The 143291-nt window shown below is 34.1% G+C and overlaps 16 protein-coding genes and 1 non-coding gene across 21 annotated transcripts in view; 4 read left to right on the plus strand and 13 right to left on the minus strand.

Annotated features, from left to right (window-relative positions):
• Positions 1-588: 588 nt before the first annotated feature.
• LOC114715940 (class-10 pathogenesis-related protein 1-like) lies at positions 589-8019 on the minus strand. Its single transcript, XM_028900859.1, has 3 exons — positions 7824-8019; positions 7440-7701; positions 589-1120 (listed from the first exon to the last, which is right to left on the minus strand). The coding sequence occupies exons 1-3, from the start codon at positions 8002-8004 to the stop codon at positions 823-825; spliced, it is 741 nt and encodes a 246-aa protein (XP_028756692.1). The 5' UTR covers positions 8005-8019; the 3' UTR covers positions 589-822.
• A 2043-nt stretch (positions 8020-10062) lies between these two features.
• On the minus strand, positions 10063-10826 carry LOC114715949 (class-10 pathogenesis-related protein 1-like). Its single transcript, XM_028900869.1, has 2 exons — positions 10485-10826; positions 10063-10370 (listed from the first exon to the last, which is right to left on the minus strand). The coding sequence occupies exons 1-2, from the start codon at positions 10774-10776 to the stop codon at positions 10063-10065; spliced, it is 600 nt and encodes a 199-aa protein (XP_028756702.1). The 5' UTR covers positions 10777-10826.
• A 2330-nt stretch (positions 10827-13156) lies between these two features.
• On the minus strand, positions 13157-13991 carry LOC114715937 (class-10 pathogenesis-related protein 1-like). The gene is made up of 2 exons (XM_028900855.1): positions 13742-13991; positions 13157-13630 (listed from the first exon to the last, which is right to left on the minus strand). The coding sequence occupies exons 1-2, from the start codon at positions 13920-13922 to the stop codon at positions 13335-13337; spliced, it is 477 nt and encodes a 158-aa protein (XP_028756688.1). The 5' UTR covers positions 13923-13991; the 3' UTR covers positions 13157-13334.
• A 2309-nt stretch (positions 13992-16300) lies between these two features.
• Positions 16301-19145, minus strand: LOC114715935 (protein DEHYDRATION-INDUCED 19 homolog 3). Its single transcript, XM_028900853.1, has 5 exons — positions 18923-19145; positions 18664-18812; positions 17806-17883; positions 16975-17222; positions 16301-16610 (listed from the first exon to the last, which is right to left on the minus strand). The coding sequence occupies exons 1-5, from the start codon at positions 18987-18989 to the stop codon at positions 16508-16510; spliced, it is 645 nt and encodes a 214-aa protein (XP_028756686.1). The 5' UTR covers positions 18990-19145; the 3' UTR covers positions 16301-16507.
• Positions 19146-19315: 170 nt separating this feature from the next.
• TRNAT-AGU (transfer RNA threonine (anticodon AGU)) lies at positions 19316-19389 on the plus strand. The gene has a single exon. It is a non-coding gene; the product is annotated as a tRNA-Thr (tRNA).
• Positions 19390-21725: 2336 nt separating this feature from the next.
• Positions 21726-33006, minus strand: LOC114715931 (DNA repair protein UVH3). 5 transcript variants are annotated; one of them, XM_028900847.1, is made up of 20 exons: positions 32889-33006; positions 32541-32791; positions 31648-31799; positions 31481-31558; positions 31215-31326; positions 30387-30464; positions 29883-30061; positions 29677-29800; positions 29350-29427; positions 29214-29267; positions 28874-29058; positions 26927-28733; positions 25693-25887; positions 25530-25615; positions 25013-25298; positions 24774-24910; positions 24341-24425; positions 23585-24145; positions 22845-22912; positions 21726-22772 (listed from the first exon to the last, which is right to left on the minus strand). In XM_028900847.1, the coding sequence occupies exons 1-20, from the start codon at positions 32974-32976 to the stop codon at positions 22058-22060; spliced, it is 5319 nt and encodes a 1772-aa protein (XP_028756680.1). In that variant the 5' UTR covers positions 32977-33006; the 3' UTR covers positions 21726-22057. The 5 variants fall into 5 exon arrangements, with proteins under 5 accessions (XP_028756680.1, XP_028756682.1, XP_028756681.1 ...); XM_028900849.1 differs by having other exon boundaries at positions 21726-22317; positions 22420-22912; XM_028900848.1 differs by having other exon boundaries at positions 21726-22317; positions 22405-22912.
• Positions 33007-46979: 13973 nt separating this feature from the next.
• LOC114715932 (two-component response regulator ARR2-like) lies at positions 46980-51077 on the plus strand. The gene is made up of 6 exons (XM_028900851.1): positions 46980-47376; positions 47895-48047; positions 48143-48523; positions 48934-49010; positions 49114-50310; positions 50416-51077. The coding sequence occupies exons 1-6, from the start codon at positions 47202-47204 to the stop codon at positions 50485-50487; spliced, it is 2055 nt and encodes a 684-aa protein (XP_028756684.1). The 5' UTR covers positions 46980-47201; the 3' UTR covers positions 50488-51077.
• Positions 51078-52830: 1753 nt separating this feature from the next.
• On the minus strand, positions 52831-55483 carry LOC114715933 (COBRA-like protein 7). The gene is made up of 2 exons (XM_028900852.1): positions 54882-55483; positions 52831-54403 (listed from the first exon to the last, which is right to left on the minus strand). Exons 1-2 carry the CDS (start codon positions 55414-55416, stop codon positions 52995-52997), a joined length of 1944 nt encoding a protein of 647 aa, XP_028756685.1. The 5' UTR covers positions 55417-55483; the 3' UTR covers positions 52831-52994.
• Positions 55484-66795: 11312 nt separating this feature from the next.
• Positions 66796-67658, plus strand: LOC114715936 (leucine-rich repeat extensin-like protein 6). Its single transcript, XM_028900854.1, has one exon. It carries the CDS (start codon positions 66814-66816, stop codon positions 67303-67305), a length of 492 nt encoding a protein of 163 aa, XP_028756687.1. The 5' UTR covers positions 66796-66813; the 3' UTR covers positions 67306-67658.
• A 6771-nt stretch (positions 67659-74429) lies between these two features.
• Positions 74430-75604, minus strand: LOC114715939 (GATA transcription factor 15). The gene is made up of 3 exons (XM_028900858.1): positions 75292-75604; positions 75043-75189; positions 74430-74939 (listed from the first exon to the last, which is right to left on the minus strand). Exons 1-3 carry the CDS (start codon positions 75310-75312, stop codon positions 74673-74675), a joined length of 435 nt encoding a protein of 144 aa, XP_028756691.1. The 5' UTR covers positions 75313-75604; the 3' UTR covers positions 74430-74672.
• A 2218-nt stretch (positions 75605-77822) lies between these two features.
• Positions 77823-79006, minus strand: LOC114715938 (GATA transcription factor 15-like). Its single transcript, XM_028900857.1, has 3 exons — positions 78682-79006; positions 78428-78574; positions 77823-78327 (listed from the first exon to the last, which is right to left on the minus strand). Exons 1-3 carry the CDS (start codon positions 78700-78702, stop codon positions 78061-78063), a joined length of 435 nt encoding a protein of 144 aa, XP_028756690.1. The 5' UTR covers positions 78703-79006; the 3' UTR covers positions 77823-78060.
• A 22926-nt stretch (positions 79007-101932) lies between these two features.
• Positions 101933-104493, minus strand: LOC114715943 (transcription factor MYB111-like). Its single transcript, XM_028900862.1, has 4 exons — positions 104346-104493; positions 104106-104235; positions 102405-102683; positions 101933-102320 (listed from the first exon to the last, which is right to left on the minus strand). Exons 1-4 carry the CDS (start codon positions 104476-104478, stop codon positions 101933-101935), a joined length of 930 nt encoding a protein of 309 aa, XP_028756695.1. The 5' UTR covers positions 104479-104493.
• Positions 104494-108870: 4377 nt separating this feature from the next.
• On the minus strand, positions 108871-110106 carry LOC114715941 (uncharacterized). Its single transcript, XM_028900860.1, has 4 exons — positions 110029-110106; positions 109810-109907; positions 109481-109706; positions 108871-109296 (listed from the first exon to the last, which is right to left on the minus strand). Exons 1-4 carry the CDS (start codon positions 110087-110089, stop codon positions 109175-109177), a joined length of 507 nt encoding a protein of 168 aa, XP_028756693.1. The 5' UTR covers positions 110090-110106; the 3' UTR covers positions 108871-109174.
• Positions 110107-110804: 698 nt separating this feature from the next.
• Positions 110805-116375, minus strand: LOC114715944 (beta-D-xylosidase 1). The gene is made up of 5 exons (XM_028900863.1): positions 115939-116375; positions 113635-113916; positions 112476-113094; positions 111963-112376; positions 110805-111872 (listed from the first exon to the last, which is right to left on the minus strand). The coding sequence occupies exons 1-5, from the start codon at positions 116341-116343 to the stop codon at positions 111271-111273; spliced, it is 2322 nt and encodes a 773-aa protein (XP_028756696.1). The 5' UTR covers positions 116344-116375; the 3' UTR covers positions 110805-111270.
• A 7724-nt stretch (positions 116376-124099) lies between these two features.
• LOC114715942 (acetate/butyrate--CoA ligase AAE7, peroxisomal) lies at positions 124100-126920 on the minus strand. The gene is made up of 3 exons (XM_028900861.1): positions 126635-126920; positions 125432-126025; positions 124100-125070 (listed from the first exon to the last, which is right to left on the minus strand). Exons 1-3 carry the CDS (start codon positions 126845-126847, stop codon positions 124171-124173), a joined length of 1707 nt encoding a protein of 568 aa, XP_028756694.1. The 5' UTR covers positions 126848-126920; the 3' UTR covers positions 124100-124170.
• Positions 126921-128499: 1579 nt separating this feature from the next.
• LOC114715946 (chitinase-like protein 2) lies at positions 128500-130887 on the minus strand. The gene is made up of 3 exons (XM_028900864.1): positions 130501-130887; positions 129858-130017; positions 128500-129215 (listed from the first exon to the last, which is right to left on the minus strand). The coding sequence occupies exons 1-3, from the start codon at positions 130874-130876 to the stop codon at positions 128795-128797; spliced, it is 957 nt and encodes a 318-aa protein (XP_028756697.1). The 5' UTR covers positions 130877-130887; the 3' UTR covers positions 128500-128794.
• A 1989-nt stretch (positions 130888-132876) lies between these two features.
• Positions 132877-143291, plus strand: part of LOC114715947 (calmodulin-binding transcription activator 5-like) — a 13963-nt gene continuing 3548 nt past the window's right edge. Inside the window, exon 1 of the mRNA XM_028900868.1 lies at positions 132877-132885. The gene's annotated coding sequence lies outside the window, so the exon portion shown is untranslated. The remainder of the gene's footprint in view (positions 132886-143291) is intronic.

Genomic DNA, 143291 nt, shown 5'->3' on the forward strand with positions numbered 1-143291 from the left:
AGATTAACTTTAAAAGGAGTACTGAATAAGTAATTGACCCACCGCGAGTTGTTATATCTAGGTGGGTTAACTAATTAAACCATTTACATGACTTTTCTAAATGTCACTTTTTGAGTTGGTAATCCCTTGATTCCGGTAATATTCCCTTGTACATTTTTTGGGGGATAAAAGTGCAGTACAAACAACATTATTGAAACATAACTGTAGCGAACAATATTACTCTAGCTAGCATACAGTATCATGTTCTCAACTATATAAATATTTATATTTCACATTCTTTGCTCTAAATATTCAAAATATTGTCATTTCCATGAGTTTATTTTCAAAGTTAACACATTTACATCTACATATAATTGGTCAAGAATGCATAAATCCTCTCTCATTACATAAAATATATATATACTTTTCCGGTCCTAAATATAAGACTCTTTTTATAGTGTAAATTTACACTACAAGAAATCTTATATTTAGAACCGAAAAATATATGTATTAATTCCTGGTGAAACTTCGTTCGTCTTTTCCTCAAACAAAATGAGCAAGTAATAGTGTAAGTGAATCGGCTAAACACGATTGAGAAACATCCAATCCTGAAATATATATTCCTCAATATATATATATATATATATATATATATATATAGATTTTAGATGCAACCTTATTATCAATACCAAACACGGAGACAAACTCAAGCTTTTCATCAAATTACAAAGGCCATGTCACATAGCCTTGATCGCAGAACACAAACCAACCGACGCAAAGCAGCACCACACAAAACCTTAATTAAGAGCCAGATCAAAGGCATAATTAAGTGATTAACTTAATTTAACTGTATTCAGGGTGAGCCAGGAGGTAAGCTTCGATGGCCTTGAAGAGAGCATCGCCCTTGGCTTTGCCGGTCTTGAGTTCCTCTTCGCTCGGCTGAGCATCGCCTTTGGTGAAGTACTTCACACTGATCTTTGCGACGGCTCCTCCATTCGGACCCTCCACCAGCTTCGTCTCCACCGAGATCTTCTCCACCGTCTCCGGCAAATCGCTCGCTTCCACTATACTGTAATTGTATACAAAGCTAGCTTCGTCCACTGCTTCTACTTTGTGCAACACATGATGGGTCTTCCCTCCTGCACATATATATCCATCCATCATCAACTTCACTTCAACCTCTTTCGATTCGATCTAAGATTTTTGTTTCTTCTGATGTCATCGACTGATTTAAATTTGAATATTATTAGGTCTCACAGAGGGAGCTCCGGCCGGCATGGTGGAATGTTTTATTCGTCAAGTTTTTGATTTTGGAAATCTTCTGAATAAGTGATCGTTAAAATCTTATTGATCCAATGAATATCGAAGACAATGATAATTAAGTCTGGATATATAGTACTGATCTAAGTTTGGTGATGACCAGAAGAAGTTGAGAGTGGAATTAATCTATAATATTACCTTCAAGGATGGTGAGCTTCTTGACGGTGCCGGGGCCTCCGGTTCCCTCGACGTTTTCGACGCTCTGGATGGGCTCGACGGCCTTAGGGATGAGCTCATCGGAATCTTTAGTGAAAGCTTTGAAAAGCTTAGGGGGAGGTAAAGTGGAGGTGTGCTCGTGCTCGTATGAGAAAACTCCCATGATTCTGATGAACTTGAAGACGAAGAAGAAGATGAAGACTATATAAATGAAAATGAAGAAGGAAGTATAGGAGAAGCGGATGGATAGGTGTGGTTTTTTGGCAGAGTGGAAACTTCTATTTATAGCCACACTTGCTCATCGGTGTGCTTCGTCAGCTCAAGTCAAGTGTAGCTAAGTAATTGGAGTGCTTTAAATATATTATCAAGTATTCCTTTGTAAGCAATAACTATCATTTCTTTTTTATTTCTAAATATAAACAATATTATAAGTTGTTTAAAGTTTTATAATAAATTTTATATTTTATTCTCATTAATACTTATCTAAATGTTCTATTTATTATTTTATTTCCCAACTATCATCTCTTTTCATCACACATTCTTTCTTTTTCATAATTTTTTTATTATAATAATTTTATTATTCTCTTTCTTGTACTCTCTCTCATATTTTGGAAAAGAACTTTTAATTTCTATCCATTTATTATCTTTAATAACTTTTTTTATTAACGCAACGGAGTTCAAAGTTCCTTATAAAAATGGACAGAGGAGTAATTGGAACAATGATTAGTATTTATATATTCCTCATATTATATTTATAAAGCACTTCCAACATATTTTATTAAAAAATAATTTTTTGATTTCATTTCTATCTAATATATATAGTTAATAAAGAAGCCTAACTAAGTAAGAACAATAAATTAGATAAAATTATACCTTTATATAATAAATTCAATAAGATAACTTATATGAAAAAATATTTTTTCTATGCCCTGTAATCAAATGGAATCAAAAGGGAGTATTAAGTAAAAGGGAATTTTACATGGAAAAAATATTTTAGGAGAATTCGATTTATAATTATGCTCAATAATACTTAAATGGAGATCTGTAGTGAGTATTAGATGGTTATTAAAAAAAAAAAAGAATTTCGGTGTCCTGCTCTCCCTGGTCTTTAAATATTTGATGGCGTTAAAGGAAGACGCGAATGGCCCTGATTTCAAAGAAAACTGATGAATTAGTCAAAGAAGGCGGGTTTGAAAAAGCAATACATCTTCTAGAGGAAGTACCTAGACTCTCTTGTATAAATAATTATTTTATAAATACTTTTTTTATAACTATTTTTTATTTTAAGCGATTTTTAGAGGAAAAAAATATGTGCCCAATTGCTAAAGTAAAGGCACCAAGGATTCCACTTCCAAGAGGGGAAAAAAATGTGAGCAGCATGCCTCTTTAACTTTTTTAATCCATTTTTCTATTTTTTGTTATTAAAATATAAAAGATCAATTTTTATTCTTATTTTTTCTAGTTTTATATTTTTGTCCCTTTTCTTAATATATTCAAAATGTAAATCTTGACTTCCACCACGCCACATTTCATTTCCACATCCGTCACTTGCGTTAATTAGTCTTTGCTTTCCTTTTCTTACTTTTTATTTCCTTTCAGTAAAGTTGTTTAGGTGCTTTTGTCGGGATGCACTAATTTTATATTAATATATTAGGTATATTATTATAATTTCAAATTGTAAAGGAAAAAAAACTTAATTCACGAAAGACTTTGATAGCATTAAGCCATTCATTGTTGTTAAATTTAATATCATCTCGTATTTCCAAAGTGCACAATATTTTATTGGTGCCAAATTCTTTTCCATTTAATATTCATAGCCACCCTCATTGTAAACTGAGCATGCATTTTATTCTGTCCTTTGCCCGACTTTGATGCAAAAAGATAAAGTGAACGTGACACGTGAAATTATGTGACATTTTTGTCTGATACTGAACCCTCGCCAATATAATTTAAATAATATTCATATATAAGCACTATGTGTGTGTGTGAATCAGCCAATAGCACATGGGCTGGCTCGTTCCCAGTAATTTAAGCATCGAGTTTGTGTAGATTAAAAAGAATTAAATAAATTAGTTTATTAATAATATATTGATCTTTTTAAAATATTCCTATATAATATTATATTAATTATATATCATCTATAAATTAAGTATATTAATTTAGAAGAATATGATAAATGTATAAATATAAGATAAAATGGGATGAAATATTATATTTAAAACTAAATCTAACTTTTTAACTAGTTATTATATTAAGGGTGGGAGGGAGCATTATATTATGTCATCCGATTCCAATCCCATCTCAAGATTTCATAGCTGAAAAACATAATCAAGACAATTTTATGTACTAAATGATATTATTTTCGGTCCTAATTATAAAACCCAATTGACTAATTTGAGGAGATTAAGAAATAAATTAAGTTAGTTATTTGTAATAAATAGGTGCTGTCTTTCTTAAACTATCCTTACTAATAATTATATTGACTAAAACTACTATTATTAGAAGGACTATCTTAGAAAAAAATACATAAATATAAAAGATAAAGTGGATCGAGATTTTATATTTAGAACCAACATAAAAATCAAATAAGATTTTATATTAAAGACTAAAAAAGTAGCTCGTAATCTGCAGCCTTAACATATTATTCGAAATAGTTGGTTTAATTACCCTTCAAGTATAACATCATTTCATTTGACTTCAGTCTGCTTTTTATGTTTTTTCCTTTCTTCAAAAGCAAGGCTGTTGATCTTAAAAAAAAGAAAAAGCAAGGCTGTTGATGTAAAATAATGCACATAATCAGCTAATTAATTGATTTATTCTTGTTTATGATATATACTCCTCTAGTATAATTAATATAAGATTTATTTAACTAATTTGATTAAATTAAGAAAGTTAAATAAGTTAATTAATTTTAAGAAATATGACATATTTTTTTAAATATCATAATCATCTTTCTTAATACTCTTATTCATCTTCTACTTGATTATAATCAGAGAATATCAATAGGAATAATTTAAAAAAATTAATAAATATAAAAAAATAAGTCTTATATTTAAAATCAAAATCAGTTTAATAATTAAGACTTAGGATGTATTTGAATAATAAAGAAAGTGTTTTTAAAAAGTTTTTTTTGCAAATTGAAACAAACATCTCCATATATTTACTTCGTATACTATAAAATTACTTTTAAAACTATAATGTGATATTCGCCTAAACATCTTTTTAATTAAAAATAGGAGGACATCGTGGTTGATGAATTTTCATACTTTAAAATCAAACTGAAAGCGAGGCACACTCTTTATCGATAATTCGATATGATAAAATTCATGGTGAGGGAAAAAAAATACGTGTGGACTTGTTCAAAACCGAAGACGATGCGATCGTAATATAAAATAGAAATTAAAGGGCAGTGGATCCCACCGTCAAGATTACCACCTAAGGCTCTGTTTGGTCAGAAGGTTGTTGAGGTGAGGGGAGGGAATGAGTGTGTTTGGTTGGAAAAAAATAGATAGGAGAAGAGGGAAAAAATTTGTTTTTTAGTGCTCTCCTCCTCTCCCCATGTTTCTTCTAAATTTGGAGTTTTTTGAAGGAGAGAAAAATATTATGTCTAATATTGACCAAACTACCCATACCAACTTTTTAATATTCCAAGTTTATCTATCTTATTAAAAGTATTTTTTCACTTATTTCTCTTTTTAACTACTAATAATGTTTGATAATGATAATATAATATTATAATTTATAATATATACACATCATACATATTAATATATACATATCATAACATGTGTGTATTATAATTATATATCATAGCGTGTATGTATTATAATCTCATATAACATGCATATATACATACATATCATAACGTGCATGTTATAATTATATAATATATACATATCATATATATAATACATATATTTATAAAATTAATGAGATAGAATATTAAAATTTTATCATATTTTCTAATTTTTTTTAGTTTTATCATTTTTTATCACATGTAAGTGAGGATTTTTTTTTAAATTGATAAATTAAGAAATAATAATTTTGATATAAATATTGTAATAAAAAATAAATCAGTCTAAATATAGAGATAAGAATATATTTATCAATTTATAATTACCTCCCATCTTCTCTTCTTATGAACCAATAAGAAATCTCTCTTCTCTTCCCCTCCCTTCCAACCCAACAAAACCATGATTTTTCTTCCTCTCTCCTTCCTTCCGTGGAACCAAACAAGCCTAAATACCTACCTAAGCGGCTAAGCCCTTCTTTTTCGGCCTGAGCTAACTGCCTAAGCCTTTCTTTTTCACATGTCCACAGTCCACACCCATCCCACTCTTCAACTTGTTCCATGTGATCTTGTCCATGTGTCTGCAAGTTCTTGTTTGGATGTTTATAATGTATGACAACTCTTTTTACCAACTTTAATTTTTTAAGATGTGTTTGATTGATATTAAAATTTAAATCAAGATAAATTTTAGATATAATTTTTTTAAAAAAATTAAAATCCATCACAATTAATTGGTTTAGATTTAAGTAAGGAAAATAACAAAAAAATACCTATTAAAAAGATAAATAGATTATGCTGATTATTTTTGTAATAATTTTGACAGGTCAAAATCATTTATTTATCATTTTAAAATTCAGCAAGTATTTATTTGTCATCTTTCCTTTAAGTAACATTTAAGTTGGCACCGAAATTTTTTTTTAATGAGATGACAACTTATTTTTTTAATATATTATTTATTTTTTTATATTATCAGGTCAAAAGTATTAATGGACCCCAAATAAAGATAGTTATGACAGGATCTTATAAAAAGATGGAAAGGAGTAATACATTTTTTCAAAAAAAAAAAAGGTAGTATAGGTAACAATAAAGATATTTTTCTTTTCCATATCTCCTTACAATGAAGTGGCAGGCTCTCGAGATTTTATATTAGCCCTCCATTTGGAAGTTTCCATGATATATTTAGAGAGAATTACAATCAAGTCTCACAAAAGATAAATAATTATAAAAAAGTCCTAATAACAACCTCAACAGCCTATAATGACAAGTCCTATAGTAAGAATGACAATCTCTGTAACTTGTTTTTCAATTGTTTTCTTTACTTGTGACCTTATTATAATTCTTCCCATATTTTACTCTATATAGATGTTAGGTCGAAATTTATGAAATTCTGTATACAATGGATAAATGTAATAGTACGAATCAGGATAATGAATTTTAGTAACGACGGTTAATAATTCATTTTATTTGTAATTTAGTTTTAAAAAATTAGAGATCTTTATATTACGTCTAAAAATTTAATTACTGTCATTTGCTGTTAGCCTGTTATCATCTAAAAATATATTTATAGCCAGGCTTTGTATTATCAATGTTCATAAAAAAAAAAAAAAAAGGAATGGGGGCAAACACATTGACCGACCTTCTTGGTTAAAATGTTTAACTTTATGTCACTTTCTGGGATGCAGAAATTTAGGCTTCAATTGGGTTGTTGGGGAGAAAAAGAACAGGTGAAGAATAATGAGCCAGATCACAACTTGACACGTAAAAACTTATATAAAAGCAAAGTCAAGAAAGTATAATAAAAGCCACATTTTACTAAATATCAGCTCTCCTCATAATGACAGCATCAGAAAATTCCAAAACATTGTCTGATTCCTTAAGAATTTGGAAGAAACACGCGCAAATGACAGCCCAAAAGATCAGATAATAATAAAAAAGAAAAAACCTTAATCTTACCAACAAGCTAATTAATAACCCGTATATAAATTGACAGAGGGTCTTTTGAATCCAGTTTTCATTCAAAAAAAAAAAATTTGACAGAGGGGGACCCCCATATCGGGACTTACATCACTCGCACCACATGGGAGTACTTATTAATTAAGGTTTGGGGTTATGGGGACCTCAATTTTATTATCTAAAATACTTATTTTAATGTTTGAGAATTCACTTGTAAGAGGGATTGGCCAGGACGTAAGCCTCAACGGCCTTGAAGAGTCCGTCTCCCTTCTGCTTCCCAATCTTCAGCTCTTCTTCGCTGGGCTTGGCGTCTCCCTTCGTCACGTAGTTGACGGTCACCTTCACGACGGATCCTCCGTTAGGGGCGGCCGCCAACTTCGTCTCGACGGCGATCTTCTCCAAAGTCTCAGGGAAAGTGTCGCTCTCCACTAAGGTGTAGTTGTATACAAAGTTGTCCTTGTCTACTGCGTCCACCTTGTGCTTCGCGTAGTGCAAGTGTCCATCTGTACGTACACATAATACCACATTTCTCATTAAATATCTCAAACCCAAACATTCTTAAATAAACAGATTCAAACTAACTGTTCAGACTCCAGTGATATAGAAACAGAAAAAGAAATAGGACCTTCGAGGTAGTTGATCTTCTTGGTGGTTCCAGCGGCACCAGTTCCTTCGAGGATTTCGACGCTCTGGATGGCGTCGACAACCTTAGGGATGAGGTTGTCGCCATCAAAGACCAGAGCCTTGTAGAGTGTGGCAGGAGCAACAGCGGAAATGCTCTCTTCAGAGAAGGTGAAAACTCCCATTATGATTATGTGTGTTTAGAAGAAGAATATTGAGAAGACAATGGAAGATAATGCTTAGCTAGCAGTTATGGATATTGGTTCGTGGACATGCGGTACGCTTATATAGGCACCAACAAGCTGAGGTTTGGTGGTGCAATTGTTCATTGCTTGAGGTTGTGGGGTCACTGTGCGTGTGTGTACTTTAATTCTGTAATTGTGTTTCAACTTTGACCAGAGTGTTTGACTTAAAGTGGTCAAACATTGTGAACTGGGTGTTATGCAATCTAGAAGGCGTCTAACTTGTCTGAAGTCTTACGTCAGTCGATCAGATTTGCTTTGCTGAATGTCTACGTATTTTTGCATAAATTCCTATAGAATGCGACATTTCGAGTTTTGCTGAACGTCGGTAATTTTTCATAATTAATATAACCGTGCATTCTCCAAATCCCTGTGGCGTGTTATTAGTGTAAAGATAAAGTAGGACTCAGTTAGAGGTCCGTAATTGAATTCAGGAAATATTTTAAGACATTGAATGCATCACACTCACCCAAATTTTAATACTCGTATATATTACCTCCCGTCCGAAATATATGTAAAATCCATTTTTTAATATTATAACTACCTCCACTTTATAGTATAATAAGTGGATCTTATATTTAAAATGGGAGGTTGTATAATATTCATTGAAACTAACAAAAACTTTCAAGTTCCACTAAACTCTAGCTAATTATAACTGTATCATGTACGCATATGCCTCCCCTTTCCATGTGTGTTTATATACACATATATAGAAGGAAATAGATAAAATAATTAGAGAGAGGAGAGAAAACATAGCAGGTTGGTTTTGGGTCGTAATGCGGATTGCTCACGCAATATCTCAACTACTTGAGTCTTGATAAGAATGGTATAGCAGATGTATTAGATAAAGGAGAAAAGATAATCAAAAAGCTTAAAAGTTAAGGTGAAGAGAAATGAGTTGAGACACCTCTAAATGATCAAGATGACCCTTATTTCAGAAACACAATCTTCCTCATTTATTACGGGATAATATTTCGATTCTTCGATCAACAATCACTGTCTAATTGATTTTTTTTTTCAATTAATCAAGACTTTAATGCTTGATCAAATATTTCCTAATCAATCAATTATTACTCTTTGTAATTGGTTTTCTTTATAAGAGAGACTCTCTTTTCTTAGATCAGGTAGTCCAGCGCGCATGAAGGACAGACTTGAGCCAATGTCCAACACAATATATAGAGAGAGAGAGACTTTAATGCAACAGATTTAATAGTGTGATAATGAAACGGAAGATAAAAAGTGCACAATTTGTCCTCTAATTTTATGTCAAATTTTAATTTAGTTCCTTAATTTTAAAGTAATATGTTAATGTCTTTGAATATTTTGTTAATATTTAAAATTGTAACATCGACATTTTTTCAGTGAAACTAATAATATTAAAGTATTAAAAAGGCACTTTAATTATAAAATTAAAGGACCAAAAAAAACTTTATATAAAGTTAAAGAATTTTTTGCTTAAATAAAATTTGTGACTAAAGTGGACACCAGATAATCGAATGAATTGTGGACATTATTTGAACACTTCAACAACTTCTACTTTACAAAAGGTAGCATTTAAAAATTGTAAATGCAACATTTAGATTTGATTTAAATTGAAATTGTAGTGCAGTAATGTTTAAGTCATTAGGTATTTAGATCTATTTTTGTTGTTATGTAGTAGAAGCGTACATATGGACTTAATTGGATCTCCCAAGATACACCAGAACCTATATACATATATGTGTGTATGCGCGCATGAAATCAGCCAAACCCAGAAAACAAAAATCTTTCTCAAAATTAAAAACATCTATATATTTCACAAGAAAAAGGACGACAGAGGACATATATCAATTTCCAAGCCATTACAAAAGACACAAAACACAAGGAGTAATCAGACGAAACCTAATGAATAATAATATCATTGAAGATAATTAATAAACTCATAAACTTCCTTAAATGGAAGCTCTTATTAGTGACGAAGGCTTTGATATATAGGGATAACCATATTGCTCTTATTTAATGCTACATATAATTCAGTTTGTAGGAGGGATTGGCCAAGACGTAAGCCTCAACGGCCTTGAAGAGTCCATCTCCCTTCTGCTTCCCAATCTTCAGCTCCTCTTCGCTGGGCTTGGCGTCTCCTTTCGTCACGTAGTTGACGGTCACCTTCACGACGGATCCGCCGTTAGGGGCGGCCGCCAACTTGGTCTCGACGGCGATCTTCTCCAAAGTCTCAGGGAATATGTCGCTCTCCACCAAGGCGTAGTTGTATACAAAGTTGTCCTTGTCTACTGCCTCCACCTTGTGCTTCGCGTAGTGCAATTTTCCATCTGTGCGTGCATATAATACCACATTTCTCGTTAAAATAATCCCTGAAACCCAAACATTCTTAAACAGATTCAAGCTATTATTCAGTGACATAGAAACAGAAAAAGAAATGGGACCTTCGAGGTAGTTGATCCTTCTGATGGTTCCAGCGGCACCAGTTCCTTGGAGGATCTCAATGCTCTGGACGGCATCAACGACCTTAGGGACGAGGTTGTCGCCATCAAAGACCAGAGCCTTGTAGAGTGTGGCAGGGGCAACAGCAGAGATATTCTCTTCGGAGAAAGTGAAAACGCCCATTATTATGAATATCTTTGAATGTTGAGAAAATGAGATCAGATGACAATGGAGGATCGGAGGTGTGGCAACTATATATTGGTTTTGCTTAGCTAGTAGAGTGATATGGTTCATGAGACAAGACACGGCGCATATTTATAGGGACTTGAGCTAGCTAACCGGTGGCTCGGTGATGAGGTTTTGTTCATTAATTGGGGTTGCTGGGTTTCATTTCGTGGATGCACTTTCAATTGTTTTCTGATCTTGTTAACGAGGAGGGAGATTTAATTAATTTGTCAGAAATGGCGGAATTTTATGGCGTAGTAATCTAGAAGGTATTGGTCTCGCAATTCACAACCAAATTCTTCACCCTTTAAATTCGTATGGAATCATTTATTCAGCCATCAACAACTATGGCTGTTCAGACCTTACTAATAAATGCGACAGCATTATTAATGCCCACGGAATATGATTCCGCCTTCTGCAAACTCTTACTTTTTTCTTGTTTTTTTTTTTTTTGGGATTACTTCTGCAAAATCTTCTAACATGTTTTATTCACAATTTCTCTTTTGTTTTTTTTTTTTTTGCCAGGGTTTTATTCACAATTTCACATAGACAGACTTCCTCGTTGCTCCGTTTTTTTCTTTCATAACAGGATCAAATTATGTGTTTTAAGTGTTGTTTAAAATTAATTGGAGATAATACTCTCATTTATATGGAACCTTTCATAAGAATGTGTGCAAATTAAATACAACAATATGAATAATATAAGTAATTAAATAAGCGTAAGATGAAAAATCAACGAATAAAATTTGCAATGATTTCTAAATATTTTTTATAAAAAAATGTCATACTCCATAATCGTATTTTATTTTAAAAAAAGGGACAGAATATAATATAGGAAGTGGTTTCAATACTCATCACTATTATGAGTATTATAATGCTCATCAACTAGCTCCATACACACACATTATAGGAGTTTTACATTGTTTAATTTATAGCTAGCCTATTCGAAATGAATTCGAAGCAATAATGCCCAATTGGGTTTTCAAGTAAAGTGGTAGTCAGGGATGGCGGATTTGGGTTTTGTGAGAGTTATGTAATATCTTGTTCATTGAGCTCAAAGTAATCCTTTTCCCCTTAGCCTGGTGAGAGAAAACAGACATATTCCACATGCAATCATCTTTGCCGTTTCGGAAGTTTTCTTCTCAGAACCAGTTTTCATCATGGTGCTATCATTATGATGAGCACCAAAACTGGTTCCTTAGATTTAATATTTGAATGGTTCAAATTTGATTTTATATAAAATATTTTTTTATTTTTTTATTATAGTATTATATTATTCATATCAAAATTTAGCCATTTAAATTTATTAATTATTTTTTAAACTTATAATTTAATATTTTGATGATGCTTTTATAAAGACTAAATCCTAAACATTCAAATACTACCTCTAATTCTTAATATAAGACCCAATTGACTAATTTAAAGAGATTAAAAAATTATTTAAGTTAATTATTTATAATAAATGTGTTATCTTTTCTAGAACCTGTTAATCATGTGTATTAGTTAAAATTACTGTTTGATGAAACTTTTTAACATGTACAACTACTATAAGAATTACTTTTGAAAAATAATAAATATAAAAGACAAAGTAGATTAAGACCTTATATTTAAGATCAAATTAAAAGTCAAACTAGTTCTTATATTAAAACCGAAAGTAGTATTGATCCTATGGCTATAAAAAGAGGAGGATGGGAAGGGTAGGAGAGGTTCCCAACGGCACTGAAAGTGTACCCCAAAACACATATAAAGACGCAAATTGAGTCATGCGTATTGCATATTTATTTATTTATTTTTATACTAAAGAGGGCAGAACCGAAACAACTAGACATTAATCAACAAGGGGATTGAATTCCATACACTCAATAGCAACTAAGACACGCAATTTGGGAGGGCAAGAATCTAAAGGACAGTTTTTAGATAAACCTTCTTTAGCTAGAAAGTCAGCAACCGATTCTTCTCTCTATGTGTGAATCTAATTTCCAGGTTCCAAGAGAGAGTGATAAGTTTCTGGATTTGTACCATCGAAAGGGCGTCTATTTAGACCCAAATATATGATTTAATACTTCTAGCGAAGTCATAGTGAGGAAGGGTCTTAATGGGCTCAAAGTAGGGTTGCCTGGCCGAAATCATCATCCAAAAATGAATCCGAAGTTTTGTGTTTATTTTATAATTTTGGTTTTTTTGGCAAGGTTAAGTGTCAAAGTCATTAATTAATGTTTTAGTGTAATCATTAATGGCATGTTAGGATTTTATTGTATTATTATTACTACTACTACTATTATTACTTAAAAGACCGGTGTCTTCCATGCCTGTTGATTTAATCAAATCTCCCAAGACAAACCAGAGCCTATATATATGCATGAAATCAGCCAAACCAAACAAATCCCACACTTTAGAGACACTTAGCTCTTACTCAAAATTAAAAACAATTATACTTCATTAGAAAAGGGCGACAGGCGACGACGGATATCAAATTCCAGCCATTACAAAAGACACAGACAAGAAAATCAGAAGAAACCTAATTAATTGAATAAAACTTGCAAACTTCCTTAAGTGGAAGCTCTTATTAGTGGCGAAGGCTTTGATGTAGATAGGGATAATCATATAATCCTGTTTAATATATATACTCAGTTGTAAGAGGGATTGGCCAAGACGTAAGCCTCAACAGCCTTGAAGAGTCCGTCTCCCTTCTGCTTCCCAATCTTGAGCTCTTCTTCGCTGGGCTTGGCGTCTCCCTTCGTCACGTAGGTGACCGTCACCTTCACGACGGATCCGCCGTTAGGGGCGGCCGTCAACTGGGTCTCGACGGCGATCTTCTCCAGTGTCTCAGGGAAAGTGTCACTCTCCACTAAGGTGTAGTTGTACACCAGGTTGTCCTTGTCCACGGCTTCCACCTTGTGCTTCGCGTAGTGCAATTGTCCATCTGTACATACACATAACACCGCATCGTCATTAAAATCTCCCAAAACCAAACGTTCTTAACAGATTCAAGCTAAATTATTCAGTGACATTGAGACAGAAAAAGAAAAGGAACCTTCGAGGTAGTTAATCTTCTTGATAGTTCCGGCGGCACCAGTGCCTTCGAGGATCTCAACGCTCTGGACGGCATCAACAACCTTGGGAATGAGGTTGTCGCCATCAAAGACCAGAGCTTTGTATAGTGTCGCTGGAGCAACAGCGGAAATGTTCTCTTCGGAGAAAGTGAAGACGCCCATTATGAATGAGAAAATGAGAAGGAAGACGATGACAATGGAGGAGGAGGTGGTAAGCTAGACTATTTTGGTTAGCTAGTAGAGTGATATGGTTCATGAGACAACATGGTACATATTTATAGGGACTGGCTAGCCGAAGTTAGGTGATGAAGTTTCATTAGTTAATTAAGGATGACAGGTTTGTTTTCATATTGCATACTTTGATTTCTTTTTTCCAACTTGGTGACGAAAAGGGAAATTCGTCAGAAATGGCGGATTTGGGTTTTGTGAGATTATCAAATTAATCTAGAAGGTGTGCTGCGTAAGAGGGTGTTGGTCTCACAACACATATTGTTAAATTCGTATGGAACCATTTATTGGACCATCAAGAACTCAGGCTGATCAGAGTCGGATCTTACTAATAAATGCCACCGCATTATTAATAACTACGGAATATATGCCACCTTCTTAACCGTGGTTTTTCGGAAGACTTTTATTAGTTGCATTATTTTTTTTTTCCTTTTCCAAGAGATGAGGTACAGAAACTTGTACAGAACAAAAGATATGAGATTTCAGCTTACTATAGTCTTAAATTCATTATGTTGTTAATAATATATCTGTATATATAGAGACACACACCCATATATAGTAAGTTTCACCTCGTTTAATAAATTTAAAGCTCTATCCCTTCGCGGCATGAATCCATATTAATAAACGCCAAATTCTGTATAATTATTAAATAAATAAAAAAGCAACAGATGCTGATAATATATTTTGCAACTTGTGATTGAGGAGGAGGTTGGGTTTTCAAGTAAAGCGGGCAGTCAGAGATGGCGGATTTGGGTTTTGTGAGACAGTGAGAGTTCTGCAGAAGGTGGGCTACGCAGGAGTCTCGGTCTTGCAACTACCATCACATGATGTGCTCCTTTCTTCGTCGTTTAGCCGCCTCTCGTCTTTATCATAATTGTGACGCCATTCCTGCCACCGCCCGATGCCACCTTTCGAGTTGTGTTGTTTGTCCATATATATAGATATCGCTTCACAATATAATAGAATGACTTGTTACAAAATACAAGTCATTTGAAAAGAATTAACGCTTAAATGTAATCCCTTTTTTTTTTTTCCTCATTTACAATCTCATTGAATATTGATAAAGTTGGGGAAAATTTTTCAATTTGAAAAAAAATGAGTTAACTATCATTTATTGATTCTAATGAATTAGTTCAAGAGACTTATATTGTAAATAAGATGGAGATATATATAGTCTAATCATAATAATATAATGAGTAGATGATAATATACTTCAAATGATACATCAAATTATTCTGGTAAAAAAAAAAAAACGATACATCAAATTTTTGTATGGTTAATAAAAAAAAAAAACATACCGAAAGGAGTTTTGCCCGGTGTAGGACATTTGGTGTGTTGATACATATCACATCAATCAATTATTGATACCAAATTGCTCCTGAGGGCTGAGGCATATGAATAAGTAACAAGTGGGCGTAGTTGTTGACACATTCCGTAATTTAACTCCCGCCACAAGACTCCAGGGCGAAGGCGGTGGGGACAGCCATAATAGATCCATGGCTTACAGTCCTACATCTTCATCTTTATACTCAATCAGGGCATTCTATTCCTTCATCAAATTGAATCTTTTTCTTACCATTTGATTGCCCCAAACTGTCCTCTTCAGAGCCCTCCTTTTCATCCCCAGAATGAGAGGACGAGTCCGCTCAAAAAGGGGCCAGAAAAATAAATGAAATTATATGGGACAGGGTGATGAATAAAGGCAGTCAATTTTTTTACTTGTTTGATCTGATCCACTCGTTTCTTCGGTTTGTTCTCAGAATAGTGGACTCAGTTCTCTTAGTAGTCATCTTTCTCTTATCATTCTTGAATGGGTAGGGTAAACAGCTCATGGATATCTTCAGCCAGAAGCACTTACTCCATCAAAACAGACATACTCCTCCGGTCCTAATTATAAGACCCAATTGACTTATTTGAGGAGATTAAGGAAGTAAGTTAAGTTGATTATTTATAATAAATAAATGTTGTCATTCCTAAAATATCCTTGCTAATTAAGTATATTGGCTAAAACTAGAAGGATTATCTTGGAAAAAATACATAAATATAAGAGACAAATGGATTAGGGTCTTATAATTAGGATCAAATAAAAAGTCAAATTGAGTCTTATAATAAGGACCGGAGGAGTATAACCTAAGTGGTTTAACCCAAAGTACAATCTCAAAAGCATAGAATTTTATTCTACTTCCACCCTACCAAGCCTTTTCAATTCTAAAGCCATTCTAAGCTATTGAATTAAAGCTCAATTATTAGAAAAAACAAAATGACTTATATTGGATCGTTAAATACTTAATTCAAAGAGCAAGCAACGATTTAAATAAAGTAGTTCTTCCTCCTTTGCATTATTGCGCAAATAGTTACAGATACATTACAGATGCATACATACATACGTAAAACGATCTCAACTACGACTTTATATCCCTTCTAGCAACTCCTACTTCATCACGATCTGAATAAACTCCTCCCTCGTCCTTATGCCTGGTGCTCCTAGTAGCTTACTAGCTAACAATTACTGTCATAAGTTAATCATCAAGAATGATGGAACTCAATAACCCTTGGACGAACTCAAACCTCCGAGCCTTCTCAATTTTATCCTCCTCCGACAACTGCGACTGTTGGGGTTTTCTGTAACCAAACACTTTTGTGTTAGAAAGTTCAAAGTCAGTTATAGATGAGCTCTGAAAGATTATTAGAAAGAAATAATTGTGCGTATATGCGTTATAGGAAGTTGAAATGAATGATATGACGACACAGGTCTTCAGACATGAAACCAAGACTAATACTAGTCAGCTTCACCGCTGAAGACACTGACCGGGTCACGTCTTTAACTTCAGCGAAACAAAGTTGAAATGAGTCTTGCCATATGCCGAAGGCACGTTCATCCAATCCTGAGACTTCCATATCAACTACTACTGCGGATACAAGTTCCCGCCCATTTTTTAACACAGGGAGAAGCTTAATCAAGTCAATGATATAGCATGATTCCTACCTTTCCAACAAATCATCCTTTGAGCTATCCTTTACAGGGGTAGCTTCAACTGAAGGACATGACATTAAACTCAGCGATTCATCAGCAACAACTGAGCTATGGATAAACGACGACAGCAGAGGATCAGGCGTAGCACTGGAGGGGCCTACATATGAAGAACCTCCAAAAAGAGACTGCAGAGCCCCTTTTCTCAGCAACGAAAATGCTGAACTAGAGCCTCCTCTCCTATACCTCCTCTTGTGGTGAGCGTAATTTTGGGTTAAGGAACAAAGGTGAAAACCCCAGTCCAGCATATCATGAAAACTGAACCAAACAATCCAAGACTTCTACCCAAGTATCGAGATTGCAGGGGAGAATTTCTATGGTAGCATAGAGATATAAAACTGGTTCACCTAAGATGAAGAGTTCTTTTCTTACATGATTTTCAAGTGGATGAAGACAAGCATAAGCGACCACAAGATGGTGAAAATGTTAATATCACCACTATAACAGGCTACTGATCATGATCAAACACGTCACATTAATTCATAATTATCAATTAAAAGCAGACCAGTGCTGCTTTTATTTTTCTGAAAATTAACTCAAGTTTCATAGTGTTCACCGTCATATATGCATACAATATTTTAATGCCTACTTAAAACTATATAACGTAGCATGAGACATTTATCCACCGTGAAATGTATTCCATTTCCCCCAAATAGATTTGATGAACAGAGATAAAACTAAACTAGCTATTGCACACTCCATGAACGTGTCTATTGGCTAGTATAGACAACAAAGCAAACGATGAAGATAAATTATAGGAAGCTAACATGCTAAATGAAAGGATATCTTCAAGAAATTCCGGTGTTGCATGGTAATATGGCCAACAAGATCCATTCCCACCTTTTTACTACAAACAGGACAGATCTGAAAATGCAAATAACAAAGAATCATCAATGTTAGAAGACAAACTACATTGCCAAAGACAACAAGGATAAAAAATCTATATAAACTCAACATGATACACAGCTTAATAATGATAAAAGCATAGTCCTAGGCTGGGGCATCAAATGATGGAATTGCAATAAGTGAAAAAAAGGGAGGCTTTTCAAAAGCAACCAAACTTAAGCAAGCTCCGGTACTAGAAGCAACAAAACCTAAAAAAATTTCTCATATTCTCCTGTTTAAAACAGTAGACCAGGTCTCTAGGTCCCTCCTGTGACTCTGCCGAGTCATCCTTATCAATTTAACATGGAGAACTTGTAAAACAAGTGTTCAGTCAAAACATAGCATCAATAGACGGTAACAGACAAAAATTATACTTTGCAGAAAATAATCAACTGCGACACCATTAGCACCTCATAGGTATGTTTACGCGGCAATTTACATTTCATTTCCTCAATACATATACATGTTTAGTTCAAATCTAGAGCAAAAAAATTAACGTGTTGAAGTTTATAGGTCAAAAAAAAAAGTTCATGTCGAGGGAAGGACGCCAGTGGATGAAGACGAATGAAATTGCATCGAGTAAACACACTTGTCTGATAAACGATGCCTCTCCTTCCTACTCATAAATGACTACCATTTAAGATTAAAACTAAGGGGAAAAAACGAAGAAAAATTATCGTACGAGAACAAAAATACGAGTAATAATTAAATGAAAAAACTAGAAACCAGAAATTAGATGAAATGAAACGAAATCCATACCCCGCTCTTAGCTTCCACAGGATGTTCCTCATCAATGTGGCAACAAAGCCCAAGGACGTCGTACTCGTCGCCGCAGAAAGGACAGAAAAACTCCGCCCTGAAATCATCATCTCCATCCGTATCCTCGATACCAACAAGGTACTGATGATCTACACAAACACGAATCCCCTTCCGATGATTCAGTAACAAACATAACCAAAGCCGCCATCAACTTTCCCACAATTAAACCCCCAAAAGAAGTTTGAGAGGAGAGACAAACCAGATCGAGATTGATAGCGGCGGGAAGAAGTAGAGAAACGAGCAGAAGTCCAGGAATCGGAGTCCATGCTAGAAGCGAAAGGTGGAAATGCTGGTGTCGGAGGAGGAGAGGGTAGCAGTTCGGTGTTTGGAGCAGGAAGTGAGGCGTGAATCGAAAGTGGTTGAAAGGGCTAAAAGTCGCAGAGAGAGAGAGAGAGGAGGATGAAGTAAAGAGAAGCGGAAGAAACAAGACAAGACTAGATGAAGAGTGAGACAGACCTTACCGACTTAACAGTTACGCGGGTTGAAACGCCTTTTTCTCTAAAATACCCACCTCTTTTTCATTTAGTTTCCGAAATGCCCTTCAATCTACATTCTGGCTTTTTTTAATACTTTAGGGGAAGCACTATCAGCGGCTCTCGTAGCTCAGTTGGTTAGAGCACCCGTTTAGTAAGCGGGAGGTCTTGAGTTCGACTCTCAACGAGAGCATTCTGCTTCCCTTTTCTACCTTTTTTCTTTTTTCATTTTTCCAGGAATTTTCCCGAGCACGGTTTGGATTTGGACCTCGCCTTCCTGGCCGCACGATTACTTCCCGTGGTCCCTTCCTTCAAGCTGTCGCATTCTCGAGGACAAAAAATGTATGCCTTCATTTTTCCCCCGCAAAATTTCTTTATACATTTTCTTCTTTTTTTTGCAAAAAAAGTCATTATACATTTTCTAAAATGTCACACTACTAAATAAATGAAAAATCTGTTTTCTAAGATTAAAAGTGACAAGATATGTTAAAGTGTCTTTCAGTTATCAATGTAAAATAAGAATATCAATAAGCTACGCTGCTTAAAATAGTACAATTTATTTGCCAGACATTATGTACTATATCCAATTCCAATGGAATTAGGGGTGAGCAAATAGCCCATAACCCGCTAGCCCGCCCATAACCCAATAATTTTTTACCCATTAAAGCCCGCCCAATTAGCCCAAATAGAAGATAATAAACGGGCTGACTTAAATGGGCGGGGTAGCCCATTAAACGGGACGGGCTATGGGTAAGGCTTCGGGCTGCCCATACCCGCCCATTTAAGTTTTATTTTTTTAAAAACATATTTTATTCTTTAGAGTTTAGACCTAGCTTCAGCCTTCAGCTGCCTTTCATTTCGATTTCACAAGCTTTCATTATCCGCTTCTTTCTATTCCAGTTTCCACTCCGGTTCGGCACTTCCACTCTTTCGAGTTTCGACTGAAGTACTGAACAGTGAACATTAAACAACTCTCTCAGCGTCACTACGTCTCCGCTGCCTTCGATCTGTGTCTGCGTCTGAGCTCCTCTGCGATTCGACTTCAAGCCAGCTGCCCAGTTTGCTTCTAGCTCCAGCGGTCTGTGAACTGTAATCGATTCGTCTGCGAGGGAGTGAGGCCGTGACTTTGCATCTTCATCTGCGACATTGGAGCTCCAGTGAATTAGTAATCATCTGCGAGCCTGTGACGCTGGGTTGCTGCATCTTCATCTTCGACATTGGAGCTCCAGTACTGCGTCTTGCCATCTTCGAGTTCGAGTTCGACTTCTCGCCTCTCAGCAGCTTCTCGTGGTGGACTGGTGGCGGCATCCCTCGATTTGTTGAAGATTGAAGCAAAGGTCGCTATCGCTGGTGCCTGGTAGCTTATTGTTCGGTAAATTTTTGTTTTTGACTTCTCTCTGTTCCAGTGTTCCTCCATTTCGTTGTCTCTCTGTTCGGCTATTCCAAATAATGACTATTGGGTTTGAATCATCTTGGTCGGGATGAATTTGGGGCTTCCGGGTAAAGGAAATTATTGAAGCAAATAATTTAGATCATGATATGCACTCTTCATACGTCTCAATAATAAAGCAAATAAGCAATAATATCTCACCCCAAAAAAGAAAATAATTCAAAGGCCAGATAAAATTTTAGCGCAAACACAGTCGACTTTTTTAACAGAGATGTACAATGTGCAAACGCTGAAGAGTCCCTCCACATATATTAAGTTCGTCAATTAAAAAATTTAAATGTTGGGATCTATTATTTTGTTTATGACTTACTTATATATAACTAAGATTACACTATGCTGAAAAAATTGTAAAAAAAAAGTAAAAAAATAAATGGGTTACCCATAACCCGGTCAGCCCAAACGGGCTGCCCCGCAACCCATTTAATACGGGCTAAAACGGGCTACTACCGGGTTATGGGTTAGCCCATGCCCGTTTATTCATAAATGGGCGGGCTATGGGCTAACCCTTGGGCTAGCCCAGCCCGCCCATTGCTCACCCCTAAATGGAATCTGTATGTAGTTGTAGATCACTGTGCTATCTGCTGAATGCTAATAACAGGTACAGAGACAGTCCTATCCTTTTGGTTCTCCATTCTTGACTTTAGTGTGCCAGAACTGATCATCTCATTGCTGCTTCTGTGCTAGTGAGCTGTTTCTCGTCATGACCCTTTTTCCATATTAAGGTGTTCCTCTTTAATGAAACTCATCTCTCCTCCACTTTTGGGCCCCATCATAATTGTCTTCTTCGATTCTATTTCACACATTCAAAAACAATTCAAATTCTTTACGCACTTATTAGAAGAGAAGCAGACCTTGTCCGATTGTAGAATTCATTATCATGCCGATTTCTCTACACCGATACCAAATGTATGGTTAAACAAAATCACATAGGTGCGTTCAATATACAAATAAAAGATAATTTGAAAGTGGTAAGTTTTTTTTTTTTTCCCTGCCAAAGATGTGGAAAGTTGCATCTGCTTATTGTATATTCTTACAACTTGGATCTACATCTGCTCTTCCACAAGGCATCTAAACTACACTTTTGGTGGAAAATTATTGACTGATTACATATAATCTTTGGCCTAAAAAAAGATTACATATAATACCGTATAGAAAGTCATGATATCCATAAAATCTACATACAATAAACTATAAGTCACGCTGCTTATATATCATATACAATATGACTCACTTTAATTTTCATACAAAACACTATTTGTACACTCACTTATCTTCGCTGTGTATGGCTCTCCAAAAGGGTTAATCCTACAGGCAAGAGGGTTTTCATCCAGCCAAATCACCAACATAAAATCCACAACTTGTAGAGCAGAGTATGGTCTTACAAACACAAAATTACCCTTTCGGACGTGCCTCAGCTCTTCCTCTTTTTCTTTCTTAGAAAAGGCATCGCACTAAATGCTGCTGCAGCATTCTCAGTATCGCCATGAGCATTCTCTGATATCCAAACCCCAGTGTCAGACTCAGACCGATCATAATTACCTCTAGTATTCACAGAGTCATCATTCATCTCACTCTTGTGTTTAGTGTTCTCTCTATCTTGAAGCTCCATTCCAGATATTTTCTTAACCGAACTTGATTGATAAGCAGTATTTTTACCACATTCAGCCTCATCTGCAAAACCAGAACAACCAGGAGTAAGGTCTGCACTATCCTCTACTATAGTTGCTGCATCGTCATGAATTTCATCATGTTTGCTACCTGTCTCATCCTCATCTAGGCAAAATCCACCTCCCACTCTAAGGTAGGCGCCGTCACGAATTTCATTATGCTTGCCACCTGTCTCATCCTCATCCAGGCAAAATCCACCTCCCACTTTAAGGTAGTCTGCATCACGAGAGCTATCACAATTGCTCGTTCCTGCATGACTAGCTTTTTCTTCATCAGTACAGAAACCCCCTCCAGATTCCAGATAGCTTCTAGACAAATCCTTCTTCGGGGAAAAATTTATTGTGCTTTCCTTATGTCTGCTGAAACCAGAGTCAGCATTGGCACAAACACCATGCAGCCCAGAAAATATTTCATCTATTTTCTCTCCATTCAAGTCTGTCTTATTGCTCTGATCAGATGTGCTATGCAGCCCAGAAAATATTTCATCTATTTTCTCTCCATTCAAGTCTGTCTTATTGCTCTGATCAGATGAGATAACAGGATCTTCAACTTCAATGTTGTCTGTGGAATAGTTAATAATCTTCCGAGGACGCATAGACTGGAAACATTGGAAGGAAAAAAAAAAACAGAGAATAGCACCATGAAAAGAGTGTAAAAAAGAATTTCCGGAAAGATGAAACCTGTAAACTAGTGGCAGGATGCAAGTCAAAATATGCTTATAAGAGGAACATGACATTATAATCATAACTCAGCATCTCCCTAGATGTATCACTGCATAAATACTGATAAGTGAAAATGTTCTGAGTCTCACTAAAGAAGCAGAAAAGAAGGGGAAATTATCTAAAGACGACACCTGAGTAAAGATCTTAAGCGTTTGTAATTAGGTTTTACCATAAAAATATAGTATGTGGTGTTCAAAACAAAAAAAATCCGTTTCGTCTGAGAACCTGATAGGAAATACCTAAAATTTATCCCTGTATGTTTCATCCAGACCATAATCGCCTGATAATTTTTCTTCCTTGCGCAGGAGAGATTTCATGGAATTCAGAAGAAGAAGATTGCTTCTAGGAGCCAATTAACAATAAATATAAATTAAGCCTATATTCCACATCAAACAGCAAAGGTCTAGTTTAAACTCCACAACACTTCCTCCTTTATTTTCCCCCCCTCAAAAATAAAGAAATAACTGCATAACAACAAAACATATAAAGAGAAAATCTATAATAGCATTTTCTAAGTTATCAATTAGTGGAAACAGAACAAAACTCACCCTTCGGATCTCTTCTGTCCCTCTTGAGTTTTTACCATGCACTTCAGGCTCATGGTCATCACTGTCACTGTCACTAGATGTAATTTTACGTGAATCAATACCAAGACTTCTCTTCCTCCTTCCTCTTGGAACCCTTCCACCTTTTTCTCTGCCTTTGCTGCTTCTACTTCTACCTTTTTCAGGCTCTTCACCTGTCTGCACAACTACCTCAGGCAGACCAGAAGGTGAGGCAGGAGCATTTAATTTACCCTTTTTCCTTGACTGTGTCTTGGCAACAGTATCTCCAAAATTCTTCCTTTTCCTTGACTGTTTTAAATTTACTGGCTTCTTGTCAGCAGGGCTTTCTCTCGTTCCCTTAAAAGTTTCTGATTTGCTAATCCCAAGTTCAGCAGGAATTCCTGTCTCATTCTTCCTACTCTTAGACAAGTCCTCTCCAGACTCATTTGTAAACTCTGAATAGTGATTGCCAGTGATTCCTTTCACAGCTTTCTTAATCCTCTTACTGCGAATTTTTGCAAATCTTTCATTGAAAGTATAAAATGCTTCCAACCGCAGTTGAGTCTTAAATGAGAAGATTAAATGAAAATCAGTATATTCTTACATAAAAATGAACGTGTGAAAAATATCATGTAATCCACCATTGAAAAGCTCTCAAAATTTACATGGACCAAATTAATTTCATCTTTTAATATAATTTACTAAACAATTAATAACATCAGCATGTTTAACAAGAAGAAGATAGAATGTAACTCTGACCTCATTTTTGTTATATTCCTTTAAAACTGGTAAAAGCAACTCATCTGCTTTCTGACTAGTCCAGCCAAACTTCTCCCAGCATAATCTGTACGGAAACAGCCATTCAGAACATCATAAAATGTCGGAATACAATTTCAAAAGCTGCTAGTAAATTCAGAACTTCCATAGTTCTGTCAATACGTAGACCCTCCAAAAGCCAATATCCATTTCTGATGTTTGAGCACAGAACAAAGACCAATATTATCATTTTGAAAATGCACATGCGGGCAATAAAAGAAAGAAGCCTCATTCACTTGATTGAATTATGATGCTAGAGACAACCCTGTACTCCCCTCCTTTTTAAATTCCCATCCAAAGTCAACCCACTGAGCCCGATGATCACTTGGTGAAAATGAAAAACCAATATAGAGAAGAAATTGTTATAAAAACTCACTTGCGAAGAACAAGATGATCCGGCTTTCCCCAGGAAAATGGATCAGTTGACTTGTCCACTTGTGGACAGGAGTAGGCAGATATAACTGTTTCACTTGGAAAAGAAGAAGGGATGTGCCAATTCTTGCTCACATTTCTCTGTATGAGAAGCCATAGAAGAAAAAGATTCATATCAAATATGAGTATGCAAGAACCATCCATATACCAACGAAAAACAGATAGAGCAGAAAATATGATTACATGTTTGCTCATAAAAATCTGCTTGATTTCTTGCACTTCATCCGATGAATCATGTTCCTGAGCAAGGGAAACGTTTTGATCCACCATAGTCTCTTTATTGCAATTTGTGCCAATAACGTTTTCTTCAACTTTTGACCCTTTCTTTCGGGTGCTGGATCTGCTTTTTGTTTCATTCCTTCCAAAGATTGTAGGGTCCGGTGACTCAACCCACTGCCGGAATTTCAGAAGGCCATCTTCCTCCGGGAATGCATTTACAACCTCAATAGCATTTACAATTCCAATTCCACTACAATGACATACGATATGAGAACATGTGGTCAATTTACCTAAATCCAATATCTGAATATACAAGCATATCACTGAAATGCAAAGTAGTTCTATAATCAGATATCTACCATCTAAGTCAACAAACCGATTCAGACAAGAAAGAAAAACCAAGATATGACTTCCAGGCAGATAGCAATTGCATCACTAGCCACAACAATACCAAGGCCAATTGAGGTACTAATTATCACACCTTACACCTTCAGTATAATCACTCCCTAGAAGCAAAGCCATGCGGATTAATTTTTCTCTCGTCAATCCAAGCTCCTTCTCAACGTCCTGAACCAAGAAGAAAGAGAAGTGTTCAAACAAGAAACTGTTACCGTAGAAATTACTCATCCCACGCAGGTACAGACCTCCATGAAGTATGTCTCTACATATTTGCGATCATCAAATATATTCTTGTAGACACTCCGTGCCCCAAATAAAAAGACATCAGAGTCATCAGTCACAACACCATCCACCAGTTTTGCAAGTTCCAAATAAGCACATTGTGCTTCTGCTTCCATTGGAGCGATAATGTATGGCAAGCCAAACATTTGCAATAGTTCCTACAAAAAATCAGATGCATCAACAACGCAAAGGATCAGGGTTCTCCTTTCATATGTATGGAACATCACTTGTCAAGAAGTATATTTTTAAATCAGAATAAAGTCTTACTACAGACCAAAAGCAAATGGCAAGCAATGTTGAAAGCAAATGGCAAACAGTATCTCTAAACCAAGACCATATGATGATACGGTACTTGTGTTATTTTGTTCTATTTTCAAGGGTGTAAACGGAAGTTGGGTTTAGGCTGAGATCAGCTTCTGTTCCTTGGGAACTGATGAAATGTTATATTTTGAATTAATACAAAACCCAAGTTCTATTTCAGACTGTTCTGTTTTATACTTTTATTTGCCTGAAACATTTACCGATCTAATCTGGAAGATCTGGTGAGGTTTAGTGGTTGAGTTTCCGGGTTACAACATTCTCTCTCTTTCTCATTCCCCCTCCCCCATTTTCCCCTTTGTCCTACATAACATAACCTGGCTTTTCTATCAGCCAAAAACAAGAATAACTTCAGTCAAGATGTGATGTATAAGTTGTGTCTGGAAAACCTGCAAGAAAACTCATGCATTGAGATTGTCACAAGGCTAAAGAGTCTAACCTAGTTAACACCATCTAGTTTGAAAAAAGTTGTTTCAATTGTTGCTTACTAGCCCAAACTGCTAGATGGATTATTTTTTGAAAACCTATGAAACACCAACTGACAAGTAAGCTATATTGAGATCCTTGCTGCTCAGTCTTCCAGATATAAATTAGATATGAAATAGCAGTGCTTTCACCTTCCAGTGCAAGATAGAGCTCAAACATATCCTTTAGCCATGTTTCAAGGACAGTATACTTCATAAATTAATTAACAACCTTCCAGTGTAACATTCTTTAATAATCGCGCACTTGTTTTCAGACTGCTTTGAGTTGTCAATGAAAAATACTATGACTGGTGCAAGAAGTAACACAACAGCAAAAAAGCCCAAGACACCTAAAAACAACATTTTTTATATGGTTAAGAGAGCCATGCGTCATGTCTATGATGAGTGGTCAAACCTGACATTCAGTGAATAACTCATTGTTAACAGATTCTGCATTGCGTTCAAGCTTCCTCTGCTCATATTCTAGGTTGGCATATTCTTGACCAAGAACTCGGATTTCTTCCTCCAAACCACGCTCAACTGCATCTGCAGACAAATGACCTGGGGCTTTCATTGCATCTTCAACAAGGTTATTCTTGTTTTCCTCAAAGCTTCCATGTTTATCCTCTCTAGGCAACTCTGACTGAGTTTCAAGGTCTTTGGCAGACAAAAAACCTGGGGGCTCTATTGCATCTTTACCAAGGTTACTCCTCCTTTTCTCAAAGCTTCCACAATTCTCCTCTCTAGGTAACTCTGACTGAGTGTCAAGGTCTTCTGTTAATCCTTCCAAGGAGGAACCCACAAAAGGAGCAACAGGCTCAGGCATCTCAGAGTAATTACCAAAAGGTTCAGCTACATGACTGCAGTTCTTTTTCTCCTCTTCCGAAGCACCAAGGGAGTCAGCTACAAGAGATCTGTTACCATTGGTAGACACCTCGCCATCTTCATTTAAGGTACCTGTGAGTTGCTCTGCAGCCATATGAATCTCATTCCTCGTGCTGTCATTTGCAGTGTACAACAAATCTTCAGCATGTGATCCTATCTCCGTCGAATGAGGCTTCCTAATATATGACACTGTCTTCTTGGAATCAACCGCCATAGATGACTTTGACTGTCTCTCAGGAGACTGGGAAACATGTTTGTCACTTCTCGTTGTGCTATCCATCTTATCATTTATAGTTTTATAATTTGATTCACTGTGTCCAGTGTTACCTTCCCTTTGCAAAGTGGACTCACCCATTCCAATGTCTTTATTCAGTACTCCAAAATTGTCACAAATACCCTTCGCTCCAGGGCCAACCAAATTATCATCTTGGTTTGATACATAATCTGATTTGTCCTCGTCTGCATTTGAATGCTTATGACTGGATGATGTGCAATTAAGTTTGTGGTCCCCCATGACCTCTAGACTTCTCCGTATGGCCTCCTGTAAATCAGCCTCCTCCTCCAAGTGACCTCGAGATGTTTTTTTCTGCTCCTTAGCAGCACACGTGTTAGCATCATCACAAACTCCATCCTCCCATTCTACATCAGACTCATCATCATAACTATCTTTAGCAACAGATGGTTTTATTTCCACATTAACATCATTTTTACCTTCAACGGTTCCTTCCTCCCAGTCACAATCAGAACTAGAATCAGAAACTTGTCCTTTCAATGAGTTATTGTCAGCACAAGAAAATACTACTGAATTACTACCTGCTACTAAACTAGCAAATAAATCATCTTCATCATCATTAAGGCACTTGTTATCACCATCATCCATGAAGGATATCTCTAAAGGAGCATCCCCTGCTAATGCAGGGTGTTCATTTCTAGAATTATCTCCAACTAAGTCAACATGTGATCTGTCAGACGTACCAACAGATCTTTTTGATGCAACATTTTTCTCCCCACTAAGAATTGCATTATTATTTGCTGCCTTATTTGAAACTGTTCTTTCCAGCTCAATCTCCTTCATCAGATCCAAATTCCTTTGTATGTCACGAGTCATACGCATCCCCATAGCTCTAAGTCTACTAACACGAAATTGGCCCCTATCATCCAGATAAGTTTGGATGTTCTCATCAGATGGGCTTCCAGCTTCACTGCAAACTAACCCACTTGAGGTACTAGATTCGTTGGCAGGATCACTACTATTCACAAAACCCTGAGAAAAATGGTTCCCTTGAGTCTTTTTATGAGAGTCTTTATTTTTCTCCAAGCCAGTAGAAGTAAGTCCTCTGCAACAAATGAAATTGTTGGGGTGATAATCCAGCACAATCATAACCGATAAAGAATAAATACCCAACAAATAATTAAAAAAAAAAAAGATGCTATCAACCCTGATATCAGCACAAAATAAAGAAATAAGATAACTCACTGTTTATCACCGGTAAAAGATCTTGAAAATATATACTCTCTGTTGGCTTCAGATGCAATACGAGAAGTTCGTACACCATCTACCACTCCCCCTGCAGCTACTTTCTGCACTTCATTTATCTCCCGACGGAAAGCAACAGTTTTAAGGTAAGCCTGTATTTGCAATTCAGAGAATTTTGCAGGATCCTGAATGATTCCGCAAAGATGCTGTCAGACTACAGTAATCCCAACTACTTAATATTGAAAAAATGTACTTTTTATTTAGCATTAATGCCACAGGTACAATTGGGCATATGTTTTATATTTTCATAAAGCATAAAAAAATGTTTCGGCTGACCAACCTTCTTGACTTTCTGATACTTCTGTCTGTTATCTGCGATCAGTCGCTCTCTCATCTGCAGCAATGTTTATTAATAGCTAACATCAAAATAAGCGAAGAGGTGCTGAAGCTAGAAAGTAACCTATCTGCGCATCTACCTGACCAAGGAGGTCAAGTTGCATTGATGGAGGCAAAGAGGCTAGAACAGCTGGATCAACCTTACCATGCATCGCTGGCTGCAGGATTTAATTATATGAAATTAGAACATCATCCTTAACTAAGAATCAATATTATTAAAGTTGATACATAAACTCTCATAACTGAGAGGAAGTTTTATTTCCCCAAAAAAGCATCTAAGAAGCATTCTCAAGTTATTCAATTTACTTGCCAAGATTATGCTTATTATGAGGAGCTCTAGTAGGCTTCAAAAATTGCAGAAATTGCAATGAGAAGAAGAACAACTCAGGACTCAAAAATGAACTAACCAAGATCATTTCTTCATCTTCATCATTAACGTAATCCTCTTCCTCGGAGATGAAAGCTCCAGCAGACGTTGATGCATTGTTTACAAACTTTTCATTTTCCTCAGCCAAAATAGATGCAGCCAACCTAATAAATTCACCAAAATAATCAGCCTTTACCAAGCCAAAAGCTAGATGACTAGAAAATCATGAAATTTCATGCAGCTTACATCTCATCCACTTTGTCCTGATTGCATTTCTTTGCCACCATATCATCACTGCTTGAGCTACCTCCAGCTGTGTCAATTTCATGCAACAGAATCCCCTTGCCCCTGCCCTTTTCATTGACCTCAAATTGTTTCTGGTTGTCAGAATCCTTAGGTAGGCCTTCTATTTTTTTCCCTTTAATCTGTCATCAAAAAACAAATATAAACTAAGAACATATAACGACAAACCAGCATATCATGGAAGAGCAAGCAAGTCAACCAACAATAGTCAATACTCAATAGGATTGAGTAAATATCGTCTAATTAATGAAGGGAGACATTATACTCCATGGTATAAACTCCTGGAAAATGTCATATCTGGTTCCAACATTCCAGCTGATATCTACTCTGAATATAGATGTTAATTCTAAATTTAACACCAAAAAAATGAAGGAAAAAAAAAAAAGAAAAGAAAAGAAAATCATCCAGCTTAAGTAATGACCATTGACAGTATATTTAAAAACTGACCTGAGAGAGAATATCAAGTTGCATCGACTGCGGCAAAGCAGCTAACACAGATAGATCAACTTCAGTACCTAATGCCGTCTGCAAGGAGAAGAACCAAACAGCAACAAGTCAGGTGAAAGTTTAAGTAATTCGAAAGCCTCAATAACGAGCATTAGGATCTGACAACTGCATAGAGATGCACCCTTGTATGCCGCTAAGAGTTTAATGACACATTCCAAGTAAGTACAATTAAGGAATAAGGAATATATATAAAAGCATCCATAAAAGTTATAAGACTCATAACATTGGAATGCCGGCCAGTATTATCTCTCTCACACAGAAATTATTGTGCAGGTGTGAATCCTTAAAAGAGTCAAACTGTATCAATTTACAAGTGCAGGTGCATTATATATAGAGTGAATAGTGATCCCATAGACGGTTATTAAATATGAATCATAATATGCTATAATTTGATGTTTAAAAAGTCAAAATAAGGCACACACTTACAAGGAATTAAATGTCAACAGTAAAGAACAGTTAGGAAACAGGAGAAAATAAAAATCAAATGCAAGAAAAATACTACTAAAAATCTTCAACTTTTAAGTTGACTTTGAAGTGGGGAAAATCAATGCTAAGCTTGGTTTTTTGGGCAAATGGAGGTAGTATAAGCTGGTTTTAACAAATCTTAATGAACGCTTCTTAATCTGTACACTGAAAATTCAAGTTTGCAAACAGTGAGGAATATAAGCTCGCAGACTGTCAGCTGACGTCTGAGAGTGTAACCCAGTGCCTTACTTTACCAAATCCTATAATTCAGGCCATTCCATCTGTCCCCTTTTGCAAACTCACCAATATTATTTCTGGATCTGTATCACCTTCCCCGTCAGAGGGATTAACTATACCAGGCGGTGCTTTGCCAGCTAATAATCCATCTTCCTCTGCAACAATAGACGCCGCCAACCTATATTTGCACATACAGACAGGACAGAAGGGTTACCTACTACATCTGAAAATTCCCTTGGCCTGAGCACAAAATTAAGTTCATAAATTATCATTTATGCATAAAATTGTTTGCCTCAAGCTATTTGTTTAGGATAAATGTACAGATAGCTTACATTGCATCAAGATCCTCCTGATTGCGACTTCTTGATACAGCAGTCTTTGATATATTCTTGTCCGCCTCAGCTTCACATCTAAATATATGAAAATCAATATAAATATATAAAAGCTCGCTCACAACTCTTAAAGAGACAAAAGAATCACAGTGGCTTCAGCGACTCACATTTTATCTTGTTCTTTTTCATTGTTTCTTCCTAAATCGCAGCCAATTAAGTCTGTCCGATCAGATTTTTTCTGACCCTTAGCACCACTGTTCTGCTCCAGCCTCTGGTTTTTAACATCATCTGAAAGTTTTTTCAACTTCAGTGCCTTTAACTGTAAAGAGAAATTTGGAAGAAAAAAAATGTTGATAAGAGAAGAAAAAACGTAGGTCAGATAACTGAATTCCAGTAGCCAATACAAAAAATTTGATGCATCGTCATAATGTGCTTATTTTGCTGTTTTAGCTCAATCATTAGTATTAACTGAATGGTGGTGCTACATACAACACTAAATACAATTAGCAGAAAGGGCTAAATCCAACATTTTCAGACATCTATGACCCTGAAGTCAGGAATCCTTTTGCAATCTGAGACATAGGTTAGGAAAAGGATATCTTTTGTATTTAACGGTTCAAAACAAGAGCACGCTCAATGACAAATTTTTGAGGCTCCTTTCCTCACTTCTCACACTATAAAAGAACATCACATTAAAGAACATCACATTATTATGAATTACCAGAAGACAATAAATTCACAGGATAGAGAATCACGTACAAACGTCTAGAAAAATACAGAACGAATATCCTGCTATCCGCCCAAGTAGGTTAATAGCTCGCAAGTGAGAAAATGATAGGAAAACCCCCAAAATGGATTTTAGTAACATTGACAATCACTTTGTCCATGTCATACGTATTTGGATAATATAATTATAGATACGCCCATGTCAGTTTTCATTCCCATGAAGCAGAGAAGCCCACTTATAAGCAACGCTAATTGATGCAAAACTGCACCTAAAGGTAACATTTTTGGAAATGACGCGACGCTGAAAATATCAAATAGAATAGCAGAAACTCACATGATTGAGAAGCAATTTCTCTGCAGTCTTTCGAACTTTGGCCTGAGCATTTTCCCGCTGCCTCCGACGCGCAATCACAGTACGTCGCTTGAGAACAGGCGTGCCGCCATCGAAGACAAAAACAGGCTTAGTCCGCAGAAACAAGAGCTTGCAAATCCGGCGAAAGAAGCCGAGCAAATGAGCATTGTGAACTACTTCTCCCTTCTCATCGCGCATTGCCTTCATAAACTGAACCATCCATATGCTTGCATCTGCGAAAATTCAGATGCCCAGGTGATATTCTTGTGATCGGAAGAGCACCCAGACTGATGGATAGGGACTGAAAGAGAGAGGGAAAAAAGAGAGTACCAATGGCGAGCTTCTTCCCGGCAAGGGTCTCAACGGAGACCCGACGACCAACGGGGGCAAAAAGCTCCCAGAGACCCTTCACTCCCATTGTCTTGCTGCCCAAGCTGTTGGCTTTGCCGCGCCCGCGCTCCCAATGCTATGTATTGTTCCCCGAACTGGGTCCCTTGCCGATTGAGAGAGACGGGGTCAGAGTCAAACTCCCCATCTCATTACGGGAACCGCGCGATGGATCCGATGATTGATATTAAGCCATGTCATCGAACAAAAACAGTGACAATTGATTTTGGGCCCGAATGGCTTATTCAATTGTGATGCCAAACAAGGCCTTAACAAGTGGGAAAGACCATTTAGCAAATACATCTTTTTTTTTTATTTTTTAATTTGATAATTACATTATTTTTACTTTCATTCTGTTAGTAACCTTGCTTTTTTAGCACTGTTAACCTGTATAAGTATTAAATTAAAAATTTTAAAAAATACAAATAACTGCAAAATATTTTTTCCGATTCAAATTTTACAGATCACCTCGCTGAGTGAGACTTGAACCTGTTCATTGTGCTAAAGTGTTGGTGGCATAGATGTATGGGAGCTGCCATGGGCTTGATGATAGACAACCTGTTCTGATTGCCATGTTTGGACTGGCCGAAAATTAATTTTCAGCCCAATTCAGTTATAGAATATAGTTTGGAAGGAAAAAAAAAAAGGAAGAAGTCATTTTGACATATATTAATTTAAATAGGCTCAGAATGAATTTATCATCTTTCTCAAATGAAGAGAACAAATTAGGAGTGGGATTTTTAGCCAAAAAAATTAAGTGAGATTAGAATTGCAGGTAAGAGAGACTGCATAATTGGGCTTTGAATGGCGTTGGTGGATTTTGTGAGATGGATCGTAGTTTGGTGTCATCTCTCCTCCAGTTTTGGGCCCCTTCATAGCCACGTTGCTCCATTCGATCTCACACATGAAAACAAGGGAGAAACACATACAGGGAGGACAAAAACACAGAATCCCAAAAACTTTTCGGGTTTATTCAGGAATTAAGTTATTATTTTATTTTTTTTAAAAAAAAACTCCCTCCACTACCAATCACCAGCTGCCACCAGCTTCGGCGCCAATGGCTGGAGAATTTTCAGGCAAGGATTGGCCTAGATGGGATTTAATCCCATCACCTTTTTGAAGCATTATTCCTCCTTACTAATATAGCGCGAAATACTATAGAAGAAATAATCATGTTTGAGAGATTGTCAAACACTTTTTTCGGTAGGAATTCAAACATCAATTCGTCATGTTATGAAGAATCAAATCCTTCCACTAGATACAATTCTACTTGATTGACTTGACAACGACTTTTTTCCCCGCACATAAGTATACTCCTGTTAGAGGTAGTCATATTTGAGACACTCCTAATAGAAATTCAAACTTTTTTTACTAAAACATAGATATCCTCCTATTGGAAGCAGTCTTCTTCGAGGCACTGTCGATACTAAATGTGAGTACCTCTTCCAACAAGGATTAGAACCTTGGTTCATCCCGTTGTGAGAGACTAGCCCCTTCTGTTAAACCTAACCTTTGTTGGTGACACTACTTCGTCTGATGAAACAACACGGTTTCATTTCAATTTTCCTCTCCTCACCTGGTTTGGCCCTTTCATTCCTTTTTTGCCACACTGGGCTCAAGGCCAGTTCTAGTTTGGTCCCAACACCTTCATTGTTTTAAAATAGAGTTCTTTTTCAAACCAGAGATTTTTGCCCCATCTCATGCACACAAGAGGCAATAATTTTTTATACCAAAAAGGGGAGATAATAATTTATCTCTAAATAAAAAATTGAAATATGATAAAAAGTATACAACATTCAATATAATATACTACCTCCTATCCTAATTATAAGAGCTAGTTGACTAATTTGAGAAGATTAAGGAAGTAAGTTGAGTTAGTTATTTGTCCTAAATAGGTGTTGTCTTTGCTAAAATATCTTTGCTAATCAAGTGTATTAACTAGAACTATAATTATTAGAAGGATTATCTTGGAAAAAATTGAGTAAATATGAGAGACAAAGTGGATTGGGATCTTATGTTTATGACCAAAATAAAAATCAAACAGGATCTTATATTAAAAACAAAGAGGTAATATTTCAAAAACTATGAAGCCTGAAAAAAGATTATGTATGGAGAGATCACAGAGAGTTGTGCGTTGTAAACCCATTAGACTTTGTAATTTATTTCCCCCAAAGTGGAATTTTCAGAGAAGCTTCAGAGAAGCCATGTCACGTGTATGGCAAAGTCCAATGAAAGAGAGTTAATTAGGAAGGTTTAAAAGGTCAATTAGGAACATGGGATGGCAGTGGGAAGAGAAACGGCCAAATGGGGGCCGTGAAAGGCAGTGTGATTGAAGCTGAAAGCGTGAAAGCGACTTGGTTGAGAAGCGCACGTACGCTTCCCCCTTCTGGGTCCCTTAGCCCTTTTCCACCTTATACATGCGACGCCTTTGATGAGGCCCACTGGACCCCACCTCCCCACCGCGTTGGCCCCATCCCCTCCCACGTGTCACATCGGATTCCTCCATCCACATCCTTTTAACGCGTCATCTCCCCCACACCGCCACCTCTTTTTTCTTTTTTTCTTTTTGAAAAAAAATTTTCTGCATGAAAATATAATGAAATGCGCTCCTCGCTCTTTAAAAATGTCCCTTTTTTAAATAGAAACTGTATATCTATTAATTACAAAAAAGCAAAGCAAAATTTAGAAGCATAAAAAAGGAGCTTCTTTCACCATCATCCATCTCTCATTGAGAAAGATGGGATATAATAAGAGATGTAATAATTCCCTTTCATACAATATAATAACTTGGCAAAGGGACCATCCATAAAATTATTTTTTCTGTAAATGTAATAGAATGTCACCTACCAATCGTTACACAAAATTATTCTAGTTTCATCAACAAATTCACTAAAAGGATACGTAGGATCACAGACCCTATGCAAATACTCCTCCAGTCCTTAATATAGGACCCAATTCTTGAGTTAATTTTGGTCCTAAATATAAGACCCATTCATCATATTTATCAATTTTCTCTAAATTACCCCTATGGATACTCTTTCAACCATAATTAAGTATAAGAGAGAGGAGGGGTATTAAGAAAGATGACTATGGTATTTTAGGAAAAATGTGTCACTTTTTTTATAATTAACTAACTTACCTAACTTCTTTAATCTAATCAAATTAGTTAAATGAGTCTTATATTAAGGACCGGAGGAGTAATTAGTAACATCAATACAATTAGAGAAAACAAAAATATTCCTATAGTTTCTATACCATCGCAGATTAAGACCATGAATAATTGCTGTAAGTTCTGCTATAGCCATAGGTACTATGGTAATCCTGCAGTTAAAACCATATATCCAGACACTTTTATCTCTAAGCACCACTCCGCATCCACTCTTTCCTCCTTCAATAACAGAGGCGTCCGCTTCTAGTCTTATTGCATTATCTAGAATGGGCTAAAAACATACGCTAAAAATTATAAAATTCATAAATTTCGTTACTACCTTGTACTTTTAATATAAGAATTTGTTTGATTTTTATTTAGATCATAAGTATAAGACCAAAATCTATTTTATCTCTCATATTTATCTTTTTTTAAAGTAGTCCTTATAATAATGATAGTTTCAGCATTAGCAAGAATATTTTAAGAAAAGTCATATCCATTTATTACAAATATCTAACATAATTAGTTTTCTTAATCTATTTAAATTAGTAAATTAACTCTTATGTTAAGGATAAGAGGCAGTACTCCTCCGGTCCTTAATATGTGACCCAATTGGTGAGTTGGTTTTGGTTCTAAATATAAGATCCATTTTTCATATTTATCAATTTTCTCTAAATTACCCCTATAGATACTCCCTCAATCATAATCAAGTGTAGAAGAGGAAGATGAGGTATTAAGAAAGATGATTATGGTGTTTTAGGAAAAACGTGTCATATTTTTTATAATTAACTAACTTACCTAACTTCCTTAATCTAATCAAATTAGTTAAATGGGTCTTATATTAAGGACCGGAGGAGTATTATTTTTATAAGCTTTTTAATAGCACTCCCCTTCCCTATTTACCTTCATATCTAGAGTTCTAACTCTTTTATCTATATCTTCTTTCATTCACACTCATTTCTATCTCAAGTGGTTTTTTTTCCTCTCGTATTTGTGTATCAGTATATCTACAAGTATGCATGCATGCACGATCATGCTCGATTTGAGGATTAAAGTAATTTTCTCAGTACTTCTTTTTTATTCGTAAATTTTGAACCATCAATTCATTTTCCAAATATGAAGAGTTATTCCGAATAAAAACTATATAATTCAAAGGTAATTATATTATCTGCAACGCATTCTCTATTCTTGATTGGAAACGACGGGCCTGGCCGATCTTCAATTGCACACTATGCCTAAATGCCAAAGAAGATTAACGTAATAATCATTTTTGTAAACTTAGGCCAAATCAGCTACTCAAGCCAATTGTGCCGACATAATTAGACATTTTGAAAACACACACACGCATATATATAACAGAACCAGCTAAGAAAGCGTGGGGTCTGGGTTTCGTGACTGCAATATAGCTGGATCCTGGTGTCAAATTCCGAATGCACAATAGTGACTGGGGGACTGGGTTGTGTGTGTGTGTGTTTGTTTTTACGTGTTGCTGAAGTTAGATTAAAACAGATATTTCACTGAAAATAAATTTTGCTGAATTTTTAATTATTAATAAAATTGAAGTTTTGGCAAACACATTATACAAATTAGTAGGTTTCGTCAAAAATAGTAGGTTTCGCGTTGAGGGTATGTTCGGCAGGGGGGAAAAAAAACTTTAGCTATGCAATACCTCCACTTAGACCTGAGAAAGCGGGCTGGCGGTGCAGATACGGGCCAGCCCGCCGCTATGCGGGCCGAAGTAGCCCGCACCTTGGCATGCCAGCCCGAGCCCACCAATGTGGGTTGGCGGGCCAGCCCGCTTAATTTTTTTTAATTTATTATATTATTATGAGTTAAGCGTAGTTTGAAATGTTGGAATTAGGCTCCGAATTTTAAACTTGAGTAATATATTCAAATTAATTAAGTAAATCTTTTATATGTATGTGTGTATGACTATATGAGAATCACATGTTCATCTAATCTCATGAAGCCGTGTATAGTAACGACAAATAGATATAAAAATAAAAGATGGACGGTGCTCTTCATATAACCATACACATATATATGAAGTGCTTAATTAATTATATATATAATGATGTGAATGAGGTAATGTCCATATGAAATTTGAGGATCAAAATCATATAACTATATTATATAATGTATTAAAAATCAGAAAAAGTAAAAAAAAAAAACGTGCTGGCCCGCCAGCCCATAGCGGAACGGGCCAAAAGCGGTGCGGGCTAGAGTAGCCCGCACCATGGCGGGCTGGCGGGCCCAGCCCGTATTACCAACTCTACGTCCGCTCCTCATATAAAACTTACATAATTAATTTGTTAATATTAAAAAAATTAGTTAACTATGATATTTGTAACAATTATGTATTAACCTCTTTAAATTATCATTTTAACAATGTGTATTGAAATTATCTGTGGACGAAAATCTTTATTTTGAAGGAAAATTATAAATTTGAGAATAAAGTGAATTTTGATCTTATATATTTAGGATCAAATCTAAATAAACTCTCCAACAGGCTCTTTATATTATGGACAAAATGTAGCAGCTTTTTAAATTTTTGTGTTAATTATTTATTAGCATTGAGTGTTGGTTTTACTAAGATAATATTTTTGGTCCTTAATATAAGAACTAATTAACTAATTTGAGTATATTAAGAGAAAATTAGTTATGTTATTTATTTATAACAAATAAGAGTTGTCTTTCTAAAATATCATTGCTAATCAAGTGCATTGATTAGAACCACTGATATTACAAGGATGACCTTAAAAAAAATATGAAAGACAGAATAGACTAGAATCTTATGTTTAAGACTAAAATAAAAGTAAAACAAACTCCTATATTATAGACCGGAGGTAATATTTTCTTTGACAATACCCCTTGATAGAAGCATAATTGACATCGCTTTTTAGCAAACTAAGACCTTGGGCAATATTTCAATATTATGGGGTGTTTGGAAGCACGTAGAAGCATTTTTTTACAAAACGAGACAAACTCCTTCATATATTTATTTCATACACCGTAAAAACACTTTTAAAATTATAGTTCTGATTCTATCCAAACATCCTCTGAGTGAATTATACTCAGCTACTGGAATTACTAGACACGGTAAATAAATTCTTATGTACTGCTAGCTCTAATTATCATGTACCCGGGGGGAAAAAGAAAGGTAAAATGTTTCTAGAAAGCGGAAGCTGTAAAATCAAGGGGGCTAAACAAGAATGATTGGAAAAGCATGGGGGCGTGTTAATGATGTGATAATAATTAGCGGAAGGGGGCCTCATGCAATATTAATTATGGCGCGTGAGATAAAGAGGGGCATCATGTCGTCAAATGAATCTTTGCTAATTGGCCTTCCCGCCTTTCACTTTCTCTGCCTCCTATTATTTCGCCCTCTAATCCCCTATTTTAATTCCCCCGCCCTCTTTCGATTATTCTCCTAATTCCCTTCTTATTGTATTTATATCAGATTAATATTGTTAACTTACATTATACATTTTTTTACTTACATCAAAGCAATATTTTGTATTATTCGTAAAAAAATTTTCATTAAAAAAAGAAAAGAAAAGGTACTGTATAAAGGAATACAATCATCAAAAAATTCTGTACTCCTAATTCCCTTCTTAAATCAATGCATGTGATTACTACCACTGCTACTATTATTATCATCATCATCAATTTTTAGTCATTACTTATGTTTTTTGGCTATATATATGTGTGTGTGCGCGTGTGATATACAAACATGCACACACGTCTAGGAGATTGAAGTTAAAAACCTTCCACTGCTAAGAGTAACACAGGTATAAGCCGCTGAGTTTAGAAACTCATCTCAAATTGTTAATTACTCCCTCTTATTTTTATTGGAAGTGTGGTTTTTGTTCCAGTTTATTCCTCTTCTCCTGTTCCTAAAACCTTTTCTTCTAAAGAAATACTCCTTTAATTCTTATTATAAGTTTCAAATAACTAATTCATAAATAATGAATAAGTAGTTAAAATTAGTTAAAAGCAATAAATATGTTTAAAACATAATTTTGCTTTCAATATACCCTTATAATAAATGAGAAAAATAATGGAAAAAAATGTATGGGAAAATGTGACAGAATGGTATAGCAAATGAGAGAGAATAAATAATAAAAAATAAAAAATGTATTAAATATTTAGACAAACTATATAAATTGAAGTTTATAAAATGAACTACACAACTCTTCAAATTTAAAGCTTATAAATGAGACCAGAGGGAGTAAGTTGCACGTTATTATTTATTTTGTTTAGCACTTCAAAATTCCTACTTTATACTACTCTTTTGGTCTTTAATATAGGGCCCAATTGTTGAGTTGGTTTTGATCCTAAATATAAGACTCATTTCTCATATTTATCAATTTTTTCTAAATTACCCATATGAATATTCCATCAACCATAATCAAGTAGAAGAGAGAGAGAGAGGCATTAAGAAAGATGATTATGGTGTTTTACGAAAAACATGTCGCATTTCTTATAATTAACTAACTTACCTAACTTCCTTAATGTAATCAAATTAGTTAAATGGGTCTTATATTAAGGATCGGAGGAGTAATATTTAAAGAGAATGGAAGCCAAACATCAAAAATAATAACACTAATACTATGATTTTAGGACCAACAAACATACTGACGTTTTGAAGAGAGTCATTTTTAACAGGTTCGATAACATTTAAATTTGACGCAGTTAGATAATCATATCAAAGAAATACTTAATTTAGGAATTGCTAAACATGGAGGCGAATGAGATACTATTTTAAAGCTCATTACCGTCTGCAAATTTTGCTTAAAATTCTTTGGGAGATCAATAACAAAGGAAAAACGGACGTCTCAATTTTCAAGCCCCCACCTAAATGCGGGCTTATTCAATGAGCACAGGTTTCTTATTGGACTTTTCTGCAACTCTCATGCATGCCTCGCCACGCGGCACGACTCACAACTACTGGATCCCACCTACCCTCTGTCACCCACTCACTTGTTCACAGGTCACAACAACAACTTTATGATTAGTTGAGATTTAATTAATTAATTTTGACTTTTTTTTCATTATAATATTTTTACTGTCCCGGTAAACCACTTACAGTAGTTTTTTTAAAAAAATTTAATCTGGTATCAGTGCATTTTTTTCCTAATTAAACATTTTAATTTTACTTTGTCAATACCTTTGACGTTTGTAATTGTGTTCTATGAGATTGTTAGCCCATATGCAAATACTAATTATACAGAATAAAATTACAGTGTTTAATTTGAAAAAAAACCACACAGGTACTCCTCTAGTCCTAAATATACATTACACTACAAAATGGGTTTTATATTTAAGACCGGATAAGTATTAAATTAAGAGTTCATGGGAACTATATTACTACCATAACACAATTCCATAAACGTATCCGGCACCAATACAGATAACAAAACTCCATTACGTAGAAGTCAATTTTTATAATCTTGCCTTGGTTAAAATTTAATTTCTAAAGGCTACCGTATTGCAACTCAATTTTATTTTTTTTAAAATATAAGGATCAAGATTTTAAATGGTTGAAATTATGGTAATTGGATTTATCAAGTTAGAATTTAAAGAATGAGTCGTACCTGAGTTAAAAATATAAAAACTCAATTATAGCAAGGCAGATTTTTTTAGATACACAAAAAGATTGACTTTTTTCCCTTAAGAAAATGACAAAAATAACATCTCCAACTCAAGAGCTCATAATTCCATCAAAACCTACTACATTGTCCTTGTCCGCAATATTAATTACCAATTTAAATCTAATGTTTTGTAATCGCAACACTTCAAGAGCATGGCAATTTTGTTTCCGGTCAAAAGCACAAGACAGATGACGAGTGTTTATGTATGAAATTAATTAGTATTTAATTAATGGAAAAGTGCATAGAATAATTAATTAATTGATTAATTAATTAATGGGGGCGCGTGAAAATTTGGATAGCAGTGCACGCACAAATATTCCTTTAGCCTTAAAAGCATATAAGTGATCTGCTTCACTGTTCTCAGGAAAAAGCAAACCCAAAAAGCCACAAAAACAAACTACAAAACCCCCCATTTATTATTATATTATAACAAATTAATTAATATAAAACCACGATACGATAAAGTGTTCTCAGAGATTTAAATCTGTTCAAATTATTCTTCAAACCTCAGTAAGCTTACTCTGCTTAACTCCAACTGTACTGAAGTGGACTCACACTGCCCATGTCTTTGATGCTTTTTAAGTTTTCATTTTATAATAAATATGAATTAATTTAATTGATTCTGAATGTTCTGGTCTTATGATCTTGATGTTTCAGGTTAAATCACAAAACAGTTCGCTGCTTTTTAACCGTTTGTTTTTAACGGCAACTCTAGAGAATGTGGCTGTATTGTGTTGTGCCGTGCCGCGTGTCTTCTGTTTCTTATTTAAGATCTAAAAATATTTTCTGGCAACAATAAAAATTAACCTTTGTTGAGGAGTCAGGTAAAAAAGCATTTCTCCCATCTTTAATGCGAAAGTGGGTAGATTAAAAAAATTAAGTAAATTACTCAATTATAATAAATATGATATATTTTTCTCAAAATATTATATATCTATTAGTTTACAAGTTAAATAAATTAATTTTAAAAATTGATAAATACAAAAAAATAAAATAAATTAAGTTTTTATATTTAAAATAAAAATCAGCTTTTTGACTAGTTTCTATATTTAGAACCAACGGAATAATTTTTAGCTTAAAAGATTTTTTTTTTTTCGCGATAATTTGTGTGTGACATATTCTCACTCATCAACTCATCGGAAGACCAAAAAGGGTCCTCTAACCGAATATACTTTGCAGAATGCTTCTGCTTTTTGGCCATTCGCTCTTCTTCCCTTCACTGCTTTTCTTGCAGTAGAAAAACACTCTCACTTTATTTTATTTTATTTTATTTTATTTTTTGTTTGCGTGACTTTGTCATCCAAGGAATTACTCGCCACGCTTCCCCCTTATCTTTTTGCGTCTATTTTATTGCAGCCTTTAGTTCTCTATTTTATTATTCTATTACTTTTTAGAAGTTAACGTCATGTTCATGAGGAATATGGAATATTCATTCCCTACCAACTTTACTAATTTTTTGTTGTTTTTTAAAACCTCATTTTATTTCAAATTTCAATTTTTAATACCATATCATCTTCTTAATATAAAAATAGTTAGAAATTGTATTTAACCTAAATATTAGACGGTAATTCACTTAGCTTTTAAAATTTATAATTCATCTTTTAAGGTATCCTTATTAATTATATGTATTAAAGAGTTTCTATCTGGACAATCATGATTAAAAGAATATTTTAAGAAATTCAAATTTTATTTGCTACAAATAATTAAATCAACAAATTATTTTAATTTATTTAAATTAGTTAAGTAATAGTTTTTATATTAAGCACTGAAATATAGTATATTCTTTTACGTTATATCAGTCAATATCTTTGAAATTCATGCAGGGGCGACTGCCTTAGATTAGAAGTCATAGTTCATTTTTCAAAAAACTTAAGTGATAAATGAACGGTGCTGGATAACTTGGATTTGGTTTCGATAAATAAATCTTTAAGCTATTAAAATGTTATTTTATAAAAACATCGCAAAAATCGCAAACCGAAAGAGTTTGACCTCTTGAACATGAAGCATACCACTTAATCACTTGACAGAATAATTTTTTTAGCTGCATATAACGTATTTTTAATTATATAAAAATATGTTGTGATCCTGTGGATAATTAGGAGTGGAGGTAGTATAATTAATCTTTTAATCAGATATTTTTGAGAGAGATGAAGCACCATGTCTCAATCTAAATTAACTAACACTGACTTGAAAAATACGTAAGCATGGCCATTTCATTTATTTTATTTTATTTAAAATAAAAGAATAATATAGTAAATTAATGATGGGGGGAGGGGAGTGGAAAATGACGGAGCGATATAAGCCGAGGGGACCTTATCCAAGAAAAGAGGTGACAGTCAACACGTGGCAGGAGAGGGTAAAGTATAGATAAGCAGCCAATGAAAGGTCAGAAAAATGAAAAATGATAATAATAATAATAATAATAATGAATGAGTCAGAATGCACAGACGGATGCACCAGTGGGGCGTACGTAGAGAGGGGGAGAGAGAGAGTTTACTGCTAAAAAACTAAAAAGGAGGGAAGAGGATTAGCGTGGAAATGGCTACAAGATGAAAAGCAGAGCCTGCGGTGTTGATAAAGTTTTAGAAGAAAACACCCACTTTTATAACACCGTTCTTTGGAATTTGAATATCCGTTGCACTCTCTCTTTCCTTTTGCTATTATTGAGTCTATTTATAATACCCTTCCTATACTTAATATAAATATAGAGTAATTATTAAGTTTATTTTAGTTTTAAATATAAGATCTATTTTTATATTAATTAATTTTTTAAAAATTATTCCTATAAATACTCTTTCAACCATAATCAAGTAAAAAAAAAAGAGATAGGATATTAAAGAAGATGATTATGATGTTTTAAGAAAAACATGTTATATTTCTTATAATTAACTAACTTACGAAATAAGAAGTAGGTAGGTAAAATTTTTTTTAATTTAACTGATATGAAACGTGTTTATAAATTATTCTAACCATTAATCCAAACAGAGTCATTATTATTTTGTGTGTTTGAGAAAAAAGAAAAATACAGAAAAGCAGGAGAGAAAATTAAAAAAGGTGAGAAAATTAGTATTGTGAGCACAAATTAGGAGGGTATGGCCACTCTTGAACCATCAAAGTGGAAATCAAAACCACCCTCCACATTTTCAAGTGCTTGCTTCTATCCCTACGCTTGCTTCCACCTCACATTATACTACTCTTGTGCCCGTCTTCATCTCCCCATTTCCTCCCTAATTCAATTTATAAACAGAAGTAGTGACCTCCCTTTTAAGAGTACTATTAAATAATCCCAAGAGAGGCTGATATTTTTGTGAGTCCTAAAACATCAATTTGAGAGCCACCTTAATTGAATATTTAGAAGAGTAATAAAAAAAAAAGGGAGTGAGATGTCAAATCAAATCACAAAACTAAAGAATAGAAGCAGGGGGGTTGATATTGTTGGTGAGGGGTGATTGGGAGAAGGAATGGGATAGTTGGGAAATGTCAAAAAAAGAGGAGAGGGATTTGGGTGGCATGAGATTACATGAAGTGAAAAGGAAGGTGCATCCAATTAAGTACTTAACTGTCTTTGTTAGGTCAAATCCATGAACTGCCTTTTCTTCATCTCCTATTGGACACTGACCCAAACCAACACACTCTCCCTCCTCTCTCCTATTTTCCCTTTATTTACCCTTATTTTCCCTATTTTTTTAATAACTCTAGTTGTTGCTGATTCAATTATTGTAATATGATAAGTTATTATCATTGATATTTACCAATCTGCTGACACTTGTTACTGCAAAAGCAAAAAATTATGTGAAATTCGCGGTTACTTTCTTAATCGTCATTTGATAAGTTAAACCTGTTATTTATAAACCTGTCGTTGTTATTTTATATTGTAAAATTTAAATTAAGAATATCTAAGTAATTTTACTAGAAAATTTAATTTCGAACTAGTTCTTAAGACTTTACAGTGGTCAGGTCATTTTTAGTATCGAATTGGTATTTGCATATGTAAGAGTATTTTCGTATCTCTCTAAAAATGCTGATAATTACGGAGAGGAGCACAAGTTAAGCAAATAAAAAAAGAATTAAAATTTCTGCTTTATTATTGGATCAAAATGGTGATATGTTAATGGACATAGTCGACTAATCTTGCAATTATCATGTTTCTACATTCATGATTCATCCCCCATTTTCTTGTTTGTTTTTGGCCAAATCTTCGTCCCACTTTTTGTCTCCTACATGATTAGTCCGCCGTATTTGATGATATAAATATATGTGTATTCTTATAAAATTCTTGGGTATTCCAGTATTTAATTAATATATCAATTCTATTATTTTCCCCAAATATAGTAAGCAAAAATTAACGCTCCTAATCAAGGGCCATTTTGAGGTCAAATACATTAATGACTGTCCATGTAAGCATCCACTAATTCATAGTAGCTTATTAATAATGACCATTTGTTGCTATGCGTTCAACCTGCAATTAACTTTTTGAAGTTAAATTTGCCTACATGCCTTTTCGCTATTTAATTAATTGTTAATTAATTAAAACAAAGAGAAATAAGCCATGTGGGTCCGTAATTAAAGTTGAATTGCACAAAAATACGTCCTGCTCTTTAAATGATCCAAACACTAGAAAGAAACAAATTTCAAATACGAATAATCATTTAAAGGCAATTAATTTGACAGAATCAGAAGTAATAAATTTGGATATTTGAAATTAAATTCAATTGTTTCATTTTATAAAAGCAGTGACTCAGAAAAAAAGCAGTGATGATAATGATAAATGAAACCAGAGCTGACAACAGCAACAATATCTTGCAGTCTTACGGCGATATAAATTTGGATAACTGTCGGTGTAAATTAAATTCTTAATATAATAATAATTCCATTAAAATTCAATTTGAATAAAAATCATGCAGTAATAATTAATAAAGTTAATTATATGCAATGCGTGTTGAAGTATTTGCACAAAACAGCCTATTTTTTGATTTTTTCTGAGTGAAAAAAAATCATTATTCCATCAGAGTATGAGCTGGATCCACTCTTTAAGGAGTGACTCAACTTTGAATATAATATTCAAAATAATTTAATACTACTAGTAATTAATTTTTTTAGAAAAAGGATAAATAGTTGGGAAATTCCGCGGGTGACAAGGACAAGGCAGGGGAGGGCTTAATAATCTTTTTGTTATTTTATTTTTTATTATAAATATAAATTTTCACAAATTATAAATCCTCTTTCGCTGGGAAAATCGAATTCCCTTTTTCCTATTTCTTCTTCTGCGATTCCTGCTTGCTTCTTCTCAGTGTATGTTCGTTGAATTTGGAACTGGGACTCGCTGTCTTCATAGCTTCCCCACTTCCACGCTGAATTCAACTATGTGAAATCACTTATCAGTGTTGTTCCTTTTTGCTCTGTTGATTTTTTTTCCGCGTTTGTTGTCCTGCTTCTATTTGGATCTTTGAAAGGATGAATCTGAGCAACGGCAAGGGATCTATGTCAACGGTTAGCTCTAGTGCGGTTTCCAAGTCCGGTGACATCGTCTCTGACCAGTTTCCGGCGGGTCTCCGGGTACTGGTGGTGGATGATGATCCCACGTGCCTCATGATACTTGAGAAGATGCTTCGTACTTGCCTCTACGAAGGTGCTCGACAGATTTCTTGTTCGGTTAAGATTTACTTCTTCGTTTTTCTGTTTCCTTTTTTGGCTCTTTGATTTTGTTTTGCCGATTCCATTGCTGAATTTATTAGAAAAAGAAGAACAGCGACTAATTTAAGTTTTGCCCAACGTTCTTATGCGAAAAGATGCTTGCTGGTGATCTTTTCTTGCGTGTTGTTTCCGATTTTTAGCTTCAATCTGTTTCTTGAAAGAGAGTGACACCACCCCGATTCTTTAATTTCAGATTCTTGTAACCATCTTTCCGTTGAAGCTGGATTTTTTTGAAGCTTCTGGCTTTGTTTTCTTTTGTTTCGTGTTCTATTTCGCTGCATCTTGGGATGTCAGATTTATGTGTTTCTGGCGGGCTTTCTGAATTTTGGATGACTAACATATACCGGATTTGTGTATTTATTTGCTTCGTTTATTATTATTATTATTATTTTTTTTCCGAAATGGTTGTGTTTTGAGAAGTAAGATTGTGTTTTCTTTTTGAGCCCATTTCAGTTACGAAATGCACTCGAGCAGAAATTGCGCTGTCACTTCTGAGAGAGAACAAAAATGGGTTCGACATTGTTATAAGCGATGTACATATGCCAGACATGGATGGCTTCAAACTCTTAGAACACATTGGGTTAGAGATGGACCTTCCCGTTATTAGTAAGTATCTGGTTGGATCAGATTAGATCCAGGAATTGAATACATTGATATTGACTCGGCTACTCACATTAACCTGTTGTGTATGATGTTTGCAGTGATGTCTGCAGATGATGCAAAGAGTGTTGTTATGAAAGGTGTGACTCACGGTGCTTGTGATTACCTTATAAAACCTGTGCGTATCGAGGCTCTAAAGAATATATGGCAGCATGTGATTCGTAAGAAAAAGAATGAATGGAAGGATTTGGAGCAGTCAGGCAGTGCAGAAGAAGGAGATCAGAAACTAAAGCCACCTGATGAGGCGGATTACTCATCCTCTGCAAACGAAGGCAATTGGAGAAACGCAAAGAAGAGGAGGGATGAGGATGAAGAAGCAGAGGAGAGGGATGACTCCTCCACGTTAAAGAAGCCTAGAGTTGTCTGGTCAGTTGAGCTCCACCAACAGTTTGTGGCTGCTGTGAATCAGCTAGGAATTGATAGTATGTATTCTTCACCTACGTCCTTGAATGAATTTGTTCACGCTCTTACATCTTTCTTACCTTTCCTGGTAAACCAATCTGTCATTTCAAATTAATGCCTCTGTATTTCTGGTGCATAATCCTTGGGCTCTACATGTCTATTGCTGAATTTTTACAAAAGAATCATGACTTGAGAAACTGTGAAAAAACTTGGCGCCAATGTTTTTACCACTTGAGTTGTGGGTATTCGATGGCAATATGTTGCATCATCTCCCTATGCTTTTTAGCTCCCCTACTGATAATTAGATCAGTCTTTAAAATTTATTGGTCAATATCTCTACATAACTAAGATTCTAGTTTAGCGTTGAAGATTTATTGAAAAAACATACACATGCACACTCTTACGCCTTCAAATTTGCTTAAATATGCAGAGGCGGTTCCTAAAAAAATTCTGGAATTGATGAATGTCCCTGGGCTCACCAGAGAAAATGTTGCTAGCCACCTCCAGGTATGGTATTTTTTATCCCCGTATAAAGGAATTGAGGGTTTAATTTCTGATCACTACACCATTTCTAAGAGCTAACTGTTTCCTTGTCTTGTTTTGGCTACAGAAATATCGCTTGTATCTACGAAGGCTGAGTGGCGTTTCTCAACATCAGGGTAACCTGAATAACTCTTTCATCAGTTCACAGGACGCAACTTTTGGGGCAATTTCTTCACTCAATGGAACGGATCTTCAAACTCTTGCTGCTGCAGGACAGCTTCCACCTCAAAGTCTGGCAACACTTCAAGCGGCAGGACTAGGTAGATCAACTGCAAAAACTGGTATGCCCATGCCCCTTGTTGACCAAAGGAACCTTTTCAGTTTTGAGAACCCAAGATTTAGATTCGGAGAAGGACAACAGCAATTTGGGAGCAGTAGCAAACCAATGAACTTACTCCACGGTATCCCTACCAACATGGAGCCGAAGCAGCTTGCTTCTTTACACCAATCTACTCAATCCCTAGGGGGCTTGAATATGCGAGTCAATACTTCTCCTTCCCAGAGCAACCCCTTATTAATGCAGATGTCTCAATCACAACCAAGAGGTCATATACTCAATGAACATAATGTGTCTCATGTTCCCAGGCTTCCAACATCTATGGGGCAGTCTTCAGTAGCAAATGGGTCTCCTAGTAGTGTTTTGGGAAGAAATGGTATTTCTGATAATAGCAGAGGAGTTTCATATAATTCAGTTCCTCAAACCTCTTCGATGTTGAACTTTCCCATGAACCAACCCACAGAAATGCCTGCAAGTAGTTTTCCTCTTGGAAGCACTCCAGATATTTCAAATATCACATCAAAAGGAGTTTACCAGGATGGAGTAGCTTCGGGAATGAAAGGATCTTCTGGACTTGTTCCAAGTTATGATATCTTTAATGAACTGCACCAGCATAAGTCCCATGAATGGGAGGCTCAAAACATGGGCCAGAGCCAGACATATGATGCCTCTCAGCATGCAAATCCCTTACAAGGCAACATTGATGTCTCACCATCAGTTCTAGTCCATCAAGGTTTCTCTTCCAGCCAACAGATTGGACATAATAGAGGTGCTACATCAGTTGGAAAAGCCATGTTCTCCCTAAGGGAAAACATGGAGTCAAGTAACTTCCAGAATATTGGTCAACATCAGGGTTTCCAAAATGCGCTTCTTACTGACAATTCTGTAAGGGTTAAGGCTGAAAGAATTCCTGATGCTAACTCTCAGACTAACCTCTTCCCTGAGCACTATGGGCAGGAGGATCTCATGAGTGCACTTCTGAAACAGGTTGGTTGACATGGTTCTTGCCAGCCTCTTCTAATCACTTTTAGTTGATATGCTTCAATGCATTTTTTATTATACATGTATAAAAGGTCATCTGTATTTTTGCAGCAAGAAGGCATTGGATCAGCCGAGAATGAGTTTGATTTTGATGGATATTCCATGGACAACATCCCTGTCTAGAGCAGATGCTGCCAGTTCTCTTTCAGATTGCAGCTGCCAATGTAAATAGTTTATGTTACATATGGATTTCATCACTCTGCAATGAGCTAGTTCGGATCCGGGTTTAGATTGTCCAAGGAACAGAATCTGGTTGATGTCACAAATTCAAAATTATGGGAGTAGCATACTATCAGGGTTTAGTCTCCATGCTCAGAATCATTTGTTGTTGAGATGCATCAACTAAATGTATGCAAAAGGCATACATATGCAATTTTTGACTGGTTGTGATAGGAAAATTCCTAGCAAGATTCTAATTTTAGGTTGTTCATGGATATATGTTGGGTTAGGCCTGGGATTGCAAAATGGTTCAAAACACATGCAGACTCGTAGAAGCAGTTCTAACATGAATAACAATCTATGTTGATCTTGCCCCTTTGTTTCGCTCTCTACTTTATATTTCCTTCAATTGAAGCAAATGAATGCTGGAAGAATGTAAATATTCCATTTGGTTGTTCCAAGACATTCGGCCTGGCTATTCTTTCAAGACTGTCTCTGTACCTTAGATACTGCTTTTGATTGATTTAGCTTTTGGTGATTTGCTTTTTCCATAATTATGATCCCATGCAGTGCATGTACTTGAGCATGATTAGATACATATCTGGTCAAGAGATCTATGGTCGCCGCCATGCAAGATAGTATTGATTATGGGGCTGCCTATGTGATGCACTCATTTTCTCAATTTTCTCTTTCCCATTCTACAAGGGACTTAGCTCTTCGAGAGATTTATATTATATGTGTCTGTTTATACTCTATTGTTTTTTTTTTAATTTATCTTTTTAGAAGTGAACAAGTGTATGTCTTTGCAGCTGTTATTCTGTTATTTGGTTTTCATGCAGTGCGTTGGAGGGATGTTGGAGGTTGGGGAATATATTCTGTCTTTTTGGTCGGAATATTCTCGTGGCTACCTTCAACGTAAGAATATATAGAATTATAGATAATGGGATTTGATAAAGATTTTGTCAAAGGCATTTGCACTTTAGTAGTGGGTCAAGCGTCACGAAGCACGTGAACAAAAAGAGGGCCTGTCCTTGGTTTTGATGCCCCTTGAATTATTAATCAAACTTAAAAATTGAGCTCCTTTTCCATGCAACGCTCTTTTTTTCATTTTTTGGTTTCGATTTATACAGAGTATCTAGACTCTCCACTTCCACTCGTCATGCTGTCAGTTACTTGTCAATTTAATTGGATAAACTATATTTTAATTCTTGGTTGATAAAACTACGTTTGAATTATGCATATAATACCGGATGTTATTTAGTTGATGCTAAATTAACTGAACTAAAGCGGGAATGCTAATCGTTATTGAGTCCCACATATCACTAGCAGGATTATTGTTCTCAGCCCTGACCAGTGCTGATTTTCGGCCTAATAAAATTCGGAATGAGTAAATTCTAGCAGGCCAATCAAACAAATTCTGTGTCTATCACTAATTAAATTCTCAAAAATAAAAAAAAGACTGATTTCGCTCTCACGAGCATATTTCTGAATGCGAAAAGGGTAATCATTTTCGTTTGATTTCAGAACTTAGGAACTTTGAAAAGCCGACTACCCATGTTTCACCTCGTCTCTGTTCTTTTTTTTTTTTTTTTTTTAACAAACCCATTTTTTGGGCCAAATTTTAACATTAAATATCATGTTCCCTTACTCAAATACTTTTCTAATTATCATTATTGTTGTTGTTTTTGTTATTGGAGACAAATCCAATTAAACACATGTACCCTATACACAGGTTCCAACCTGTGACCTTCCACACCAAGAAAAAGATTGAGGAGCACTAATAGGTGTCGCTACGACAACATGCCATTGACACTTGAATCTTTTACCACGTAATCCAATTACTACTGTTTGGTTACTATTTAGACATTTTTTATGAAATAAACAGCTATTGCCTAAAGTTATCAAGACAACAGGGGAAAAAAAGAACTAATAATTTCAATGAAAAATTTGCAATTAAATTCAAATACTTCACATTGTCATCTTAAGTGTAAGGCCATTATATCTCCTTTCAAAAGAACTAAAGCATCCCCAGTAAAAGCAACATAACAACAATAGAGGTGCATCCCACTAAATCACTACTTCCTTCTCCAAATCAACTTTCAATATCAAGTTTCATGGTAACCAACATCAACATGTTAACTTTACAACTACCTTTGACTACAAATAGAATCGGTTATTAAAGTGTTTACATGTAAATCTGGCCAATCGTCAAATCCGTACTAGTTAGAGAACAGTATTAAAATGGTATTAATCACTACAAACGAATCAAGATGAGAGAGAGAATGAAAACCACAATTGAACTGTAAAAGACAGGAAGAAAAGAATATAACTTCTATCGTGTGTCCAACAGAATTCTACAATCTTCCGAAGTGTATACATATAATCACTCTGGAAAGAATCGTTCTAACTGAAATGAATAAGATATACAGGATGAATGTTACAATAACAGGAGGAAGAGATGAACTTCGCCATTAAAACTGCATCAAGACGATGAACAATAGTAGTGATAGTGTTAAGAACAAGGACAACTCTTTCTTGAAACCACTGCTTGGAAATACAGAGGGAAGAGAGCATTCTTCCCCATTGAAGAAGACCTTAGTGGGAAACCCATCTCCACCAACCACGTTGATTCCAGGAGTACTTTTCTTTGTAAATGAGATCACTGACTGTTGTTTTCCAGGAACCCTAGGATCTTTCTCAGGGTCATCTCCATCTGTTTCTGCCAGAAGATAGTTGTTGCCTGAAGGACCTTGCATCATTATAGTGTTATTCAGTCCCTCCAAGGCACTTGCATTGAAAGAGTACATCTTCTCAAAACCTGGAGCTGCTTTGTTCATTTCCACTGCAGTAAACCAATCTTCAAAGGCAGTCTCACCCCAGTTGAACAGTGAGACCCTTGCAGTCCAACCTTTAGAGTAATCTGTGAGCACATGCCAGTTGATGGTCACTCCACAGTTATCACCACAGGGCATTGGGTTTGGCACTGTGAAATGCTTTATGTTAGCCCAAGAAGCAGCCATGGCACTACGATTCTCGAATGGAACAAGAAGTGCCTGGGCTGGAAGCAACATTGCCGGTGTATTTTTACTACAAGTTCTTCCTGTGTTGCCTGTACATCCACACGCACACGTCTTGCAAGGAATGACAGATTCATTGTAATAAGCAGAAAATGAAACACAGCATTTTCTTGCTGGCCCATTGTCCTTTGTTATATTGCACACAACCTGCCAGCTAGCAATTGCAGATTTGTTTGAAGGTAAGCCTGTAGGATCTGGGTTTTCGCTCGGACTCACGTGAATTGGAGGTCCGCATTTGTAGTCAGGGTTGAGTGTGCCACTTATCTTCCAGTTCTGTGGTGGAGTGAGCACTGAGCGGTTAAGGTCTGGTGGCATTTTGTAGACTTGCATTTGGAACCTTGAAGATGACTTACTTGGGTCCATTGATGGAGGCAAGATAGTCCCATTCCGGCAACAAAAAGGGATTTTTCCGAGGTCCGAATCATTGAACTTTGTGGGAGGGAGATCAATTATCGTTGGACTTTTTTCACAACTCAACACATTGGAAAAGTCAAGCTCTTGATAGTGTCCACCTTGTGCACCAAAGATACACTCAGAAGAGTCAACCACAGAAGGATAAGCACCTTTCATTGCATAGATAAATTCTTGCCTCATCCAGTCCCAGCTTAATCTCCAGTTATCAAGACGTCCAAGGGGATTATGGTTTGAGATTGTAACCTCAGCCCAGTAATTGGATTCATAGGTACCGGTCACATCATACATAATTGAAAGATCACCACTCTGGCGAGGTAGAAATTCTTGTTCTGTGGTGATGCTTGTTTTGAAATTGGAATCTCTGGTGCAACAGACATGAGTCTCATTCCCTGAAAGCCAAACCATTGATCCTTAACACTCAGTCCGTAGCCTAAAGCATTCTCAAATCACAACTTTGCAATCACAGATGATTAACTCTACAATTCTACAATATAAGCTAAAATGCCACAGAATTAACCATTTACAGTTCAACGTTATGAGACAAATTTGTGGAACTGTAAGTCCTGCATTTAGTTAAGGCACCATATGAATGCTATGATACAAAGAAAAGACATGTAGTTCCTCTACGTGTCAAACAAAGAAAGGCTAAAGCTCCGATTTTGAAGGATTGATCTTTCATCGCTACAATCCAATTTTGGAAACAGTGAATACTATACTATTCTTTTCAAGACAGAATGGTCTTAGCTCTAAAAGACAAAAAGAGATATAGAACGATTTTCACCTGAAGTCAGATGAGGAAGCAAATTATATGTCCAAAGAACTTCGAAAAGAAGCATTGCATATATGAGACGCAAAAATAGAAGGTACCTCGGCCAGTGGACTTGGGACAAACAAATCCGTCATTGGCGAGAGTGATGTTCGACGGCAGCGGCACCGCCGGCGGCACAACACCATACTGTGTCCCCACTAAATTGATCTGAACCTGCATCTGTGTCAAGTCCCCAGCAGTCTCAGCCGCCGTCTTGAGGTCGGTCGTAGGGAACCCTGCAAGAACAGTACCGTTGCCGACGTTGGCAGGTAAGCTAGCGCCGTCGGCAAGCACCGCGTTTGATGCAGAGACCAAATACTCGTCGTGCTGAAACCCCACAAAAACCTTCCATGACTTAAGTTCGTCGAGACCATTGTTGAGCACAGTGAGAGTAGACTCAAACCGATGCGGCTGATTGTTGGAATCGGAGACGTTGGGAGGCAGCTGTCTTCCACCGTTGTAGACGTAGGACAAGAATATTCCGTTGCAGGAATCGGCGGACTGAGCCAGAGAAATGGACGGCGTTAGGCCGAAGAAGATGATAAAGACGGCGACTTTGAAGACGAGGCAGCGGACCCGGAAGGGTGAAGCCATGGTTAGCAGGGGTTTGAAATTCGAAATTTGAAGAAGAAGAGAGAAGCTACGGTGGTGAGGAATGAGACGATGAAGTAGCAATTAATGTCAATTTGTATGGTTTTAGTATTTTGCTGAGGGGTCGTCTTTTGATTTTGAGTGATTCAAAATGGCGTCCCCTGAAACGTTCCATGGGATTGCATGAAATGAAAGAGTCATCTTCGACAGGCAACAGCTCTCTAGTCTCTTACCTGCTTTAATTTGAATTGGTCAACGTCCAAAGCCGGAGCTTTTGAGTCTTGGCCTTGTTTTTGTACTTGTGCTTTGTCCCTTTCAAATTTCAATTGCCATTTTGCCAATGACGTTGAGAACAGACTAAATAATTTAATATTAATTTTTAAATTCAGTCTTCTTTGGTAATTGTTTTATATTTCCTATATGAAGTTGTCAATTTTAAGCATTGTAATCTAGGAGAAAACGTTCCGGTCAAAAAGAAAAAATCTAGGAGAAAACTTAACTGCTTATTAGCCATATCTACTCAAGATGTTTGCTTTTAATCAAATCAAGGTATGCACTGCAAATTATATTTTATATTTAGGATATTTTAAGCTCGATTGATTAATATCAACACTTTAAAATTTATTTTGTTGATTTAATGGAGTAAAAATAATATATACATATGTATGTGTATGGCCAAGTACAAAAATCTTTCTCTTATAATTTAGGGATAGTAGTTCTCATATTTAAATAGAGTGATCAAAATCCAACCAACGAAGTTTTTTCAATAGAAGGCCAACAAACGTTAATCTAGTGGAATCTGATACAATAAAGACATTTGAATAAGTTACGTTTAATAAATTCAAATTCAAATTACTTAGAGTTCGATATGAATATGATATTTGAAGCAAGAAAGAGAGTTAAATGTGATATTTCCTCCGGTTCTATATATAAGCTACAGGTTTAAAAAGAAGTGTGATATATTGTATAAGTTTTAATTTGAGTTTGTTTTAATATTTAATGTATTTTTTTTCTAATGTTGCTCTTAATTATTTCTCTCTTATTCTATTTTTTTATACATTTTCTTTTATTCTTTTTCTCATTTATTATAAGGATGTATTTAAAAGTAAAAATCTATATCTAATCCATTTATTGTTTTTAACTAATTTTAAATAATTATTTATCATTCATGAATTAGTTATTTAAATATCATAACAAGAATCGGATGAGTATTTGATAGCAGACTGATGAGACTTTTTTCACTGAATCCAACTTCTATGAGTAAATTTAGTCTCGTTTTTTTTTTTTTAAATTTAGCCAATGTGGGTTAAGTGTTGCACAAAATCTTAAGAATGTGTCACTTATGATTTATGAATAGTATAAAAGTTTTTCTGCTACACATGTGGACATATAAATTTCCTAAAGATTATTTGTTAACTAAAATGGATAGTTAAAACATTTCTTCTAATTACTACATCCGGTTCTTAATATAAGAACTAGCTTAATCTTTAATTTGGTTCTAAATATAAAATCCCAATCCATTTTATCTATAATATTTATCTATTTTGCTTTCAAGTAATTCCTATAATAATTACATATGTTAAGAGGTTACCATCAATATAAAGGTATTTTAGGGAACACATTATCTATTTATAACAAATAATTAATTTAACTAGTTTTTTAAATTTTCAAAATTAGTCAATTAGATCTTATATTAAGGACGAGAGGTAGTAATAAGTAAGTGTTCATATATTTATTTTATTAACTTGTGAATTGACTTTGTCCAAATAATTTTTTTTTTAAAAAAAAACAAAAGGTAGTAATATCTAGAGAAACTTATTAAAAGATCAAACGGAGAAAAATAGCACTAGTTGCGCGTGGAAAACTTGCAGAAACAGGGAGAAAATATCACCCGGTCCGGTTTAGATCGTGACCTAATAATGCTCATATAGTTATATAGTCTCGTGTTTAATAATATAAATGAAATAGTACATCCCGCTTTTAATATAGTAGCTATTTAATTACGTGTATTGAAACTATTATTTAACGAAAGCCTCATTAACACATGCTCCTGTCTGATTCTCGTATTAGGTAGCAGATGGAGAAACAATTGAAACTCTCCGTAAACTCTGTCAACAGATTAAAAATTTTAAAAACTAAATGTATACTTTAACCAAAACAACTAAAGTATCCATTTGTATCTTTGTCATGGAGGCAGGTGCGGTGCTTGACCAGTTCATGGGGATTTTTTTGGGAGAAAGCCCATTTTGGGGTTGGACTCTGAATTGATCACTCATGGGCCTATTGATGTACGGGCTACGGTGATTTTAGGCCCACCAAGAAACATGAGGCCCATTGTCACTGCCCCAGCCGAAGATAAAGTGCCTTATTGGCATGAAACTGCTGAAACGCATAGTAATCAAGATATTCAAATAACAGAACATTTAACTATGGAGTTAACAATTTTATAGTTGAATTTGATTATGAAGGTAATATTACGCATATAGATGCTGATGCGTGTCGTCCAAAGAATAAATATTTTGATTTAATAATATCTAATTTGACTATAATTAAATTATGTTCCTATCATATTAATGAGTTCTCTCTTAATTTCATCATTTAACAATCAGGTCTTCTACTATATAATCATATGGCTTAGTATTGAACTGTAAGAGCATCTTGTGTATTGTACAAGTAGAATATTAATTTTGATTTAACTAAAAGCCAATTTAACCACAATCAAATTACTATTCAAAGTTAAATAAATGCTTCCACCGACCAATGACATTTGTTTTCAAGGAGATTGAAAAATAGAGTATGAAACAAAAGCAAGTATGAAAAATGTGGTGTCATGTAATATTTATATCTTGGGTTTTGACCTGTTATGAAATTTCAAGTATGAACATATATATATATATAGAGAGAGAGAGTGTGTGTGTGTGTGTGTACACGCAGTGCTTAATAAATGCCCCGCGTTGTCAATCAAGAACTTCCATCTTCTATTGTCCCTCTTTTGTCTCTCACTTTTTTAATCGCAAAAGTGTGACTCATCAACTTTTTCTAATATTATTGTAAGAAATATATATTAATATTAATATTCAACATTTTATTCATATCTTTATCACATATAGTAATATATGCAAGATTCCATGTGGCATATGTGTGCTGTTCCCTGTTAAAAAAAAAAAAGGGTTATAAGTTTGACAGTTGAGAAACAGCTATATATATTTATATATATGTGTGCGCGCGCGAGCGCGCGAATAATAGTGTGAAGTAGATAGTAGATAGTAGCTAGTGTTGTTTAAATGTATGTTTTGATGGATGTGAATTATTATGAGTGATAGCTAGATGGCACAAAGCAATTGTGATATACCCTGAGAAAGAAGGAAAACGTGCATAATAATTAGTTGGGTGTGGTGGAAGGCACATGCACATGTGTTTGATTTTTCACACTTAAATTAATAAAATATACTACTTCCGATTCTTAATATAAGACCTCGTTTGACTTTTACTTTGATCCTAATTATAAGACCCCAATCCACTTTGCTTCTTATATTTATACATTTTTTTCAAGATAGTCCCTCTAATAATGATAGTTCTAGCCAATAAATTTGATTAGTAAGGATATTTTAGGAAAGACAACACCTATTTATTACAAATAACTAAGTTAATTTATTTCTTTAATCTCTTCAAAATAGTCAACTAGCTCTTATAATTAGGACCGGAAGTAGTATAATAACATTATTAAATGAGAACACTTGTTAATATGTATACGATACAAAAGATTTAGCATCTTCTACGCTGATCTGTTATATCCTATAGATCATATTCTTGTATAGGAGTGAGTACGTACGCCTCTTTTGACGTGTAATTTTATTGAAGGGAATATATATAACTATCTCACATTTTTTTCTAAAAAATATCTATAGATATTAATACTTATAGATCTTTTTTTTTTTTAATAGGAGTGAGCATGGGCTCCCTTTTTATATAGAGAAAAACTACGTACATTCTTCTCACTACTAATTAAAGTGATAAAAGGGATCATTAAGGAAAATGTGGTCAGGGTGAGAGGTTCTATTGAGCAGCCATTAGGAAGAAGAAAAGAGAATTTGTTGCTTAGCAAGTGAGTTATTCAGTTTACTTTGCTGCCTCTAATTTGAGCATTTCTCAGCATCATTCTTGTCTACCATAAGCTTCTTCCTTTGGTTCTTTGACTTGTCATTAGCATTTATTTGTACGTTGGATAAAGACTCTCTTGTATTCTATTTTGATTATGCTGGAGTTGATTTTCATTAGTCTTAACCACCCATGATTTTTGCTCTTACATTGAGGATCTTCTACCTTACTCCCTTCGTCTCTTATTATAAAAAACAACTGTCAAAATTACGCGTTCAAATGCTAGTTAAATTTAGTTAAAAGTGCTCTTCCGGTCCTTAATATATAACCTAATTGTTAAGTTGATCTTGGTCTTAAATATAAGATATATTTATCATATTTATTAATTTTTTCTAAATTACCCATATGATACTCCCACAACTATAATCAAGTAGAAGAAGGAAGGAATATATTAAGAAAGATGATTATGATGTTTTCAGAAAAACGTGTTATATTTTTTATAATTAACTAATTTACCCAACTTTCTTAATTTAATCAAAATAGTTAAATAGGTCTTATATTAAGGACCGGAGAAGTAATAAATATGTAAGATATATACATATTTTTTAGTTATACCCTTATTTGTAAAGAGAATATATGAGATATAATGAATAAAAATTTATTGCCGATAAATAATAAGTGGCATATATTAAATAATAATAAAAATAAAAATTATATTTAAAATCGAATTGTGTTCATAATGAAACAATGCATATGCAGGCCAAGTCACGGTTACAGGGATTGCATGTAGCCAGTAGGGTCACTTATTGGCTTATCGCATCAATTAATTCCTTTTATAAATTTCGTCGGCCACTCAACGCGTTTTGCATGTGCCTCGTGTTCTGCGCGCATATCTATTTAATGTTATGTTTATATACAATTGTGGATAAAATAAGTTTATGTTTATATTTTTATTTAAATACACGTATTTATTTAGAAGACTAACACGTATCCGTGCGTGCGCCAACTTTGACTCAGTATTAAATAAAAATACATTTATAGACTACTTCTTCCTGCCCGAGACTTAATTGAGAAATTCAATTTGATTTTAAATATAATTTTTTAATTCTTTATTTAATACATTTTTACTTGTTATCTTCATCAATTTCAGTTTTTTCCCCCTTCACTTTCTTCGTCTCCCAAATTGAATACCGACCATGTTAAGAGTAACACACGTTTTTTTATACATAATGATAATATATATAATTAAATTAACAATTTTGTGATCATAAACAGCAGGTTGTTGGAATATAGAGACACAGGGGTGGCTGTTTTCATGTACGTACGTAGATGAGATAGTTTGGAATTAATTGGGAGATTTATTGATTGAACTGAAATTAGGAGATGAGTGTGGACCTAGGCCTCCTCAAACTCTACAGATACCCATATCCTATATGAATGGAAATAAACATTAGAGAAAAATAATGGGAAAAAAAAATACCACAAGTAGACACTTTTAAAAATAGTTTAAAAACTATTATTTTAGAAAGTTTTTTATGCAGATATTTTTCATTTACTTATCTACTTATTCAGATTTTTATTTTTATTTTATTTTATAATTAGTTTAGGATATAAAGATTAGTGGGGTTTCATTTTGAGGGCAGACTACATTGTACAATTGAAGTTACTGATTTATTCTCTCTTAGCTTTCTCCTTTTTCTTCCTGTTCTTCCTTAATTTTGTCTCTTTTCTTCTCAATTTCTCGTGTTTTCTTCTTGTTCCACATCAGTTTTTTGTTAGTATTCTTTGCCCCCTATTTTTTATTGTCCAATTAAGGGCAAGTGAAGAGCTTAAAAAGTCCATTATGTTGTACCATCGAGTACTCAGATCAGCTGATAAGAGAGTTGTTTTAAGTTAACCAAAGGTCTCTAACTAGTTTATGGGAATGCAACAGTGTTAAATATTTGATAGTGTAGAGTTTGCCACCTGAAAAGGTTTCACCCGACTTGATCAATGTTCGATTAGTCTACATCTCATGATGTCCTCAAGTTAAACAAGAAAGGTCCCAGATTAAAAAGAAAAAAAACACATTACGTTTCTCAATAATGGAACTACTCACAGAGAATCATATGCAGATGCAGCCAAATGATAGATTTAGCTGAAAATTTTGGCTGGCTTGTGGAAAGCAGTAATGGAACCAGACCCCAAAAATTAGTCATCACTCATCATGCACGCATGCAACTCATCGAACCAACACACTCCATTCTTCAGACCCATCATTCCACATCAGATATATTGATATATACATATATATCATCAGGGATATTGATTTTCTCGCACAGTAAGTAAAGATATATATATTCCTACAGTCAAATGGCTATATATTGTGTTTCTTATTATGCATGTAGACTTAATTCCCAAATAATGTTTTGTTTGTTAACATAAAACTGAGAATTAACTATGATAGATCAATTGAGATTGATGTCAAAACTTACTTTTACGGTCCTAAATATGAGACCCACTTTGTAGTGTAAATTACATTACAAAGTGGGTTTTATATTTAGAACCAAAAGAGTATAATACTGGGTCTGATGACAGACATGTTAGCTTATTATTGTGTTATTACCCATTGATCTAACACACTTAGCTTGTCACTTAATGGGGAGAAAGAGTAGTTTTCCCCTCTTTTATTCATTCTCTGTGAAGCCTGATGCGTTTTGTATCTCCTACTTTCATATACATAAATGCTACAAATCAATGCACTGTGAGGATCTTTATTATATATTTCTTCACATAGGCCTCTTTAAATCTTATTGAAAATTACTCTCATGCGCCCTTCATTAACCAAAGAGAATTTATAAACGTTGTGAAGATTATTCCTCTCAACACCAAATCATTTTTAATTTTCTTCACCATATTTATCATGAGCAATCTCCATATATATAACTACATTAGTCGCTATATATATATATATATATATATATCGAAAGAGATCATGGAATCGAATAAGAATATTGGACAGAAAATGAGGATCTTAGGATTAACGAAAAGTGGGCATAAATTGTGCTAATGCTTTAGACAGCGAAAGGAGAATAACAGGATATATGATTTGCAGGGGAAGCAATGATAATGGAAAAGAAAGCTTTCAAATTGAAAAAACAAAAAGTTGACAAAAATTCAAAAGCAACGCAACACAGGAAAAAAAAAAAAAAAAGCAAGTAAACGAGTGAAGAATTAAATTAAAGTGCAAAGCAAGATCCCATAATCGCGCTCTCCTTTTTTATTTTTTACGGGTTATTTTATTTTGTTGCAATACTACCTTTGCTTAACATTTACTTTACTATAATTAAATACATATATACACAAACGTAAACCTCTACGAAGACCCTATAACTTTACGCCTTTCCATATAATCTGAAAGAGTTTTTTAATGAATTATTAGTTAATTCTATACTTTATATAATCTTACACATTAATTCAGTAATTGAGTGTTTGATAGCGGAGGTAGAAAGATTTTGGGACATGAGAAAAGTAAAATGTCTTGTCCAATAGTTTTTTCAGTTACTTATAAATTAATAGGATAATGCTTAAATATTAATTACAGATTTTTTGATATTCGTGTGTCAAACCAGCTATATAAATATATCGTTTGTGATAATTAACTTATTATTTTATAACTTGTCATACTAAACAACATTTTTTGTATCTTCAAATGTATATTAATTTAGATCGAACAAACGGGAAATAATTCTATATTCAGGAACCATAGAGGACACAATAGTCAGTTAGCCCTGATCTCTTTAAATATGGGATGCAAGATTTATTGACACATGTACTTTGCTCAACAAGTATATTATCTCCTGTCTTAATTAGAAGATTTCGTTTGTAAACTATAAATGAGGTCTTATAATTAAGACCGGATGTAGTATATTTTAAAATTAAGATGAGTCAGCATTTTAAAATAGTTTACTGGTAGGACTCAGTTTCATAAAATAAGTTGTGTTTTGTTTAGTATCCTAAAATAAATTTTAATAACACTTGATATTTTTGGTGCAATCTTGACTTTCAAATACTTCTGTCAGCGGCAGTGAATACTTAAGCTACTGAAAAAATATTTTAAAATGTTGGACAAATCATAAATTAATTTAAAATGTTAAGTGCTATTAAAAACATCTTTCACAATCATGAATATAATTTAACTTTATAATTTATAGACGATAACTAAAAAGATCACTTTAATATTTTTGTCATTAATCATTCCAAGGCATATATAATTAAAAATGGTTTTTCACCACAATAGACAAAATATCTGAAGTAATTTAACATTGAAAGAGTAGAACCTTCAAGATCAGGTGGAGTTCAATCAAAATCCAATTACTATTATAACTCTTCAAGTTTGTATCATTCGACAATGCAAGGAATGAACGTTAAAGGAAATACAGACAAATGTGTTATGAACGTATCGATAAACACAACTGAGCTTCTTAACTCAAATCAGCTGAAGTTGGTAGAGAAGTGTTAATCTAAACACTTATCAGAAACTAGAAAACTAAACAGTCCTGGCCTCAAAAAATTAAGAGAGAGAAACATAAGGGGCTTTCTGTGGAAGGTAAGGGACAAACATAATGGAAAGGATCTTTGAAGGAACAGAAGGATTTGGTGGTGGAGCCTAATGGAGGGACAGTAGGCTTTAATAAAACCCTAATACAGCCTGGAAAGTCCCAGTGGACGGCCATTATTCCCTCTTTCTCTCTCTTCCTTGCCCTTCACGGGATGGTAACACCCACCATTTCTTACCACTATTGAGCCTTGGGATTCATGAAATAAAAGACTTCTTTTTGGGTATGCATGACTTTGGCCACTTTCTTTCTTCCTTTCTCGTATGGATTCCAGAAAATACTTTTGACAAAACTGGTCTGAACCCCATATTTATTTAATTATTAGTTAATTAATGCGAAGTATTAAGTCTTTCTATAGAAAATCAAAGGGATTTTGGATTTGATGCATTGCAATAATAGAGAGATGATTCAGTGGCATTTCAGTTAGAAATTTAGCTAAAATGTAGTTGCGCTTGTCCTTTGAGTTTAACCTACAATGATTAATTATAGCTCAATACTCATTTCTCCTTATAATTTGACTCAACTCATTTGTCTTTTATTTATTGGTGTCATTTAAACTCCAATATTATCTTATTGTTAAAATTGATTTTGTCCTGTTATATTATATATATATATATATATATCCCAGACACCTTAATTTTAATTATTCCTGTGATAACCTTCGTCGAACATGTTTATTTTACGAATTTTGCTAAGCATTACTATCAGGCATTAGTCCCAGTATAAAGAATTTTGATCTCTTAACACAAAGTCTTGAATTTAAGTTCATATAAATGCAGAAAATGCCTTTGAGAAAGAGAAAGTCATCCCCTAATTGGCGCCGATGATATTTGAATCAGACCCTTATTATATAACATTCAAATGTGTAAGTATATCAATTAATATGCTCCCTCCAGTTCTAAATATAAGACCCATTTTGTAGTGTAATTTATACTGAAAAATGGGTTTTATATTTAGGACTGGAGAAGTACGTAATAAAATTTATATATGTAATAAAATTTATAATAAGTTACAAATTTAAAACTTAATTATGAATATTACGTACACGTATAGGATTAGTAAAATCAATTTAATATTTGCACATTTAATAAATATTATTTAAAATAATAAAAATATTTTATATTTAAAATTTAATACATTATAACAAAAACGCATAATAACACCCATGAATATTAAAAAATGATAAGCTAGTTAAGTAAATATTAAATGAGGATAAAATAATAAAGACACAACATAATGAGTCAAGATTTAAATCTATGAGGAAAAGCGCTCGCATTTAGTACATTTGTATATGATAGTACACAAGGAGTATCTTATAAGAAAATACTTGTACTTAATTAAGAAAATAAAAGGGAAAATATTTATGAATGAATAGGGATAACGTTATACAGAAGAAGCAAAACTATGTGACCATTTGTCCATGCATGCAATGCATTTCATCGCCCCAATGCCAAACAGTTAAGGAATCATCTACACGTCCACTCATTTTGCAAATACCTGTAACATACTCATATGACACAACAAAATAATAAGGTTAGGGATTTTTTTTTAAATTTTTTGGGTACAATTATCTCATATTCAACATTGTTGGGCAAATTTGGAGCTTCACAAGTCCAATTTGAAAGCTATTATTTCAGTGAGATTTTTTTGTATTTTTTTTCTTCCTTTCATGGCTCCATTTGGATCTTCATATTTAGATATATATATATATCCAATGAAAAAATTTATTTATGTAAAATTAATTTTTGGTGAAATTAATAAAAGATAAAGAAAAGCAAAAAAAAAATCAATTCACAGATGATAAAATGGGATCAAGTATTTAGGGGCAAGTACAGTAGCATAGAAACAAAGAGAGGAGGGGATGAATGATGAGAGAATTCAAGTGTGACACGAAGCTCTGATAACGCCAAAAGCACCACGTGGTGTTTGCGTCTCGTGTAAGAGTGCTGCACACCACACCACCAAATCACATATTGTGGTTAAACCCACGTACCAAAATGGTAAAACTACCTTAAATTTTGTACTCAGTCCCAGATATAAGACGTAGTTTATAGTATAATGTTATCAAATGAATCTTATATATATATATATATATATATTTAACACGAGAGGAAAGGATAAAATCAAAGAATAGATTGCATATAAATGTGTTGAATGCTGACTGCTTTCTCCCAAAGTAAAACGTGTCGGTGTCAGTGTCTTCGCCTCCCACCTTTTCTTATTCACACCCACATTCACTGTTTCGGCCTCCTCCCTCCTTCTTTCTCTCTCTCTTTCCTCATTTCTTACTCCTTTTTTTTTTAATTAACTAATTAAATAAAAATTTTAATTAAGATGTATCAATAACTCCTCATGCCCAAATATTGATATGATCTAAAAAGAAGAGAGATTTCGCTCTGCCCTTAAATCGTGGGTGAGCTAAACTCCTTTTTAAAAATTTGTATATCAAAAAAATAATAATAATAAAAAGGTCCTGTATAGTGCGCTCTCTGCCTTCAGAGATAAGACTCACTCACTCCTTCTATTCACCCTCCATTATCGTCATTAATTCCTCTCTCTTTCTCTCTTTCATCATCATCTTGTTCCTACTTCTGATCAACCCCACTTCTTCTTGGATCATTCCCTCTGATTCCTTGTTGCTTCCATAATGGCTGCTCCTCTCAGAATCTTCTTCACTTTCGTGCCTCTGTTTGTTGCTCTGGCTATGGCGGATTCTGTCAAATCCATCTCCAAGGATCAGATCCAGTGCACAATGTGCTCGTCTTGTCAGAACCCCTGTAATCCGCCGGTTCCCTCTCCGCCGCCGCCGTCTCCTCCTCCTCCCGCTTCCTCATCATCCAGCAATTGCCCTCCCCCTCCTTCTCCTCCTAGCTCCGGCGGTGGTGGCGGAGGTAGTGGTGGAGGATCCTACTACTACTCTCCTCCCCCGCCTGCTCAGTACTCTTACTCGTCCCCACCTCCGCCTGCGTATGGGGGTGGAGGGGGAGGGGGAGGAATGGGCGGCACTGGCTCGTATTACCCTCCTCCGTACAACAAGAACTATCCGACACCGCCACCACCCAACCCAATTGTGCCTTACTTCCCTTTCTACTACTACAGCCCGCCTCCCCCGTCAACGGCGGCTCCATCGCCGTCGATCGCTTCATCGGTTTCTGCAATCGCTCTGTTTTCATCTTTATTACTGTTGCTTTGGTAGAAAGCAAGAGAAGAAACAAAAAGAAATGGCGGGAATAACTGCGCAGGATCGCAGATCTGAGAATTTAGGGAATGCGGGTGAAGAAGGAGCACACGAACAGCTTCAATTGCGAATTCCTGAACTCCCCAGTTTACCCTTTTAGCTGGCACAGAGGAAAGAACACATTACAAGAAAATTACCCATTATAATTATAATTGTTTTTCCTCCCATTTTGCCCCTTTGTTCTGTTCTCTTAGTTTCTTCTGTAATGTAGGAAGGACGGTGTCGATCTCTTCAATTTGTACCTAGCTTTATGATCTGATTACTATTATGATCAAATTTTAGGAATAAAATGCTCTTGTTTGGATTATTAATTTGTGTAATTGTCATCGTGATTATGATGAACATGGTTAATAATGATTAATGAAGATAAACAGCGAGGGGGAAATAATTGAGGAATTGGCAAGGTGAAGAAGTACACACCCATGGCCATATATACTATAATAAAGATATAAAAGATGGAAAAGAAAAAGGGCAATCAAAATAATAATTTTGGGAGGAGGGGTGGGGTTGATGAGCGTAATAATGAAGGCGACTAAAATGGGGATATGGAGGACAGTGGGCACTTCACCAATTTGAGGTGGCACTTCAAATGACGACAACTTTATTGAGACGAGTAATTTTCCCAAGTTGGATTCCTTTACTTCCATGTATATATAATGGTGTCTGGCAAGTTTAATACAATATATAGCAACACGTAATATTATCAAAGATTGTTAAACTTAATATTTGACCTTGTTTTAAAGAAATTTAGTTCCTTTCTTAGGTAACCCAATTACCATCAATTATTATTAATGCATGGAAATTCATTTTTCATTATTAAATTCAAACTCTTTTTTCTTTTGCCACAAGTCACATGCACAGATTACAACACGATAAAGGATTATGAATTTTAATTAAAAAAAATTTGGGTCCTAAAACTGGGGACACTGTACTGTCCAAACCCACCAGAACTGTGTTCAAGCAGTGAAGGTGCGTAATTAAAAGATGGGATTGTTGATGGATATATCCGTTAGGCAAGTCTTATTTAATGTAATTCGGGTGGGCGGGTGCTTGCTCTTTTATCTCATATTTCAAAACAAATAATAATATTAATAATAAGCTGTGGATTTAGATTAGGCGGAGATGTTGACAATCAAGTAGAGGAGCGTCTGACTAAAGACTAAAGAGTCACTTCACTTCAATTTGTGCGTGTTTTCAAAATTTAAAAATAATAACGTTCCTTTCAGTTTTCCGTCACATTCTATTTTGCGTGCGGTTCGTTATATCCTTTGACCTTCCGCTCTCAAGAATGCTTCATCACTTGAAAGTGGTGGTGTTATTTTTACAGATCATATTAAACTATGAGTCTGCTCCCACTTTATTAAGCCAGCTGTGCCTATTTTTTTGAGCATATAATTTTGGCTCCACAAATTATAAATGTTGAAGGAAAGGGAGGATGAAGTGGAAGGCCTGATTTTCTGACACGGCAGATTCGGACGGATGCTTCTTCTGCTCCCCCCACTCACGTTTCTACGAATCTTTCACTATGCATCTATTTTTTACATTTCGAATTGTATATTATTTTTTCGGCGGCCAACACTGTTTGTTTATTTATTTATATTTTATGTATATTAAAAAAAAAATTACGGGCGTTGTTCATATTATAACAACACTGGATTTGAGTCAAACTCAAACGAAAACAGTCCAACTCCAGCGCATCCTCGGTGGACTGCCCCCATGTTGTCCGACGCGCGTGTATTATTTCTTCACTCAAGTTTACCTATAGGAAAAATAAACACCACACGTTCACATATGACTCCATATATCCAATCTCATCCATCTATTTAATTTTTATTTGATTTAATAATGATCATATATATATATTCATGACAAGTTAAGATACAAATCTAATCTATTTGTCCATAGAAAGAGAGCACGGAGATGATCCAAATCCAAAGAAAAAGGGGTAAATCTATGGCTGGTTGAGATGAGTAGGGTGGGGCGAAGAGTATGAAAGGAATTAAAAGAGAGGAGGCGGGAGGGGGACCCCGGCGCTCTACATAGGGAGGTTGGCATGGGAAATGAGAAGAATGCGTGCGGCGGCTAAGGGCAGAGTGCAATTTGGGAGGCCACCAAAGGCAACAACAGGGCACGTGGGGTTACCCTCAAAACTCCCCTCGTGACTCCCAGCTTCAACTTGGGTCACGCCCACGCCTCAACTGGCAAGACATCGCCCACTTCATGCATCCATCCAAACAAGTTCCAACTAAATAAATACCCCCACAACCCACATGTAACGCAACGCCTCTTTGGTTTCATGGTTTTTGGCTTTTTGCTCCCACTACGACTCTCACCTGTCTTCATTATTCATCCTCATTTCCATTCACTTTTCAGAAGTTACTTTGCTGTGTTCAAACTTTTTTTTTTTTTTTCCAGATGCTCCCAACCAAATCCCGTTTTTGTGCGGGCTTTTAGTTCTTTACACCTCTGAAGTCCTTTTGGACTTTAGGTTGCTTACGCCATCCCACACACAGAGGCCCACATCTTCTTCGCGTCTCGCTTTTCACAACGGCCTCAAATTCCGGCCCATAAAATTCCTTCGTCATTAACCTCATATCTGCTCTGTTAACTCAAATCATTACAAAAGACGAAGTCCATTATAAACAGAGTACTACTATTTTGTATTTTTACAATCTTAGTGTTTAATATAAAGGCTAATTGACTAATTTGATTAGATTAAAAAATTTAGTCAGATTAATTATTTATAATAAATAGGTATTGTCTTTTCTAAAATATACTTGATAATTAATTACGTGTATTAGCTGGAACTGTCATTTAATTAAACTTTTAACATGTGTAACTATTATAAGAATGACCTGAAAAAAATAGATAAATATAAAGAACAAAGTAGATTACAGTCTGATATTTAAAATCAAATTGAACGCGAATAAGAGGCAATATTTTAGTAATCTCCATATTATGAACCTATTAGGGAATACGTGTTCAGCTTGCTTGCAGAAACCCCTCCCTCCCTAACTCATTCGAACTCTTGCGTTACTCCATGAAACTGGACGCTTCAAATTGCATTTTAGTCCGACAAGAGTTCTAATATATCTGACCACCACTTTAGATTCCCGACACTTGTAATATATCAAAAAAAAATCAATACAAAATTCTGAAAGCAAAACAAATATGTTACGAATTACATTCAGTAAATAGATATAAAATTTGAATATGACACGACATACTCCCTCCGATCCACCACATAAGTTTCCATAAGAAAATCTTTGTCCGAAATGTAAAAAATTAATTGGGTAATTAATGATAGCTTTTCACTTTTACTTCTTATTACCGGGAGAAAGGAGAGTTTTAAATTTCTGTATGAACCATTATCAATGTATATCATTTAGTGTGTACTGAGTATATTCCCGACCAACATCTAAGAAGTATATGTCTTTCAAGATGCAGAGACCGCATGAGAGGATTTTACCTTCCATTATTAAAAAAAAAAATTCAAAGACCTCTTAAATTGTTGTTAAATTCACTACTTTCCAAAAGTTTTTAGAAGACTTATCACTGGGATTAATAATAAAAAATATCTCACTATTAAAGAGTATTACATCACCTCTTATATTGTGTGAAAATTACTTATAAAAAGAATAACAGGGAGTAAATAAAAAAATATGAATAGGAATGAAACAGAGGTTCCATGTTAATATGTCAGTTTCTGAAGAGCTGATTACGTGGCTCACTGAAATATATGTGTGAGGAGCTTTTATTGGTTCATCACTTGGTGCTTTCATTGATTTATCTAAAGAAAAAGCCTTCTTGGAGAATTAAGAGTTGTTTTCCGAATCTGTAATGTTTGAAAATGACAATTTCAGTTTCATGTGACCCCTTTTCTAGGAAATCCAAACGACCCGAATTTTCACTTTGATTCCATTTGACTTCTTTTCTACTCCAAACATTACACTTATCAATGTCCCCAAAACACGTTGAGGTTTGTAATCCATTTTTGGAGTTTGGAGCATAAATGAATAGGATTAAGACTTCTGCGATGGTTTGGTAATATTGACATCTTGTTGGCCAAAATAAATATTCACGTCTCTCTTTTTTTTAGCCACAAAATTTGGGATTGAGACATATAGGGCAACTAAAAGTTCATCAACAATAATATCATTCTATTTAATCCCTTGGTTCTATTTATAAGTCAATTTCAATGTTTCATACAGACTAAGAAAAACCTTAAATTTTATTAATTCTCATTCAAAATTTAACAACTTTTCAATTGTATTTATATTTAATATACACTATACCTCGTATAAACAAAGTTAACACAATAATAAATAAAGAATAAAATTGTACATTTAGACAAATTTTTTTCTCAATACCCTAACAGGACAAAAAATATTTCCTTTCTGTCCTATAAATAGGACTAGAGGAATATAAGCTACGTTTTTAACATGTTTTTAATCAAAATTAAGAAAAATTTTAAATCTTATTAACTCTTTCTTAAGATTTAACAATTTTTTAACTCTATTCTTACTTAATATATATTCTTTAAAAAAATCTATAAAACAAGTAATTAGAGATAAAATTGTATGGATTATACAATTTGCATCGATTAGCTGTGAAAACTTACCTATTCACACGTCGCATAGCGCCCAGATTTGGCAGAGAAAACATACCACACCGAAACATAGTTAAGGCGTGAGCTTTCACCCAGTAGCAATATACTCTCCCCCTCGGCCGGGAAAAAAAAAAAAAAACCTCTTCCCCACTCTTATATTTACATAAGACTTTAAAAAATTTTAAATTTTATTAATTTTATTTTAAAATTTAGTAACTTTTTAATTTTATCTCTATTTAATATATATTATATTTTACAAGAATAAAATTAACACAATAATAAATAAGGAATAAAATTGAATATTTATTTAAAAAATTTAATAATGCGACTCATAAATAAAATCATAAGAGTATTTTTTAAATAAAACTTAACGAGATGTTTAGTATTAGTTGGACTAAATAGTCTCGAAAACAATAATACGTTCAGCGGAGATGACTTGTATCTTTGCCAATCCGCGATAAGTTGCAAAAATAGTCGGAGAAATGTCATTGTGGTACAAATACTCGCTACAATGTAACGTATAGCAAACAGAAAGTATAAAATTAGTACATTATTTACAAGCGAAGTTTGGGTTCTCACATGATCTCGATTCAAAACTGAGCAAATTTTCTCTGAAATTTACTCTGCCGTTCAAAGTCACTATTTTTTTTTGCCAAAAAAACTCACTATTTTTTACAACCGTATAACCCCACTCGTTCAAAAGTGGCAATTACTGCTGAAATATTAGATGTTAAACTTCTGAAACAATCATATTCCTTTCTTTCTTTTTCCCCCCATAGAAGGAGTAATGAGCAAGTAACCAAAAAAAAACTGGACCAAAAACTAAACTGATTGAGATAGTGGTTTAAGAGTCAGTTAGTCATACTCACACCAGACTCAACTCAAGGTCAATTGATCATATTAAAATAATATAATTTAATTAAAACCAAGAAAAATACAACAACATTAATAATCACTAATAATGAAATACAAGGAAATATAACAATTGTTTGATTGTAATAATAACAAAGTACAATAACATTGACAATTTTGATCTTTATGATTCATCAACAACTAAAATTAATAATCACTGATATCAAAACAATTATTAAAATTCATTCAAATATATAGTGACTGAAATATTACGAATTGGATGAGAAAAAATAAAATTATAACAACATAATTATTTAAACCAGTTCATCATCAGTTCATATTGGTTTTTATCAGATTTCACTAGATCACACTAGTTTGATCAGTTTGATCCACGTTCAATGCCCAAACCAAATTGGACTACTAGTTAGTTTACTGGTCTTCCGGCTAAGTCAGACAATTCGCTATAGTTTTTTTCCCCCCCTTCATAATGAGACAGACTTGTGTAAGACTTTTGACTGGTTAACATTCTCGAGTCACACTAATAGTATACTCTTCTGGTCTTATTTATAAGGTAAAGAAAAAAGAAAATTTTTGTCCTATTTATAGAACAGAGAAAGAAAATTTTTAATCAATGTATAATTTTATACTTCATTCATTATTGTATTAATTTTGTTCTTATATATTGTATATTCAATAGGGGTGGAGTTGAAAAGTTATTGAATTTTAAATAAAAATTAATGAAATTTAAAAATTTTCTTGATCGGCATAAAACACGTTGAAAGTGACTTATAAATAGGATTAAATCTCTAACTTTATCTCTATTTAATATATATTATATCTCATGTATACAAAATCAACGTAATAATAAATGGAGGGTACTAATACAAAAAATTTATCTTAATACCCTATAAATAGGACACAAATTTTTTCTATTTCTACCGTATAAATAAAACCAGAGGAGTACATACATATTATGTACTCCTCTGGTCCTATTTATAGGATAGAGTGAAGGTATTTTTTAGTTATATTTATAGGGCATTGAGAGAAATTTTTTATATGGAATGTATAATTTTATCCTTCATTTATTATTGTGTTGACTTTATTTATATAGGTATAATGTATATTAAACAGGAATAAAGTTAAAAATTATTAATTTTAAATTAAATTAATAAAATTTAAATTTTTTTTTGTCTGTGTTAACATATTAGAACTAATTTATAAATAGGACCAAGGACTACGTAGCTTTTGGAGAGCAAGAAAATAAAAAGGCGGAACACTTTCAGATTTAATTACCATGATACCCCTGATCTGTGTCCTATATTGACTTCTGCTAGACGTATGTCTTTAATAACATCACTAGTCAGACTAGCGGGAAATGGGAAAGTACAATATTTTGGTGCGGATCCAATGAATTGATCGTTCCCTCCCCTTTCAAATTTCGTGCCTTTTCCCCCTTTTCTTCCTGATTTCATATTTGTCCTTTCCATTTCAAATGTTCTGCATCCAAATTTAAGAGCCAATTGAATGGAAGAGGAGAAGACAAAACCAACTACAGGCTTGAAGCCTGGCCCGCTTCGTCTTTTAAATTTCAGAGCCAATTGACGATGATTCACAAAATGAATTTGGGAACAAAAATTAGGGATTATATTACCAAAATTGGGATTCAACCATTTTCTTACAACAATTCTTGATAAGATTAATGATACCAATACATCAGTCAGTGAACTAAGCTAATACAAAACTAATCACAGTGAATTAAATTTCACCCTACGAATTTGAACATACAATTTCTAAAATGTAAGGGTGCGTTATAAAACATCTCTCTCTACTTTTGTCCTAAAAGGTGAACTCTGATTTGTGATCGTTAAGCATAGACCGAGCCACATGAGAGAGCCATCAACAGTACAGCGGCTTGTTCTTCCTCTCCCAGCTTCTTCCTCTGCCTCTCCACCGGTGACCTCTGCATCAAAACCTCCCTTCCCAGAGCCATTAATCTCTGCTTTAAACTATCCCCAATCTTAGCATTGTTGCTGCTTCTTTTGCCCTTTTTCTCTTCTGTGCTTCCCTTGTTCGTGCCTAGAATAGCTCTCTTCTTCTTCCTGCTTCTGATTCCACATGCGTTGCAGAGAGACTGCGGTAAACAAAATAGAACAACAAATGATGATCAGAACCGTATCGAAGCTTAATGTTGTGAAATCGATTAGGAAATGGGTTTCTTCGATCGAGTGGATTACCTTAGGCCCCGCCGGACCGCCTCTCCAGAGAGGGGTTTTTGTCGTGCCGCAGTCGGCGCAGGTTTTCTTCTGCTCGTTGCTCATTGGGCTTTCTTCCGAGGAATCACCGTTAGGGTTTCTGTTATTGGTGTCCTCTACCTCTGTTCCCTGCATTACAGAAGAAAATCAGCTCGATCAGAATCCCCACATCCGAATCAAAGCAAGGCGGTGGTAAGTTGGAAGAAACCATCATGATTCGTGATCACTCACTTTTCCACTCGGATCAACCATTATTTCGAAGATCTGAGCAGAACCCAAAGCAAGGAAACGTGCAAGGGAAAGTGGAAATTTCCTATTGAGTGAAGCCCTTGATGATCCAACACGCACACACAATGAAGCTGAAGGCGAAGAAGGAAGCGATCTATCGAGGAAGGAGAAATGCGTTAGCGAATAAATTTGGAATAGGGGCGATCGGTAAAGGATTAGGAAGGGACATGCAGTGAGGGTGAGAGGGAGAGTATGCGTACGAAAGAGATTAGGGGGGAGGGAGGGAGAGAGAGAAAGGCGTGGCTGGCGGATGAGACACGCGCAACAGCCGCAAGCTGAGCAAAATCTAAAAGAAAGGCTTACATAAAAGGGAAGTGAAACACTGAAACCCTAATAATGGGCGAGTCTAAATGACGAACTTGCCCTTGCCGCCAGGATCCCTCAAGCCAAATCTCCCGTGCGGCTGGCTGCGTGCGACGAACAAAAAGGGGCTGAATTAATTCGATTGGGTGTTTTTTTTTTGGAAAAAAAATTAAGCAATCACTTGATATAATTCAAAAAAAGATGAAATTATATGAACTTACATATTAATTTTGATTTTCTTCCTTACAATGAAATTTGTCTGGCAATAAACACGTCGTGACATTTTGGTACAAAAAATCCTGACGTTATTATTATAATTTAGGTAATTTTTCACACCAAAATCTAATTTAATTAACATTTGTATTATACTATGCTCTAGCGCTAATGAGTTCTCAAACTTAAGTACTTAACTCACCATGTAAATCTGCATATTATATGAAATGCAGCACAATAGACTATGATATATAAGTAGTATAGTTAATTATAACTGTTATATTTATTACAACACATGTCAATTGATTTTAAATAAGGTTTAAAACAAACATGCTTTTATAATTAATGTTCAACCAAAACATTTTTTTAACGAAAAGTAGGGTGAGTGTTTGGTGAGGTGGGGCAGCTAGGCCTGTGTTGGTATACTGAAAGTGTTTTTTTGATGAAATTAGCAATCTGAGACCAAGATACAAGAAAAAATACTTTAACAGTAATTGATTCCATTTAAAAAGTAAATAACAATATATTTTTAAAAATAATTTCTGATTTTGAAATTAAAAAAAATTGAGATTTTTTCAAGATACAAATAAAAGAAGAAAAAGAAAAAGAAGATGAAAAAAGGGTGTAAAAGTATGTTTGGCGTGTGAAAGAAAGTTTACTGTTTCGTAGTGGTGTCACGAAGTTTAAAATTTAGAAAAATGAAAGGCCTTAGAGGAACATAACGACGCGGTCGCCGTGAAAAGTGAAGGCCATGGAAGAGGAGGAGGGTGGATTGTATTGGGTGGTTATAAATTTAGAAGCGCATAATGACGCTGGCAATAGATGGAGGAGGTCATCCGCGCCGTCAATCCCCCACGTCAGGTTGTCCGACTGAAGATGGATCGCCGTCGGCAATGAGTTTATAGGCTGGCAGCATGTCTATGAGTTTTGGGTAGATAAGATGTGGCAAAAATTAGTTAAAGGAAACTTATAATACAAATAATCAATATAATGTAAAATATAAAAAGTATAAAACTACCTTCGGTTCTAATTACAAGACCTCGTTTGTTGATCACAAATGAAATCTTATAATTAGAATTGAAAGTAGTATATTAGTATTTGTAAGTAAGGATTTCCTTTTAATAGCAACACAAACAAGGATTTCCCCTTTCTTATTCAAATTCTTTCTTTTATTCCAATTTACTATTTCCTCAACCATAATAGCCTCACTTGTTAAAAAATGGCAATCACTTTCCAATATATCACCTCCGGTCAAGTTCTAATAATAAAATCTCTCTATAAACAGGATATTATAATTAGAATAAGAAATAATATTGACTATTAAATATTTGAAGTCATTAAAAAAAATGGGCATCAAACTCCGGGAACAACTGTATTTCTCTGTTTTGTTTTTCATAGGATGGGTAATGAGACAGACTTGTACAGGACAGTTTGACTTATCAGTCAAACTGGAATCAAGGATCAGTCACACATGTAATATATATATATATATATATATATATATTTGGCGAACTACATATGATATGTTAGTTGATTACGTAAAAGCAAAAACAAAAAAAAAAAAAAAATCAATTTTACCCAATGAAATGATCAGGCCGGGAAAAAAAGAGTTATAAGAATGTTTCAAATTTAATTACCGTAATATCCTCGTTGTTTGTCAATTGACTTTTGCTAGATGGATCTTCAAATGTCACTGGTCAAACTAGCGGGAAACAGGAAAGCACATTTCAGTATTGATTTATTGAAGTTCCCTCCTCTTTTAAAATTTGTGACTCTCCTAAGCCATTTTTTTTTTTTGGGTGGTTTTCCCACCTTTCTTTCATATTTGTTCTTTCAAATGTTCTGCGTCAAAATTTCTGCAACGTATTAAATGGAAGAGAGAAGAAACAAAACCAATAAGCCTGGCCTATTCATCTCTGGAATTTCAGAGCCAACAGACGCTTATGTACAAATTCGAATTGAGAACAAATAAGGGATTATATTACCAAAATTGGGATTCAATCATTTTCTTACAATTCTTGATAAGATTCATGATACCAATACATCAGTCAGCAAACTAAGCTAATACAAAACTAATCACAGAAAATTTCACCCCACGATTTTGATCACACAGTTTCTGAAATGCAAGGGTGTATTATAAAACATCTCCCTCTCTCTCTACTTTTACTCTAAAAGCAGAACTCTGATTTGTGATCATTAAGCATAGACTGAGCCATATGAGAGAGCCATCAACAACACAGCCGCTTGTTCTTCCTCTCCCAGCTTCTTCCTCTGCCTCTCCACCGTTGATCTCTGCGTCAAAACCTCCCTTCCCAGAGCCATTAATCTCTGCTTTAAACTATCCCCAATCTTAGCATTGTTGCTGCTTCTTTTGCCCTTTTTCTCTTCTGTGCTTCCCTTGTTCGTGCCTAGAATAGCCCTCTTCTTCTTCCTGCTTCTGATCCCACATGCGTTGCAGAGAGACTGCAGTGAACAGAATAGAACAAATGATGATCAGAACCGTGTCGAAGCTTAATGTTGTGAAATCTATTAGGAAATGGGTTTCTTCGATCGAGTGAATTACCTTGGGCCCCGCCGGACCGCCTCTCCAGAGAGGGGTTTTTGTCGTGCCGCAGTCGGCGCAGGTTTTCTTCTGCTCGTTGCTCATTGGGCTTTCTTCCGAGGAATCACCGTTAGGGTTTCTGTTATTGGTGTCCTCTGCCTCCGATCCCTGCATTACAGAACAAAATCAGCTCGATCAGAATCCCCACATCCGAATCAAGGCAGGGCGTTGGTAGGAAACTCCGGAAGAAACCATGATGACTCGTGATCACTTACTTTTCCGCTCAAATCGACCATCTGTAGGAGTTACTTCGAAGATCTGAGCAGAACCCAGATCAAGAAAATGTACAAGGCGAAGTGGAAATTTGCTATTGAGTGAAGCTCTTGATGATCCAACACGCACACACAATGAAGCTGAAAGGGAAGAAGGAAGCGATCTATCGAGGAAGGAGAAATGGGTTAGAGATGAAGATCGGAATTGGGGTGATCGCTGAAAGATTAGGAAGGGGCATGCAGTGAGAGTGAGGGGTAGAGTATGTGTACGAAAGAGATTAGGAGAGAGAGGGAAAGGTATGGCTGGCGGAGGAGACACACGCGCAACGGCCGCAAGCTGAGCAAAATGTAAAAGAACCAGGCTTAAATAAAAGAGAAGTGAAACCCTAATAATGGGCGAGTCCAAATGACGGAATTGCCCTTGCCTCCAAAACCATTAGGATCGCTCGCGCCAAAATCCCCCCGCAATGAACAAAAAGCGCGGGATTAATTTGATTGAGTTTTTATATATATATATATATATATATATATATATTTGGTTTAATATAATTTTTGGCATCTTAAATTTATCTCGTGATTTTTGTCCTTTAAGTTTTAAATTATGAAATTTAGTTTCTTTATAAACAAAACAGTTTAAATATTTATTGAATTATAAGGATTAATATTTTAAGTAAAAAAATTTAAGAAGCCATAACTTATAATTTAAAATTTGATAAACTAAAACCAAAATAAAAATAAATTGAATAAAGGGATAATTAATTTGGAGGTCCTTCTAGTTTTATTCAATTTGGAATCAAGCCCTTGAGCTTTTTTAATTTTTGTTGGGTCCTTTAAGTTTGTTCTGTTAAACGCATTAATCCCAGCTGTTGAATTAAAAAAACGTTGTTAAAACTTTTGTTAAAAGGCACTGCAAACGTCTTTCCCATCTGAAACAACTCTTTCTGTCTCCTTTCCCAGTAACCTTTATTCTCTCTCTGCATTTGCCTACCTTATTAAGCTGATGTCCCCTGATAACATCCTTTTCTCTCGAATTTAAACATCCCTCCTCTTCGGCCATGTTACCTCTTATCAATCAATTTTTATTTGTTTCCTGTGATGAAAGCTAAACTGATAATTTGCTTCAGTTTTCTCTTGAGACAACTTTTACTAATAAACTACTCTCTATCATTCTTTAATACTTCTATCACATTGGCCAGTTTTTGATCAGCAACAAGTTGAACCCCTTACAGGTGAAAATCTTGCGTCTTTACAATGTACTTAATCACATCCAAGCCTCCGACCAAATGTGTTGGAAATCTTGAGGATTCTGGAAGGATTCTGGAAGGCAGAGTTGAACGGAGTAGCTAGGGCTGGGGTCACCTTATCGAAAATGGCAAATTTAAAGTTGAGAGAAAGGTCACTTGGTTGACATTCTATGTCATCAAGCAAGAAGAAGTCGTTGCTGGCTTTTGAGGTTATGTCATAAAAGCTAAGCAGTGGATGGGAAGATAAGAGAGATATGAAAGAGAAAAGAGGAAACAGAGAAATGAGGACATGGCAAAAGGGGACTATGGACACAAGCAAGGGGAGAGAGGGGAAGGATGGGGGTTTTCATATTAAGTGATGGACAACTGTGGGGTACTAATATTTATGTGTATGTGTTGGGGTGTGAGAAGGGATCAGCTTAATAAGGTAGACAAATGCAGAGAGGAGAGAAAAAGCTATCGGGAAATGAGATAGAACGAGTTGTTTTAGATGGAGAAGACGCTTGCGGTGCTTTTTAACGAAAGTTTTAACAGTGTTGTTTTTTATTTAACAACAGGGATTAACATATTTAACAGAACAAACTTAAAAGACCCAATAAAAAGAAAAAGAAACTCAAGGACTTAATTCAAAATTGAATAAAACTATAAGGACTTCCAAATTAATTATCCCTTGAATAAATAAAAAATTATATTAACTCTATTTTTTTTCTTAACAACAACATTTGTCTGCCAAGTAATGTCCCGACCGGCATTATTATTATGATTATGATTTTAATTAAGCTTTAGCAACTAAAAATGAAATATATGATTTAGTTTACGTTTGTATTTTTATTATTAAATACAGATATGTAAATTATATGAAATTTAGCAATATAGGTAATACTATTTAGGGAAAATTGGTTTAAAAAAATCCCTGGTTGAAATTTTAATTGGTCAAAAGAACCTGAATTTGAGCAAGTGCAACTATAATCCATGAATGCAACATATTTTTTGCTATGTGCAACATATCATCAATAACGTGTAATAATGATCAACACGGAAGTTATTTGCACACAACAAAAGATATATTACACATAGCGGAAGATATGTTGTATTTACGGATCATAGTTGCACTTACTTAAATTCAAGTCCTTTTGGCCAATTAAAATTTCAACCAGGAATTTGTTTTACCAATTTTTCCTACTATTTATGTTTTATAAATATCATAATTTATCTTACCTGTTGTGTTTATTATTACTATATAGATGAGATGATTTTAATAAATTTTGAAAACATATATTTATATTAATAATGACAAAACATATTTTAAAAAACGCCCCGGGGGGAAGGGGAAGAAAAGTTAGTGTCCGGCGTGGTGGGGTGACACAATATTAAATATAAAATGATGCGTGTCCTACAGTTTCCTAGTAAAGGCACCTATGCTGCCTCAGCCCTCCGAGTATTGTACTCCTTGGTACATTTGTATTAGGTCAGCTAATTGACCACTTCTCGTTTTCAATCTCTTTCGCATTTTTACTTCCCTTCATTTTCTATTCTAAATATCTTCACTCCCTCCACTGTCCCAACTAGGACTCACTCTCCCATTTCCTATCATTTATCTTTCCTCTTTAAATTTTCAGCATTGTCAGTGTCTCAAACTAAATCCTAAATAATAATAACCTTTTTTATTTATTTTTGGTTTATAAGGAGAAAGTATGTGGATCGAATTCCCAATTCGCCACTAATTAAAATGAGTATTCAGTACTACTTCCAATTCTAATTATAAGATTTTATTTGTAGACTATAAATAAAATATTTTTTCAGTCTTTCAGCCCTAACACTATTAATAAGAAATGATGATGCTAAAATTTTAAATATTAATTAAATATTTTTAAATACTGACATGTTCAGTTTGAATTTCAAGATAATGATAATTGTTATAAAAATTATCATTTAAGACTAAGAGCTTCCGAGTTATAAAAAAGGTTATCTTTTATAACTAAGGAATTAAATTAAAAGAATAAAAATTAAATTAATTGGCTAATTATAATAAATATGACTTGATATCTCAGCATAGTATAATGTTGGATTATATATCATTTGTTTATAAGTTAGATAAATTAGGTTTAGAAAAAATAAGAAAACATAAGAGATAAAACAATATGAGATCTTGTGTTTAAAAATAAATCTTACTCTCTAACTAATTTCTATATTAAGGATCAAAACAGTAATAGGATAAAAAGATGTGTAATTGTTTGAATGTCTCGCAAATCCACTAAAATAACCTCCAATTTACTTCACTATTGCACTAAGACCATGCTTAGAACCAGTTTGTTGTTAATCTGAAAGTAGCATTATTCTGATACTCCCAACGAGACTGACGAGAGGATGATTCTAAACGTACTCGCTTTGTATGAGGCGTTTATGCCTCTCATGCTCTTTGCTACAGCTTAGTTTACGGGACTAGTAGAACCGCCACGGCGCTGCATATGTTATTTGATCTAAATCTTAGATAGTTCAGATGTCTTTTTTTTTTAACTACACATAGGTATTATTTTAAAGCGGACACTAAATGTGAACCCTTTTTATATATTATGAGAAATTAACTCTTTTCGTTAAATTCAATCCTCTTAGTTATGTAGTTTAGATATTATGTCTCATAAAAGTTATGGATCGTGAACTTATGGAGAGTTTAGATATAGTTTACAATCAATCAAAAATGGTATTTTTATGTAAATTGAAACAAAAATTTTCTTACATGTTTATCTTGTGTATTGTAAAATGTTTTTAAAAAAAGCTAACCCAAATAGCCTTACATAAGTACTTCTGAGCATAATCCCTGTACCCCAAAGAAAGTCTTCTCAAAAGCAGAATTTTCAGGAATATCGACAGATCCTATAACCCAATGGGCGATGGAGGATGTAACTCGTAAAATTTGCTAAAAAGTCCACAACTTTAGTAAAAAACTAAGGGCGAAGAAAAGGCAGATTCACCCCTCTCTGTTTGGGTTAGATTCTAGGGCTGTTGGGCTTTTAATTGAATTCGTCCACTTGAACTGACACTGGCCTTTACAATCCCAATATCATGGCCCAAAAGCCTACTCACGAAGACAAGAGGAGCCCAGACACCTTTTTTCCATCAGCCCAAAAACAGACCATAGGTTATAACCTCCATGTCTGCGGATCACACTATTCACTCAGCAAACTAAAGGCGATGCTCTATCAAGAGGATTGGATACAGACTAGCTCCTCATGAATTAATATTTAAATTTTTATTGAAAAAAAATTTCCACATTCAGCATTCGGTGATGTCTTAAATAAAATTTCCACTTCATTTTATAGTCTATAAATGATGTCTTATAATTAGGATCGGAAGTAATATCTGTGAATGAGTCCTTTCCGATTTTTATTAGGTTATATATAATTGCTGATGGCATGACATTTTTAAAAATTTAATATTTTATTTTTTAACATATATGTGAGAGAATTTAAGAAGTCAGGCAGGGACGAATGAATATTGTCAGAGGCACAATAGAACTATACTCGGGAGCAGGAGGGAAAAGAAGAATTTTTTTAAGGTGTTTTAAGAATTTTCTTTTTGACGGGGGCAAGCATTGGAGAGTCTTTTAATTTACGGATATGGAATTATGGATCCTGCGCAGGCATAGCATTGACCACGGGGGATGCAGTCACGTAACTTTCTATTAAAATCAACTTTTTGTAATAAAAAATTTTATATTTACCTACTAAAATATTATGGGAATTATTTTCTTAAAATTTAATATTATCTTATTATTAGAATTTAATACCCAATTCTTAAAAATTTAATAACAACCATAACATTGAAGACAATTAATATTTCAACATTTTCAACATAAAATTATGACTCTATAAACTTTTATCTCTTAACATTTATTTATAATATCATATGGAAATATATGTGACGTGACGCAGAGAATCTAAGTCCGTCTCTAACATAGGTCGGTCTCTAATTAGAACATAATAGTATAATAAAAAGTACTCCTAGATGACAAGAATATCTTGATGCCAATAAATTATTTTTAAGTTTGCACTCAAACTTGTCTGCTATTATTTTCATTAGTAAACAGTGAAATAATTAAAAAAAATCAACGTCTTATTATAATGTTAAAATGATGGTTATATTGAAACAAAATTGGTAATTATTTTGAAACGACAATAGTAACATTTTCATATGATCCCTTCGATTGTTTTATAAGAGAATTTTGAGAGGATTCTCATGGTCCTCTACTTATAAGAATTAACAGCATACTGTTTGGTGTATTTATTATAATTTTTTGTTCTCTTATTAATTAAAAATGTGTATTTATTAATGAGATCAATTATTAAAACCCAACAATCATTTATTAAATGTGAACGTTTTGAGAAAGAATTTTACATCTGGAACATATTAATTGAATTTCAATCCTTTAACCACATTTTTGTATCCTTAAGAATTAGTTACTTGTTTCTTATCAACCGAAGAGAGCAATACATGTGGAGTTAAGAAGATAAATCACATAAAATAAAGTAAATAACATGTTAAAAATAGAATGAGACGGAGATAATAGCTAGACTAGGTTTCGTCTGGTGGAGAAAGTCTTAAAAAAAACAAGTTAATAGGTATCACTTCACTGTTCCTTTTTTTGCCCCACATGTCACTTCATATTCATATCTCATACTACTTTTACTTTTAGTATTTAATATAAATTCAATTGACTGATTTAAAAAATTTAAAAAAAATTTAAAATATTTTAAACTATTTATATTTATTATTTTTACCCAGACTAATTTGTTTAATTTATAAATTAATATATAATCTAATGATTCATATAAATATTTTAGAAAGATCATGTCATATACTACTTCCGATCCTTAATATAAGACCCTGTTTGATTTTTATATTGGTCCTAAATATAAGACCCCAATTCATTTTGTCTCTCATATTTACTCAATTTTTTCTAAGATAGTCCTTCTAATAATTATGGTTTTAGCTAACATACTTGATTAGTAACGATATTTTAGGAAAGACAACACCTATCTATTACAGATAATTAACTAAACTTCTTTCTTTAATTTTCTCAAATTAGTCAACTGACTCTTATAATTAGAAACGGATGTAGTATTATAATTAAATAATTTAGTAATTTTTTAAATATTTTTAAATTAGTTATCTGAGTCTTATATTGTAATATGAATGGCAAATTTGTTAATGACTTTATATTATATATATAATTAGAAGTTGATTTTTTCTTTTTGAAAAAAGACTGTTGAGAAGATGACTTATACTGTCATCGCAAAATTTCAAAAATAAAAAATAAAAGAGTGGATTTTTTGGGGGGGGGGGACCAACCATGTTTCATCAGATACAATTAATTATGACAAGACACCAAAACCTCGATGTGATTAGTTTTACGATGGCAAAAGAAAAGATGTGACTAGTTTTAGTGTTTATGACAAACACGAAACAATTATGCTCAGCAAGTCATTTTGGTTAAAAAAACATGAATGCATAGTACTCCCTCCTCCTGTCCAAAATATAGGGTTAGGAAAAATCCTTAGTTCATAATATAAATTACATAGAGTTACTAATTACTATCCCTTTTTACCCGCTTATAGTTTATCGAAATAAAAATAATAATACCTCCGGTCTTAATTATAAGAGCTAGTTGACTAATTTGAGGAGATTAAAGAAAGAAGTTAAGTTAGTTATTTGTAATAAATATGTGTTACTAAAATATCCTTGTTAATCAAGTGTATTGGCTAGAATTATTATTGTTAGAAAGACTATTTTGATAAATATTAGAGATAAATGGATTGAGATTTTATATTTAGAACCAAAATAAAAATCAAATAAGATTTTTATTTTATTTTGTCTTTCAGTGGTATGCATTGTACAACAAGAAAGGGAAGTGACGTGAGGGCAGGAGAATCTTTTTAATTTAAAATAAACTCAATAACTTAACTGTAATCTTCTTTAATTCTAATGAGGTAATTGAAAATAACTCATATTTTAGATCGGAGAGAATTCACACTTATTTCCTACCCATTAATTCTTAATATATAAGACCACCTAAAAAATTTATGACACGTGGCTAACATATTTTCAAAAATGCTCTCATCTCTTTTACTTCTAGTTGTAAATAATGATTTTAGTTTGATCAAGGACGCTTTTGAAAAGCTGTAAAAATCTGTATAATTTAACTAATCTTAACTAATTTTTTAATATTAAAAGGTGGTTGAGAAGATCTCATAAAAGAGACAGGAACAACAAAAACATGGATACTGATTAGATATAGTTTTTAATTTGGAGGATAATAAAGGCTGAAATGAAGCTTGTCCTTTCCCCCCCGTCTCATTTGGTTGGTAAAAGTGTCAATCAATACAGAAGGTCCTATATATATCATGAACTTGAATAATAATAATAATAATAATAAAGCAAAAACAAAATACGCGTTTTTTTTGGGGGGGGGGGGCGCGGGTGAGGGAGGAAGTAGTGCTAGATGTTCATGTTACAAGACATGATTGAATTGGCACATTTGATGTGATGCAATATTGGATTGCATTATAGGCTTGAAATGATACAATTATGTTTGTCCACCTCTCCCATTGACTCTTATATTCTAACCATTCAAATATAACATTATTGCCCACAAGTACTCCTCTTTCATTCACTCTCATTTACTTTCTTACTCCTAAATCATTTGATCCCTCTTTAATAATTTGTTTCCACATAAATTAGCCTGTGAAATTACATATCTAACTTCACATCACGCACGAGAAAAATTTTGGCCATGTTTGGCAGAGTTAATCTTGTTTTCTTCTTTTAATACATAAATTTTAGGTTAGAAGTTTGGCTCACCCACAAATCTAGAATAAAACGTTTGTTTAGTAACACACAATCCAATCGATCACTTACTGGTCACTCATGATCTCTTTAGGTAAAATTGGTGTACCTGAGTTGGAATAGGACGTTAACTACATGAGAATTAGTTTCAAATTCTATTTTTTAATTCGGGTATGAGATGCCTCCCTGTACGGATCAACAAAAATGTCCCAATTAATTTGATATGCAGCATGAAAGTTACTTGGGAGCCGTATATTCTAATATGGAACTTGGTTTTCCACCGCCTCTTATTAAGAAGGGAGAGTAACAAAAATAACCCAAATAAAAGAATCAATTATTTCTTTAGTATCATTTATATATGAAATTTATGTATTTACAAGTGATTAGAGCCCATGGGTACTTAATTTTCTTATTCGGGATTTTTGTATAATTCACCCTATTAAAAATTCAATTTTTTTGGGGAAGCTAAGCGACTTTTCTTGACAAAAACCCTTATATTTGAACCAATTTTCCTCACCCGCCATCTCATCTTCTGCATCAATGAGCTCAAGAGTATGGGTCATCATATTCTTAAAGCCCACTAAACATCGACCGTCTCTCAGATCTATGGCCTCTGTAGGTAATCTCATCTTCGTTGCAATAGAAATAACGTTATTTAAATAGACATAAAACGAAAAAGATAATAGGATTTAATTTAATTATTTTTAACACACCAGTTACCAAACATACTTTTAATCCTAATTCCATTCTCTTTCCCATTCCCAGTTTATAAAAAGATCTTTTCATCATACGTGCCAAATGGGGGAAAAATTCTTAGGTCATGTTTGGTGTACAAGGGTAATCTGGCTTGGTGATGAAAAGGGGATTTAGGGGGTATTTGGGTAGTTTTAAAAGTAATCTTATAGCATATGAAGTGAGTATAAAATAAATATGTGAAAAGAGTTTTATTTCAACTTACGTAAAATTATTTTTTAAAAGGCATCCAAGCACGCCTTTAAAAGGAAGTGGACACGATTCCTAATTTGACATGTAGCAACACGTTATTCTTGGGAGCCAAATTCCATCAATTGGTCTCCCACCAACCTTTATGAAAAATATCCAAACTTTTTGTTTTCTGGGAAGCCCTTTCTTTTTACCCAAGTACCCTCATATTTTAACCAAAATTTCGTTCTTCACCCACCATCATTTTCCGCATTAATGAGTTCGAAGACCATCGACCACCATTGGTAGTCTGAAGGCTCACCATTTTGAAGCCCACCAAACGTCGACTATGCCACAGATCAAGCCTTAATTGGTCGTCGTTATATTCTCATCTTCTTTTTTTGCAATTCAAGTAACACATTTTACTCTTGAAGAAAAACTTAAATTCATTATATTCAATGTTAAGTTATTCAATTGCATATAATCATGTATCCTTTTTTTTTCATGTGGATTTATAATTAAATATTATTAAACGTCAATATTTAAAAAAATAGGATATATGATCATATGTAATTAGAGAACTTAACACAATGATATAAAAAATTTCATGTAAGTATTGTTTCTCAATCCTCTACCATCTTTGAACTTCCATGTGCGGTGGTTTAAATAAACATATAAAAATGATATAAAAAGTAAAACATCTGACATATCAAACTTCATATTAAATATATACTCGTTAATCTCATTTCCATTTCCTTTCTTATTCCCATTCATCAAAAATCTTTTCAACATACCAAATGACACCTTATATCCCTAAAGGATTCAAGAAAGAAAGAGTCTAATAGAAACTGATCTCACACACAAAACATTTTTTCTGCTAGGTTTGTTTAATTGATGAAAATTTTGATGCAATCCAAGAGAAGATAGCCTCCTCAACATGATCTCTTTCACGTTGTTGCTCAGCTCCTTCTCTCTTTCTCATCTGCTGAGGCCAAAGCAGCTTCTGGAGAAAATCAAACTTCTCTTATTGGTTAGAAACATTAATTTGAGCACTTATTTCTAACATCTTAGAAGGTAAATCTCAATTGCCGAACTCTCTATCTGGCCAGTAACTTTGACGGAAAAGGTTTCTAGATTATTTTCTGGTCATAGAGATTTACTAATTTCTGTATGGCTAGATATCTTGTTTAGAGTTTTCAGTTTATAACAGGAAGGAAACAGAGACAAAAGGAACATGATTTTCTGGGTCTGAATTGAATGAACAGGAGAAAAAGACATATGCAGATGAAAGTGGGGATCATGGGACAAATCAACCAAAGTATAATGCTAGAAATGGGGCATGCAATAAGAGGTAGTTTTGGACAGACATGTAAAGTGCCGAACTTATCCCTTCTTTTAGAGTAACTGGACCCTTTCCTTTTTCAGATTTCACCAAATCTTTATATGTCTCACTATTTTTGGACTTATATAGGAAGCTAATGAATCCTTCTGTGATATTAAGAACTGTCTGGTACACGAATATAATATACATAACGAATGATTATTTAAAAAAAAAAAAAAAAAACTCTGAAAACAGTCTTAATGCTATATGGTACTGAATCAATGAGGAATTAAGTTTAGAGAGAATCATTATTATTCGAGGATTGACGTACAGAATGAGCTGAATAAGGCAGAGTATCATTATTAGACAATTGACAAAGAATCGCCATATGATGGACCACCAAAACTATAAAGAGAATACTATTTCAACTTATGAAAAAAAAAACTTAATTATTCTTAATATATTTAGATCATTTCTCAAAAAACCGAAAAAAATCAAAATCGTCCAAAAAAATTACCGGTGAAATATTATGAAGAAAAGTGCAGACAGAATTTGCAGCTACCTTTGACCCATGTAAAGTGAAAATAAGGCAGAGTATCATTATTAGACAATTGACAAAGAATCACCATATGATGGACTACCAAAACTATAAAGAGAATACTATTTCAACTTATAAAAAAACTTAATTATTCTTAATATATATAGATCATTTCTCAAAAAACCCAAAAAAATTGAAAAATCGTCCGAAAAAATTACCAGCGAAATATTATGAAGAAAAGGGCAGACAGAATTTGTACCTAACTCTGACCTGTGGGAGGTGAAATTTATTAAAGCCGAAGTCCCCAGGGCAAGTTTAAGTAAGAGTCATGTAATCTGGTAGACTACCATATATATGTATATCGATACCTATATGACACACATTAACCAATATATAATACATATTTACTCCGAGTAGCCATTATATTGATTAAACAGGTTAACGAGGATGGTTTTTCAGAGTTTGTATCTAATTAAGACCTGTCATTTTTCGCTTCATTCCATCCAGGTTGGAGTCTTCTCAGCAAGACGTGGTTTTTGTGTGTGAGACTGTGTGTAAGTAAATGGGATCATCATTATTTGAAAAAGTGTCAGCTTTTTAGCCTTGGCTATAACTCAATCGATCACTTGAGAACACTTGTATTGGTAGCCCCCTTCGCTTGATGTTCCCTCTTCAACCCTACCTCTTACCTAACTTTAAAGATGATCCATGATTGATGATCTTGCACACACAATATGGGCGTGGTCTCCCATCCTTCACCACCTTCCATCATTTATCAAACACTTGTGTTTTAAGCGACGGTATATTGTAGTTGGGTCAAGTATAATTAAGACTACACATCATATGTTTCTTAAACGAGGTCAAAAAATTGTTCGAAACTTGGTAAATCGATAACTACATTGAAAGATCTACTTCTATATTTAAATTTGTAATGCTCGAACTTGGATTATTTTGCAATACCAAACATATATATGGTCCCCGGGGGGGGGGATGGAAGCTTTTCTCCATCACGGAAGATCATCCTCTTGACCAATATGGTAACTGTCATCCACGTTATGTGACGTGGCATGTTTATTTAATTAAGTGCAATCTTGCCATATTCATCATGTTGTCATTTTCTTAGGTAGTCTTTCGTTATTACATTATATATAACGATAGACATTGACGAAGACATATAGATCATGCCTTCGCTTCTCTCTCCTTCTGTCGGTAAGACTTGGAATGGAAAACCCACATTAATTTTCATTTCTTGTGCATGCGGAGCAGTTATTGATTTCCACTGTAAACTGATAAATAAGTTTAAATGGATGCCTCGCGTGTGTTTGACAGAATGGGAGGGTTCTAAAGATAACAAAATATTATGAATTTCTCAAAGAATATAAGGTGGTGGTGGGGGAAGGTTTCATCTCGGCGTGGCTACATATATGGCGTCATATCTTTTAGCAAAAAGTTGGTTTCTTGTAACAACAAGAGGCCGTCCCCCACATACCCATCTGGATTTCCTTCTTAGTGCTAAGGTGGTGAGGCCTATAAGGTCGTTTCAGTTGCTACATATATCAATATTTTCTTTTTGGTTATAATGCTAAGATAAACTTTGCTTTTGCTCCAGCTATGGCCATATTCATAACTCCATCTTAGTTTTGTCCTTATTCCATGAGGTGGAAACACTTCAATATTCCCCAAAACCCCATGTTCCCTTAAGTCTTCCTTAGCTTCTCCTTCATCCCAATCTTATCAATATCAACTTTACTATGGTGATCCAAACTTTATTTTGGTTAGTTTGTCGTTTATTAGATTGCTCTGACAACTGAATCAACAAGAGATCCACCAAGGAAATTATTCAAAACATATAGCAGCTGAATAGTATGATCCATTTCATATAAAAAAATTGATTGGATTTTAATTTTTTTTAACAACATATAGGGTACTATCACTAGACATTTTTTCTCATATATTGCATAAAATTTAAGATATGAACTATTTATGACTTCTTAATTAGTAGTGTGATTTGTTATATAAATTTTAGATCTAATATCAACGTGTGTCAAGTGTTGACTGTAATATTATTGCTACTATCAATGTTATAGTGATCAATATGTTAATGTATTAATATTTATGGATTTGATATATATGTGTGTGTATGTACACAAGGATAAAAAGATCAAAATATAAAATAAAATTTTGAAAAATTATACAATTTATTTGTAATAATAATACTACCTTCGGTGTTAATTATAAAACTTCGTTTATATTCTATAAATGAGATTTTATAATTAAAATTGGAGGTAGTACTAGTTTTTTTAGACTCAATGTAATATATCTCAAAACATGTATAGCCATTGCATTTAACATAAATAAACTACTAGACTAATAGCTTAGCTAATCTACCACACAAAAAAAGGCCTAAAAATCGTCAAAATCAATAAAAATACATAAAGGGTCATAAGGAGCCTTGTGTATATGAATATCATTGCTCGATATCAAATTTTTTAGTTGACAGAGGAACTGTGAATAATGCTCGCATTCCCTCCAATTCAGAAGTTGCGATGTGTGATTATAATATTAAAGATTCGAGCAGGCGGTTGTCATTTTTGCCACATACAAAGAAGTCTATTGTGGGAAGCAAACTTGAGAAATAATAATATAGTAGATATGAGTTGGGCAACCTGAGACAAGGAGGCATAGGTTAGATATGGTCTATGGCCTATGTTTGATTCAAAGCTAGCACACAGAGTTTTAAAGTGAACTTAAAGTTACTAGTTAGGGTCTCATACAAGGAAATTTTGTCAACCCAAATTTGAAAGCTAGGTTTGCTTATTCCACCGACTATATAGGCATCATCATCATCATGACTAGATTCCATTTTTTTTCTGGGCTTACATGTACGTACGGAGTGTGTGTAAAACTCCTTACTTTATATTCTCTCTTATTTACAAATAAAAAAAAAACTTGGTTGTCTGTAATAGATATATATAGTTTTTTTTTTAAATATCACATTTAATCTTTGAGAAAAATCTCCTTTTATGTGTGCAATGAACAGGAATAGTTTAGGGAAAAAATTATAGATTTGAGAGATAAAATAAATTAAAATCTTATATTTAATATCAAAATGTTCTAATTAGCTCTTATATTTAGAATTAGATGGTGTGTTATTTGATTAATTATACTCACAAATTATAGCTCCAAATAGAATCATCAGTAAGTATTTAATTTAAAAATATAAAATTTATGATCATTTATATTATTTTCAAGTCATAAATATGCATTTGACAATAATGTGTCTGATTTACTAATTTTTTTTAATATTAATCTAATACATTCAATATGAAATATAAATCTAAATTAAAGCAATTAATATCACTTATAAATAATAAATGAAACTTATATATTATTCCTAAAATTTTGGAAAATATACAAAATAAGTGCGTATAGTTATATAAGGATTAATTATAATATGATTTTATTTTATCTGGGGCAAAAATATGATTTTATAGAGAAATAATAAATTTATCAATAGAGAATACCACCAGCCTAGTCGTGCTCTTAAGATAGTCGCGGTACTAAAAGAATATGTAGTGGGCCAAGAGCCTGTGATCTTATGGTCTACTGGCTTAGTGATGGAGCCAAGAGACTATATATACTGTTTCTCTGCAGATGGCATCTAATAATAATAATTCATGTGAGAAAAATCTTTTAATCTATACTTTTACTAAAACAGTGAGCTTTATATACTTTACAAGCATAACCAATCGGAAGAAGCCACTTTTTAGAAAGATTTCCCAAATTTATCCATCATACAAAAATCTACGAGTAAAAAGCTTATACTGACTCTTCCTAGAGAATTCTTTTCATTCATTACTTTGTTCAAAGATTATCTTCGTTAATTATATAATTATAAGTATTTAACTATGTACGTCTTTTAGATATGTAAAGTTTGCCTTCATCATGGACTTAGCGAACTTCTAGGATTCATGGAAACTTTCCATTGCGGTGCGGAGAGAAAAAAAGATGCAGACAAAACAAGATGATTGTGAAGTCATATTGACTGGAGAGATAAAACAATGAGAGCATTGAAAAACATTTTTTTTAATTCAGTTAAAACGAACTCTCTCTCTCTCTCTCTCTCTCTCTTTTTTTTTTTTCAATTTTAGTTAAAATTGGACTCGCCCCATCACGCATAAACTTAAGTCCTAGCTAAAACAGGACATTAAGAAGGCCTTATGATGCTGGCCATAGTCTGAGGTTTCAGTTACATGCTCACGAAGCTAACTTAGCTTGTTCGTCTAATGAGCTAGGAGCCAGGAGGCAAGCACCTACTTCACTTTATCTACTTTAATGTCCCTATTCACGTCCGTAACTGTTTCTCCTGAAATGGGTTTTTTTTTTTGGTTGAATGACAGAAAAATATATGCTTCTTTCGGTCTTAATTATAAGATCTTGTTTATAATCTACAAATAAGGTCTTGTAATTAGGATGAAAAGTAGTATTTAATTTCAAAATGGTTTTAGTGATTTTGATAGATTTTGACTTGTCAAAACTATTACAAGAGTAGTTAGCATAATTTATTTATCTTTTTAAAATTCAACAGGTATTTTTCTGGCATTTTCTCTTTTTCCCCTTGTTAATTAGCTTGAAGTTGTTTTCAAGACATTTAGATGGTGAAAATTGTCAAGTTAAAGAAAAGTTATAACTCTCCCAGATCCTAAATGTAAGACTAATCTTTGTCGAGTCATGAATGTTAGGATTAAAATCCTTTCAATAAGTATGTTTTTTGAGATTTGAACTTGTATTTTACTTCTTATCAGGTGAGACCACTTATCCTTTCAACCAGCAACTTGTTGGTAATTAGTTAAATTAGTCATTTATAAAAAAATGTGTATAGATTTCTTTAAAATATCATCTTAAAACCAATAGGTGTTAGGTTTAGGAGAAAGGATTAGTCTTCCATAATGTGGTAAACTATAATGTTCAAATCTCTGCTAAGAGATGTGCTCATATTTAGTGTTTAACAGTTCTCCAAACACGATTGTCTCCACCTACCAAAAAACATTTCATCTTAAATCACATATATTAAAACTATCACTTGATGCAAATTAAACTCCTTTAACAAGTGCAATTAATGGGGATAATTTGGGAAAATAATGATAAATATAAGGAATAAAGTGAATTAAAATATTATATTTAGAGCTAAATCTAATCTCTAACTACCTTTTTATATCAAGCACAAAAAGATGGTAGTAATTTGAAATTGGATTAGTTAAAGTTCAAACTATAGAAGTCAAGATAACAAGTCAACCAACTGTTGCCAACAGTGATCACATCACATTGCCAGCATTTTGCCTTTCGTATAATTAATTAATATCAATTCGTCAAATTTTTTGTACGAAAATTTTTTTTTCTTAAAATTCGTTTGCACACACAATCAATAAACAGCCTGGGTCAGAATGATAATAAAACTGAGGAGGGTAAAAGGGGGGAAAAAGGTGAGTTTGTGTATATAAATAACTGGTCACAAAGGCCAAAGCTAAGCGAGAGATCCAACTGACTCTCTGTAGTCTCTACCACAACCAAACCAACCCTCCCCCCTTCCGCCAAAAAAAAAAAAAAATCACTTGCACTAAACTGAAACACCCAGCGAACATGAGTGCATCAGGAAACCCTAGCCCTCCCAAGTGCGAGGCGAGAAAATCTTCACCTTCTTCTTCAGCTAATCTCAAGCTATTTGGTTTCCCATTAGGCGCAAGTTCTGGTGATGCTTTTATTTCCCCAAACAAAAGGATATTCAAATGCCATTTCTGTCAAAGAGAATTCTCTAATTCTCAAGCCCTTGGAGGCCACCAGAACGCCCATAAAGAGAACGTCGTCAAGCCACCTTAGCTCATTTCGACAACCTTAGCCTTCATCTTCTTCCTCATCGTCAACGATTCGAGCTCGCATCATCATCATCGTCACTTGCTTCATCATCAGCACCATCAGGACCGTCGACCCACCTTGTTCATCATCATCATCACCACCAACAACCTTTTTGGTCGGAGCCTGAGCTTTGGAATGGAGTTCCATCGGAGGACAGAGAGGCACGTGACGATGCTGAAAAAGAGCTCTCGAGTGAAGGATCAGTACGAATTGGTGATGATGGTGTCGATCTTAACTTGAGTTTATAGCTTTTGATGATAAGAATTGACAAGGTCTAGCTAGCCTGAATTATAGTACTCCAATTTGTCCCCCACCCTTGTTCTTATCTCTTTTAATTTATAATTATCAGCATTGGGTTGATTTGGCTCATCTCAGGCGAAAGTGCTACTTATTATAGAGCCATTTGGGCTTGTCTCTGTTGTATTTAGGTGAAGTTCTGGATTTGTGCTTGTTCGGAATTTCTTGTATGATTCATAATTAGATATCTGGTATTATGCCTCTGTCTCTAATAAAGACTGATGCATGAACCCTTATTTAGAGTGAAAGCATAATTAATTAATTCATTGCTCCAGCTTCCCTTGAACTTATTCTCGCTTACACCCATGCGATAAGTTAAGAGTCACTAAACCCGGTAGATAATCACTTACTTAATTTCATTAAACAATAGCAAAGAGGATGTAAAATCTAAAATATCATCTCGGCTAGCAATTGGTTCTCGATTAATTAGAAGGCATACATTTCATCAGGGTCATTACACCAATTAATATATTTTTGCCATTGATAAGAAAACCAGTGTAATAATTACGGTACAATTAAGGAAACCATATTAATTATTCATGTCGTTGATGATTTGATCAACACAACATGATCCATTTTTGGCTTACATCCTTAAGTGGCATATGCAAAGAAAGGTTACGTATGCCAAGAAAGGTTTAAATGACCTAATCGTACTTCAAAAATGATTCTAGATCTATGGATCGGATATGATTTTTGTAGTTTTTGGTTAATACTCATTTGATTTTGAAGGAAACCCTAGGTGCAAAAATGAGATTAATATAGGAGGCCGGGTTAACTTCTGAAACTTGGGTTTAAGCTTCTCTTTGTGTCCAGGTGGTTATTAGCTACTAAGTTTAGAGTCCGAATTAGAGTTCCATTGAGTAATTTTTTTTTTGTTTAACTCAAAAGTTCTTACTTGTGTGGTTGGATCTTTGGGTTTGGGCTAACTAGGAACTTTCGTTGTGGCTGGTTTCAGTGAATTGAATGATGTTGGTAGAGTTCGTTTATCATGAAGTGTAAGCCTATTAAAAAGGCTAGGTTTTATGGTAAAAAAGGCTTAGGATTTGAGGATAATGGCATTGAGTCGTGTGGCGTTGGCATTTGGTGTAATTATGGTTACTGTTTAGATTAAATGTGACATATAATGATGAAATGCACATTTTATTATGTTTAGTAGGAACCAGTCTCAATGCTTATCATCTTGATGAGTGCCTTAAACTCATCAGATCTGGATCGTCTACATCTGATTTGAACGGTCTAGATTTAAAATCTTTAATTAATTATTTTTAAATAGAAAAAACTAGTTTTTGAAATAATGATAATTAAGAGATTATATTTATTTTAGAGTCTATAAATATTAAAATAATTATTTTGAACAAATAAAAAAATAGATTCGGACCATTCAAATCTTATAAGTTTATAGTGCTCATCAAAGTAATGACCACTGAAACTAGTTCCACGTTTAGTATGGTTTGAAATTTCTCATCGTGCAGGCTTGCAACTGGTGTTGGGTTTTGGCTAAGCCTTTCGGTTAAAATAATCGAAATGTAATTTATTTTATAACATATTTTCTGCTATAATATAATATGATTTGATTTGAATTGCATGATTTGTCTTGACTTGGTGATTATCTCATAGGAATAATGAACTAAGTCGACCTTTAAGGACATGTTATTAGTAGTGTTATTATTATACCACATGATGATATGTTAATCCGCATAGATGTGCAAGTAAGCCCTTGTGCAAAAAATGAAGACTAGGCAACTTGGTGTCTTCTAATCTCTTTTACATAACAATGGCATTAGAACCTTGATACTTCGGCGATAGAAGATGATAACAAGATGCAGCTTAGGCGAGTTGGTGGAGAGAAAGAGGTCATTTGGATTGAGATTTAACCTCTCTTAGATAGGACTAATATTGGATTTGCAAAATGGGACCTGAACTTCATATATCCACACGCACATGAATTGCACCTTAAAAGGTAGATAATAAATTTTGTGAATGCCTTAAACAAATATTTATCCACTATATGAAAGGAATTCACTTATTATGTCTAAATACCTAAGAGGCTAACCCATGTTTGTAGTTGGGAAATTTGCTTGTAATGCATTAGCATAATGCTCCTTTTTTTTTTTTTCAATTTTTAATTTCCTTTGAGATTTTGCACTATTGAGTTTCGGTCCGACTAACAGGCTTTACATATGTCTAGAGTGAGGCTGTATAGGTTTCGTTGGATGTTCAAAGCAGTTTCAATTCACTTATCAATTTACTTTCTCCCGGATTATATTTTTCAACTTATGCATAATTTTAATCTTAAAATCACATTATTCTTATATAAAAATCACATTATATAGAAAGGGTACGGGGTAACAAGAAAGGAAGATCTTAGGCCTCTTTACAATCTGATTGATATGGGCCTTCACTGAATATGGCTTGGGCCATATATCGGAGTGCATTGGGAGGGTTGGCATGATTTCATTTAGACACTATTAGACTTCATTGTCTTGGAGAGCTATATATTTTAGACACTATTGGACTTCACAGAAGTTGAAAGGCTGCAACGGAACTTCATTTGGTGTAATAGCACCAATACTCACAGCTATCACCCAATAAGTTGGGAGCAAATCACTCTTCCCAAAACGTATGGATGATATGGCTTCAAAAGATTGAATTCTCTTAATGGAACCTCATGATGGAAGGTATGAGAAATCATTTTTATCACGAATCTCTCTCCAAAGCACTTCTACTAATATTATGGTATTCATGTTGAGACTCTAATCGTAATACAGTGTTTATGAGGTTTTAAGTCAATGTAGTCAAAGAGACAAATTTGAGACTTGGTGTTCCTGACCACCATAACCCATCTAGATATATAGCATGTGCCCAATAACTCAATTTCATCCATAAATACCATTGGATTCACTGGCTTGACACATACTTTTATCAGGTTCACATCCACTACCAGTTCAATCCTTAAGTCATCTCTGGCCTCTACAAGCACCAGAGGTTCACCCCTTCTCATCTCCATCCTGCTAGAGAGACGAGCAACCTACTTGGCTAATTTTTTTATTATGAGGTATCAAATAATGTCCTAAAATGAGACACAAACAACAAACATGAGAATAACTCAAACTTCCCATCAAATAAGAGGAAAATGCTTATTTGAATAAAACTATCAAAGTAAATTAGGACAAAGCTTAGAGGCTTCCCTATATGATCACTTCATTAATAATGAGTGTTAAAACAACTAAGAGGGTATTTGGATGAAATCAAATCATGGTTTGGACAATAGATTCTTGGGAGAATAAATTTTATGAAAAAGTGATTATGATAAAGTGAGAGTATTTATATAGTTGTTATCAGAAGCACTTTTTATATGTACAAATTACTAAAAAAGGCATAAGTTAATATGTTAATTACATAAAAGATAGATTTTATAATATATTTTAATTTGAATGAATAAAATTGTTAATAATATACTTTTTACCAACATAATTAATGATATATAAGATAATGTAATTAATAAATAATTAATATATGTATATATATTATAAAATATAAGATTAAATATGTTTGTAAAAAAATAATTGAGGGGTGTTAAAGTCATATTATTGTTGAGATCTACTTTAACAGACACAATTATACTCTCCAATTTGAACCATAAGTAGAATGGATTCACTTCTTGTGAAACTATGATTTTGAACCTAAAACCATAGTTTTTGTTTTTTCCTCAGTATTTGGCAATTTTTTTTGCCCAAACTATAGTTTAGGCAGTTACCCAAACAGGCCCTAACTCTGAGATTGTGTGGTGCCTTCAATATGACATAACTCTTAAGATTGTTGGCAACACCTGCAAGAATAATAAAAATATGGTTCGAGTCATGTCTAAGGACGCTGTCTTTAAGAGTTATTCCATCACACAAGTTAGAATAAAAGGCGGCACTCTTCATGATTAAATGAACCCTTCCTGCGCAGAGCAAGGTGACAGAATAGCAGAAATTTAAAACTCAGAAGAAGAGAGTGAGGAGGAGAGCTTGGGGATAGAACTCAACACACTCTAACCATACACCACACATTGCCTTTTATTCTAAGATAATATGTGACCATTAGACTACCATAATGGAGATTAAATATGATTGTGATGACAATTAAAAGAGTGGTTTTTAAACAATTAATTAAGATGAATGAAATCATTTTAAGGCCATTGAATATGGTTTATGAAAGAATAAAACTGACTAAGTAAGGCACATAGATGCTTAAATGGTCATCTCTAATAGTCAATTCTAAAGACTCCTCTTCTTAGCCATTTTATTAGCTTAAGCTTATATCTTAGTAAACACTAAAGTTTTCTCAATCTTAAGTAATGAGACTTCTTTTGATACACTCAAACACTAAAACTCCAACAGTTTTGCATCAGTGTTATATGCCAAGAAATGAGGAACATCTTGTGACAGCCCAAAAAGGTAATTCAAAACTTTGGCACTTCATTTGTCAGCAAAGTGACATCATAAAAGGGTGCTAAGTGGCAAATAAGAAATGGCTCCTGTGTGAATTTCTTTAATGATTACTGGTTATACAAAGATAAAAAGATCAAAGACCTATGTCTAATTAAGACCTCTTTCCTTGGAAGAAGAAGGGGGCACTCTAAAAGATTGGGTCTTTAACGTTAGTTGGTACTTCTAAAGGTTGACAAATGTAGTTTCTAGGGAGGTTATTCAGCGTCCCGTTTCTCAATTACCACCAATGGATGCTGCAGGGAATGATGTCATGGCATGGAATGCAACATGCAATGGTATTCTCACATTGAAGGCTGCATACTATTTGATTGAATCTAATCCAACGCACTTGCACAGTTCTATATATAAATCTATTTGGCAATGGAAAGGTGCTGAAAGAATTAGAGTCTGGATCACTTTTAACAACATATTACCAACTAATGCTTGAAGAAGTAAGTGGTCGCAGACCCCTCCTACATGTACACATTGCAATACACATGGGAGTGGAAGATACCCTGCACATTCTGAGATATTGTTACTAAACAAGCAGCTGTGGTTGCAATTCTACGTCCTTGGTACCATTCTCAATTTTTTGCCTCTACCTTGACTGATTGGATGGATTTTAATCTCAAAAGACAAAAGGATCTTTGCAAGCATCTTCTCATAAACTAGAATTAGATCTGGGAAGTCACTATTTGGAAACTTTGGTATTGGAGGAATCAGACTATCTTTGATGCTGAATTCATTAAACCTGCTGATTCTGTTAGTGCTATTTTACACTGCTGGAATAACTTTACTCTAAACACTGATAACATAAATCTTCCACCCCAAACTACCCTATCTTTGCGTTGGACTCCACCAACAGTAAATTGGATTAAAATTAATGTTGATGGTGCTGTCATAACTTCCAACTCCAAAGCGGGTTGTGGAGGAGTTTTGAGAAATCACAATGGAGACTGGATAGCTGGATTTACTCATACTATAAGAGCTTGCAGTGCTTTAGAAGCAGAAGAATGGGCCATATGCAAAGGTCTTTAGTTGGCCTGGGATCTAGGATTCAGAAGAATTATTGTTGAATCAGATGCAAAGGAATTGATTGATATGTTAACTACTGAATGTCTCGACAATGTTTGCAGCTTGCTTTTTGTCAGGATCAAACCAATGATGCAACTCAACTGGGAACCGCAAATGAATTACATATCTAGAGAGACTATAATAGTGTAGCTGATACTTTAGCCAAAGAGGGATTAACTCTTTTCTCCTTGTTAGACAGGTGTCCAAACCATCTCTTGTCCTTAGTGAACAATGATTGTATATTTGTATGGGAATTAGTTCCCCCACTTTTTAATTTATTAATGAATTAGGGCTCCTGGCCTCTCGTTTTCTACCAAAAAAAAGAAAAGAATAAGAGCAGTAAAAATACAAATATTATAATGAATTTATGAGATTTTGAATTGCAATACAAATCAGCAGCATAGGAAAAATTACAACTTGCCGCTGCTTATTTCTTCCCCTAAACAGCGTTAATATCTAATCAATTCGGAACTTTATTGTCTTTACTAAAATGAAGAAGTTGAACAATATCTTGAGAACATCTGACAAATTTTGACCTCACCAAACAAATACCAAATTTTTCTTATTATAAACCAAACGATGAAATCTCCAACACCCAAGCACACAACCAAAAGGAAAATTACTGGTTTTAATTATATGAACACAAACGCCCCCCAAATTCTCCACCAGTGCCATCACCCCACAAACAATTCGCATTCAGGTTCTCTTCACAAAAATCTCGTTGATTGTAATCCCAATCAAGCCACTGATAATCATAGACAGAAATCTCTGACGAATTAGCGTTACTGTTTCTGCTCATAACATCCTCATCACTTGCTCCCATTATTTGCTTTCCCACGAGTTCATACAAATCTCCACCCACCATGTCATTATTTCTGCTTAGCACTAATTCATTTTCTGGTTCCGCATAATTCTCCCTTGGGTTCATAAACACCCCATTTTCTAACATAAAACTGAGCTTCTTTATCTCATCGTCTAGCCACTGATATGGTCCCATGGTCTCGAGATTATCATCACTTATGCATAAAGAAGCCGTTATAGCAACATCTTCAGGTCTTGCATTATTGGCACAGGTTTGTGGGCTTGGGATTGGTTTGGACATTTTTTCAAATACCTTGCATGCGCTACTGTGTGAGTGGGAATTTTGGGCCGAAGGAGTCGGGTTGTTGGGCTTGATGGTGGGTTGAGTGGGCCTGACCCGTCCTCCTCTTCGTTTGGAGGAAGCAGCAATATCGTTTATAGACGGCAAGTGGGTGGAGGGCAGGGATTGGTTCAGGGTTTTGATAAAGCAGTAGATTTTTCTCCTTAAATGAGAGTTCCAATAATTCTTTATCTCATTATCTGTTCGTCCTGGTAAATGTCCTGCTATCACAGACCACCTATTCAAATCCAAACCACAAGAAAAAAGAAGAAAAGTCAGTAGATTTCTAGCGGTTTAAATTTGTGGTGTAAATAAATATTATATATTCACATTTGAATCGAGTGTTTCAATCGCAAAAATTGGGAAGCACAAGACTAAATGACTTATTTGCCCCTGAGAACGCCTTTTAATTTTTTCTCTGGGAATTTATGATTATTTATCGGTAGGTGACATAAATGATAAGGTAATAAATAGCCTCCTATGATTATGCGTGACATTGAAATGCCAAGTCCCACTTTAAAAAACCGCGATGTGTGTGGTGTGGGGTGATTATATTACTATGATTACCATTTGCTAGTACTGTAATATTCCTTTGAACTTGTCGTGGGAATTATCTGCTCTCGTACGAAGAAAAATATAGGCACGTAAAAGAAATAATAATGAGAGAAAGAGCAACATAACAATTCAAGTTGATTTATATAGCATAGAAAATATAATTACTTTGAAAAGTTACATGCATGACAGGAATTTATAAGTTTTCGTATATCGTGAACTGAATTAAAAAATAATGTTTTTTTTTGGGTGAAAAAGACCAGCACCAACCGTACCTAACGTGTTTACTTTTTAATGATTTTTTGTAATGGAAATGTGTAACTATATTAATTCAAAGAAAAACGTAGCAAAAAGTATCGAAAAACTATCTTCTTTCATCATCTACCTCCTGGAAAACCTCAACGCTTAGATGAACCCACCCTACTGAGTTTTCTAATCTCTACATTGCTATCTTTACAAGAAAAAACCAGATTGACTATCAAATCGAACTCTCACAATTAACTCTCTAGCTTCCCCTCATGGAGGGGATTGTTGACAGAGCTGTCTCTATTTAGAAAATTGAAATTTCGGGCAGAATTTAAATCAATCTCTCTATATTTCGTTGTCCTTTATCCCGCAGCATTATACTCTAGTTTGACAGCAACTTCCTCGGGAGCAGAAACTAGCGTTTTTAACGATTTTTGAGACATCTATCTCCTAAAAGCTACAACTCAGTTGATGCGTTCTTGCATGCTTATTACTCTTTTAATAAGGTTACGTCAAGTTTCTTCGTAGGAAAATACTTTTCTTTTGTTACTAAAAATATTTTTTTTTCAAAAACATCAATATATATATATATATCCAGTCATGGGACGTTATATTTTTGCAGCGTTAAAAAAGAGAAAATATCTTGTTCACGGTTGGTGAGAAATAAAGTTTGTGGTACCCAAAGAGTATGTGCCCCTACAAGGTTTTGTCTATGGAAAAATATGTCCATTTATGATTTACGTACTAATTAATGGTGTTGCAGTTGTTTCATCGGCGCTCATATTTGGGCGATGAAAAATTATAGCACTTTGAATAGCCCTGAATTAAAAACAAGAGAGAAATGAAATGAATGTAATTGGACCTGTTTCCGAGAGCAGCATGCAGCTTGACGATGATTTCTTCTTCCTCAGGAGTGATGTTTCCTCTCTTCACGTCTGCCCTCAAGTAGTTTATCCATCTCAGTCTGCAACTCTTCCCACACCTCAGCAATCCTACACACACACACACACACACACAATCCCATATTCCTCAGTATTTCAATGAATTAAGAAAACATAACCTTAATTATCACAAACACAAACACATGTACTGATAAAAATACCGGCATTCTTGGGCAAGTTCCTCCAGGATCCTTCACCATGTTGTTGGATGTACTGTGTCAATATCTGATCCTCTTCAGCCGTCCATCTTCCTTTCTTCAATCCCACCTTCTCGCAGCAAGGTGCTCTCACCATTCTTGCTTCTGCTATTTCTTCTGTAATATATATAAATATATATATGTGTGTGCGCGTCGCAAGTAGTAGTATTCAGTATTCACTAGCTAGCTCCCAGAGTCTGATGCTTAGTATGTGGTAGTGACACTATTCATCAATGGAGGATTCTGCATTTCTTACGTCTTCAGCTGCGGGTATATATACTAGTGGAGTTGAATAGTCAAATACGGAATAAAGAAGCTCGAATTTTGCTGGTTCAAGTACGGTTCTTTTAACCTGCGTCCAGCTTTATGTAATTATTAGCTTGGTCCACTCGCATTTTTCTACCACAAAATCAACTTATAAAACCAATGTTTCGTAAAGTAAAGGTTAGCTTTTCTATCTCTGGCCCCCACTTTACGTTCAGACTAATAAATAAGACTTTGTTATCCCAGCATACATCTAACCTACCTTTACTCAGTTCACTACAGTTCAGTCTCTGTTTAGTCTCGTGTGTATATTCATGTATCTGCCTTTTTCTTCCATATATACTACCTCCGGTCCTTAATATAAGATTTTGTTTAATTTTTATTTTGGTCCTAGATATAAGACCCCAATCTATTTTATCTCTTATATTTATACATTTTTTTTCAAAATAGCCCTTCTAATAGTAAGAGTTCTAGTCAATACACTTGATTAGCAAGGATATTTTAGGAAAGACAACATCTATTTAGGACAAATAACTAACTCAACTTACTTCCTTAATCTCCTTAAATTAGTAAACTGGCTCTTATAATTAGAACCGGAAGTAGTATGTTACTTATTAACCTTGTTTCAGTAATATAAGGTAGTTAATATAGAGAATTAAACAAAGATGCAATTTAATAATCAGATATAAATGAAATCGTCTAAGTTGAGATCAGCTTCAGTTTTAACAGTATTATACGGCGATGAGCAAGAAGTGTGAAACGTTGCACTCCAATCTAAGATTGGAATATTATCTTGTTGGAAACTTGTCCATGAGATCGAAGAGGAAAAAGTTGGGTAATATTGTTATGTATAGGTGGGAATGGATAGGGAAAGGCGGGATATTCCTGGCCAAGAACAATAACGAATGAAAAGAAACAAAGTAATAAATAAGAGAGGGAAAAAGGACTCCGTGTGCTGGTTCAAAAATCTTGTGGACATCGCGATTTCTTCCTCTCCTTTCTTTTCGTGTGCTTCTTTATTTCATGTCTCTTCTCTAGGCTCGTCACTTCATTTCTCATTTTCAGTGTGTTTTAACCCTTTTGGACAATATCTATATTAGTTTTTCTCAGTTATATCATGACAGTACACTCCGTAGAAAAGAGAGTTCTCTATTGACAATACCCTGCAAAAAGGTGAAGGGCATATAATCCTAGTTTAGTATTCCTTCGGTTTTAAATATAAGACCTTTATACACTATGAGAATCTTATATTTAGGACCGGAGGAGTACTTTAGTTTTTGCTCTCATCTTCTCACAAAAAAAAAAGTTATGCCTAATCCAGTATTTTATGCATATAGTTAAATGATAAAAATATCCTTATATCAAAAAGTTTGTTAACAATTTATAAACTTGTAATGACAAGTGTTAGACAGTAAATGACAAGAAATATACTGACAATAACAATTACTTATTTATTAATTAGTTGTGAACTGATAATAATAAGTGTTGAACAACTAATGACAAGAAATGTATTGTTAATGATAAATTTGATAGTTTGGTTTTTTTTAAAAAAAAACTGATACAAGAGTATTTTAGTCATTTGACCATATTTATAAAATACTAGATTAAGCATCACTTTTTTTCTTAAATTTTCACCTCTTAAATGCCCAAATTAAAATATTATAATTTTTAACTTCTTTTTATGTTATTTTTCCAAAGTATTATAATATTCCTAAGTTTTAGTTAAATATATATGTATAATTCCTCTCATTCTGAAAATTACACTGGATTTTCTTCAAGTCTGATTGTATATTGTAAAAAGTTCTTTACAATTTATTTGCCATCAAATAAGTTAATTTTATGCGTTGTTAACATCTAAGAGACAGCATTAATTTTATATAATGTATATCCACAACAAAGACATTATTGATCTAAGTTGATGTTAAGCTTTAGTATAAAACTATATTTAATTATTAATATGACAATAAAAATAATTGATGGAAAAAATTATATTGCAGAAGAACTTAATTTTCTCGATAGAAATAAGTCAATGAGAAATTGAATGTAATTTTTAGATTAAAACAATAAGAATATCGGGTAAACATACCTATTATATATATATATATATATATATATATAGACACACATATATATAGAGTTTGATTAATAATCAGGATCACATTCTTTTTTACCAGAATAACCAGGATAACAATCTCAATCATTAACATTTGTAATTAATGATTAATGATTTTCCACAAAAATGAGTACATATTTTTTTGGTACACAAAAATGAGCACATGATAGAGAAAAGATGAACAGTGACGTGTTGGGCTTCCAATTTGGGAAATGAAATGGACATTGCCCGCCTTTAAAATATTTTGGTCCTGAGATGTCTCGTTTTCCATCTCAATCAAGAATCTTAGTTATCTATACACTAACAAACCTGAAAATACGTATACGGTATATCTGATTTTTTTAAAAAAATTATGTACTTAATAATGTACAATTTTCCTATCAAATTAAAACAAGTAGATTTCAAATTAAGAAAAAGCTCAAAATGTTAATGATAATCGATGAGTTTACATGATAAACTAGAGATGAAAAAATTCTCACGTCCTCAGGTTAAGTAGCTGGCAGCCTGACTGTTGGTTTTTTTTTTTTTGGTTGCTCTCTGGGTTCCTCACTCGTTGTTCTTATTACTAGACTTTAAATATTTTTATTTGAATTGAAATATTTTTATTTGAATTGAAATTGATAGCGGATATTTAAGAAGCTCATTTAAATCGGATTTTTAATTTCATATTACCTCAACGAAAGAGTAAAATAACTTAGAATTTAAGAAGATAATCTGGGGAAAAAAATTATAAATATGGTGTGAAATTTGAGGATGAAATTTTAAGCATCAATGACATTTCAACATTGAAGGAAATATTAAATAGGATCACATGGATGCATTCTAAAAGGGGAAGGCAAGTGTGTATAAGGTGAGAGTTATGGCTGATGACTGTGAGTGTATATTTGGTAGAATAGAATTAAATTAGATAATTCTTTAATTTATTTATTTGGGGGGAAAATTAAAATAACAACAAGAAGAAGCATTCAAGAAGCCCTAACTAACTCTTCCCTCAAAGAAATAATAAATGACCAAATTAAAGCGGCACCCTATCAACTTGCTTCCGTGGCCATTTAGTAGGTACTACCAATTTCTCCTACTGAGATGATGCTGCCTGTACCAATCGGTTCTCTCAGTAATTTTTCTTTCAAAAAAAAAAGTCAGTTATTTTTTTGTTAAATAAAAGTTACTTAAATAACTCAAGAAATAAGAGTTTTAGTTCATAAAATTAACTTTATTTTAGTTTTGGTTTCTAAAATTTAAAAATTAGCATATTAAAACCAAAACGATATCAAACTTTAAAAATTGAAGATGCATGATGAGTATTAATCCAGAAAAAGATCATTGTTTAGCCTTTGCGAGGACATTAAACCGTGCATGAGACATTATTTAGTAGTCCCATGAGGGGTCATCACTTGAATTTGAAATTTGAAATTTGAAATTTGAAACTTGAAACTTGAATCGAGAGCAGTTTTAATCGGATATTTAAAGCATATCATTGATGATCTAAGCGATCAAACCAGTTTTACGTCTGCATGCTTAATTTGAAATTTGATTTTATAAATCGAACGCATGCTAAATGTATTTACATATTACTCTTTCAATTCTTAATATAAGACCCATTTAACTAATTTAATTAGATTAAGGAAGTTAGGTAAGTTAGTTAATTATCAGAAAAATGATATATTTTTCCTAAAACACCGTAATCATCTTTCTTAATACCTCATCTCCCTCTTCTACTTGATTATGATTGAGAGAGTATCCATAGGGACAATTTAAAGAAAATTGATAAATATAAGAAATGAGCCTTATATTTAAGATCAAAACTAACTCAAGAATTAGGTCCTATATTAAAGATCGGAGGGGTATTGATATTGCAATCTTAAAATAGTTTAGGTACAGTAAATCACAATCATATAAGATGGTTCATATAATATACAAGTATTTAATGTAAGCAAAGAAAACAGAGAGAGGGAATACGCGCATTGGTCTTAATTATTTTGACAACCACAGAGCATCCAGCTGAATGGAGTTCAATAAAAATGAATTAGGATTCTTCATCTGATTGCAATCCATCCAATCTGCTACTTCTTTTTCATCATAACAGAGCACAGTGTTGTATTGAAAGGCAATATAATAGCCAATAAAATGGCATAAAAACAGAGAAGTTAAAGGCATGAACGTCATATATGATCATTATCTTACTTTAGTCATATGGAAAACCCCTGTTTTTCTTCAATCCCACAAGTTCCAAGCACACGGAACTCATATGATAAAGTAAATTGTACGCGAACTATTGTGACCCAAAAAACAAAAACTTATACTACAAGAAGTGTGTGTGTATATATATATTATAGTACAAATGAAAATGAAAAAAGCTTAAAATAGAGCATATCATTGTACTGCTTCAATATGTTAGAATATAATCATATTAGTGTTAAAGCAAGAGACCACGTCCCATGATGATCAAGCCAAGTCCCAATAGAACATGGCTGATACTGGTAGCCTTCCCTCCATTGTATTCTTCACCCTCCATGTGCTCCGCCACATCAAAATTTCCTGCACATATCAAACCAATTCAAAATTATCCGTCACATATATGACATGTTCTGAGGTGAAGGATGCAAATTATTTTTTGAAAATTACATATACACTGGTCGGATTTATTAGCCTGCCAATTGACAGACCTGTCCCTCTAAATAAAAGAAGTAAAAATAATTGAGAGAAGTAAGAAAAAAGAGACCTCGTTGGGGACCGTAGCCACAGCCAGCCTGAACAGTGTCCTTAATGTCCTCAATGGTTGCTCTGTTGTAGAAGACAAAGTTGGCGAAAATGTTGTCGATGCATGAGAGTACCAAGTATGTCTCCGACAGACATGGCCCTTCACAGAATTCTTCAGTTTTATCTTCTGGCACCTTCAGGTTCCCCTCTTCGGTCAATCTCCATGACTCTTCACAGCTCTTATATATCTAACATTTCATGTAATACATATGCGGAAACAAATTAACACATCATCAACCACATCAAAAACATATATTCTTTGCTCAAATCAAGAGGAATGGAATTTGTTACATATTTATCGTTGAAACAGAGCAATGCTCTGGCCACAATCTGGGCTGGATCAGCACCACTTGTCTCTAACGGTGGTTCCTCCTCATCACCATTAATCCCTGTGATTAAATCAAATTCAAACCCTCATAATCTCCAAAATCTAATTAAACAATCAAATACTAACTAATATGATTATACAGTAAACCACGTTCATGCATATGTCTTCTGAATATTACGCACCAAAGTTTTTCCAGACGCAGACGCATACAAGAGCTAACGCTAAAATCCAGCGTCGTCTCATCTTTATGGCAATTCCCAGATTATGATAATGAAATGTTACACACACATGTATTTTATATATATATTTACACACATATATATATGGATCTGGGCGTGTGACAATGCCGAGTTTTAATTTCCTACCCAACGTTGCCTACCAAATTGACTACTGTAATGTTTTTATTGATCTTTCTTCCTTTTTTCTTGGGCCAACAGTTTTAATTTCTTGATGAACTTAACAAAATTTGCATGTCTTTGAATAATTCACAAACTCACTACTTTTGGGCGATAAAATGGAACCAGCGAGAACGAGAGCAGTTGTTGAGCAAAAAGCCACCAACTTTGGGTTTAATTCTCCTTGTTTTGAGTAGTAAAACTCAAACCTAATTAAAATGTTTTCATCAATTTGCACATTAGTTGCCTTGTTTTGCAATGCTTAACTTACAAGTTAGGGAAACATTTTGGTTCTACGAAGATTTTAATTTGCTGGGATTTGACCTGCCTAAATATTAGCCTTAATTTATCAGGTTTGGCCTTCAGGTTCCGCTCAAATTTATTTATTTTAATACTGTAACTATCTGGTTAGATTACTTTAAACCGCGTTCTTTTTGAACCTTGTTTTTTAAATTTTCTCTTCGTTTACTTTTTATTATTGAACAGTCTTGGCTTTTATTTCGAAAGAGCAGAGAGAGAGAGAGAGAGAGAGCAAACAAGACGAATGCCGAATGGATTGTTGATGACCAGACAAACTAAATTTCAGAGTCTGAAGTCCATTACTTGACAGAAAATTCTGGATATTGGAATTGGAATTCAACTTTTCATTGCGTTTAAAAACCAGAATGGATTATGAACAATGTTGCTTTCCATTCCATGAGACCATTCAACATCTGTCAACAAATCTAACTACACTTGCTTGCACCATTCCTGGCTTACAAATATCTTTACCTGTTCTCTCTTCTATCAACTTCACATCTTCAATAATCTCACACACCACTTTCACTTCAATCTTATTCACAATTATTTTTCACCTATTTCTATATCTTATAACTCGAATCACACAGTAACTTCTCTCTCTCTCTCTCTCTCTCTCTCTCTTTATTTCCTCTGTTTTTGAAATCACCAAATTGGGCTTCGCCCAGCAATACCATTAATAATAATTGCTGCTTTCTGCTAAAACCTCAAGCATATGGCTAGTCTTTCTTCTTAAGACTTGATCTCTTCCATGGCTTGCACCGAAAGAGAATGCCTGACATCACCAATATGAAGCTCATGCTCACCGAATGGGATTCTTCGAATCCCAGACTCGTCCACAACGCTAAGGTGGTCGCACGCATGAACCCCGACCTTCACTCTCTGCTTCGATCCTGAAGGCACATGAACCCTGTGGAAACCCACTAAATGCTTCGTTTCGGACCATCTTCCTCCAGAGGGGGGCTTTGAGAATACCAGCAAGGTATGGGCCCCATCCATTGGGCCTTCGTTTTTCACATCAATGTGGATGCCCAATTCCAGTGCTTTGCTGCAGTCCACATGGCTCACCTTCATTGCTCGGTTTGATGTGGTTGAGTTCGTCAAGGCTTGAGCTTGAAGTCTAGCCAATGAGACCTCTGTGGGAGCTTGGGCTAAGGTGTGGGTGAACCTCGTGTAGCTAAGCCCATGCCCAAATGGAAACACTACTGGGCCTTTATAGAATCTGTAGGTCCTTCCTGGATACCCAGTTGCTGGGTTGGGCCTCATGTCCATGGTAGTCATGGGTACTTTAGTGACATAAGCATGTGGATACCATGTCATGGGCAGCCTTCCACCTAAAACAAGAACAAGAGCCCAACCAAAATCTTGCGTGAGTGTCAAATATTAGGCCATAGATGGGCCCAATGAAAGTGGCTATAGGGTACCTGGATTGCTAACGCCGAAAAGCACATCAGCTAAGGCGGTTCCCCCGGCTTGGCCTGGATAGCCCACCCACAAGATGGCACTGATCTTAGGGTCATTTTGAGCAAATAAGACATCTACGGGCCCACCACACATAAGGACCAACACAACTGGGCCCTTGGAGGCCTTGGCCACCCTAGAGACAAGCTCTTGTTGGAGGCCCGGCAAGAGGAGCCCATCTCTGTCCCGAGCTTCGGCTTCTATGGATTGATCAAGGCCCATCACTAAAACAGTTGCATCAGCCCGGCTGGCAGCACCTTCCGCAGCTCCAAATAGCTGGTTGCCACCACAAGCAATGTCGGCGCATCCTGCTTCATGAATGGTCCTAACATATCTTGTAATTCCCTGCAAGGGTGTCGTATAACCGCACGCCACGCCTACCATTACCAAATTAAAGTTCAAGATATTAACAAGAAATGTCATAAGAATAATAAATTAATAATCAAGCTTTAAATTATTTGGTAGATATAGGTTACCAGCATAGTTTCCTATCATAGTAACAGTGGCGTCAGAATTGGGTCCAATGACAGCTACGGTGCGGTGACGGGCAGGGGATAAGGGCAGCGAGTTCCTATTATTTTGGAGGAGAACCATGCTCTGCCGAGCAGCCTCAAGGGCCAACTCTTGATGGGCCGGGGTGCAGACATCTTTTGGGCCCAAATTGCCATAGGGGTGGGCCGACGGATCGCCGTCGTACATGCCCAGTCTCATCTGGACGGTGAGAAGATTAGCGAGGGCAAGATTGACATCATTCTCAGTAAGAAGCTTGTTCCTGATGGCGCCTTCAGTGTAGACGGCCAAGTAGGGCCCACAGTCTAAATCAAGGCCGGCTTTAATGGAATTGGCGACGGCTTCCTCGGGGGTCTTGGTGTAGTGCTGGCTCTCATGCAGAACCTGTACTGAGTCACAATCTGAGACAATGTAGCCATTGAGTCGCCATTGGCCGCGAATGGTGCTGCGGAGGAGATCAGGATCTGCACAGGTGGGCTTGCCATTCACCTGATTGTAAGAGCACATCACGCTTGCCACTTTCCCATCCAACACACACGCTTTGAATGGAACGTTGTATGTCTCTTCCAGGTCTTGCTTGCTCACCTACATTACATATATATCCCTCCACCACTTAACATAAGAGCTGCTGTTTAACTGGTTTGAATCGTTAGACAAATTAACTAACTGTATTAAATGTGATCTCATAACTCTGAAAAAATCCTCCTGTAATATTATATTATTATAAGTTAGGTAAATTAATTTGAACAAATGATAAACACGTTAGGAACCGGAGGGCATGTTGTCTATTTCTATTAAGTCCTAGTTTATTTTAGATATGGGGATGGAAATGGAATCGCTGATGGTTGCAAGTGGGTTCCACTCCTCACCGACCACTTGCGCCAACATTTCTACAAATTTGACATCACCTCATCCAAGTCGAAAATGATCACACAGACAAACAAAAGCAGCTCTCTTCTTTTCCATAATCATACCTTTCGTCACAAGCTAGCTGGACAGTGGATATGTAGTCATTTTCTTCTTAGCTTTTGATAATTCATATTATCTATTCATGATCGCTAATAATAATTAATTAAAAAGTATTTGCTTTATTAATACACGCGCACACAGCAGAGAGAGACATACCCTGGCGTTAAAGTGGAATCTATCGATGCGGTTCCAGTTATCAAGATCGTAGGCGGTGTAGTGTTTACAGCAGGCAGCCACCTTGAGGCGGTTGCCGGCGCCCTCGCCTTGGAGTCCCCGGACATAGCTGGCCGCATATTTTCCGGCGAGAACAGGGTCTTCGCCGGGAGTCTCCTGTCCTCGACCCCACCGAGGGTCCCGAAATATGTTCACATTTGGACTCCAATATGTCAACCCTCCCACTCCTCCATTGTACATGGCCCTTGCTTCGTCAGAAACCACCTGCGACAAAGCCAAACACGTGACACTACTGTAACATCACTATTCAATCCTTTTTTCTTTTTCTCTTTGTCATTTTCCCACACAAAACTAACTCACAAAGAAACAACGCCAATATATTTTCTTTTAAATTTCCACAACAAGAATACCGAGCACTATAGCCAAAGTCAAGGAATCTAAAATAATTTGAGTGATAATACCTCCAACACTATAAGTTAAAAAGGCGGTACAACCTTTTTGTGTCTCTGAAAAAGCCATGAACATATATAGGCTTAGCTGTTTTCTATTGGGTCTCATGCCACGGTTGGGACAAAAAGCAGCTTATGAACGAATTTTACTTTACATTCAAAAATCCCCACACACACACACACACACAGGCCACTTGCTATATCGTAGGGTCACTTTCAGTTCTCATTGGGTTGGCGTCCTATGCATTTACCCAATAAAAAGGCAACTAATTTATACATAATAAGAAGAATCAACTTTTGGGTCTGTGTGGTCTGTGATATTACATATGTATACGAATAAGGCAAGCGATGTTTAATTGAAAAGATATACTCTTCCGGTCCTTAATATAGGACATATTTAACTAATTTGATTAGATTCAGGAAGTTAGGTAAATTAGTTAATTATAAGAAATGTGACACGCTTTTCCTAAAACACCATAATCATCTTTCTTAATACCCCTCTTCATCTTCTACTTGATTATGGTTGGGAGAGTATCTATAGAGGTAATTTAGAGAAAATTGATAAATATGAGAAATATGTTTTATATTTAGGATCAAAACCAACTCAACAATTGGATCCTATATTAAGGACCGAAGGAGTATTATCAACTAGATATTAAATGAATTGATGACTGGTAAGAAAACTAAGTAAGACAGCAAATTAAGGATGGTATGTGAGGTAGCATTATCGTAAGCTTTGAACGTAAAAAGATGCGAAGATATAGGGTAAAACACGGAACATTAAAGACAGACAGCTAGACTTGGGATTGTGTCTAGTGATTGGTCATGTAAGTGAAGCTATTTTTGTCTGTTAGTTTTGTGATAGAATGGCGTGCGACGTGCGTGATGGAGTTTTGTTTTGGTGAGCTTTATTTATGGCCACTTCTTCTTCTGATCTCTCTCTCTCTCTCTCTCTCTCTCTCTCTCTCTCTCTCTCTCTCTCAGAGTATCACTGTCGTATTCCAGTAAACACACTGAGATGATGGTTCTCAGATTTCTAATATATTCCTTTTCCAATATATGCTTCCCAAATTGTCAAGCCACATGGGACGCATATCTGTGTGTATAGTATTGTAGTTAATCTCTCCTCAAGATATATGTGACCTATATTCTATATTTAGTCGTTGTCAAAGTAATTATGAACGCATGATTTTAAAGTAATTTTGTGAAAAATATGATCATATTCTTACATTATTCGTCAATTATCAACTTAGTACCTTTCTGTATATTTTTAAGGACCGTATTCCCATAATTTATATATAAACACAAACAGCAGTTTACGTACATACAGATAGATACATACATACATATATGAATCCTTCATCAAAACAGATATTTAGAGAAATCTTAAAAAAATATAATATCACTTGACCAAACATTAAAATTAAGCAATATTATATTGAAGTCGAAAAGAAAAGCTAAACTCTTAATTGTCCCCTTTTGTAAATTTACGTTTTATGTAATGGAATATTATTTTTATAAATTTAGGGACGAAATTCTCTATTAATGAACTAATTTTTGTTGTCTTTTCCCGTATCTTGAAGTTTAGGAAATTAAAGTGTGTGTGTGGCTCTAACTAGTGGATGAAAAGAGAAGATTTTGAATAATTTATTCTTCTTCAACAAAAAAAAAAGGAGCACCCAGCGTATGGTGACATGGAGATAATAAAATAATTAATTACGTATGGGCAGAGAGAAATGGGGGAATTAAAAAAAGACAAAAGGAAAGTAAGGAAAGAATCTTGTTAGGACAAGTAATTTTGAAAGCAAAAGAAAAAGAGGAGGAGGGTGATTCTGACCCGTCCGATTTGGTTCCAGAGAGACTGGTTGAAAGAAGCGGCGATAGAGATGACTTGGGGGAAGCTAGTGGCGGCCGGGAAGGCCCCACCGAACTTGGTGCCGGGGCCCACATTAGAGACGCCGTGAAGCGCCTCCGACCACCACTCATATCCCTGAATGCCCAGCCTGGGAATGGCAATCGCATTATTCACCAGCAACCTTATCTTCTCCTGCAATGTGAGCCGTCCGATCAAATCCTGAACCCTGGCATGAACGGCCACGTTCACCCTGCAGAACTTAAACCCCCTGGTCATCCCATGCTTAGGGTCACATGCAAAGGGCACCCTCCCTTCACTTGCCCAGAACAAGCCATTAAAAGTAACCACTAACAACAACAACAAAAACAATAAACTTCTTTTTCTCATAGTTGTGATAACACAACAGAGCCAAAGAGCTTTTTTGTGGGTGATGAAGTGAGCGAAATGAAAGAGAAGTAGGAAGCTATATATAGAGAGTGAGGAGGGATCAGGAGGGGTTGCGTCTTTTGAAGGGCTTAGTGAAAGAGGATTGGTTTCATGATTAGGTTTCCACGTCGTCCTTTGAGAGTGAGTGAGACTGATGAGAGGGATATGAATCATACATATAAAGAGATGGAGAAATATAAAGCCCTCCCATCCAAAATATAGGGTTGCTTTCTAGAAAAAGTCATTATATGTGTTCATAATATAACTTACTTAAAAAGTAATTAATTGTCAATTTTTAATTTTAATCATATTTATAGGTCGTATACATTGATGCAGAAATAATATAGGGCAGAGTTAACTACTATTCCTTAGTTTCGATAAAATAATTAAAAGTGAATTATATTTTAGACAAAAAGTTATTATTATAGTTTGTGTGTTTGAGAGAGAGAGAGAGAGAGAAGTGAGTGAGTGTAACACGCAGTTAATTAGGTTGAGCCTAATGTGGGGGCTGCCTCGATTGTTATAGGTGTGATGCTAAAATCAGTTATGTAAGTAATTATTAAGGGCCCATAACAGTGAAACATGACTCGGAAAAATTTAAGAAAGGAGTTAATTAGTTGATTAATAAAGACGAACGCCATTTTAGCCTGTGGATTTGTGCACAGAAAGAGATCGGAGTCCCCCAAAAAAAAAAAAAAATTCTATCACGGACCCGGGAATCTCTTCACACTCCAACCTAGTTTTCTTGCGCGCGCACACAGTAATATTATTGATATTGCTTTCTTTGATATATATATGTGTGTGTGTGTGTTTGTAATTAACTCATTATAAAGAAATGTTTAAAAGAGGGTTGTTAGCGCGACTCAACAGTTATTTTGGTTAGAAAGAACAGTTATTTCTTTTAAATAAGATATTTTGAGTTTGAAAGCTAATATGAGTATCTCTCTTTTACTTGCTACATTATCCACACGTCTTATTACAAATTCCAATTTGAAGAGGAAAAATGATAAAATTCAATTTATGGAGGGGGAATCAAACATGGAATAAAGAGAAGGTGAGGAAAAGCAGAGAATTAAAACTAGTAAAAGCCTGTGTCTTGCTGTTGTTGGGTGGGCACACAGAGGGGAATGAGAGTATTATTATTATAAAAGTCAAGAATTTGGACAGTTGGTATGTGAAGCTGAGATTTTTCTTCACCAAAACCAAGTACTATAATGCAACAGAGACAGTTGCTTCGATACAGTTCACAAATAGATATAATCACTCGTCCCTCCCTACTTACCAATTAATCCTTTTTTTTTCCAAAGTTAATAATGTTCAAAATGCATACCCGTGATGTTATTGTTACTGGGAGACCAAGACTGAGAAAAAAGTGGCAGGAAAAGATCAAATCCCGTGACTTCATTTGCAGAATTTAATGAGTGTGCTTTTGTCTCTATCACTGCTATTCTTCCCATTCCTCAACTTGCAACTTGCAAATTGCAACTCACTACTCGTCTTGTGACCTTAAGTATAAGATTCTTCTTTTAGTTAGATAATTCAATTATAAAAAAAATAGATAAGCTGATCGTTTATATAAAATTTCTGATGCTTCGTTTCATATGATTGAAATTTCAGATGGGAAGATAAAAAAACAATATCTCAATAAGTAGAGATATTAAGAGAGAAAATTTAATTAATATGAAAAATAAGAGAAAATAAAACTATATTTGAGGTTAAATTAAAAATCTCGAATGAACTTTATTTATTAAGCTGGGAGGGAGTACATTTTATATTAAAAAAAAAAACATGAAAATCTTTATCCTTTTCTCACTGCATTACGCATTCAAATTTCAAAAGGTTGATTTATTTAATCAGACAAAGGACAATATCCCCCTCTCGGCTTTTTGGCATATGCAATGCATGCATATGGTAAAAAAATGTTTAATTGAAAAAAAAAAAAGAAGCAAAAAGGTCTATGCCAACCTGTAGAGCCACCCAATCACAGAGGGGGTATTACTAAAATATTGTTATATACATGAATTATGCTGGCGAGAGAGAGAGAGAGAGAGGAATTATTTGGAATCTATCAACAGGATATTGTCCTTTGATAAGCCATAATAATTGAGATTGTTAAAAGCTAGTATTCGAGTATTTGACAAAAATGATAGGGTACAATTAAAAAAAAAGGAGATAAAATAAAATAATATATAAATAAAAAAAGTCACTTTTGTTCTGTAAGTAAAACCTAATAAAAATAGAAACTATTGTTAAATAATACTGCCTTCAGTTGTAATTATAAGACTTCATTTGTAGATTATAAACAAAATCTTATTATTAGGATCGGAGGCAGTAATTAAATAGTATTGTAACAAATATAATATATTTCGCTTTTTGGTTTTTAAAGACAATTTCTTTCTCCTTATAACCAAATAGGACATTTTCCATTTCATAAGTTATTCATTACTAATTTTCATGGAAGATTCCTATTTTACAGGACAATCTAAAAAATTATTATCTGAATACCATAGAAGACAAATATTTTAACATTTTAAATTTAAATTTTTATTTTTTAAGAATTAAGATAAAATAAGATGAAACTCTATCGGTGTTTTGTCATTTATAATATATATATTAAAGCGAGATTTTTTTCCTTCCTTTTTTGCTACATGTGGGAGGGTTTGGAGTATTATTTACAACCTCCACCCTACCTTATTGCCTGAATTGAGACATTTTATCTTCAAAGAATTATGAAGAAAAACATATTTCTTTTGCATGAAAGTTTTTTTTAAAAAAAAAAAAAATTATCCGAGCCACGCCCATCGCCCATTGCCCTTGGCCCAGTGCTACTGCCAGCATAAGAGGACAAGCCTCGTTGACCCTCATTCGCACGTGTTACCACGACTCCCTCCATAATTGATAACGAATCTCTTCACACTTTATTTTAGGATAAAAAAGAAGAACAAAATTGTGATAATTTTCGAGGAAATTTTTTATTCGCGATATCAAATATAAAATTGTAAATGACCATGATTAAATCATTTGAAAAATAATCATGCAAGAATAAGGTAGTATTAAAAAAGGCAACATTTTTCAGATCTCGGAATTATTAAATGAATGCCCATAATGCACTATTTAATCTGTCCCCATTTCACATATTTAATAACGGTCCGCGTGACTTCCTCGTTTTAAAAAATATACATATGCTACAAAAGAATAATTCAGAATCTATACTTCTATAAAAAAGTACTTGGTGGTTAATTAATTAATTGATAACTGGATTATATTAAAACGCAATTCTCGAATCCTTCGTGCTAGTGAATAATGATGATGCCAAACCTAATTAAGCTATTTTAGCTTTTATGAAATTCCCTCGCCTGCGCTGAAATAGTTTGCCACTTTACCTAATGTCTGCTTTGGGAAGTGACCAAAATATATGCATGTTATATATAGTAGAAAGTGTATGAGGAGAGGGAAAAGGTTTAGTTTAAATTGTTTGAAACGATTAAAATGCCTTTGAAATATTAGAAATAGAAACACAAAAGATTCAAACCAAGTAAAGAGATGAGACTAGAGTGGGCATCTACATGTTTGTGGTCCCTACTAAATGTTTCAATTTCTTCTTTGTTTTTCTTTTCATTTGTTTCTCTCTCCTATAATTTAAAGAATCTTAATATTATTTCTATTTGTGCATAGGGACTTAAGTGTTTTTTTAAATTAATTTATTTTAAGTAATTTTATGCCATATATAATAAATATATGAGAAAATTTTTGTCTTGTAAAATATAAAAATAAGTTGTTGGTAGTGATGCCCAACCGGCACAAAATTCTATTTATATATATATGAGTTCGCTAATTTTGAAATTTGATTTAGATTATTTTTATTTTTATTTATTTTTAATTTAAAAAAAAAAGGTTTTTCAATTTTTACCATTTAGACCTTTTATCTAATGTAACTTGTTAAAATTGTACATTCCCCACATTATTGATACTATTTATAGCATATAGAATGATGCCAATAATTATACATTTATATTTGATATTGATTAAAGTATTTTGTGACGACCTTAAATGCTGAGTAAAATATTAAATCCATATAATTTATATTAAATAAAAAATATTGAAATTTATATTCATTTTATGACAAGACACTGTCAAACTAGGTCGTTGCTTAGCTTAGCATGGACATATTATATATAAACATGATAATAATAATTTGGACGATTTGATATCATCGGCTACTCACTGCACCCTTTAAATGATATTTATATTTTGACCCTTTAGCTATGCAATAAATAATCAATAAAAAGAAGAAAGGGCCTAACATTTAATAATGATAAATATACAAAATAATATTGCGAGGGAAAAAAATTATTTCTTTTTCAAAACATATCAGAGCAGCATTGTAATATATATTATCAGTTATTATAAGCATTATATGCATTGTGCGATAAGGTTGATGACTTGTCTTTTTCCTTGTAGTTGTGTTAAATGAAGACAGGTTTGTATAAAAAAAGAAAATGCCACCAAACACTTTTTCCATCGGGAGACAACCTTCAATTTCAAGCTTATATAGGGTAGTATATATACACCACGAAGTATTTTAGTATTTTGACTAAAAATATTTATTTAATTTATAATGTACACAGAAATTAAGTTATTTATTTTCGTAACAGTAATTATCTAATCAGAAATCCAATTTAAATAATGACACAAGAATACCAGTCTATGAAATTCTCCTCTCTTTTTTTTCTGTATTTTACACGCATGTTTTATTATCTTTAATTTTTGCTCTAGCTATTTTGTTTAAAAAATGTACTATTATATTATTGGTGTGGAGGCATCACACACACACACAAATTGCATTAATATCTTCGAGAAGTGTGTGTGTGTGTGTGTGTGTGTGTCAATAGAAAGGGACAGATGCTGGTCCACTGGAAAGAAAGGAAACGAATTTTTTTCACTTTTGTAGTTGTTTGATCTCAGCATCTTATATATTTCAATATCTGGAAAAGAAGACCATATATAAAATCGACATGAATATATGTGCGGTCTTAAAAAACTGGTTTCCTTTAAAAAAGGTAAAAACTTGGAGAACTAACTGAAAAATTGGATAGAATAATGTAAGAAGTTGTATTAGCGCTTCATCTACGCCTAAATATAGGGTAAATAGTATAATTAATTCATGTTTATTAAGAGAAATTGTACTTTATAATAGGGAAAATTAGGTATCTCCTTGAAAATTTTATTGATGAAAATGAGCTGATTTTCATACCAAAAAAGTTAGTTAGGATAAGAAAAATTTAACATAGGAACTTTATGAAGACGACGAGAGGAGATAAAATGCCAAAGTCATTGATAGGGATACTCTTACCATGCATTATCACTAATATTATGTTTTATAGTAATGTATAAATGCAAAAGTTTTGTTTTATGTAATTTTCACTCCATACACACACACACACACACACACACACACACACACACATATATATACATGGCATAATCCATATTAGTAGCAATATGCTGGTACATAGTTAAACAATAATTGGCGAGGATGATTACGAGGGAAAGTCAACGGTCAAAATTGTTGGTGATGACTGTAGCTGTGTATGGGGGAAACCGTAGTTCCTTACTGTTTAACAGATTTTACTGCAACCGCATGTAACAGATTCACTGAATCTGACGTGTCACCAACCGCCGCTTACAACAACCGCCTTTTTTTTTTTTTTTCCTGGTCAAGCTTACAACAACCGCTTGGAATATTGTAATATTTCACTGGATACTTTTCAACATACTTGCGTCGCAATGATACGCACACTGGTTAACTTTTTTCACATGCTATCTGTTTTAATTATAAAATCTTGTTTATAAATTATAAATGAAGTTTTATAATTAGAATCAGAAATAATATTAAGAGATACAAGTTTAATCTGTAAAATAAAAAAAATTATTTTACTCCTAAAAAGCAGGTTTTAGGAGAGGAATAAATAAGACGAGGTGTCTCAGTTAAAGGCGATAAAATTATGAACAAATCCAATAAATAAGACGGACCCACACAAATCCAAATTCCTTGAGAAGTTTGATAATACAAATGAAAACAATATTTGGATGAGAGAGAGACACATACGTGCGGTATGGATGAAGCCAGGATTTCAAATCAAGCTTTTAATTAAGTATAAATAGCTAGATGACGTAGATGACACTTGGCCATACATAATAGATAGATGAGAATAATAAGTAACAAGCTGATAGGATTTTGATGAAGCTCTTCCGCTTGAGAAACATCTACATATATGCGTGTTCCTGCATTCTTATCCTTAAACGACAGTGACTTAAAGAGAATCTCTGCTTTAATTTGCCCACTACAAGAGCCACCCTAATTTTTCACATTCTCTGATTTAATTTCATTTGAAGCTTTATTCCTTGGTCCTTTATCATATTTTTAGAACTTGTTTATATTTATATCCATTTGGGCTGGCTAGCTTTTACCAAAGCAATCATCCAACTTTGATTATTTTAATCAATGCTCATGAGTGTGGGGTCCTCGAGTAGTAGTTCATGGAATTTTTGGGAGCAGTTAGGTTTGAGGGGTCAATAATGTCGCAGACAGCGTGTTTGAATAAACATATCAATTAGTTATGCAGTGATGTTGAAACTCTCCCTGGCCTCCCAATTGAATGGTTGCTTTCAACACAGGTAAAAATACCTCTGCCTTAGCCTGCTAATGCTTTGATTAATTCTCTTTCTGAGCAGATTCTTCTTAATTTGTACACGTCATTGTTCATGTCATAGTATAAAAACTGTTATTACTCCATTCTCTTCAAAATTATAAGGCTTTTTTGAAAACTAATTTACACTTCCCATATAAGTTAGTTAATTGTCTTTAAAATTACACGTTCTCTGTGAGGATCGTGTGTGTATGTGTGTGTCTATATATATATATATATCATATCAGAATTGTCACAACACAAGCCTTATCCTATGTTTGATTGTTTGAATGAGGAAAAATTAAGGATGAGAAAATACTAAGAACTTAAGAAGAAAAGCTCTTAAAAATAGTTTTTTTTTTTGTTTGGGTCGAGATCTGATATTTGCTCCTATCCGACCTAGCTTTGCCGCACAAAATACCATATATCTGCATCAGTTCAAGTTCAAGAAATACAAGGCAAGCAGATAGGGGAGGGTCCAAAATTGTGTGGTGAAAATAAGAGATAAGTATTAACTATTAAGCCATAGGCTTTGCATCAATCCTGAATGAACTTTTGGAAACTTTATATGTGTACTTAACTAACAGTACGTAGGACCCAGAAATGCCTCTGCGTTAATAATAAACAATGCGCAAAGAAAATTAAAAACAAGCAGGGCAAGGAACGGAGGTTGTTCCCAAGACGCTAGGTCTAAACTTGGACTGCATTTTGATGTGAAGACAGTCCAGGTGGACCGCCTCTGTGAGGCCCCAAAGGAATAAGATATAACACCCCTTCTCCCATCTCTATCTCTTTAATTGATCCATTTCAACAGTAATACCAATACCAATAATGAGCATCAAATTTGCACCATTTAGATCAAAACCGGACGATCTGAATTTAATTTTTTTTAGCAAACATATTTAATATAATAATTGAATATTTTAATGTGAACAGAACTTAAAATACAAATTATTTCTTAATTATAATTTTCCCAAAAATTTATTTTTTTATGCAAAAATCATTAGATAAAAACTCCAAATTTAGAGCTTTAAAATTTTAGTTGTGAGCCCCACCTCCCATTCTGTTTCTTTCTCTTCATCTAAGCGGGACTGACAACTTACAACTTGCTAATCCGGACTGGGCCCAAGTTTTGGGCCTTGGCCCTAAGCACGTGTTTCTGAATCTTCCCAGTAGCAGTCTTGGGCAAGGGCCCAAACACTACAGATTTAGGGATCCAATAAGCCGGCATCTTCGACCTGCAAAACTGGATGATGTCTTCAACCAGGCGACGCTTCTGCTCATCATCGTTCAATTCTTCTTTCAGGGTCACAAACGCACATGGAGATTCGCCCCATTTCTCGTCAGGCCTCGCAACCACTGAAGCTTCTAGAATCGAAGGATGAGAATACAGGACATTCTCAACCTCGACACTGCTGATGTTTTCACCTCCAGATATAATAATATCCTTGGACCTATCCTTAATCTCTATATACCCATCTGGGTGTTTCACGGCAAGATCGCCGGAGCGAAACCATCCGTTCGCGAAAGTTTCTTCGTTTGCCTTAGGGTTCTTCAAGTAGCCTTTCATCACCACGTTTCCTCTCATCACGACCTCCCCTAATGTGAAGCCGTCGGCAGGGACGGGGTTCATGGTCTTGGGGTCGACGACGTCGAGGCCTTCCAGGCCGACGTAGCGAACGCCTTGCCGGGCGTTGAGCCTGGCCCGGTCTTCAGGGGGGAGGGAGTCCCACTCGGGCTTCCAGGCGCAGAAGGTGGAAGGGCCGTAGGTCTCAGAGAGGCCGTAGGTGTGGGTAACTCGGAAGCCTCGTTCGGACATTGCGCGGAGGACGGAGGGAGGAGGAGCGGCTCCGGCGGTGTTGACGTGAACGACGTGAGGAAGGGGAAGGATTGTTTGGTCAGGTGAAGCGTTAACAATGGAGTTGAGCACTATTGGAGCTGCACAGAAATGAGTCACTTTGTGCTCCGCGATCGCGGCATATACTGCCTTTGCCGTTACCTGCATGCGTCCAATTGTTGGGTATTCACACAAATTAAACAAAATAGATATTAATCCATAACGAAACATTGACATATAAGTCATATATAGTCTAATACTGCCCCATATTCTTAACACATAATAACTGGTTGACTAATTTGAATAGATTAAGAAAACTAGTTAAGTTAGTTATTTGTAAGAAATAAAAGTTGTCTTTTTAAAAATATCATTATTAATCAAGTGTATTGACTAGAACTATTATTATTACAAAAACTCCCATATCAAGGACAACCATAGTAAAATGCAGGACAATTATTCCTTTTTAAAACTCAAAACGACTAGATTTCGGGCTTAGCAAGGGAAGGAAAATATAATATAATACCTGGCGAAGGCAAATATTGGTGCCACAAAGAGCTGCAAGAGTCCAAGTGTAAGACCAACCATTACAGTGAAACATGGGAAGTGTCCACAGATACACTGCTCCTTCATTCATTCCCCATATCAAAGCTCCGCTGAGCGCCATCAGATACGCCCCTCTGTGATGCAGCACCACCCCCTTGGGACTCGCCGTCGTCCCCGACGTGTAGTTCAGAGCTATGCTCTGCCACTCGTCTTCCGGACCCTTCCATGCATAGTCCGGGTCTCCACTCTCCAGAAACCTCTCGTATTCTATCGCCCCTTTCTCCACTGCGGATCTCAGTTCCTTTGGGTCCCGGTGCTCGTCGTCGCCGATCACTATTAACAGCGGGGGCTTGAAGGAGCTTTTGTCCTTCTGTGACCAGATTCTCAGGGCTTCCTCTGCTAGAGGGAAGAACTCTTGGTCCGCCATGATTGCTGATGATGAAGAATGGCTCAGAAGGAAAGCTATTGTTGATGCGTTTAGGCGAATGTTCACTGGGTTCAACACTGCTCCCGCCATTGGGACTCCGAAATGAGCTTCGTATAGAGCTGGCACGTTCGGTGCTATCACCGCCACCTGTATCAATTGTTTCACATATGTAGTTTACACACATGAACTCACCCTAACACAAACCATAATACATAAATGTTTCGGCGAATAATCAGGATTATCTCTCTCAATTGTTAAGTTCATTTAGATGCATTCCCCTTAATCTGTCATTGCGTCAAGAGAGAACCCATTAGAAAATCAGAAACATTAATAAGCAAATTGAATGCTCTGAAGTCTGAATGCTTGCTTCTTCCACAGTAGTAAATCAGAAAACAAGGGTTGTTTTTAAAATATACTTCTCAACTTATAACAAACAAGAAGAGGAACTGAGGAATTTAATCACATAGTGCACCGAACAATACTTAATGAAATTAACAGAAATGGATACAAAAAGAGAAAGAGAGGCTTGTTCAGCTCAGTGTCACTGGCATTCCTATCTCATCTAAAAACAGAGTAATTATATTAAATTTTCGGCAACAAAACCAGTAAGCAACTAATTGGAAAAATTAATGGTAGCTATGACCTCACCAAACTCCCGTGTCAAAGCTTTTTAATATCATTAGAAAACAGAGCACTGAAATTTTCTTTCTGCTTCCCATTTTCTTAGAAACCAAACAACCGGATAAGAAAAGTTACCGTGTTGCCGAGACCAATGGAATGAGCAGAGAGCGCGGAGGCCAATCGACGGCATCGCTGGTAGGTGTGGAGCCAAGTGTAGCGGCGGGATCCATGGACGACGGAAGTTCTGGTGGGGTGTACCAGAGCTGCTCTTTCCAGAAACCACAAGGGCGTCAAGGCAGTGTAGTTGGCTGCATTCTTGGGCAAATCGTCTATGTCGCCACCCACCATCGTCGCTGCTCTCCACCTCTCTTTCTTTCTGTGTTAGAAAAAGAGACAAACTTTGAATATTTATGTTTTGGAGTTTTGGTTGAGAGGTGAAAATGAGATTACGATAACTCAGACGGGCGAAAGAATGATTGAGTGTCTCTGAGTTCTCCGATTCATTGCGCCACTCATTTTGGCAACTTTGTTTTTATTTTCGTTTTATAGTTAGAACTTTAATTAAAACCAAAACAAACTAACAAAACATGTTTTTCTGGGTAATTGTTTCGTAGTTATTATTACTCAGTTAATCAGTTGTGATTAGCTAGCGGTGCTTTCCCTGATTTGGATTCATGAAACGAGAGAGTGATACAGTGTGTCTGACGTATGTGGATCATGATCATCTCATATGGGAGTATTAAAGTTAATTTTGTTTTTCTGCACTGCAAATATTTTTAGTGACGAAGTTGACGATATTTAAAAAAAAAAAAAAGAATGTGTTTGCGGAATTAATTTTAAATATTTTATTTTTTAAAAAAAAAGAAAAAGTAAAGTCACGTTACGAGGCTGTTAGGAGATTTAGGTTTATGTCAAAATATAAGGCAAAAAACTCATAAAAACTAAAAGACAAATAGTCCTATTAATTGAAAAGTATAATTTACTCTATCCAAAACATATTATACATAAACGTAATGTAAGAATTGAAAGTCCATTCAGAAAAGAAGAGCAATTATTGAAAGTTATATTTTTTTGTAAGTTATAATGATAAGAACTTATTAATTAAACGTTATTTTATATATAAAGATTGTAAATAAATTTACTACATTAAAATTGTAAAGTCATAATAATCACAAAACTAATGTGTTGTACAAAATATACATACAAGTTGTACCCCAATTATAGAATGTTCAAATGGCTGCGATTGTCAGCCCAATTTCTAGCCTAACCTAGTACTCTTTGGTCTTTAATATAAAACCTCCTAAGATAAATCTTATATTAAGGACAGTATTTTTTTGGGAGGGGATTGAAGGCCTAACTTGGTACTTGGCCTAGCTGAGATATTTGTCAAAACTATTGACCTTTTTTTTCATCTTGTCAAAAGAGAAAAGAAGCAAAGACGAGAGTCCAATGGAAAACAAGCATGAAATGAAAAAAATAAGAATTTAAAATTTAATTAATAAATATCGTTGTCAATTAAACCCTATTCTACTACAATCAAACGTGGGGCTAGAATTGCCTGGAGCCGTACAGCCATCCAATAGGGAGATAGAAAAAGTGGTAGGCTTCACTCGATATGGCATTCTACTCTATCTCTTTCCTTAGGAAATGATTCCATGAACCTCTTTAATCAAACATTAAATTTAAATTTAGACTTAGGCGTGTTTGGGATCACGTTTGGAGGCCCAAACGTGCATCATAACCAGAGAAGTAACAGGTAGGTTGAAAAATGATGTTTAAATCCATATTTTGTGTATTTGACTTCTGCTACTGAAACGAACTTATGTAATAAGTTCAAAGAAGCTGTTTTTTCTCAATTTGATTTCTGTAAAAGTCAGATTGAAAAAAATTACTTCTGCTACCGTTATCCCAATCACATCCTATGTCAGTCCAAGCATATTATATCCACCAATCCACCTACCTCAATATCAGCTCTACGTTCAAGCCCCGAGGAAAAATCATATGGAAGGAACCTTAAACCATTTTGATTAGTACAATTCACAAATATGCATACATATCAACAAAATTGTTCATACAAACCTTACATCAAACATTCAAATTATACAGGGGAAAAAGAAAATACAAGCCAGGATATATATCGCGGCACAACAGATTAATCTGTGTTTGGAGTAGTTTTACTTTCAATGTGAAAGCCAAGGTAGTTGAAATATTCTCTACTTGCCCTTGCTTATTAGTTTTGCCACCAATTCAAAGAGGATACAAGAATAGACAGGCCAACCGCTATGAAGTAAAAGCTCAATTTGTTGCTGATGATGAAGTAGGAGATGGCTTAAACGCAGCTTGCTCAGCACAGCTGAGAACCTCGTTAGGTCCAGCCTCTTCCCGACCAATACCCATAAGATCAAGATAATAAAGATAGTGAGACATGATGTTGTTCATAGACTCATTATCAGATCCCTCGCCACAGACAAGATCTCCATGCAGCACATTCATGGTGGTGCCAAAGCCGGGAACCCGCTTGTAGAGTGTGTCATTCTTTGTGGGTTTCCAGTTGCCAACAAAGACATCATGGGCTGAAGGTATATGCTTGTCAGGAGGGGTCATCCATTTCCATATTGCAGCCTGGAAGGCCAGGGTAGCGTTTTGCTCTATGTATTCTGGATGGTTCAATAGATCTACCTTCAGGGCTTCCCCAGTTTTCCCATAGTTGTAGTTCCTGATGTGAAAGTTCCATTAAAGAAAATACTATAACTTCCCATCATCATTTGTCAAATAACCCATGCTTTGATCTATTATTTAGGAAAGCATAAAAGCAATTCAACTCTAAAGCATAAATAACTCATGCGTATGAAAAGGAATAAATTAGAAAGGAACATATCTCCTGCAAACTTTTCCCTACAAGATGCTTCTTTAACGGCTTCCAATTTTCACAAATCATAGTACATTATACATCATGCTTGTTCCTTTGATGGAAAATCAACAAAAGCATCTTAAGTGTGTGTGCAGTTACCAGCTTGCAAAACCCAGTTTTCTGAAACTATCTTCTGTTCAAAAAAACCCAGTTTTGCGTTAATAATTCTTTCTGCGAAAGTCAATTTTGAATCATCCAAACAAACATTATCGAAGATGGGCTTTGCAAAAGTCAGTTTGGACATTCAAAACTAGGAGCCAAACCCACAATAAGAATGCCAAGTTTTACATACAAATTTTTTCGTCAAGGAATCATCATGCAAAATTTTCCCATTTTGCAGTATCATCCCATTAAATACTCGGTGCAGAATTTGGTAGGACTTAATCTGAAATAATTAATTATGAAAATAACTAAATAAAGACAATAACACTTGCGAAAAAAGCGTACCAATAGATTGGCAGAGCACCACGGCCATAGTATGCCACACCAGGAGCGCAGGGAAAGGTTAGCTTGTAGTAGTCGTCGCAGTAGTACTTATCAGGACTCAACTCCTTGTTGTAGCATAATCCCCAGGCAAAGGGTCCTCCAGTGGCCACCCCATATCCACCTGAAATCATTTTTTAATCATAATTTTCTCTGATACAGGGACGAAAGCTTTGACCATCCAAGCTTTTAAATATATCTCAAACATCCCATATCGAACGATTACCAGTTCATAATCAACCTATTCAAATGATTGAATTTTCTGAACTTTTCATATAACTAACTGATAAGGTTGAAGTACCCATAACCATTGGCTGTCTGTTTTGCATATCACAACGTAATAATCCAGCCAAACCTGTTATATAGTTTTGTATACTTCCTTTGCTGTGGATCTAACGAGAACAATAAAAGAAGCCATCACAGGTCCATCAAAACTATCTCAATACAGATGGTTGCAAGTCTTCAAATTGTATTTGAACAACTTATATCGTGATACATCCTACTTTAAATGTCATGAAACATTGTGATCAATGAAGCAGCAGAAATGATGTGGAGGTGGAGACGTTATGCACTTCCTATATTTGAACGAACGCAACAGAAAACTTACAAGAGGTTTTGCTGCCAACATGACCAAGAAAAGCTGCAACCTCTTTCTGTCCACCGATCTTTCCTCCTGTGGTACCAAATCCGAGAGGCTGGTACAATGCTGCGGCAGTGATGAAAGAACGATAGTCCCAGAAGCCAACTGCATGAGCCACCGGCGTATTTCGCTTCGAGAAGAGGTTCTCGAACTGGTATGTCTCAAAGTAGTCAGAAATCGTCTCGTTACAGCAATAAGGAGACCATCCTTTGCATTCCCACCCTTTGTCACATAGCTTCTTGCCCTTCACTATCTTCACCAGCGGCTTCACCGCCGATTGGCCGCTCACAACAATCGCTAATATCGTCGAAATGCTCAACAGAAGAATCCACTTGGGATTCATCTTCCTCTGAACTTTTGTTGTGTTTTCTGGGCGGTTTGAATGCTGATCCAGAACGAATTTGGAGGAGGCGGGTATTTGTGATTTTATGAAGAGGCTTCTAGCGATTTCTGTGCAGTGAAAGGGATGGAAAATGAATTGGTAACTGATTAGGAGGGATTGATTATCAGAGTCGGGGTAGGTAGAGCTTTCGCTTCCATTTTCATTCATCTTTGAGTGGAAGGAAAGAAAGCCTCGAGCGAGAGAGAGAGAGAGAAACACACGAGGGGCACTTCAGGGTTCTTCTCGCGAAAGGAGGGAAATTTTTAAGCTTTGCGAGTCGAGGAAATGTCAATCATGATGCACAATGAGTTCCTATTTGGTTGGTTCCTTAGCGCACAGGGGACCTCCAAAATCTTAATTTAGCATCTCCAAAATGATAAAAATATTGTTTTTGGAAATAACTTTTCAACTTAGCTCATGCCCAAAAATGTTAAATTGAGTGTACACTTTAATAAAAACACAAAATGAAGAAAATGATTTACTTTTTTTCTCTTTTGTTTTATCAACCTACTTATTATTTGTAATCACAACATTATCAATTTTTTTCAATAACATGGCCAAAATTTAAGCCATGCAAAAGTAAACTAAAATAAGACAAATCGGACAGTCAAAAATCTACACATCTTATGAGAAATTGTTAATGATTCTAATATCAAGACTCTGATGATTGTTTGATAAGCCAGCCAGTTTGCATATCTATTGACCTTTTTAAGATTTGATCAATAGAAAAGATCCAATCTCTCATGATAAGATTCCTAATCCTTTTAATAACATTAATAAGAGAATGAGTCTGGGAGTATTCATTTTGAATTAGGTGGATTGCCTCTGCTGAGTCATACTAAACATTAGCTTACATTGGAAGAGGAAAAGCATGCATGTGAATATACAATTTAGTTAATATACATTTCTAGCCTCGTCTCTCTCTTAAGCTCATCATGAATCATGATGAAGCAGTAGAATGGACTCTTAGGTCCTGTTTGATGCAAGATATTGAAAATAAAGGATAAATACTGTAATTGCAATTAAAAAATATTTAACATAAGTAATTATTTATTACATGATATCAGACAAGCTCGTCAAAATAGAATGGTGAATACCATCTCCTTGCATAGTATTTTTCAATCCCATATATATATATATATATATAGAGTTTATTCAATTCTATATAATAAGTAATTTCTCTTGTTAAAATACTTTTTTAATAGATTTTCTCAATCTCAATTCTAATTCTTACCCTTTATTTTCAATGCCTCTTACAAACCGGACCTTAAGGTGAATAATTCAACTTTGGCTGCAGGCTACTTTGATAGATTCACTTTAAGTTTCATAATTCAAAACAGAGGATCCAGCTGGTTGGTTGCTGTCGATAGCCTCTCTCTAGCTCCAGAGGTTGAAGAGACTCTTTCTCTCGTCAATGCCCCAAAAATATTTATTTTAAAAAAAATGACAGAAAACATATATATTGAATTTTAAAATAATAAATAGATAATGCTGGTTATTTTTCAAAATTTATTTATTATTTTAAAATTCAACAGGTATTTTTTAAAATCATTTTTTTATTTTATATATGTGTATTTAGCTTATTACTCATCCCTATAATTTTAATTATTTAAAACTTTAGTCATTGCACTTCATAAAATTTATAACTTTATTTTTTTATAATATAGGGACAAATTTTTTAAATAGTTAAACTATAAAAATTAAATAAGTTGCATGAGTGTGAGTTAAAATTATAAAGAATGAGTTATTATTGACTCAAAATTTTATGACTAACTTCGATTCAAAGAGTGTACTCGTTATTGACCAATTTGGGCTAGGGCCGATATATGTTATTTAGTTATCTGCCCAGTCTAGGGTCCAGTCTGGGTAATTGCTGCTGAATTATTTGGACTTATTTTTCTGTTGGACTCATGGCTGGACTCGGCCCAAATTTGAATTTTAACCCTGCAACTCTGCAACTCTGCATTGTACTTGCAATGGAAGTATGCAACATGCCTTCCTGCTCAACACCATAAATTACAGTCCAAAAAAAGACACTCCATAAATTAAATCCTAAAGAGTAAAATTGTTTAATTTAATGTTCTAAAAAAATAAATCGCTTTAATTTTCTTTTTAGAAGATTATTTAGCAGTAAAGTGGTTCAAGTTTTAAGTATTGATATGTGAAGAAATAACATATAAAGAAATGAAATGAGATAGGTTACATCATGCAGAAATTTTAATTTTTAACAAATTTTGTTGTATAGTTCCCATCCCTGAATTACTAAATTTGGATCCATATTATGAACAACTTATCTACGGAGACAAAAGAACAGATGTATGGAAATGGAGGGGAGCTGAAAGAATTCGAGTCTTCTTGTGGATAGCCTTCAGTAATAGATTGCCAACAAATCCATGGAGAAGCAAATGGTCTTCTTGTTCTCCCTTATGTCCAGACTGCAGTGATTTTGTTGAAACTGTGTTGCATATTGTGAGGGATTGTGTTTTTGCGAAAAATATATGGGTACAATTGGTAAGCCACAAGTATTTCAAACAATTTTTTACAGCCCCTCTGTGTGACTGGTTTGCTCTTAACCTCAAGAATGATATTGGTAGGAATGGTGATACGAAATGGGATCTTTTATGGGGTGTGATACTTTGGAAATTATGGTCTTGGAGGAACAAGGTTATTTTTTAACCTCATTTTCGAAAACCCCTTGATCCCGTGTTTGAAATAATGCACACTTGGAACAACTATGTTTCCTTACGGGATGGCTGCCACCGCCCGCAGATTGAGTCAAACTGAATGTAGATGGGGCTATGACCTCCTCTTGCACAAAAGCTGGATGTGGGGGCATTATTAGGGACTGTAATGGGCTAATGGCCATTGGATTGCTGGGTTTACACATCATCTGGGGTGTTGTTCTGTTTTTGAAGCGGAGGAATGGGCTATTTTGAGAGATCTGATCCTGGTTCATGATATGGGATTCAAAAAAGTTATAGTGGAATCTGATGTTAAAACTCTAGTGACCATGCTGAAAAAAGAAAGTAGGAAGGAGGTTGGCAGCTTAATTTTTCATCGAATCAAAGAGATGATGACTTATGACTGGGAGCTGGAGGTCAACTACATACCAAGAGAGCAAAATCGCCTAGCAAAAGCTTTGGCGAAGGAGGGTCTTGCGCAGACAGTTTTTTTCGTCTCCTGTCCCTCTAGTTTAAGGGCTTTGGCTAACTTAGTCTGGGATTTACGAGGTGTTTGGCTTACCCTAGATGAAAAGCATTTTTTCGCAAATTGAGGCAAAGTCCTCTACATATTTACTTCATATACAGTAAAAGTACTTCTGAAACTATGGTTTTATTTTTACCCAAACACCCTTTTAATCCCCTTTGATTCTGTTTTGTTTTCGTCTTTTAAAGTTTAGCTTCATCCTTTGTACCAAAAAAAAAAAAGAACAGATGTATGGGAAATAAAAAGCATTTTTCCAATATGAAATGTCAACAAAACTGAAATTTGATTTGTTTTGGCTTCATACATGGAATGAAAAAACCACTAGGACGGTGACACGTGATGAAATGAATGAGGAAGGAAAAGACTCAAAAGGTGTGGATCTCCCGCATCAATCACCTCACGGACTCCCTCAAGTCATAATCAATCGGACCATCATCATACTTTTCTCTGTAAAAGGCAAAATCGGACCCTTCAGCTCGGCTCTCAGCTTTATGTATTTATTCTGATATTCCTCTCCCTCTATATATATATATATATATATATATGTATGCATGCATGTACATAAAATATCAAAGTATTAGCTTCCGAATAGCAAGCTCTGATTAAAAAAAAAAAAAAAGATTCCGAATAGCAAGACAATTTTATAGATTATAAGTGGATTTTTATTAATTGAAACAATTTTTGTTGGTATTGTAATATTTCAACTCACATACTTTTTTTAATATTGAATTGAAATTAATTAAATATAAATTTATAATAAGTCTTGTTATTTCAAAAACTATAAAGGCTTTTTGAGCCAATTGAAGCTAAGCATTTTCCCAAATTTTACTTAACTATGATATCGTCCATTCAACTCTTTGTAAATAGTACTCCTCTAATTCTATTTATAAGTTGGTTTCAGCATATTTCATACAAACTAAAAAAAACTTTTAAATTTCATTAACTCTCATTTAAAATTTAACTACTTTTTAACTTTATCCATATTTAATATATATTACATCTTATGTAAACAAAGTCAACACAATAATAAATGAAGGGTAAAATTGTACATCAGTACAAAAAATTTCTCAGTGCCCTATAAATAGGTCCAAAAAATATCTTTTCTCTTTACCTTATAAATAGGATTATAGGAGTAGTATATTAAATGTGTAGGTTTTGAGTGAAAGATGAAAAAAAATCTAAAAACATCATTAGCCGTTGATCACTTTTTTTTTTAAAAAAAAAAATCTCATGAATTTTGATTTGGCTCTTAACTATAATTGCCAAACATCATATCAGCTTGATAATGGGTTAAGGTACATCTAGCACTTCAAAATATTTTCTCAAATATATCTAACACTCCAAAGTATTTTGTAATACATGTAATATCGTGAAATATTTTTTAGATGTATCTACAACCCTGAAGTATTTTTTTTACCTTGGTGTTAGATGCACCAAATAGTATTTTTGGGTGTAAGACACATATAAAAAAAATACTTTTAAAGTGTTGGATGTAGGAAAAAAATACTTCAAGATGCTAGATGTATCTAAAAAAAATTACTTCAACATGCTGGATGTAACAATGGTTCTCTCCAACCTGTTACTAATATTTTTAAACTTAAAGTTTAATAATACTAACTATAGTAGAAAAGAATCTTAGTATAATCTTTGAAAAGACTATTGTGGTTATAAAAAGAAATTTGATCCGCTAGAAATGTTAACCATGATAGAAAAGATTTGAACTAATCTTTAGAGATATTTATCATGATTATAAGAGCTTTACTAGATAAATTGTATGAAAACCGTAATTAATAATATCTCACAATCATTGGGTCTTGGGTTTTACGAAATCCAGAACGTCACATTTAACTTTAAGCCTATAACATGATATTTTTCAAATAAAATTATTTCAAATTAATAGTAATCAACTATTTTTGAAAGTCATTGTGGATCCACAACTCACAAACACAAGTAAAACTCTTAAAAACCTTTAGCCTTCTACTAGCATGCAATCTGGCAACAAAATTAACTAAGACAATCAATTATAAATAAATCATAGTATGCAAAAAGAGCTGTATGTGGCAATATACAAATATTTATTACATGAAAAGGAGGTTCTACAAGACAAAGTTGATAGCTAAGCCTCTGCTGCCTTTCCTGACGGACCATTCCTAAAACTATTACTTGAAAATGTTAAACTATGGAGTAAGACAAATGTCTCAGTAACCAACAATCCTACTCATCAGGCATATAAGTAAGTGATTGGAGGTGTCAAGTGGAACAATTACAAAAATCATAACATTCACAATTGTCACGTGGATAAATATATATATATATATATATAAATGCAATATCTCACTCTCAATTCCACCTTATTTTCTTACACCTTATTTCCTCTTATTGAACCTATGGACTTGTACTGACCCGTGTGATTGGTAGCTCAACACAATAAATTCACCGATCAAGTGATGTGAACAGACTAAAATCCACAGAATACAAGAGCGGACTATGGGTTTCCCGTCTAGTCCATTAGCTGGGTGTTATATGCCTTACAACACATTAATGGGCCAAATGATCAACCTATGTACATCTGGCATTCTATCACTTTATTACTTCTATAATATGTACAAAATTCACCCCTTTATTTGCTTTATAATATGCCTCTCATCAATCAATATTCACCATCCCCTCTCGTATTTATATTCAGGAGATTTATAGAAATAATCATTTACCAATAACATAATAACTTTCACATTTACCAAAATCAAGATTTCTAAATTTCAGTAATTAATATCAATCCTCAAAATCATTTCTCAATAAATTTATATCCCACATGATAACTTTATAAATTCATAATTTCATAACTATTTTTCAATAACATGAAGTATTTTAAGGAATTTCAACCATAATATTCATTGCTCAAATCATATCCCAGTGGTATTTCAAGAATCTCGTGTAATTTAAAATTACTCACAAACATCATACAAGTATACATAACAAGTGGAAAGTGGTTACCTTTCAACGAGGTTATAAAAAAGATTACCACAAAGTCAACCCTGTGATCAAACCAATAATCCAATAATTAATCTGCATAATTAATATAACCATATATTAATATAAACTAATTAATTAATTAAGCTTATATATATTAGTTAAATTTCTAATTTAATTTAATTTAATTTTTATTCTAAATTCTCACAACACTCATAACCCAAAATTAAGTATTTTAGAACAAATTTATAATTTTTTAACAAGTCAAATTATTCATCTACATCCACCAGATTATTTACTCTAATAAAAAGAATTTTTCAAAATTTTCAAAAATGAAATTATTATATTTTAAATTCTAAAAAATCTCATTTGAAATTTAAATCCACCATCAAAATTAATAGTATCTCAAATATTCGTACATAAATAATCTAATCAAAATTTTAATGGTATAACAATAAGTTTTTTTTCCACAAATAGTGGACTTTTTAGCTAAAATAATTATTTAAAAACCTTCAGTTACCCAATAAATAAAACAAAACCAATTAAAATATCAATAATATGTCAAACAACTCAAATAAATTATTTTATTTAATTTTGATTGGTATAAATATGATATATCTCATAAATAACATATTTTTTTAACTAAAAAAATTTTTAAATACTAAAATCAACAATGGATAAATCTAAACCGATTAAAATTAACTACTCATTTACCTCTAAATCCTTATAGTTATCTATTATTAAAACTCAATACTTACACCATACCTAAATTTTAAAATTTTTTCTAATCACTATAATAATATTGTCATTAGAAAGCTTAAAATCATAGAAAATATTTATAAAAAAATTTAATAAAAAAAAATAATTTTATGTATCTAACTGATGTCCAAATGCTTGCCTTATCCTTCAAAAAGCATGTATGCTCCGCTTCTTGTTTTCTCTTTTTTCCTCTCCGCATCTTACAATCTTTTTCTCTACCCTGTCTCTCGCTCTCTCTTTATTTCTTATTGATCACCCTTCCCTTCATTTATCTCCTGCAACAGCCTCCTCCCTTTTTTTCCTTCTTAATTACTTCCAATCCCCCAAATTTCCATTGTGGGCAAATGGTGGGCGGGGGGTTTCTTTTTTTTTATTATTTAATTTTTTAAAATAATAATAATAAATATTATTATTTTATAATAATAATAAAATATTATTATATTTTAGCTTATTATTTTATTATTTTTTTATTTTTGCATAAATCTTAAAATAAAATTTAGGATGTTATATTAGATTTATTACAAAGTATTTTAGAGTACCGAATATACTCGAAAAAATATTTTGAGATGTTAGGTGTCTTTTAACCCTTAATAATATATATTGCTCATTTTATAGATAGATAATCTGAAGAAAACCGAGAAAGAAAAACAAGAAACCGTTTTATTTGAACTTGGGCATCCAACAACTTAGATAATCCAATGTTATATACTCGCCGCCTTTTAAATATAAAAGATAATTAAAATGTTTATTTTGTTGTTAAATACAAGATTTTAATTCATATTTTTATAATTTTTTTAAAAACATTATTCTTATTGAATATTAATTACATATATTAAAGAAATATTTTCAAGTAACTTGTGTTAAAAGAGCTAAGAAAAATTGATGCATGTTTTCTATACACTATTAATTTAGCTAATATTTTCAATTCTTTGGATTAATGATCTAATCTTATATTTTATGATTAAAAAATTATTATAATAAATAAAACAGAAATAGAGGAATATGTGAGACATGTCTTGATTTTAACGAGAGCCTCAATCCAACTTACCTAAGCTTTAATTAATAATAATAATAATAATTTTAAAAAAGAAAAAGAAATAAAGGAATCTCTAAAGGAAGGGGATTGAGATTCGTCCGCCGCAGGAACTTGGAAGCATGTCCGCGTCAAGTGTTTGAAGGACCCGGCGGCCTATGCTCTCCAAACTTGCGTGACGTGTTTCTATTTTCATTCTAGATTTTATAAGAGAGGATTATAATGAGATAAAAATAATAATAATTACTAAAAAGTTTTATTAATCTAAACAGTCTATAATAATAAGTTTCAGAATAGAAAAAGATAACTTTTGAAACTTATTTTATAATTATTTTTTTCTTTTTAGAATCTTATTATAATTCTTTCATTTTAAAATTATGAGAAATCCACAGTGGTGGAATCATAATTGAATTTGCACTCATAAACACATATAGTACATTCGTTTTTAATATAAAAGTTAATTTGATATTCAATTTGATCCTAAATATAAAATCTTAATTCACTCTATTTTTCATATTTATTTTTTTAAAGTAGTTCATATAATAGTTGTACGTATTAAATATTTCATCAAATAGTATTTATCACTAATATATATGATTAGCAAGAATATTTTAGGAAAGATAATATTTATTTATTATAAATAATTAATTTAATAAATCTTTTTAATTTACTTAAATTTGTCAATTAGCTAACTAATAATCTATTATCACAAAATTCATTGCGTAAATGTATAATTAGTAAAAATAAAAGAAAATTACGGAGAGGTCTAGAATTTTATCACTAAGAACGATTCAAATTAGAGTGCCAATGCTCTACATAAAAATTTATCAAATTCTCCTCATTAATAAAATTTTTAGTGGGAGATTTTTTTCCTGATGTTTTTAAAAGGATGAGTCATGTGTGATACGAAAATACGACAAGATTTCTAGAAAAAAGTGATGTTGTGTTACACTTAACTAACAGTTAAAAAAAAAAAAGAATTACAGTCAAGATTTAAGAAAAAGATAATTACTAAAAATTTTTAATAACAATTTAAACAGCTAATAATGATAAGTTTTTAGGTAGAGACTGATAATTTTGAGACTTGTTTTATAACTTTTTTTAAGACCTCATTATACTTCTTCCTAAAATCCAAAACAAAAGTTAAAAGGAATCTGAAACATGTTTTTATTTTCATTTCTCTTTTTCATTGAGTTGACGTTATCGTTCCATCGGTGCGGACCTTTTCGATCGGTCTTTGAAAAATAGTAATGAAAATAGATAATAAGACAACATCAAGATTAATTAGTGCGACCACGGGACCGATGATAAGACACCCCCCTCCCCAAAAGAAAAAAAAAAAAAACGTTTTGTCATATGATAAATGTACCCCTTCCGTTTCAAACCCCTGTTCTCGTAATCTAATTTTTAAATTAATTTTAATTATAAATATAAGATTTATTTTTCATATTTATTAATTTTTTTTAAAATTATTTCTATGAATACTTCCTTAATCATAACTAAGTAACCGAGGGAAGAGCGTTTGAATACTCTTAGTTAAATATGTCTTATATTATAGATCGGAGGAATATATAAACAACAATCACATATGATTTAATGTTAAATATCTGTTAAAAGAGTTCTGTGATTTTTTGGTCCTTTCCAACTCAGATGTCTAAACTGATTAAGGTTACCTTTGAATGTCCAGTGGCTTGATGCTAAAAACATAATTACTACACACACACACACACATCTGTATCTGTCTGCTTGATGATTCCGAAAATAAGCATTTGAAAATGACTTATATTTAATATAGGAGGTGTAACATCTATATTTTCAAGATTATTGTGCATGCTGTTCATATTCGGTGACCTTGACCTCCACGTACATGAGTAATAATATATGTGTGGAGATTCCAGTAGCATTTATCGTTAATCCTTTAATGATAACTCCATGTGAAACTATCATACTCCCTTTAGTCTACTCTTTTAGTCTTATTTATAGGATAGAGAGAGAAAATATTTTCTTATCTTATTTATAGGGTATTGAGATAAATTTTTTATACAGACATAAAATTTTACCCTTCATTTATTATTGTGTTGACTTTATTTACATAAGTTATAGTGTATATTAATAGGAATAAAATTGAAAAGGTGTTAAATTTCAAATGAAGGTTAATGAAGTTTAAAGTTTTTCTTGATCTATATGAAATATGCTGGAAGTGATTTATAAATAAGACCAGAAGAGTATAATATAAGAAATTGGTTAACTTTTCAGGCACACCAATAAATAAAAGTTTAAGTATTACATATATCTCGAGATAATAAAGTTCTCCTATTTTACCGCTAAAAAATGATAAAGTTATCTTTAATGTTACATTTTTACCATTTATCATCTCTCTCCTATATTTAATAAGGGTGAAAATGAAAAAATTATATTAATTGTTCTAATAAGGTCTTATATTATACTCATCCGGTCCTTAATATAAGACCTAATTTTTAAGTTAGTTTTGGTCTTAAATATAAGACCCATCTCTCATATTTATCAATTTTCTCTAAATTACTTCTATAGATATTTCCTCAACTATAATCAAGTAGAAAAGGGAGATGAGGTATTAAGAAGGATGATTATGGTGTTTTAGGAAAAATGTGTCACTTTTCTTATAATTAACTAACTTACCTAACTTTCTTAATTTAATCAAATTAGTTAAATGGATTTTATATTAAGGACGGAAGAGTATTTCAGACTATAATTTTCTTCTAACCCACATCTTATATTATGAAACGGGGGGTGCATCTAATGTGTGTTAGACATCTGGGAATCAAGTGATGGATTTACCTGTTATCTTTGTGATATTAACACTTATTTTGTCCGGGGTGAATGCTATTTCCTTTGTCTCCGCTCTGTATTACTCATATTATTATTTCCTAAACATTTGCATTTTTTTCTCCTTTTTTCACCATCGTATGTTTGTTTTATACATACATATACAAGTATATATATATATATATATATTTTTTTTTTTCCATTTGTGCAGGTCATTCTCACTGAGGTACATTTTATTTTTATTTTTTTTGTGTTAGGGGTCCTCCGTCACATCCCACATATCAAACCGTTGATTACAGAGTACTGCCTCTGATCTTAATTATAAGAGCTAGTTGACTAATTTGAGAAGGTTAAGAAAAGAAGTTAAGTTAGTTATTTGCAATAAATGGGTGTTATCTTTTTTAAAATATTCTTACTAAGCAAGTATATTGGTTAAAACTATTATTGTTACAAGGATTATCTTGGAAAAAATACATAAATATGAGAGACAAAATGGATTGAAATCTTATATTTACAATCAAAATAAAAATCAAACAAAGTTTTATATTAAGGACGGGAGGGAGTATTCCGCTTCAAGCTAGCCCATACATTACCTCACTTGGATATTTATACAAGAGTTAAATAATTAATTTACAAATATTTTAAAAAATTTATTAAGTTAATCATTTATAATAAATATCTATTAATTTTTTTAAATTATTTTTTTTTTATGTGTATTGAAACTATTAGTACTTTTTAGTAGGTTCTGATGCTTCATATGAATATTTTGGAGGAAAAAAATATAAATTTATAAAACGTACTTTTTGTTTCGGCACATGATTACCTACTTTGCACATGGTTTCCCAATCATTTGTTAGGGTTACCACCGGTGTTTAAGATTGTAATTCCCAATACATCAGCTCCATGCTAGGGAGCTTCACAATATCAGAAGCGAGATTTATAAATACAAGACTGTGTGTGTGTATATATGCGTGTATATGTATATATATATATATATTGATAGGCTAATACACGTGAAAATCTCGTATTTAACTATCAAATTTGAAGTGAATATTGTTAGTGTGGATGAATTTATTTTAAATAATTTTACACCATAAAAGGGAGTTTTATTTTGTAAAATGAAAAAATAATTATTTATAATAAGACTAAATTTTGTGGTGTCCTTGAATTCATGGGATGCTATCTATTGCTACTTCGGGAAAAAAAAAGGTACGATCCGTGCCTGTCATTAGAAGGGGGGACCTCATGGACTGCTACCGTGCAAAGCTAAGAAATTATAAATACATATGTGAAAAAAAAAAAATCTTTTTATGATAAACCTAACATGTGATGTTAATGTTTTATACTACTTCCGATATTAATTATAAGAGCTAGTTGACTAATTTGAGAAGAATAAAGAAATAAGTTAAGTTAGTTATTTGTAATAAATATGTATTGTCTTTCTTAAAATATCTTTATTATTGGCTAAAACTACTATTGTTAGAAGAACTACCTTAGAAAAAAATATAAACATGAGAGATAAAATGAATTGAGATTTTATATCTAGGACCAAAATAAAAATCAAATAAGGTCTTATATTAAAAACTATAGGTAATACGTTTT

The sequence above is a fragment of the Neltuma alba genome, unplaced genomic scaffold, assembly GCF_004799145.2.
Source record: "Neltuma alba isolate B1F8T4 unplaced genomic scaffold, ASM479914v2 tig00011620_pilon, whole genome shotgun sequence".
NCBI classification, from domain to species: domain Eukaryota; kingdom Viridiplantae; phylum Streptophyta; class Magnoliopsida; order Fabales; family Fabaceae; genus Neltuma; species Neltuma alba.

Bases quoted from the DNA above. Each gene is read 5' to 3' on its own strand.
- LOC114715940 (XM_028900859.1), bottom strand. From the start codon at position 8,004: ATGGGAGTTTTCACCTTCTCTGAAGAGAGCATTTCCGCTGTTGCTCCT. The intron at 7,702-7,823 runs GTCCTATTTCTT...GTGTACGTACAG, and splicing joins GAAGATCAACTACCTCGAAG to ATGGACACTTGCACTACGCG. The intron at 1,121-7,439 runs GGCTTACGTCCT...ATATATATGTGC, and splicing joins GGACTCTTCAAGGCCGTTGA to AGGAGGGAAGACCCATCATG.
- LOC114715949 (XM_028900869.1), bottom strand. From the start codon at position 10,776: ATGAACCATATCACTCTACTAGCTAAGCAAAACCAATATATAGTTGCC. The intron at 10,371-10,484 runs GTCCCATTTCTT...ATGCACGCACAG, and splicing joins AAGGATCAACTACCTCGAAG to ATGGAAAATTGCACTACGCG.
- LOC114715937 (XM_028900855.1), bottom strand. From the start codon at position 13,922: ATGGGCGTCTTCACTTTCTCCGAAGAGAACATTTCCGCTGTTGCTCCA. The intron at 13,631-13,741 runs GTTCCTTTTCTT...GTGTATGTACAG, and splicing joins GAAGATTAACTACCTCGAAG to ATGGACAATTGCACTACGCG.
- LOC114715935 (XM_028900853.1), bottom strand. From the start codon at position 18,989: ATGGACTCCGATTCCTGGACTTCTGCTCGTTTCTCTACTTCTTCCCGC. The intron at 18,813-18,922 runs GTTTGTCTCTCC...GTGTTTGTGTAG, and splicing joins CCGCTATCAATCTCGATCTG to ATCATCAGTACCTTGTTGGT. The intron at 17,884-18,663 runs GTATGGATTTCG...TTGCATTTTCAG, and splicing joins CTGTGGAAGCTAAGAGCGGG to ATCTGTCCTGTTTGTAGTAA.
- LOC114715931 (XM_028900846.1), bottom strand. From the start codon at position 32,976: ATGGGAGTGAAGGGTCTCTGGGAGCTTTTTGCCCCCGTTGGTCGTCGG. The intron at 29,428-29,676 runs GTTAGTTCATTT...TAAATCCTGCAG, and splicing joins AAGATGAAGAAATGATCTTG to CCAGCGATGCATGGTAAGGT. The intron at 25,888-26,926 runs GTTTGACCACTC...GATTTTTTGTAG, and splicing joins AGTTATTCACTGAATGTCAG to GAACTATTGCAAATGTTTGG.
- LOC114715932 (XM_028900851.1), top strand. From the start codon at position 47,202: ATGAATCTGAGCAACGGCAAGGGATCTATGTCAACGGTTAGCTCTAGT. The intron at 48,524-48,933 runs GTATGTATTCTT...TTAAATATGCAG, and splicing joins GAATCAGCTAGGAATTGATA to AGGCGGTTCCTAAAAAAATT. The intron at 49,011-49,113 runs GTATGGTATTTT...TTTTGGCTACAG, and splicing joins ATGTTGCTAGCCACCTCCAG to AAATATCGCTTGTATCTACG.
- LOC114715933 (XM_028900852.1), bottom strand. From the start codon at position 55,416: ATGGCTTCACCCTTCCGGGTCCGCTGCCTCGTCTTCAAAGTCGCCGTC. The intron at 54,404-54,881 runs GTACCTTCTATT...TTTGGCTTTCAG, and splicing joins TCCCAAGTCCACTGGCCGAG to GGAATGAGACTCATGTCTGT.
- LOC114715936 (XM_028900854.1), top strand. From the start codon at position 66,814: ATGGCGGATTCTGTCAAATCCATCTCCAAGGATCAGATCCAGTGCACA.
- LOC114715939 (XM_028900858.1), bottom strand. From the start codon at position 75,312: ATGGTTGATCCGAGTGGAAAA. The intron at 75,190-75,291 runs GTGAGTGATCAC...TCTGTAATGCAG, and splicing joins TGGTTGATCCGAGTGGAAAA to GGAACAGAGGTAGAGGACAC. The intron at 74,940-75,042 runs GTAATCCACTCG...TGTTTACCGCAG, and splicing joins GCGGTCCGGCGGGGCCTAAG to TCTCTCTGCAACGCATGTGG.
- LOC114715938 (XM_028900857.1), bottom strand. From the start codon at position 78,702: ATGGTCGATTTGAGCGGAAAA. The intron at 78,575-78,681 runs GTAAGTGATCAC...TCTGTAATGCAG, and splicing joins TGGTCGATTTGAGCGGAAAA to GGATCGGAGGCAGAGGACAC. The intron at 78,328-78,427 runs GTAATTCACTCG...TGTTCACTGCAG, and splicing joins GCGGTCCGGCGGGGCCCAAG to TCTCTCTGCAACGCATGTGG.
- LOC114715943 (XM_028900862.1), bottom strand. From the start codon at position 104,478: ATGGTGAGAGCACCTTGCTGCGAGAAGGTGGGATTGAAGAAAGGAAGA. The intron at 104,236-104,345 runs GTATTTTTATCA...GTGTGTGTGTAG, and splicing joins GAACTTGCCCAAGAATGCCG to GATTGCTGAGGTGTGGGAAG. The intron at 102,321-102,404 runs GTCCAAACCAAT...TTTATGCATAAG, and splicing joins TGCAAGGTATTTGAAAAAAT to TGATGATAATCTCGAGACCA.
- LOC114715941 (XM_028900860.1), bottom strand. From the start codon at position 110,089: ATGAGACGACGCTGGATTTTAGCGTTAGCTCTTGTATGCGTCTGCGTC. The intron at 109,908-110,028 runs GTGCGTAATATT...ATTTAATCACAG, and splicing joins CTGCGTCTGGAAAAACTTTG to GGATTAATGGTGATGAGGAG. The intron at 109,707-109,809 runs GTAACAAATTCC...ATGAAATGTTAG, and splicing joins TCTGTTTCAACGATAAATAT to ATATATAAGAGCTGTGAAGA.
- LOC114715944 (XM_028900863.1), bottom strand. From the start codon at position 116,343: ATGAGAAAAAGAAGTTTATTGTTTTTGTTGTTGTTGTTAGTGGTTACT. The intron at 113,095-113,634 runs GTATGTCTCTCT...TATGTAATGTAG, and splicing joins GATTCCACTTTAACGCCAGG to GTGAGCAAGCAAGACCTGGA. The intron at 111,873-111,962 runs GTACCCTATAGC...TTCTTGTTTTAG, and splicing joins TTTCGGCGTTAGCAATCCAG to GTGGAAGGCTGCCCATGACA.
- LOC114715942 (XM_028900861.1), bottom strand. From the start codon at position 126,847: ATGGTGGGTGGCGACATAGACGATTTGCCCAAGAATGCAGCCAACTAC. The intron at 126,026-126,634 runs GTAACTTTTCTT...CAATTGATACAG, and splicing joins CCATTGGTCTCGGCAACACG to GTGGCGGTGATAGCACCGAA. The intron at 125,071-125,431 runs GTATTATATTAT...GGACGCATGCAG, and splicing joins CCAATATTTGCCTTCGCCAG to GTAACGGCAAAGGCAGTATA.
- LOC114715946 (XM_028900864.1), bottom strand. From the start codon at position 130,876: ATGAATCCCAAGTGGATTCTTCTGTTGAGCATTTCGACGATATTAGCG. The intron at 130,018-130,500 runs GTAAGTTTTCTG...AAATGATTTCAG, and splicing joins TGTTGGCAGCAAAACCTCTT to GTGGATATGGGGTGGCCACT. The intron at 129,216-129,857 runs GTACGCTTTTTT...CTTTCACATCAG, and splicing joins GGTGCTCTGCCAATCTATTG to GAACTACAACTATGGGAAAA.